Source organism: Brachyistius frenatus, unplaced genomic scaffold, assembly GCF_029030835.1.
Source record: "Brachyistius frenatus isolate BFR_SWC_R1_liver_20210118 unplaced genomic scaffold, ASM2903083v1 Contig_459, whole genome shotgun sequence".
NCBI classification, from domain to species: Eukaryota; Metazoa; Chordata; class Actinopteri; family Embiotocidae; genus Brachyistius; species Brachyistius frenatus.
In genome coordinates, this window is record NW_027211058.1 from 1 (window position 1) to 142918 (window position 142918).

General features: G+C 42.8%; 9 protein-coding genes and 1 long non-coding RNA gene across 15 annotated transcripts; 7 read left to right on the forward strand and 3 right to left on the reverse strand.

Moving 5' to 3' along the window:
* Positions 1-2909: 2909 nt before the first annotated feature.
* LOC138614152 (retinoic acid receptor alpha-B-like) lies at positions 2910-26740 on the reverse strand. The gene is given in 10 exon segments (XM_069687397.1): positions 2910-4665; positions 5613-5703; positions 7016-7083; positions 7193-7397; positions 8348-8524; positions 8643-8803; positions 9941-10082; positions 10609-10702; positions 10704-10761; positions 25695-26740. Coding segments are annotated over 10 exon segments (1476 nt in total). The 5' UTR covers positions 25894-26740; the 3' UTR covers positions 2910-4384.
* A 21195-nt stretch (positions 26741-47935) lies between these two features.
* On the forward strand, positions 47936-57586 carry LOC138614148 (NACHT, LRR and PYD domains-containing protein 3-like). Its single transcript, XM_069687389.1, has 11 exons — positions 47936-47998; positions 49497-49789; positions 50139-51891; positions 51973-52146; positions 53059-53232; positions 53364-53537; positions 54871-55044; positions 55129-55302; positions 55448-55621; positions 56776-56822; positions 56917-57586. The coding sequence occupies exons 2-11, from the start codon at positions 49516-49518 to the stop codon at positions 57456-57458; spliced, it is 3660 nt and encodes a 1219-aa protein (XP_069543490.1). The 5' UTR covers positions 47936-47998; positions 49497-49515; the 3' UTR covers positions 57459-57586.
* A 398-nt stretch (positions 57587-57984) lies between these two features.
* On the forward strand, positions 57985-58410 carry LOC138614154 (uncharacterized). The gene is made up of 3 exons (XR_011310231.1): positions 57985-58055; positions 58199-58234; positions 58323-58410. It is a non-coding gene; the product is annotated as an uncharacterized lncRNA (long non-coding RNA).
* A 781-nt stretch (positions 58411-59191) lies between these two features.
* On the forward strand, positions 59192-64622 carry LOC138614155 (scavenger receptor cysteine-rich domain superfamily protein-like). Its single transcript, XM_069687400.1, has 4 exons — positions 59192-59198; positions 59302-59532; positions 62436-62570; positions 62669-64622. Exons 1-4 carry the CDS (start codon positions 59192-59194, stop codon positions 63016-63018), a joined length of 723 nt encoding a protein of 240 aa, XP_069543501.1. The 3' UTR covers positions 63019-64622.
* Positions 64623-66427: 1805 nt separating this feature from the next.
* hspb9 (heat shock protein, alpha-crystallin-related, 9) lies at positions 66428-67517 on the forward strand. Its single transcript, XM_069687398.1, has 2 exons — positions 66428-66752; positions 66856-67517. Exons 1-2 carry the CDS (start codon positions 66529-66531, stop codon positions 67316-67318), a joined length of 687 nt encoding a protein of 228 aa, XP_069543499.1. The 5' UTR covers positions 66428-66528; the 3' UTR covers positions 67319-67517.
* A 16407-nt stretch (positions 67518-83924) lies between these two features.
* On the reverse strand, positions 83925-84732 carry LOC138614145 (inactive all-trans-retinol 13,14-reductase-like). The gene is made up of 2 exons (XM_069687385.1): positions 84539-84732; positions 83925-84437 (listed from the first exon to the last, which is right to left on the reverse strand). Exons 1-2 carry the CDS (start codon positions 84730-84732, stop codon positions 84266-84268), a joined length of 366 nt encoding a protein of 121 aa, XP_069543486.1. The 3' UTR covers positions 83925-84265.
* A 1191-nt stretch (positions 84733-85923) lies between these two features.
* Positions 85924-92296, forward strand: pyya (peptide YYa). The gene is made up of 4 exons (XM_069687388.1): positions 85924-86059; positions 88168-88355; positions 91623-91703; positions 91800-92296. Exons 2-4 carry the CDS (start codon positions 88168-88170, stop codon positions 91822-91824), a joined length of 294 nt encoding a protein of 97 aa, XP_069543489.1. The 5' UTR covers positions 85924-86059; the 3' UTR covers positions 91825-92296.
* Positions 92297-93966: 1670 nt separating this feature from the next.
* LOC138614151 (MAGUK p55 subfamily member 2-like) lies at positions 93967-106765 on the forward strand. 2 transcript variants are annotated; one of them, XM_069687395.1, is made up of 14 exons: positions 93967-94046; positions 96917-96965; positions 97359-97459; positions 99438-99593; positions 99744-99914; positions 100519-100626; positions 100949-101068; positions 101335-101466; positions 101655-101757; positions 102827-102895; positions 103024-103185; positions 103441-103643; positions 105932-106060; positions 106193-106765. In XM_069687395.1, the coding sequence occupies exons 2-14, from the start codon at positions 96935-96937 to the stop codon at positions 106367-106369; spliced, it is 1662 nt and encodes a 553-aa protein (XP_069543496.1). In that variant the 5' UTR covers positions 93967-94046; positions 96917-96934; the 3' UTR covers positions 106370-106765. The 2 variants fall into 2 exon arrangements, with proteins under 2 accessions (XP_069543496.1, XP_069543497.1); XM_069687396.1 differs by lacking the exon at positions 93967-94046 and adding an exon at positions 94108-94195.
* Positions 106766-115931: 9166 nt separating this feature from the next.
* On the forward strand, positions 115932-129223 carry LOC138614149 (all-trans-retinol 13,14-reductase-like). 5 transcript variants are annotated; one of them, XM_069687392.1, is made up of 13 exons: positions 115932-117138; positions 119461-120069; positions 121515-121697; positions 122021-122219; positions 122321-122423; positions 123340-123535; positions 123670-123867; positions 124111-124230; positions 124406-124544; positions 124672-124781; positions 125630-125796; positions 128167-128326; positions 128460-129223. In XM_069687392.1, exons 2-13 carry the CDS (start codon positions 119907-119909, stop codon positions 128606-128608), a joined length of 1887 nt encoding a protein of 628 aa, XP_069543493.1. In that variant the 5' UTR covers positions 115932-117138; positions 119461-119906; the 3' UTR covers positions 128609-129223. The 5 variants fall into 5 exon arrangements, with proteins under 5 accessions (XP_069543493.1, XP_069543491.1, XP_069543492.1 ...); XM_069687393.1 differs by lacking the exon at positions 115932-117138 and having other exon boundaries at positions 119400-119651; positions 119764-120069; XM_069687390.1 differs by lacking the exon at positions 119461-120069.
* Positions 129224-139928: 10705 nt separating this feature from the next.
* LOC138614146 (uncharacterized) lies at positions 139929-142754 on the reverse strand. The gene is made up of 4 exons (XM_069687387.1): positions 142708-142754; positions 142000-142064; positions 140432-140585; positions 139929-140349 (listed from the first exon to the last, which is right to left on the reverse strand). The coding sequence occupies exons 1-4, from the start codon at positions 142752-142754 to the stop codon at positions 139929-139931; spliced, it is 687 nt and encodes a 228-aa protein (XP_069543488.1).
* Between the last annotated feature and the right edge of the window lie 164 nt (positions 142755-142918).

Here is a 142918-nt window from a genome sequence, read left to right on the forward strand (position 1 = left end):
GGGGGTTCTGCACATGAACTTTATGTTTTAATCATTTCTATGGTTAGTTTCTTCTTTGCATGGTAGAGTTTTAACCTGCATTTGGATTCCAAAGATTACCAGAAGAGGGCACGGTTGTACCTTGATCCCTAAAACTATAGTTAAAGTATTAAAAACATAGCACCAAAAATGTCCAAAACATGTGTAGTAAATCTGCTTGAGGATAATCACAACGGTTACATCCTGCATCATGGCCTGGGAACATTTTAGCTAGTCAGCTGTTATTAAAGTGCATCCTATAGACCACTTTGAACTGAATAAGATCAAGTCTGGCACAGGACGCAGATGTGTTCACCCTTTTCAGTGCAGGTTCATATTCAACTCACTTTCCCACTTGGTTTTGATTGTAGAAAAGGTGTCCATTGTAGTTATGATCTGGTTGTAAACTTTAGAGATCAGTCCCTTCTGAGTTGGATGCGTGTCCAGTAGGCTTTCCCAAAGTGTTTTGCATGGGGTATATAGGGTACGACGGGAAGTGTTCCATTACAAAGTGGCGGACCTGAAAGTATCTGAAGAGATTTGAACGGTCCAGGTCATGTCTCTTATAAAGAGAGTTGAAGCTAGAGAGATGGTCATCATCATAAAGATCCCTGAAACACTTCAGTCCTCTTCTTTTCCACTGTGAGAAGGTTTTACACTACAGAAGGTGGTAATAGATGATTAATACTGATCGGACCCAGAGACGAAGCTGTTAGAAATTTAAAGTGAAGACGAAATTGCATCCAAATTCTAAGAGTAGCGAGGACAATCGGGTTAGAAGAGTAGCTGGACAGTTTTCTCGGGAGAGATGAGTATACTAATGCAGGAAGAGAAGATGAATAGCATAATTGAGCCTCCAAGATGCACCAATCAGTCTCAGGGGCATTAATCCAAAATTATATCTTTTGAATGTTAGTTGCCCAATAATAAAAAGTTAATTCAGGAAGAGCCAGGCCACCTATGTCCCTCGGGCATTGGAAAAAGACCTTGCTCACTCCTGGCAACTTACCTGCCCAGATAAAGTTTTAAATAATCATATCAATAGACCGGAAAAAAGACTTTGGCAAGAATATTGGTAAGCATCGGAACAAGTACAGAAATTTGGGGAATACATTTGTTTTTTGTGCAGAATAGAGTCTGCTTTTAATGCAGTGCTGCCCGAGGGCCTGAAGATCACCACCATCAAATATTATTTTTCAGAGATTTCTCCAGATTCTCTGAATCTTTTAATGATATTATGAACCGTAGACGATGAAATCCACTAATTCTTTATAATTTTACATTGAGGAACATTATTCTTAGATTGTTGCACTATTTTCCCACACAGTCTTTCACAGAGTGGTGAACCTCTCCCCATCTTCACTGCTGAGAGACTCTGCCTCTCTCAAATGATCTTTTTACATCCAATCATGTTACTGATCTGTTGCCGAGTAACACAATTAGATGTGAGATGTTCCACTAGGTGTTTTTTTTTTTTTTTTTTAGCAATTCACAACTTTTGTTGCCCCTGTCCCAACTTTTGCATTTTTTGCAATTCAAAATAAGCACATATTTTGTAATAAAACAATAAAAAAATTCTCAGTTTCAGCATTTGATATGTTGTCTTTGTCTATTTTCAATTCCTGTGAAGAAGCTGGTCCTGCAGGCTATTTTAGGCTAACAGTCGCAGCTTAGTTCTGCACTTTGTTGTATTTGGGGAATTCAGGACATTTCAAGGACATAGTTAAGAAGATTCTATTTCAAAATCAGTCAGCTCGAAGCAGTAAAACGTCTGATAAATCAGCCAGAATGTGTGGTTTTTAAACAAAACTAAGGTTTTACGAATTCCAAGTAGACACTGCTGTCATTGTCGGTTGACAGGCAACAGTGACAAAATGTGACTTTGTGAACAGCCAGTTGTGAGATTAAAAGTCTACAATGAGGACGACTCTTTGCTCCCGTTGGGCAGCTGCAAACAAGTGAGACTCGTACAACTTTAAATAATGCCATAGAACCACGTAGCCGAGCTAGTTTTGGTATCGTAAGCCAATCAATCTGACTGTTGAGCAGATGAATGTGAAAAACAGGATCTTTTTTGCAGCTTCCTTTAACTTCCTCTTTCTTTGTAATTTTATACTCAAACCCAGAAAATGTTACTGCGATGTGTTGGCCGCCTCGAGGTTTAGCGCTTCCCACCCACCGCAGGCTTTACGGTAAATACTGTATGTTAGATGTTTGCAGTGGACTGCTGAATACATATTTTCATTTTAATTGGCCTTCACACTGTCAGTATCAGGGCTTCAATTATAAGTCATACAGACGCACTGACCCTCTGATGTGGGGTCACGGGGGTCAGCAGCAGGCCGACGAATAGTATTTGAAAAGCCAACTGGAGCTCAGTGAGACACGGTGATTAGAACCAGTCAGTCACGAGCTTGAAATTATAACTTGTTAAATTAATCCAGCAGTTTAAATCTGTCAGTCTTTGATTTTGGACCAGAAAAATGAAGGCTTGTAGGTACTGAAGTATAGATTGCCTTTCAACAAACCGTTGCTTATGAAATGTGAATTGACAGTGAGAAAAATTATTTCCATACCAAATACAACAAACTGTATTATTGGTGTAATCAGCCTCAATAACTGAAAACACGGTGCAGAAGTTGTGCTTTCCAGTTTTACTTTTCATATCTCTTCTAAGTATATTAAAGTGTTGTCAGTGTGGTTTGTTTGAACAAATATGTGGAGTAATGAAAAGCAGTCAAATTAAACAGGAAGTTTGGCTTTTTCTTTTCTGAATCCTGTTTCTTCATTTTATTTCGGGTTTTTGTTCTTGGCGAAATTATGTATTTTCTTGGCGAAATTATGTATTTTCTTGGCGAAATTATGTATTTTCTTTGCTTTGTTCACTTAATTAAATTAGTATTTATTCATCTGTATTGTTTATAGTAATTATCATGCAAATTAGCAAATAGAGGATGAAACATTTGAGTGACGGGGGGTTCTGGTGCTGGAACGGAGAGTCGACACCCACAGTCCCAAGACCAACACACACACACACACACACACACACACACACACACACACACACACACACACACACACACACACACACACACATCCGATGAGAGTAATGGGGAGAAGCAGGAGACTGCTACAAGCACCAAGTTTCGTTTTCCTGTAAATCAGACGGCTCTACGCACGCAGTCGGTTTCATTTTCGTCCACTGCAGGAAAACGTGTAACTTTCACGCCGAGACAGACCAAGGCGTGGCGGATTCACGTTTTGCCGTAGTTGGACCTGCGTGTCTATTTCACGCTCTGGGGGTCTCAGTAGAACACAACATCCGAGATCAGCGACACACTCGTTTAGGAATGTGACGGGGACATTCTGAGTCCTCACAGCGTGGACATTATCCCGACAAACATAATGTGGATTAGAAAATAGGTGTTTATGTTTCCCTTCCTTCCTGACTGGGGGAACACCACAGCTTACCGAAGAGCACGTAAAAAACATCACGCTTCTTTATTGAACTCCCTGTTTTTATTGTTCCAGTGAGTTTTAGCTCATCACACACGGAGGTGGACACCACTGAGAACACATTTGTGAGGTGGTAGTGAGGCAGTGGCACAGACCGAAGAGGTGCAGACTATAGAAACCAAAGATCACCTGCACATCTAGACGGGAGGTGGGGCTGTCATATGACCTCCATGAACCCGACGCTCTGCTTTGGTTGAAAATGTCCACCGACGGGTGGACGTGTTATTATTTGTAAAAAAATGATTCCATAAGTTTGTTAAAGCGACTTTTGAGTTGCTGCATCTGAAAACAACACAAACACAAATCAGATGATGATGCAACAAAACGCTCAAGAAATACATCAAGTCTCCATGGCGACGATGCGGGTTCAAGAGAAGGAAGCTCGAGGAATCGTGTGTGTGTGTGTGTGTGTGTGTGTGTGTGTGTGTGTGTGTGTGTGTGTGTGTGTGTGTGTAAACAGCATGGACAGCTGCATTAGGGAGATATAGTATATACACATGTACATTTAGGAAAATAACTTCTCAGTCTGTTCAGTTTCAGCTTTAAGCCCCGCCTCTTCATATTTACACTAATTTACACGTACTGATTCTGCATCCTGTACACCAATGTGAATCCTCTTCATCACTCTGTCCACCTTCGTCATCGCTTATTTACAGTCTTCATATTATTCGCTTTTTATAGAAAGAAAACTAAAAGAGTGAACTTCAGTCTTTTGTTTTACATCTGATGTTTAGGACACGATGTCTGGAGACACATCCGTCCTCACAGTGTCGCTGCACGTGGACGAAACCCGGAGGAGCCGTCAGACTCCACAGATGAGAGTTCAGTCCAGAGACATGCTCCGTGCGGTTCATCTGTTGTTCGGTCCTGGGGGCGGGGCTTCAGGCAGAGGGGAGGAGCATGGGGCAGGGCTTGGGCTGCGAGAGGGGAGGGATGTGGGCGACGGACTCAGATGGCAGCTTCCCAGCTCTGTTTCTTCCTCCTCCCTGCCTCCTCCTCGTCCCTTCCCCCCTCCTTTCCCTCCCCCCGCCCCCTGCCCCTCCAGGCCCTCCGAGTTCTCCAGCATCTCCTGGATGAGAGGAGGCATCGAGCCGGGGATCTCCATCTTCAGCGTGATCACTCGCTCTGCTCCTGGGAGACGGCGGTGCAGAGAGAGACGGGTCAGGACAGTGGGACTCGGAAACAGTCTCACAGGCCAATCAGATCGGACTAAATCTATTATTATTATTATTAGGTATTATTCTTAATATTCAAATATTCCTCCCAGTGTGACTTGAAGATGGACATGATGTGTTTATTAGTGGAACTTACTCAACATCCTCAAAAAGTGTTTCTCCCTTTAGAAAAATAAATTATACCACAATTCTTTAATAATAATAATAATAATAATAATAATAATAATAACTCGTGGCAGACACCAACATAAAAAGATCATTTCTTAATGAAAACACTGAGCGATAATGTGTTGCTTCGAATTTTCCGTTTTCATTAGTTTTCTCAGTAAAACTCAGCACTTCCTGCTTAAGAATTGCACAATAAAAGACCGCAACTTGACTCAGGAAGCTAAATCTGGTGTTTCATTATGATTAACAGCAATAAAACAAGACAGCAAAGAAAAAGAAAAACAGCTGATGTCATTATTGTATTGACAGTTTATATGTACAAATTATTGTATGAAGAAATTGACATCACATGAACTTCATCAAGACTTCACAGAAGAACTAGTGTTGATTTTGCATTAACAGCCAGAAAAAATTATTTACAAAAAAAATTTAAACACATAAAAAAGTAGATTAATATAGGCCAAAGGGACATTTGTAATTTCTCAGCCTGATTAGAGCTCGTTATACTTCTTCTAAATATAAAAAGATAAAAACAAATTAAAAGGAGCATCAAACACTGAAGACATCTGCCCTTTGTTCATGTTTCTGTCCCCAACTGTGTCTCCAATATGAGCTTATGGCCACTATTTTAAGTGTGTGTGTGTGTGTGTGTGTGTGTGTGTGTGTGTGTGTGTGTGTGTGTGTGTGTGTGTGTGTGTGTGTGTGTGTGTGTGTGTGTGTGTGTGTGTCTCTCACCCTTCACACTGATGCTCCTGAGGTCAGTAATCTTCATCAGGATCTTGGGGAACATGCAGGGTTTCTCAGGCCTCCTCCTCCTCACGTAGATCTGCACACATGATGAGAGGAGAAGAGCATCAATCCCACCTAAACCGTCTTCATCTGTTTTATGATTATTGCACTTTTGTCCCGTAGATAAATACGTGTTTCTATTAATAATAACTGCGATTTAATGAGAGGGCTTGATGACTTCTTCTCTCACGGTCTGAATAAATACAGATAATAAGCAGCCTCCCTCCTCTGTGCTGCAGGCCTCCGGTGTTGCTGAGCTATTAAAACCCACTGGGAGACGTTGTCCTTCATCACCGTGAACACACCGTTTATTTGGACTCAGTCCAACACAGTCCAGCTGCTCCGAGTCCTCCGGTGCACCAAACGGCACTTCATTAAAGCCTCCGTTTCTAAAGCTGCAGGGCAGGAAGGTCGACACGTCTTCGGTTTCAGGGCTGAATGTTCTCCTCGTTAGTTCAAGCAAAAACTCTTTTATGATTTTCAATTAAATATTGGAATATATATTTTTTAGAGGACACCAGTAAATAGTATACAGTATAAATAGTATAAACTGTATTAAGAGAAATTGTTAACACCGTGTTACATCCCGGAAACACACAAACGTCATCGTGAGCTGTAAAATGTAGAAGTTCTCTTGAAACGTATGTTGACGCTGATTCCAGAGACTGCTGCTGTGTTCCAGATGTTCTACTTGTGTACTAACACTAACATCCGAACACTACAAGTACCAGGATGAAGCACTCAGAACGCTCCTAAAAAAGAAGTATGAAACTCTGGATACTTTTCACCCTAAACGGTCGCCATCTTGGCTCCTTAGAGGAAGGGGGCGGGACTACCGACGTAAAGGATTTTCAAATTAAAAGCATCTGAAGAAGCTGCAGCTGTTCCTAAACACAATTTTTTTTTTTCAGCTGCTGCTGCTGGACAGAAGAATCAGTGTGTTTGTTGAGTGTTAAACAGAGGACACAAAAACACGTTGATTTCTGGGTAAAATAATTAAAGCTGCAGATGTTCTGGAGGCTGATGTGTTCACATGATGAGGTCATTTCCTGTTAGTGTGATCTGAAACAACACGACTCCACTAACATGAAAGACTCCGATGTGTTAGTGGACTAATTGAAGCACTGATCGCTGCATGAACTGATGCTAACGTTTCAGTCGTTCACTGTCCATAACAAGAACCCCCCCCCCCCCTGCCGCCGCCCCAGATTACCCACAACGCCACTCTCCTCAGCCAGTAACATGCCGAGTCAGCCTCAGTTCAATTTGGTCTTTTTTTATGAACCGAGTTGACAAAAATAAAAGTGAGACTGCGTAGGTAATACTCCGGTAATAATCAGACGCCAAACCTTCAAGGCTTCGAGCATCGGCTCCTGAAGAACATCCACCTTCTCCGACTCCTCCAGATCCTGCCGGTCTGCACACAGACACACAACAAAAACACATATCAGGAATATATACGCGCTACAAACACAGCGGGACACTTTCTCCTTAAACTGCCGGTCCTCGGTCACCGAGTGCAGTACCTCCACAGAGCAGGCAGATGGCGCTCAGTAACCCCGTCTCAGCGTTGTCCATTTCCAGCGGCAGCAGCTGGTTGGCGAAGGAGAACACGAGGTCGGTGAGGGGTCCGAACCCGGCGTTGTGCATCTGGGTGCGGTTCAGGGTCAGGCCGTCGGAGAAGGTCATGGTGTCCTGGTCCGGAGTGTAGCGGGTGCAGATCCTCAGAATCTGGTCCGAGAGGAGGAAGTGGACAAAAGAAGCTTCAGAATAATTATTCAGTGCCTCCAGGATTTCACAGTTTTTTGCTGATTGTTTCCATCAATAATGTTTGACTTGGCGGCGGATTTTTTTTTCTAAAATGTGGACGTCCCCAGTTTTAAGGCAGTTTTTTGTGGAAAAATGCAGGAATTAGAAAAAAAAAAAGTCTGATTTCTTTTTATCATTACTTGATAAATGAATAAGTCTGTAATCACTTCCTGTGATAATAATCATGCTGCACATCACCGAAATATTTTAGTTCTAATATTTTTTATTTATTTATTAAACTTAGAGAACCGTGAGGCTCAAAGTTCCAACAAGGTCCTAAAAGCTGCGTATGTTTCCAGAACAGACCGTCTGTGACTGGAATATAGAAACAAGGACGACATCAGCTGTCAAAATAAGAGCTTTAGATGCTGTTTCATTCATGTTCATTCAACACATAGACCTGCTGGATGAAACAAACAAAGAGACGTCTCTGACAACTGGACGTGTGGACAAAACTCATTTAACATCCAGTAATATGGAATCACTTCCTCTGATCAGAAACATTTAATCACATCATTTTAATGTGAAGAACACAGTTCCCACAAACCCCGTCACTTCCTGTTTCTCCTCTTGTTCCTCTGGTGAACAGTTCTATTTGGTGATGAAAACAGAGGCTTCCTGGTTGGAATTATTTTTTTAGTAATAAAGTCATTTTTGTCTGAAAAGATTTACTTTATGTTTTAATAGTTTAAGCACAGATTCAGATGATGAAATTTTTTGAGGAATAATCGCATGAAAATTGCGTGAAACTCCCACAAATATTGCGGGAGTTTGCATTAATTATTGCGACCGTGATATGGTGATTTCCTGGAGCAAACGCTTATTTAAAAGGAGGTTTGTCTTTCATTTGAACGGAACTGGTTTGAACTCACCAGAATGTCGAGGCAGGCGGCTTTCAGCAGCGTGATCTGATCGGCGATGGTCAGCGTCGTGAAGCCGGGCAGCTGCTTGGCGAACTCCACCGTCTTGATGATGCATTTGGTGGACAGTTCGCTGAACTTGTCCCACAGGTTGACGTCCAGGGGGACGCGGTGCTCGGAGCTGTTGTTCTGCAGGTTGGAGGGAAAACACAGGAGAGCTCAAGAATCGGCCGGACTTTGTTTTCATTTGGGAGTTATTTCCATTTGGATTTTGCTGGTGTGTCAGGACGTATGTCGGTGTGCGTACCGTGGTGTATTTTCCCAGCTGACCCAGGGAGGGGAACGTGTCCTGATGGGCCCGGCGGACTCGTTCGATCATCTGCTCCGTGTCCGCTGACAGGACGTAGATCTCCGTGTCCGCCGGCCTCTTGTCCTCCTTCTTCTTCTTGGTTCGGTCGTTTCTCACCACTGCCGGTTGAAATCCAGATCAGACAGTTAACCTCAGAAGTTTCAAACATTTAACATCTGAAATCAGACGGAGGGAGGCTTCCCTTTCTGCAGGTGGTGGTGATACAGAACAGGACGACTTTAAGGCTTTTTAATGGACTTTTGTGTAAATGGAGAAGGTCAGAGACGTTGACGTCCACGGAGCCGGAGGAAACTACAACTTTCATTAACAAGTATTCCAAGAGACTGCACATCAGATTTAGTGTCAAACTCTGGAAACAGTCAACAGAGACCCTCGAAATGCTTCAGAAAGTCTACGGTGATGAAGCGACGAGGTGTTTCTGAGTGACGGTCCACGTTTCAAGAGGGGGCGGAGCTTCACTGTCCGAAGACTGAAGAAGGCGCATCAGGTTCAGGAGACTCCAGCTGGGTTTTCTTTGTGTCACCATGAATTCGTTCCCCAGAGTCAGACTGTCAACACTGAGTTCCAGATTCTCACCTTCAGGTGTTTCAACTGAGTTGTGTGAATCTACAATCTTGTCAGAGAAGCTACCAGCTGCAGTCACCAACAGGAAATTAAGAGGCCATGGCAAGTTAAACCCACTAAGTTAATAATCTAAGGAAGTGTTTGTATATTTTTGACACTGTATGTGTTATTATGATGCTGTGTTGATTTCTGAAAACTCCAAATTAATTCAAATTTGACCACCAAATTGTATTTTTTTTCCTGTGAAGGATGTCGTTGTGGCCCTCTTCATGTCCATGATGAGTGTGTGTAAACACAACCGTAGGTGAGAGATCAAAACAAGTGACACCACATGAGCTGTAATCCACTTCCTGTCCAATCACTGAGGACATTACATGTTCAGACGGGCAGTGATTTGGTGCTGCGGTCACCAGAGATGGAGGACCTAACGAGAAGATGCACTCGGGCGCCCTTTAAAGATTTGAGGCAGCAAATGGCAGCAAATGGCCGCCCAGGTGTTTCTGGGTCATGTGTTAACTGTGAGAGACCAGCAGAGGGAGACAAACATCAAGGTTCAAACCCCTCACTGGAGCTGAAGGCATCTCTGCTTTATTCCTACATGAATCCACCTTCACACATCAATGTTTTTAATCTCCTGAAGCTCTCCTCCTCCACAGGACAGAAGTACTCACACTCTTTGGACATTCCCACATCCAGACACTTCTGCAGTCGACAGGACTGACAGCGGTTCCTCGTCACCTTGTTTATGACGCAGACTTTGTCCCGGTGACACGTGTACACCATGTTCTTCTGGATGCTCCTCCGAAAGAAACCCTGACGGACAGAAACCAGAGTCAGTGGTTGAAAATACAGCAGCGGGAGGAACAGAAGTGTGCGCTGAACGATGTGGTTTCTGTTCGAGCTGCACTGAAAACGGGAGGTACGAGGAAAAGTAAACCCAAAACCACACAATGTACAACTGCTGTGAATGTTAAAGTGTAATCCTGAACAGTGCAGCCGGGTCAGTACGCGGTCCAACAGAACCGGAGTTTTAGGATTAGGATTACATGCAGCAAAGAGGTTTACAGATCCTCGGGGTGAATAAAGGTCGTGACCTCTTCCATGACACACTATGCAAATGTGGAGCAGCCTCACGCTCTCTGGTGTTATGTTCATTCAGGTGTTTGAGCTGCAGCCTAAATCTGTCCAGGTGTGTTCCAGTTATGCCCTGTGGTGTGTGTGTGTGTGTGTGTGTGTGTGTGTGTGTGTGTGTGTGTGTGTGTGTGTGTGTGTGTGTGTGTGTGTGTGTGTGTGTGTGTGTGTGTGTGTGCGCGTGTTGTGTTTGTTTAAAGCTGTCTACCTTGCAGCCTTCGCAGGCGCTGACTCCGTAGTGGTATCCTGAAGATTTGTCTTGGCACACGAAGCAGGGTTTGTAGATGCGAGGTGGAGGGGGGTGAGTGGGGGCTGGGGACGAGCAGGTCCTCCCCTGAACTCGTACTCTCCGTCTCGATGGCTGCGGGAGGAGAGAGGTGAAGTTTACGTGTAATTAAAGCTAACAACACCGAGATAACTGATGGACACATTTTATTCACTTTGGATTTGATGAGAGAAGTTGAATGGGAGTCTATGGAGCCAGAGGCTTTTTGGAGCCGACCTCTAGTGGTACTCGGTGGTATTGCCGCTTAATACACTTCTGCATCGGAACCATTTTACAGAGCCGGAAGCTACGAACACTTTTATATTCAGTCTGTGGTTTTTAATGACAGCATGTAGACAGTAAACACCTCAGAGGAGGACGCAGGTAATAAATCACATCTCTGTAACAGCTACTTTGTTCCACACCAACAGCTCTCAAGCTTTTCGCTCCACATATTGAGAACTAAGTTTCCTGCCAACAGTTAAATAAGACAACTGATACCACTGCTGCCGGCAGCGCGTTAGCTTAGCTTAGCATAGTGTGGTATAAACAATAGGGACAGCAGTCAGCCTGGGTCTGTTCAAAGTTAACTCCGCCCACCATGACGAAACCCCCCACGGACAAACATGCTGCAGCTCCTTTGGCGAACAGTGTGAAAGGTCACCAATTAGATTTAAAGGAGGTCACGATCGGATATCATCTCTCAGCTCTCTGATCTTTAATCTAAACCAAGCCTTAAGCACTTCCTCTTCCATCTGTCAATCCTGGAAGGTGTGTAATCAAAACCCTGTATGGCCATGCATCTGCCTGCTGCTACAGATGTGTGTGTGTGTGTGTGTGTGTGTGTGTGTGTGTGTGTGTGTGTGTGTGTGTGTGTGTGTGTGTGTGTGTGTGTGTGCGTGCGTGCGTGCGTGCGTGCGTGTGTGCGTCTGCATCTGTTCCTACCAGCCTCACATCTCCAGCTGAAGCCTGACATTCATCTGTGGATGTTAGGGCTGGGTATCGACACTGATTTCCCCGTTTCACAAGGTCCCGATTCGATTCGATATCGATTCTTTTCGGGATATTTCAGTTACAGAAGCAGTTATTCTTGGATATGGAACAGAATCACAGAAAAACTGATTCTGTAAATTGTACCAGGGACCCTCTAACATAGACAATTAATAAAAATATGAATGTTTATATTAAGAGTCTTCACAACAACAAGATACTCTTTCTCTCTGGTATAAGCCCCGCCCACTGAAGCCAAATATACTCGTACTCAGAATCTCATTGGCTATACAAAGCATCAATCATCGCTAACGTGATTTCTGATCTGCTGGATCTGACACCTCAGCTCGGTACAGACTCTGATTGGCTGTTGTAAGCTGAGGGCAGGATATGGAAGCTCCTATTGGCTCACTTAGATGTCAATCACACCGGCAGCGTAGAGACGCTATCTGACTTTACTGCTAACTGTGCAGAAAATTAAGAAGGCCTGTCGGGAAGTTTCAAACAATGCAGCAGCGGATCAAGTGTATTCTGGATGCAACGATGTTCTGGACTGAATACTTTACTGGTCTGGATTTATTGGACCTCTGCTGACTGAAGCAGACAGGACTTTGATGGATCGATGCTGGACTGTAAGTAACCTGACTGCACCACAGGCCTGTCAATCAAACAGACACGCACCCACAAAAACAGGTCTTCTTGAATCTTCTTTTCTAATGAATGAGGGATTATTTTCAGATGGACCTCCAGAAAACTAATAAGAAGGAGAGACTTTAGCTAACAACACCGAGATAACTGATGGACACATTTTATTCACTTTGGATTTGATGAGAGAAGTTGAATGGGAGTCTATGGAGCCGGAGGCTTTTTGGAGCCGACCTCTAGTGGCACTAGGTGGTATTGCAGCTTAAGATACTTCTGCATCGGAACCATTTTACAGACCTGGAAGCTATGAACACTTTTAAATACATAAGATGTATAAGATGTATGAGATGTATAAGATGTATAAGATGCATAAGATGGCGCCGTGCTAGCGGCAGCCTGTTACAGCAGCTCCCCGAGTGTGTTTTGTTTTAAGTATTTTTCTTTCTTTCTCCTCTCTTCGGAGTTTTTTTTTTTTTTTTTTCTTCACGTGTGTTAAGTGACGGTCAGACAATGGACCGTAACTTTTCCACTTTTCTGGTGGCTCTTCTACTTTTTTCCTTCTTTGTAACAGAGAGCTACGCACAGCGGATTGGGGGCATTGTTTACTCTCGTGATCAGCTGATCACGCTGAGTAGGCCTCTACTGCTGCTGCCCGGAGCGAGGCCTGAAATCCCGGATGAACTTCGGAGAAGACGTCGGGGTTGCAGAGCCGGAGCTAAACTGAAAGCGAAGAGGAGGAGATATAAACCATCGGTACCAGCGATTTTGATGGGGAACGTGAGGTCGTTGGCCAACAAGACGGACGAGCTCGGTGCGCTAGTAAAGACCCAGAGGGAATACTGGGAGTGCAGCATCATGTGTTTCACCGAGACATGGCTGCACTCACATTTCCCGGACCACAGCGCGGTCGTACCCGGCTTCAGGACTGTTCGGGTGGACAGAGACATTGTTCGGAGCGGTAAGAAGAAAGGTGGAGGGATTGCAGTCTATGTGAACGAGAGGTGGTGCAATCCCGACCACGTGTGTGTGAAGGAACGTTTCTGTAGCCCGGACATTGAACTTCTAGCCGTGGGGATGCGCCCTTATTATTTGCCGAGGAAGTTCACGTCCGCCATTGTTATCGCTGTGTACGTTCCTCCATCAGCTGACGCAGAGGCAGCAGTGGACACCATCCACTCCACTGTGTCTAAACTGCAGACTAAGCATCCCGGTGAATTTTTGGCAGTTACTGGAGACTTTAACCAGTCTGGATACAGTACTGCCAACTTTGCACCAGTATGTGAACTGCCCCACAAGGAACAATAAAACTCTGGACTTACTGTATGCTAATGCCATGGATGCATACAGTACTACTGCCCTTCCCCCCCTTGGTAGATCAGACCACAACCTGGTCCTGCTGACTCCCAGGTATGTCCCCCTGGTGCAGAGGCAGCCTGTAACCACCAGGACTGTGAGGAGGTGGACACAGGAGGCTAAAGACGCCCTGCAGGACTGCTTTGAGTCCACGGACTGGGATGTGCTGTGTGGACCACATGGGGAGGACATCAACAGCATGACGGACTGTATCACAGATTACATTAAGTTCTGTGAACACACCATCGTACCATCCCGGACTGGACACTGCTTCCCCAATAACAAGCCGTGGATCACCAGTGATCTGAAAGTGCTTCTTAATAAGAAGAAAGCAGCTTTCAGATCTGGGGACAGGGAGGAGCTCAGGAGAGTGCAGCGCCACCTGAAGGAGAAGCTCAGGGAGTGCAAGGACTCCTACTGGAGGAAGCTGGAGGCAAAACTCCAGGAGAACAACGTGAGGGAGGTGTGGACCGGTATGAAGGAGATTACTGGGTTCAAGGGGAGAGAGAGACAACCAGGGGGAAACTGGAGAGGTCCAATGAGCTAAACTGTTTCTTCAACAGGTTTAGTTCACCACCCTCATCTGTCTCCTCCACACCACACCTTACACCTCCCAAACATCTCTGCTGCCTCCCCCCTCTTCCCCTCCTGGTGAGCTGCATAGACACAGAGCCCTCAATCTCAAAGGGCTCTTCCACCTTGACCCCCCCCCTCCCCCCTCTCTGTGACTGGCCAGGTTAGGAGACAGCTGGACAGCACAAGGCTGAGTACAATAACTCACCTCTGGCAAAATCCATCACACAACAATAACACTGTTGTCTGTGTTTCTTGGTTGTTTGTATATAATATACATAGATATATACTGTATTGTATATACTGTGCATTTTATATTTAATATTTTTTTTACTGCTATTTTATTGCTTTTTATTATTTTATTATTATCTTATTGCTTCCTGTATGCTGCTGTAGCGAAAAAAAATTCCCCTTGGGGATTAATAAAGTAACTACCTACCTACCTACAGTCTGTGGTTGTTACCAGTGTCCTCTCATCAATTTACACTAGCCCCTCCCACTCCTGCTGCCCACACTCAAATCTCTCATTTAACTTTTGTTCAGAGGCACTGTGGTGAACTCTGAGGTCCTGACCCTTCACATCAAGAAACCAGGACCCCCCCCCCCCCACACACACACACACACAGGTCTCCCCTCCCCCTGTCATACCAGACATTCCTCCATGGAGCAGATTCTCCTCCATCCACTGCTCTGCTCTGTTTACATAGAGAGGGAGACAGAGAGAAATAAGGAGAGGAGACCTTCCTCCTCCTCCTCAGCCATCACACTGTCCCTCCATCTTCCCCTCTCCTGTTTGCTTTCCTCTCACTGACACAGTAGCCAGCTGTTCCCTACAGCTCTGCCTGACCTTTTAAACTTCTCTCAGTTCCTCTCCTCCTCCTCTTACTCTGTGCTCATCTGCTTCTTCATCTCTTCCTATTACTCTCTTCAGTATGCAAACAAAGTGCTCTGCTTTTTACAGAAGGTTTTAATATTTTCCTGAAGCATACAGCTCCTAAAGGAGAGAACTGGTGCTGATCACAGATTAAATATAAAAGTGTTCGTAGCTTCCAGGTCTGTAAAATGGTTCCGATGCAGAAGTGTCTTAAACTGCAATACTACCGAGTGCCACTAGAGGTCGACTCCAAAAAGCCTCCAGCTCCATAGACTCCCATTCAACTTCTCTCATCAAATCCAAAGTGAATAAAATGTGTCCATCAGTTATCTCGGTGTTGTTAGCTAAAGTCACTCCTTCTTATTAGTTTTCTGGAGGTCCATCTGAAAATAATCCCTCATTCATTAGAAAAGAAGATTCAAGAAGACCTGTTTTTGTGGGCGTGTCTGTTTGATTGACAGAGTGCAGTCAGGTTACAGCTATCGGTGGGCGGGACGTAGTATTGTCAGGTTTCCAATCAGATCAGTCAGATCCACCGCTGGCTCCTCCCCCAGCTCGTCCAAATATGGTCACTTCCTTCTCCAAACTGCTCCAAACAGAATCTGAACTGGAGGCTTCATAATGTTCACAAACCAACGGGTCACTGATGGTTGCTGGTTGGTGCTGACTCATCTATACCTCATCTTTATGTGTCTCAAAAGGCAAAGATATTAGTCTGTATATAACTTATATAATTCACTGGACAAAATATCTAAAACATTTTAAAGAGGTGTGCGTGGAGCTCGGAGAAAACCTCGGTCCAAACTCAGCAAATCCTGAAATAAATAAAGGACCACATCCGCTGCTGTAATCAATCACAGCCTGACTTATCCAATAAAACCAGCTCCACATCTACTGGATGCAGCGGGACAATACTGTACGACAACAGTGACTCTACAGCGGGCAGCAAACGGAGATTTTGGACATGAATCAGCATCATCACTGGCAGGTATACAGTTACAGTGATCTTGTTAACATACGTAATGTGTGCCACTCTAATAAAGCAGTAAATGTAAAGCACTATATAAGGCTGCAATTCAAATATCATTCTCATTGTTGAGTTGTTTTTTGGATTGATCTTTGGGTGTTTGACACGACAAAATATTCACTGTATTGTGAATCATGTCGCAGACTAGCAGCTGTAATCTGACAACAAAAAAAGGACAAAAATTAGTATTATTGTAATAGCTGCTGATTATTTTTTGTTGTTGTTAATCAACTCATTAAATAAATGAATGATTGTGGCCGTGATTTTAGTTTTTAGCTTTAGTTTTGTCCTCAGAATAAAAGTAAAGAGCAATAACAGGAGACGATCTTTTGAAATCCCTAGAATGAAGTGATGACCTGATCATACATGATATGTTATGTAATGATATCATACATGCAGTGTGACCAGAGGTCTGCTGGCTGTGATAACTCATGTTTTGCCACGGTTCAGTTTATCAGTCCTCCATCAGCGGCTGTAATCACTCCTCTAATCTGTGTCCACATGTTCAGGTTTTACAAGGTGAGAAGGAAGGTCAGCTTTATTGTAATTATGCAATCCAGCTCTGCACAGTATCATGTGTTTGTAGCACCCTCGTGCTCCTTCAAACCTGAACACTGTCAGACAATGTCTGTCTCATCAGATAAATGAAAATATGTCATAACGTCGCTCCTGTAAATCCAGTGCTGCCATAAAGCAGCGGCTGACCTGATGTGACCGTAGTTACAGCTTTAATTTCATCCCCTCGATAAACAACACGCAACTTTCAGCTTTTTCATTGTCCTGTGGTGACATCATCATCATCATCATCATCATCATCATCATCATCATCAGTTCAAGCTGCAACCATCTGTCAATTAATTTACAATAATTTAAAGAAATAAAGATTTGATGTTTTTAAGCCCTACCTGATAAAGGAATAAATCTGTCATCACTTCCTGTGATAATAATCATGCTGCACATCACAGACATATTTTAGTTCTCATCTTTTTTTAATTTATTTATTGAACTTAAGAGAACCATGAGGCTCAAAGTTCCTAAAAGCTCTTAAAAGCTGCGTATGTTTCCAGAATTAGATGCTGTTTAATTCATGATTATTCAACACATAGACCTGCTGGATGCACACAAACAACTTCAAGTGTGTATAAAACTATTTTAAAATACAGTAAAATGTAATCACTTCCTTTGATAATAAATATTTAATTCGCATTTTAATGTGAAGACCACATTTCACTTCCTGTTTCTCCTCTTGTTCCGTTTTTTTTGGTGATGAAAACAGGAGCAGACTTTCTGATTGGAAATGAGGAGTTATTTTTGGTAATAAAGTAATTAACTGGATTTTTCTAGACTCTGTTAAACCCGGTTTATTATCACTGCTAATGATTATCATCTGATGTAAATCCATCAGGTCTGACGCTACGTTCAGACTGACAGCCCAAATCTGATTTCTGTAAAAAAAAAAAACACACATGAAATGTGCGTCTGGATGCTCCGCCGGCTCAGATCCGATGTCTTGCGTCATTCGCAATGTGACACACGATGATGACGTCATTTTCAGAGAGACAGAATCGGTGCTACCGCTGGCAGAGCTATCAGGAAGGGTAGGTATTCACGCTGTAGAGGACACCGACAACAACAGTCCATGAACAGAAGCAGAAATAAACTGACACTTCTGAGGCATCGTACGTCGTTACCACAGCAACCCATTCAGATCGGTTGGTGAAGTCTGGATCAGGCTGGACACAACAAATCTGATCTGTTCACCTGCAAAGAAAAGTGCAGATAGTCTGTCTTGAAGATCTGATCGGAGAATAAAATCAGATTTGCCTGCAGTCTGAACTTTATATCACAATCTCAGTATTAACAGACAGTATAGAGAACGTCCTGATCTCACATGAAGTACAAATCCAACTCACCATTATGGATGAAATAAGATTTGAATGTCTGTCTCATCAGATAAATGAAAGTATTTCATAACGTCGCTGCTGTAAATCCAGTGCTACCATAGAGCAGCGACTGACCTGATGTGACCGCAGTTACAGCTTTAATTTCATCCCCTCGATAAAAGACACACAACTTTCAGCTGTGGTGACATCATCATCATCATCATCATTACAGTTCAAGCTGCAATTCACTGGTCAATTAATTTACAAGTTGAAGAATAAGAAAATGTTCCATTTTTCGGTTTGTCAAGTGTGAGAATCTACTGCTTTATGTTTTATTGCTTTTGCTGGTCTGATATCACAGAATACTGAACTTCTGGAGGTTTTGTTTCGTATCAGGTTGTATCACCTCAAACAAACCACAATTTAACTGAGCAAAAAAAATAATTCAATTTTTATGGGAAACAAAGAAACATAAATATGAGAGGCAACAAGCAGAGGAGGACATGGTTGGAGTGCAGCTCATATTTAGGACGTCTACTGACATCACATCCTGCTCATCACTAGAAATATCACTCCACCTTCTCAATGGGAAAATAGAATTACAATTGAATTTCAAATAAGATGTTATGTAATGTCGTTTTTACTTGTCATTATTAAATGTGACCCATTTGGTGAAATCAGGTCTCTTTTGGTCCTTTTTGGTCGCTCCGAGCACCCGTACCGTAACACCACGGATAGTTGCGCACATAAAATCCTAGCGGCGGCTAGCTGGACCGGTTTGGTTTTAACACAAACGGTGCTAAAATCTTAAAAACACATGAGTCCATGGATATCTTTGTTTATCAGATATCTTTGTTCATCAGATATCTAGGTGGTTGCTAAGGGTCGGACTACTTCCTGGAGTAGTCAACATTGCGTACGTTACATAAGAGTCTACTAATTGTTTCCCAGTTGTTAGTCACACCCCGTGTGTTGCCATGGAAACTGAGATCGCAGCAACAGAAAGGTTTTGTATTTTGAGAGTCCTGACTGCATCACTGTCGTGCCAATAAAGAAGTTAAAACGTAAAACTCCGGCTCAACAAACGCCATTAAAACTTTAAAAACGCAGCTTCATCCTGAGACGTTTTCAGTTCTTTGGACTTTCTTTAGAGGAACTTCCTCCACAACTAAAGAGGTTCAGAGGCCTTTTTCTGTTTGTATTCTCACCACCAACAGGAACTGTGAGATGACATCACTGCTGCCGTGGCGACGCTCCGCCTCTTATTTCTCTCATTGAGGAAGTGTTTCAGTTTTCTTGATCTGGTTTAAATTCATGAACATTTTTCACCAGTTTGAAGATCCAAAGTGTTTCATTCAATAAAAACAAATGGAGCGGTTTAAATTGATCATAATTACATTCAAGGTGTTATCAGCTGATTCACTTGAAGCCTCGTTATGATCCGCTGTCATCTGCGTTGTCAGTTTAATCATTACGGGTTAATAGAAACGCAACACTTCCTGTATTTTTCAAACTAAAAGCCCTTTCATAACAAGGCTTTTATTGTGAAACATTTGCAGGAACCTGTCGATCACACTTTACGTGAAACATCCAGAACAACCTGCGGTGCTTCCAACGGCATCCCACCGCTGCAGCAGCATGTCAGCGGAGCCACTTCTCATATGAATCTTTGTTGAATACAAGTCACGCTTTATTTCCTCCGATGTTTACAGACTAAATAAATCTTGCACATCTGTTGTCGGTCCATTTCTCAGTATCGTGTGTCTCCAGTTGAAACTTTCTTCTTTTGTTTTAAACTTCATTGGCAGCTGTAGTTTACTGTTCGCTTCCCGTTGTCGGTTGTCTGTGTTCCTGTGTGTGTCACCACAGTTCCCATGGTAATGGGGGGGAGTATCCAGACAGAGGGAGGAGCTAAAACAAAAGTCACATAAAACAGACTTAACCCCTCCCACCGTTCTAAAAACTGTAAAATAGTTACTGAGGTGTGAAAACGCCTTTTGAGGTGTTTGTTCTGCACATCCAACATCTCCGATTGTTGATCTTTTATGCCACAGTTGCGTAAACTGTTGGATTATCTATGATTTAATGACCCATGCCTGATCTGTTATTTGATCCTTTATCACTCCAATAAAACTCTTCTTTCTCGTCTTGAATGAGCATCAAACACGTGAAGATGTGACATGAGAGGAGAAATAAATGCAGACATGAGACATTATGATATAATAGAAATAATGAGTTCATAACCAGCTTTTACGCACACACACACACACACACACACACACACACACACACACACACACACACACACACACACACACACACACACACACACACACACACACACACACACACACACTCAGGTTGTCTTATATCCCTCATATTCCCAGACAAACTGTGAGTGTGTGTGTGTGTGTGTGTGTGTGTGTGTGTGTGTGTGTGTGTGTGTGTGTGTGTGTGTGTGTGTGTGTGTGTGTGTGTGTGTGTGTGTCCCACAGACAGAGAGAGGTCATTCAGTGCGGAGAAGTGATGACTGGGCAGCTGACACAGGAAAGAAAGAGGCAGATAGAAGGAGAAATAAAGAGAGGGAGAGATGTAGGTCACTTCCCAATTGTCAGTGAGTCATTGCCCTGGATCACACACACACACACACACACACACACACACACACACACACACACACACACACACACACACACACACACACACACACACACACACACACACACACACACACAGTGGACCACTATCCCCCACCAGCCTCTGCTTATACTTCGCTGCTGAATATGTGTACTGCCTGCGTCTGTGTACGGCCTTTGACCTTTGAACTTGTTTGACACTCTCCATTCCAGTCATGCAAAAAGACACACACACACACACACACACACACACACACACACACACACACACACACACACACACACACACACACACACACACACACACACACACACACACACACATCCACTGAGGGCCGTCCTTCCTGTCTTTACAGCCTGGATTTATGAGCAGTCCTCTGCTGCTCCTGAACGCCCCTCGTCTCCGTGTTCCAGAGTCCACTTGGTCCCCCTCCCTCTTTATGACTTTAAGTCTGTTGAGCAAACAGCCGCCGTGTCACAGTGACATCACCACATTATCACCCTCAGGTTACTGTCTGGCTGCGGGGCTGACCGTCTCTAACATGTGACGCTGGGGAGGGGCAGAAAAAAGGTTGTGTGTTTGTCCGAGGTGTAACACACACTTACAGACTGGTTGAAATCACAGACTGGATATAAAAGTGTTCGTAGCTTGCAGGTCTGTAAAATGGTTCCAATGCAGAAGTGCTTTAAGCTGCAATACCACCGAGTGCCACTAGAGGTCGGCTCCAAAAAGCCTCCAGCTCCATAGACTCCCATTCAACTTCTCTCATCAAATCCAAAGTGAATAAAATGTGTCCATCAGTTATCTCGGTGTTGTTAGCTAAAGTCACTCCTTCTTATTAGTTTTCTGGAGGTCCATCTGAAAATAATCCCTCATTCATTAGAAAAGAAGATTCAAGAAGACCTGTTTTTGGGGGCGTGTCTGTTTGATTGACAGGCCTGTGGTGCAGTCAGGTTACAGCTATCGGTGGGCGGGACGTAGTATCGTCAGGTTTCTAATCAAATCAGTCAGATCCACCGCTGGCTCCTCCCCCAGCTCATCCAAATATGGTCACTTCCTGCTCCAAACCGCTCCGAACTAGCAAAGATGGTGACGGACAGAATCTGAACTGGAGGCTTCATAATGTTCACAAACCAACGATGATCTCACTGTCTCTGACCTTCCTCCTTCAGTCCACCTTAAACATCAGTCCACCTTAAGTGAGCCTGCTCAGGGTTCCCTTCACCATTTGTCACGAACTTCCGAGCTCACGTTCCTTCACAGCAGGAGGTAAGTAGACACGGTAACCTCTCAGCTGCTGTGAACAAACCGTTTCTGTGCACCTCAGTTACAACGGTGTGAAAACCTGTCTGGTGCCTGCAGATACATCCAGACCTCTGAGCAGGACATTCATCAGGAGTGCACACAAAAAATACCACGCGTGTTTCTCCTCCGCTGCTTCAGCTCCATCCTCGAGGAAACCCTGATATGACTCCATCAAGTTCTCAGAGCCATAATAAACTATCGAGCACCAAACGAATGTCAGCCACTCATTCATTCATCACAAACTTCCTTTTTAAAATTATTTATTTAGGATGAACCAACATTTAAAAAGACAAAGTTTGACTTCCTTTAGGAAATAAAACATTTATATTCCTCCAAACAAAATATCATAACGTGTGTAACTCTGGCATCATTTTAGAGACTCTATTTTGAAACATCTCAATATTAGTCCAATTTTTTTTTAAAGGGAACTCAATTTTATGAGTAAATTTCTTTCTGACACTGAGGTAAAGTGACTGAGACAACTTTTTTGGCCAGTCACTTATTTTTTTCTTTATAAGTTTAAATAGAGCTTTAATTACAAACAACCATTTAATAACCATCCTCTCTGCAGGGCTCCAGCAGACGGTCGCTCACAGCTTCACTTTTCTTTAATGTGATTCAGATCCACTCTGAAGCCCAGGTTTTGTCCCGCCCCTTCTTCCCTGTGATTGGACAGCTATCACCGTGACCAGCCAAAGTTAAACATTTTCCAACCCTCGGAGACTGGAAAGAAACGCAGCAGCACAGATTGAATCACTTAGCACCTTCTCACGCTGCCGGCGCTCATTCAAAAATGTTTTTTTTTTAAATACGCTGTGTCTTCGGGAAAAAGCCTTTTGATGGACACAAACTTTAGGGAGTTGCAGCGGTGGCAGAGTGTCGGCTGAAATTGGCGAATGCTGATTGGTTAAAAATGAACCTCCAATCTGGTCTACGCCCAGTACGATTCCCGATGGAGCGTACCCAGACGTAGACATTCACTGCTTTAAAAAACACAAAATAAAATAAAATAGAAACCTTCCACGGGACTCTGATGTAAAGAAAATCAAAACGAGTACTTTATTCCACCGTCTCGGAAATATTTCCTCACAAGCGGGCCAACTTAAGTCATCTTGCTCAGTAAACACACTACGGTGGGAAAACCACGTGGCTCGGTCCTCCGTTGACTTGAAACTGAACAAACAAAGCTGAAACTCACGAAACTACGCACAAGAACCGGCTTTCTTAAAGTGACAGTAACACAACACATCATTGCTTTAGATCAGGGGTGTCAAACATACGGCCCGTGGGCCGGATCCGGCCCGCCAGGGGGTCCAGCTCGGCCCACCGGATGACTTTGCTAAGTGTGAAAATTACAGAAAGACATAAATTGCATTTCTATGAGAATATGGAGGTTTATGAGTACAAACATTTTGTAATTGTTTTTAATCGATCCAGTAATTGCTTCAAAAACAGCGTAAATGCGATGTCTGCTCCGGAGGCAGAAGCGCTCGTTGCCACAGGCAGCAGCGCTCGCTACTCGTTTTGTGACGCGTTTGACGTCAAACGCGTCACAAAACGAAGGAATCTGCAGAGGAGAGCCCAGGCGGATAAACAGTGGGTTGATGTTTGAGTTTTTGGTCTTTATGTTTCTAGTTTATTGTAGAAAGACCTTAAAATAGGGTTTATCATCCAAAAACCTTCACCGATGATTTAAACATAGAGAAATATTGTCGTTATTATGCTACGATTTTACTGGTCTGGACCACTTGAGATCAAAGTGGGCAGTATGTGGCCCCTTAACTAAAATAAGTTTGACACCCCTGCTTTAGATAAACTATTCACCAAAACACAAGCTGCATTTACCAATAAACAGGTAAACATGATTTGGCTCCTACAATAAACCTAAAATAGACACGCTGCTGCAGATAATAGATATAGATATAGTAGATATGCAAACCTGAGAACTAATGTAGGAGCACAGTGTGTGGGCTGAATACAAGGTGGATATAAAGAGTGTTGACATGACCTTCAACCTACATCGTACTGCCGTGTGCCGCCGGCCCGATTACACAACAGAGCGAAAACCCGATTTCATTAATAACTTTCTATTCACATGCAAACACGCAGCATTTCCTGGAGCAGTTTCACAATAAAAGCCTCTAACCGGCTTGTCGATGGAAAGGTTTTTGGTCGGACGGCACGGTCATCTCTATCAACACGGATGCCTGTCACTCAGCGAGTCAGTCAGTCACATCATTGGTCCGGCAACTGCTGCAACTTCATGTTTCCTGTATTTCAAATTAAAAGCTCTCATTTCAAATTAAAAGTCCTCAAGCGTTTCATATTCAGTTCCGTCCCTTTCCGAGTCTTATATGAAACAGCTGTCTTTGCACACACACACACACACACACACACACACACACACACACACACACACACACACACACACACACACACACACACACACACACACACACACACACAAAGACACACAAAAACACCAATACGTCTGTTAAAACTCAGTATCAATATTTTGAAAACTGGTTTCAGTGATTTTAAAAGATGTTTCAGGGCTTGTATGTTTAAAAAACCTTTTTAACATTTCATTGTTTTAAAAAGAGGTGTCAGTGTTTTCAGATGCATATCTAGTATCTAGTAAATACTGCGGTCTCCCGCTGGTTTGCACCTTATCTTTGTACACAAGAAGCACAAACACACATAAAGTATAAATATGTATGTAATAAATAGTCTGAATAAAGCTAGTTTTCTTTATTTAACACATGTTGTCATTAGGTAAAAAGTCAGCGTAGCGCCCTGCAGTAATGTTGTTCCGCTTGATTCCTAATAAGCAGTATGAAACACACTCCTAGTGCGATGTGCAGTTATATATCGATGCCCTATAAAATACCAAATAGTCTGTGACACACTGAAAACCCTTCTCATTTTACAAGTAACTGCAATTTAATTAATAATTAATTAACTGTTTGGTCTATAAAATGTCTGTTAATAGTACCAAAAAAAAAAAAAAATCCAACAGCCAGAGATCCAAAGACAGAAAATAAGAACACTTCAGAGGCTGATAACTACAAATATTCCTCTGATTAATTCATGAATCGTGACATAGTTACATAAATCAAGTCACCTGTGTAGTTTATGTTTAGGACGGATAAACCGGTGCTCATTAGAAGCACTAAGCTGCAGCTCAGGATGAACTAGATTTGGTGCAGGCGGAGTACGGGCAGCTCCGGTGACCTACTGAGACCGTTTAAGCCTCTCCACACAAACAGAATCAGAAGAGACAGCACGGGACTGCAGGTCTCCTCCAAACGCTGAGTGTCAGCAGCATTTAAGGTCCGATAGAAAGGTCCTTGGTCAGAGCATGAAAACGCACATCAGCAGAAGAGGAACAGCACTGCAGCCAAGAATGAAGCCAAGTGGCCCAAAACCCAAAGAGAAGGCCCTCTGTAACACTCCTGTATCAGAGGGTTATCTTATCAAAACCCTCTGGCATAGCAATGGTGATTAAAACAGGAATGAACAACTCAGACAGGCTGCAAGGAACCAACAATAGAAATGAGACTAGTTAAGTAAAGCTGAGTGACTCTACATGCTGCAATCTGTGTTCACTTCCATCTACAAAGTTATCAGGGCAGAAACAACCATTTTTAAATTAATTATATTCTGACTAATGCTGCTGTGCCCTGCAGGTATTTGTTGTAAACATAACAAATGACATAATTTTTTTCTCAGTGGGACTCACAGTGGCTGGATCCACTCCAGTGCCTTCCTGTCACCAGTGACCCTCCGAACGGACGCTGCAGGCCGCCAACGCCGGGCAGGAGCCCCTTCTCCGGGCCGAGCCCCGGGGGTCGGTGGTAGTAGTCCATGCTGAGGAAGGAGCCCGGGCTGGGGCTGCTGGGGCTGGGGCTCAGACCCACCACATCCACGCTTTCGTACATCCCCGAGAGGAAAAGGGTTTGATCTGTCTGTGTGCCCGGCAGAGGAACAAAACAAAACAAAACAAAAAATCAAAGCGTCCTGGACGGCGACGGGAGAAAAGAGGATGAGGAGGAGTTTACATCTTCATAATAGACCGACAGCAGGAGGAGGAGGAGGAGGAGGAGATGACCGGTGACCTCTCAGCTCCCCGGGGGCACGAGCACGAGCACAACTTTACCGTCCTTCGCGTCGTTTTCACGCGGACAGAGATTCGTTTTACGGTCCAAACGCTACAAGTGCTCCGACAGAAAAAAGAGGTCAACCGGGGAGGAGAAACGCGGTGAGATTACGTTACTACACCATCACAGATGTCGGGAGACCTCAACGTGCGGCTCCCGCGTGCGTCCGGAGGCAGGTCGCGGTTTGACAACTGAACTGTATTATAAGGTGCTAATCCGTGAAGCGACCACGGAGGACGGTCTGTTCCACAGCCCGCACAGCGTGTCCTTAAAGCACCTGCGTGCTTGTCGGTGAATGCCGCCTTTCGCCGAAAAAGTAGAGAGAGGTTCGGTCGGTCGGTCGGTCGGTCGGTCGGCCGGTAGGGTGCTCGAAGCGGCTCGCGCGGCGCCAACGGAGCAGCCCGGACACGTTAACGAGCCGCCGTCACAGATGACTTCCAAGTTGCCGCTGTTTTCTGTGAAAGCAGCGGAAGATGCGGAGGTGAACGCGGCGGCGGCGCCGAGGTGGGTCCGAAGAGATGTCCGAGGCTTGTTGTGCGCGCGCCGCTTGTTGCTGCTTGTTGACGTCCAGCAGCGGAACAGGCAGGAGTGTCCTGTGGTAACCTCCGGTCTGCACCCGACGGCCTCGCGCTCCTCTCTCTCTCTCTCTCTCTCTCTCTCTGGTGGATGAGGGACAACTGCTGCGCACGAGCTCCACCTACCTGTCCTACCCCACGTGCCTTCAGTAGAATCTGCTGTTAAAATGTGGCTAAAATGATTAATAATACTACTATTACTCCGAGTATACTTCCATGACCACAAACCATGATATTGTAATGGTATAAAAAAATATAGTTATTTTTTGTATCATCATTATGACAAATGTTACATACTTACGTGTATCACCTGTTTAAGGTCCTGTGTATGACGTACGGTGCTGAGTGCAGTCCTATACTTGTAGTGTTTCCACTTTAAGGTACTTTACACTTCCACTGCACCACATTTGAAAGACAAATATTATTCTTTTAAATCCAATACATTTATCTGAGTACTTATTATGACACCATTATTTTTTTTTCTTTATACAAACTGTATAATTATGGAATAAATAAGCAAACTCTCCCAGGAATAAAATAAATACACTGAAAGTTTTTAAACATAAACGAAAAACAAAAACAAACTCAAAAGCACAAATGACTATGGAAATATGAGAGTTTTTAAAAAGTGCTACATTTGATTACGTATTCATTCCCCAGTGAAGAAACATGTGAACGATAAATTCATAGCAGAAACCCAGAGAAGGCTATAATTATATTATGTCAATAATTAAACAGGTGAAGGACAGTAGCTCTTTGGTGTCCTTTCCCTCTCGGTCTCTCTCTCTCTCTGTGTGTGTGTGTGTGTGTGTGTGTGTGTGTGTGTGTGTGTGTGTGTGTGTGTGTGTGTGTGTGTGTGTGTGTGTGTGTGTGTGTGTGTGTGTGTGTGTGTGTGTGTGTGTGTGTGTGGTGTTCTTAAAGAGGTCAGACAAAAATCACATGGCAGCTTTTTGTTTACAACCCTTCACTTGCCTGACCTCTCTGTGTGGTGACAGAAAATCACAAAGAGCCCCGTGACCCACAGAATCTGTCATTTAAAGCAGTTGCACAGGCACATGTAGAGGCACATTATCACCCGTCCGTGCATTCATGCATACACACACACACACACACACACAGTCTCACACACACGCAGCCTGAACCGTGTCCCTATAAGTGAGAGCGTGTCCTTGCTGTGGGGCCTCTCTGTATTGATTAGCTGCTGGTTAAAATATGAGCGCAGACAGGGGAAACATATCACATTCATTGCCGCCTGTTAATCGATGCGAGGCATTTAATCTATGGGAACCACAGCGGCGGGGGCGAGGTGAGAAGGGGGAGAGTGGGTGGGCGGCGACAAAGAGCAGAGGGATGATGATGATGATGATGGAGATGAGAATGAGGGTTAGCGGGTTGAATGTGAATGCAGCAGCACTGCGCGCCGATGAATGGGAGTGGAGAGGGCAGATGAAAAGGCAGAAATATGCATTTTCTGGGAAAATCAAAAGGAGCCCAATGACAGTGTGACATGAAAAAGTAAAAAGATATATTTCCACTTGTGGCAGGTCCACAGCTCGTAAGTCTTAATGCAGAGACACTTCTAGTGATGTGGATATAAAGAGAAATATTTTCTGTTCCATTATTGTAGATTTCACCCACACACATCCACACAAAACAACAACACACAGTGACTAATTGATATTTGCTGATAAATCCAGTGAGATGCTTGCAATCTTTAAAATGTTGATTAAATATGTGTAACATAGAACAACAGGTGAAGCCTTCTAAATCGAAACACACTTTATTGAAGCATCAGTCAGTTTGTGCTTTTGTGAGGACCTGATGCAGTCTGAACCATTACCATGACCTTACCCCAGTTACTTCTACACACAGACACCATGACATACTGGTTTATAGCTACAATCCAGACAAACAGTTCAAGAATGACAAAGTTCAGCAGTCCTCAGACAATGTCCGAGAGATGGAGGAGATGGAAGGTGGAGGTGTGGAGGAGATGGAGGGTGGAGGTGTGGAGGAGATGGAGGGTGGAGGAGATGGAGGAGATGCAGGGTGGAGGAGATGGAGGGGGAAGAGATGAAGGAGACGCAGGGTGGAGGAGATGGAGGGGGGAAGAGATGGAGGCGACAGAGGGTGGTGAACCTTTTTTTTTTCAAAGGAAGTCAGTGAACTTCGTTTTTTTTACTGATTTTCGACGAACAGGAAGTGAATGTGTTTGTGTGTTTGTGTGTGTGTGTGTGTGTGTCTGACATACTTTATCCCACTGTGTCAACCAACCAAAAATAAACACACACACACAAGTGAGCCACACCGTTACATGTTTCTTTATGACCGTGACCACGTGTTTGAACACGTGTGTCAGTCTCAACTGATCTGCTGTTGACGTGGAAACGGAAACGTGTTCGACAAATGTGTTATGATGTGAGATGTAACAGGACCCAAACGCAGGCACACAGACTCTGGTATCAGTTCAAAACACAGTCTTTATTGAAACACAGGTGTTACCTACAGTCTATTTCCTCCCGAGTCGGGAGGGCAACTCAACCGACTCGCACCGGGGAGGTGAAGCTGGCAGGACAGCAGACAGTACCACTGGTAGGACAGCGGACAGGACAGCTGGTAGGACCACTGGTCGGACAGCGGACAGGACCGCTGGTGGGACAGCGGGTGGGACAGAGTCTATTTCCTCCCGAGTCGGGAGGGCAACTCAACCGACGATGTCGACATTGCAAATTTGGTGAACTTATAGACATAAAACTACAAATCTGGTATCCTCAGTGGGAATATTCACTTTAGAGGTGATCTCTGAGATCTGATGAACAAACTTCAAATCCATCAGATTCCTCCATAAAGATGAAAGAGAGTCGACTCCAAACCACACATTCTATTTAAAAGTGTTCGTAGCTTCCGGCTGTGAAACACGAGTCTGATGCAGAAAGCGCCTTGTAAACAAACACACATAGGAAATAAACATAATATTATAATTTGTGTCTTACAGTGTTTACTAGAATCAAGTCAAGTCTGTTTTAATCATACAGCCGAATGTGACCGATTTCTCTCCAGTGGTTTTTAACATTCGTCAAAAAGGCTAAAAACACCGAGCTGAAAATCCTCTGGCAACAAAAAGACAAATTAAAGAACCACACTGCACTAAAAACTACACGTATTAATTGTAAAATTAAAAATGTTTGATGTCTGATTTTGAATGGGTTTTTTTTAGGTTTTTTTTAGGTCAAATATATAACTTTTGGTCCAAATCAGCTGTGGTTTTATTGATGAATGAATTCCTCTTTTTGTACATGCTGTGAAGAGGAAGTAAAATGAACTAAAATAAAGGAGATGAGGAGAAACAGAGGAAGAGGAGGGTTGTTAGCAGATGAAATGAAGGATCCTGCTGATAGTAACTGTTTCTCCTCCATTATTCATCCCACAGCTGGGCTGTAAGTAGGTTAAACTTTCACAGATAGAAAGAGAAATGAGGAAAAGATGGAGCTTCAGAGTGGCTGAAACAAAGAAATAACAAGAGGAAGAGAGAGGAAGTGAAGGATGCTTGATGGACAAGATCACAGAGCGTGAACGGAGGAGAGAGAGCGACAAGAAGGGAAAAGATAAAACAAAGATGGATAAATGTGGTGAAGAGATTTAAAAAAAAAAAAAAAAATTGTGCACTGGGGGACAGAAAGGAACAAGGAAACACCCACATGCATGTAAAGAGACGTTTATGGTTGACATCACTCGCCATTTACAGCACAGACATGATCATGCAATGTTGGACGGAGGCAGAACTTGTGTACGAGCACAGCAGGCGTCCTCTGGTGAACTGCAGCTTCAACTGTCAGGTGATCATCCATGAAGTTGATAGCGTCCTCAAAGTTAACATATTGCTAACGGTATAATCCACAAGCTCTCGATATCGTCGTTGGTTTGTGAACGTTATGAAGCCTCCAGTTCAGATTCTGTCCGTCACCATCTTGCTAGTTCGGAGCGGTTTGGAGCAGGAATTGACCATATTTGGACGAGCTGGGGGAGGAGCCAGCGGTGGATCTGACTGATCTGATTGGAAACCTGACGATATTACGTCCCACCCACTGATAGCTGTAACCTGACTGCACCACAGGCCTGTCAATCAAACAGACACGCCCCCAAAAACAGGTCTTCTTGAATCTTCTTTTCTAATGAATGAGGGATTATTTTCAGATGGACCTCCAGAAAACTAAGAAGAAGGAGTGACTTTAGTTAACAACACCGAGATAACTGATGGACACATTTTATTCACTTTGGATTTGATGAGAGAAGTTGAATGTGAGTCTATGGAGCCGGAGGCTTTTTGGAGCCGACCTCTAGTGGCACTCGGTGGTATTGCAGCTTAAGACACTTCTGCATCGGAACCATTTTTCAGACCTGGAAGCTACGAACACTTTTATATCCAGTCTGTGGTTTCAACCAAAGCACCTGAGATGGTTGAACATCTGTCTGTATGTGTGTCGGTGTGTGTGTTCCTGTTGGTGTGTGTGTTGGTGTGTGTGTGTGTTCCTGTCGGTGTGTGTGTATTCCTCCTCAAGTGTTTAATCGTTGGTGTATCAGAACCACTTTGTGTTAATGTGCTGCTGCAGACTAGAGGCGGTCACACAGTTCACAGCATTGCGTGTCACATGTTGGTCACGGCCAGTATGTACTGTGCATGTGTTTGTGTATGTAGTGTGTGTGTGTGTGTGTGTGTGTGTGTGCGTACGTTATCTTGTGTGCTTGTGCGTACAAAGCTTCATTTAATATATAAATAGCAAAGCGTGTAAAGTGCACGTCAAGGCCAGCGGCGTGCTGCGGATTTATGTATATGTTTGTGCCTTCTTTATATATATATAGATACACGATGATGCTTCTGCGGTTTGTATGTGTGTGTGTGTGTGTGTGTGTGTGTGTGTGTGTGTGTGTGTGTGTGTGTGTGTGTGTGTGTGTGTGTGTGTGTGTGTGTGTGTGTGTGTGTGTGTGTGTGTGTGTGTGTGTGTGTGTGTGTGTGTGTTGTGCCCTGCCGGTGGTTATCCCTTTGTTGACATTATTAACGGGTCAGTGAGCGGTGAATCCGAGATGTAAAAAGTGCAACACGGAGCTTCTTCTCTGGTTTATGGTTGAATCGGAGCGAGGTGAGAAATGAAAGCTGGAAGTACGCATGTATAACATATTAGTGTTACATATAAAGAACACATTGAAATATAAGTTTGAGGATGCACAGCACAGATGGTGAAGAGCATCAGTATTTGTTCTGATTCAAACCCCATGTTACAGTATATGTAACACAATGGTGGTGACAATCTATGTAATATATGAATACAGAAAAATACATAACACAAAGTCAATAACTGGAAAAAGGACAAAAAAAGGATCCAAGTCAAATCGAATGAAACAAAACTACCGACAGATTATACCATAATTTGCGATCACAAAATAATATTATACTGTACATAAATCCCGTGGTCTTTTACCGTTCAGACATTTCTGAAATCACTTTTAAAAGCTGCATTTATAAACCAACTGTTTGGATTAACTGGGTGCAATGGAGCAAACCGTGGAATGTGTTACAATGAAACTATAAATTAATAAACTTAATCTTCAACATACTCATGGTAAACATACCGAGGTGGATAAAATGTCTTTTTTCATGTGCGACAGCAAGATTTTGGTTTTCCACAGAATAAAAACAAAGCTCTGAAAATAAATTAAATTCATATTTATTCCACAAACGTCTTCTGATATTGTCGAGACAAGATTACTGATGACTCACAGAAGTGGAGATAAATATCTGAACCAGAAAGATAGTTCAAGAAAAATAATTGTCAGTCTAATTAGTGTTGCAGGAATCTTCAATAATGTTCATTCAGCATAATTAAGAGGAGAAAAGTGATAATTGTGCAGTAAAAAAAAGAGGAAGAGAAGAGAAAGGATTCATCTATAATATATTTATTTTTACTTTTCGTATATTCTGCAGCTCCCCTTACAGAGTATTTACTGTTGCATGTAGTATGTGTACAACTGGGACATACTGCTTCGTTTTAAAAATGCACCTTGACCTTTGACCCTCTTGGTTGTATCCGTCGTTATCCGCAGCGCAATGTTTGAAGTAAAAAGAAAAAGGATGCGATTTGGAACGAGTATGCTTCCTTTTAATGATTCTTCTTCTTCTTCTTCTTCTTCTTCTTCTTCTTCTTCTTCTTCTTCCTCCTTTTGTGGGTGGCGCATCAGCGCCACCAACTCTCCTGGCGGCTCAGTCGATGTATCGTATCTTCCGTTGCAAAGGACTGTGGGTCAGAACATCAAGAGTATCACGCTGACCTGCAGAATAAGACTGGATGTAGTAGAACATCCTGGTACTTTTAGGGTCTGATTTACTAAAGGTTTCTGTGTGTAAAATCACCTGCAAACTCCAAACCACCCGCAAAAAAATGTCTTAGCAGATTTACCAACGAAGTGCAGTGAGGATTGCATCTTTCAAATGTGCAATTTTAATACATGTTGTCCATTTTGGGTGTTTGCCTGCATACATATGTAATATTGGGGGTTTCTACCTGAAGGTGCTAAATACTGGGAGGGAAACATGCAAATAGAACAATTTATCACCCACAATGATATTTACTAAACCTGAAAGTAGAAATAGGAGAAGTGATTGTTGTGTATTTTAGCACGACTGAAAGGGAAGTATTAATCAATATTCAATAATCAGTATTAATTAATTAATGAAAGTGCGCAAATCTGGCGAGACAGCTGCTCTTATTGTGGTGAGAAGGAGACACAGAGAAACCAAAGAATACATAGAACGTGATGGAAACATTTTTGAGATGTCAGAGGGAAAAATTATTCAGACATATTGTTTGTCATCGATGACATTTCTGAGTTGTTGAATGAACTGAATGATGATTGACGGCCAATAACAAGGAGGAGCCACGAAATACTAGCAATGTCAAAACTTCTTACGACTCAGCATTTTCCTGCCTCTGGGTCGTTCCAGCGTATCGCTGCTGGGATATCCCACCAGTCACATTATTCAGGTGAGCTGTCACAGGTGCTAATCTCATATAAAGCGTTTTATTCTTGTTATATTTATATTTCTTAATTTCAATTGGATCAGATTTCCTTTTCCTTTTCACGGTTGCTCTGTTTTCCATTGCTGGAATCACTTTAACACACAAACCCCTCATTTAAATACAACGATTTGCACCTGATTTCAAAGACGCAATTACACGCAATTAAGTACCCGTTATTTGAGATCTTAGTAAATCAGGCCCTGAGTGTACTACTACGTTTAACATACTATGTACTGGGAGACACTAAACCTGTTCCTGGCTGACAGATAGGCTCTCTGTTTCTTACGTGTTCTCCTGTGCTCAGGTTTGTGGAGACATCACAGATCGTCACTAAAAACACACAAATATCTGGTGCCGATGTCGATGGAGTGACGCAGCTTCCTCTCTGCTCTGTGCAGCAGCAGCAGTCGGATGCTGAGATAAGAACTGATAAAACAGAAGACAGCGTGACACAACAAATGCACAAATTCACTGCATGCACATGAACAATACAAACAGGTAGGAGCAGTCACAACAGAAGAAAGGAACCAAGTGCCTGCCTGCAGTGTATACGGTGTACTATTAGAAATAAACCCAGAAACAAGCCTCCCTTCTATTTATCTGCACTGTGTGTGTGTGTGTGTGTGTGTGTGTGTGTGTGTGTGTGTGTGTGTGTGTGTGTGTGTGTGTGTGTGTGTGTGTACCCTTTGCGTGAGTGCAGTGGAATAACAGATAAAGCTGAATGTAGTAATTAAACATGACGACTATATGAGTGTGCACGCACTCACACACAAAGTGAATTCTCTAGAGCTGCAGGACGAGTGTGTGTGTGTGTGTGTGTGTGTGTGTGTGTGTGTGTGTGTGTGTGTGTGTGTGTGTGTGTGTGTGTGTGTGTGTGTGTGTGTGTGTGTTTGAGGAGCTGTGAGGGCGACAGCACAGCTTTCAGTATAGAATAATATGTCATGCAGGATCCTGTAACGAGGACTACATCTACACATACACGCTTACTTATGTACCTTTTGAAATTAATAAACCACATTTAAAAGATATTTTAAAAAAAGAGACGTTTCTGCCGGCTTGAAGCAGCAGCACCGTTTAAGACCCGTGGATCAAGTCCAAGTCGAGTTTTCATGGAGAGTCCACCTCGAGGGATGATAAAAGCACTTAAAGTGATGGATCATGGTGTTGGTTAAATTTTAATAAAGTTTTTTTTCTCATCCCTGAAAGCACTTTCCCGTGATTCCCCGGCCCAACCCGTTCCGCAGGTTTCCAGGAGGCCGCTTCGTTTACTGACAGGACTGAAATGGAAGCAGCGCTTTTTCTATTTTCTGTTGCATAACATTTGTTAGAGATGCAGTTGAGAGTTTTTCCATCGAGTTCAACAACATCAGTCATTGTTACTTATTTTTTACAATTTACAGTGTTGATCGGTGAAAAGCTCAAATATGAGTATTTCAGGTTTCACCTTTACATAATTTGCAAATCACCACATTCAGTTTTTTTTATTTGCATTTTACACAATGTCCCAACTTTTGTGTTAACAGGATTTTACTAACAACGGAACAAAAACCTACAGTTTCACTTTCACCTCATCAAAACTGTAAATTAGAGAGTAAATAACCTATTAATGAAACCTTTTGCAAAATTCTCAGCTGCAACAAAATTTAATGCAACAGAAATGAAGCGCAAATAAAGCTGCATCCATTTGAGTGACAGCAGCAGCAGGAGTCGTCTTCACTGAGCACGACGCTCTGCAACCTATGAAAAACGGTTTCTAATAACATAAATCATGTCTGTGCTGCCTCTTCTTCATCTTCTGGGTTTAGGTGAGACCTGAAACAAGAAGTTGCATCACAAACTATTAACCTCGATGGGTCAGATTCCAAATTTCGTGAAACACAACTGGATAAAAAAAATTTGCATTATTTTCCACTTGACAATTTGCACTTGACAAAAAAAACTAAAGCTGATCAGAGTGGAAAATAGAAAAAAAACCTAATAGAAGTGCGGTTGGAGCAAAGAACACGGGGATAAAAAATAGAGACGGTGGGGTCTGAGAGGAAACAGACAAAGACGAGCTCTTAGCGAGCTGTCTCTGACCCCATTACTACAGCGGGAGTAATGTGGGTGAAAACATGCCTGAGTGTGTGTGTGTGTGTGTGTGTGTGTGTGAGTGTGTGTGTGAGTGTGAGTGTGCGTGTGGAAATATTTAGGTCTGTTGTGTAAGTTCAGTCGTCTCTGCACTGCGCAACTCGTTATACAATGTGTTCATAACTGCAGTCAGTCATCACATCAGCGGTTACGTGTTCGGAGCCGCAGCAGCAAAGATTCTCCTCTTTAATCCAGTGGAAAGGTTGAAATGCTAATTTTCTCTTTGCAGGAAATCGTCCTTTTTTTTGTATTTTAGCGCTTCATGGATGCCCTCTGACAATGAGCCCCCTGTGTGCGGACACAAACATGTGTGCCCCTTGGCTCCCATTCCTGCACATGAAAAGCGGGTCTGCCTGCAAACACTGCCAGCAGCTGCCACTGCGTGGCCTCTGAGTCTCAGCCGGCAGGGGAATGTAGGGGAATCCCGCCGTGTCACAGCTCCCCCATTGTTTCACTCCACCAGTGCTGCAGGCATCCACTTCCCCTCCACACCTCCCGTCATCTGTACCTCGTCACTCACTGCCTTTACTTCCTGGATCTCCTCCTTCCTACCTATAAGCCTCTGTTACTCCGGCACGTTCATCGTATTTATAGTTTGTTCAAAACCACTTGTAGAAGTTCATCACAGGCACCGTCAGAGGTGTAAATCAAGACTGTCCGGAGAGTGAAGGTGGAGGTGTTGGGATGTTGTTATACTCTCATCTTGGTTTTCTTTTTTTCTCTTTATTGTTATGATGCCCAGAGGAGGCCTGTGATGGGAAGGAAAGAAACATCAGATATCAATTAAAATGAACTATGGTAACAACATGTTTCCCAAAACTGAGCACGAGAACGTGCCCTCTATTGAAACTGTTATTCTCTGTGTAAGTGTCATTCAGTTCCAGTTTGTAACTTATGTATTGAAGCAACAACAGGGTGTGTTTTAACGTCATTATTGGAACGACAGTGATGCGTGCATCTTTAAAGCACCCTCCAGTGTAATACTGCGATTAAGAAGTTACCAACTATGCAGAAGTGTCTTAAGCTGCAATACCACCGAGTACCACCTCCGGCTCCATAGACTCCCATTCAACTTCTCTCATCAAATCCAAAGTGAATAAAATGTGTCCATCAGTTATCTCGGTGTTGTTAGCTAAAGTCACTCCTTCTTATTAGTTTTCTGGAGGTCCATCTGAAAATAATCCCTCATTCATTAGAAAAGAAGATTCAAGAAGACCTGTTTTTGGGGGCGTGTCTGTTTGATTGACAGGCCTGTGGTGCAGTCAGGTTGCAGCTATCGGTGGGCGGGACGTAGTATCGTCAGGTTTCCAATCAGATCAGTCAGATCCACCGCTGGCTCCTCCCCCAGCTCGTCCAAATATGGTCACTTCCTGCTCCAAACCGCTCCAAACTAGCAAAGATGGTGACGGACAGAATCTGAACTGGAGGCTTCATAACGTTCACAAACCAACGGGTGACATCACTATTGGTTGCTGGTTGGGGGGTTCATAGTGTCGTGTATGTCGGGTCGTTGATGATGCTTCTAGGAACACAAAGCTAGAAGCTCCACTTGTGCTTTCCCTGTTATGAGGAGTCACTCCTGTGAAAAGTGAAGATGACATCACAAATCTGCAGGCCGCCAACGTTCCTTGTTTTCTCGAGATGGTTTTCAGCGTTAGCGTCTTGCTAATAAGAAAGCTAACGTAGAGAGGTGATTATACGAAACGGTCTCCAACCACGAGGTAAACACAGTTAGCTTCTGTCCTAGTTTCTGTTTGTTCCCCTCCTCATATTTCTGTCTATACTGAGGAAGCGCAGACTGATTTTTCTCTCCCATGAGCCACCGCTGCCGATTGCACTTCCTCTTCTTCGGTGGGCTGACGCCTACAGCAGGATATCCTGTGTCAGCACGCGCGTGTGTGTGTGTGTGTGTGTGTGTGTGTGTGTGTGTGTGTGTGTGTGTGTGTGTGTGTGTGTGTGTGTGTGTGTGTGTGTGTGTGTGTGTGTGTGTGAGGTAATCTAAGCACACGCTTGGATTGTAGACGTCAATCATTCAGCAGCACCCCCCTTCACCGGGGGTTCCTCCTGTTCTCATCCACACAGCAGGACGCCACGTTGTTCCTCAAAAGCATCAGTGCGGCGCTCTCTGCAGAAACATTTAAACTCAGGGAACAGGGAAGACGTTGGTTCCCGCCGGTGACGGAGGCAGCTCGCTAAAAGCTCCTTGAGGTGATTATACGAAACGAAAGGCTCCCCGAGGAAAAATAAACTCCTCGGCTTGACGGTCGGTCGGCTGTCTGTCTCTCCTGCGCTGTGTCTTCGTCTGCCTGACTGCCTCCCGGCTTATCCGTCCATCCTCACGTCTGTGTCAGCCAGAGAGACGGAAGCAGAAGGAGGAGAAAAAAAGCAAAGAAGAAAAGAAGGTTTGATTAATTATTGAGGAATCTGACACATCTCCTTTTATTCTCCCTCTGACCTAAATAGCAAACCACCTGATCCTGGCTCCAAAACAAACCCATTGACATCCAGCTCGCTGTCTCTCCGCTGCCGTGAGCGCGGCTGCGTGCATGTGTTGCTTCGTCTCATCGAGTCAACGTGCACACGAGAACCAACGAGACAGAAGAGGAAAAAGAGGCCGAGATGAGAGCTGATCTTTCTGCTAATGAAACCAACCACCCCCACATCCCACATAATCTGCAGTGTGTGTGTGTGTGTGTGTGTCAGCACAAACTAATGTACATTCATGTGCGTCCATGTGAGGCATTAAGCGTCTGTCAGGGGGCCCCAAAGTATGCTGGGATAGAAAGGAACGTTGGGTCAAAGGGCAAACTGACCTCCCTCATTTCTCTCTGTCTCACTGCCTCCATCTTTCTCTCCTGTGTGCATCCATCTCTCGCATCTCTGTCTCACACCAATAACCTCTCCCTCCCCCTTCAATGAAAAGCAACTCAATTAGTGTCAACCGGTGAAGTTCGCTCATTTGAAGCGAAGACATTTTCTTCATGGTAGAATAAAAATGTGGCCACAGCAAAAAAGACAAAACTAATAAAAAATTTAAAAAAAGATGTGTTGCTCTATATGTCAGAAATTCCGTGTGAAGATGTTTGAAGTGACATTATTGTCTTCGAAGTCGCCTCAGTTTCTGGATTTTTGGAGATAATGCGGAGAGAAACAGAAAAAGTGAGACACAGATCGACCGGGAATCAAACTACACTGAAATGACACGACGTGCAACCGAACACCCTGAAAACAGTCATCTACAAACGTTCAAATTACTTTTAAATCAAAAATATTTCTCTTTTCATTCAGCTTTTATTTCAAACCTTTGAAGTGAGACAAACATTCGGTAAACATTTCATTTCATACACGTCGCTTCCTGTTAGATGAGGCCGAACAGTGCTGCAGGAAGAACAACATTTTGTGTTAACTTGGGACATTTTCTGATGTCAAGAAAGAAAACCTGCCAGTTTCTCAAATTTAGCAACAAAAGGAGTCATCTGCTCATGCTGGTCCCATACCAGGAAAATATAACAAACACTAGAGTTATATTATTTGTGTCCATGCTGCACCAACTTTTTTCTTGCCCACCTCTGCTCTCCTCTTCCTGTCGCTTTCTCTCTCTCCTTCCTCGTTTCTCTACCTCTCTTAATGAGTCTTTGTGAGGGACAGGAGCCTTTTAGCAGGGAGAGGAGGTAATGGCTTTGCTGATGACTGCTGTTAATGTCTTTGGGCTAATGGCCTTGGCCACCGCTGATGATAACCATGAACTAATAGCATGAATGACAGATAGCCCGCTGCTCTCAGACTCACGCTCTGTATAAAGAAGAGATAGATGGTCTCAGGGGAACAACGAGGAAGTTAGTCCCTCTGAATGTAGCAATAATACCCAGAGGAGCCATCTTTATTCTGATTGGATATAAAGATGGGGGTGATGTAACTGGGCAAAACAGTGTGTACAGCCACTCGGTTATAATCTGACCGTTTGTACAGCAGCCGACCAATCACAGTAAGTTTTCATGATTACCATGTTTACTTTGGACATAAAGATTCATTTTATGGAGAGAATCTGCAAAACTGAATGTAAATTAATATGTTTAAATAAGTAAAGTTATGAAAATCTTCAGGGTCAAGATTGTTGACATTGTTGAAGATAAAACAACTAACTTTCGCGCAAAAAAAAAAAGATAACGTGTAAAACAACAAAAATGTGATGCTTATGTTTGTTTGATACTAATTCAAAGAATGTTAGTTTCCTTATCAATCACCCAGAAATATGCTGCTTATTTTTCATTGCATTGAAGTCACACGGTTCATGTGCATCACAATTAATTTGCCAAGTTTGTTTCAGTTGAGCTCTGTCACATTTTGTTTTTATCTGTTCACCCACTCAGTTCAAACTGTTGTAAAACTGTGTTTAATCATCATTCAGGTACTTTTACATCTTTGAAATATTCATAAACACATGCCTTACTGTTAATATTACTGCTGAACATTGTCCAAAGCACCACATGTTGTTATGGTTCATTTCAGACCATAACAAGCTGTCAATATTCTCAGTTCATAGAAACAGCAGAGGAGATTACATTTGAAGTATGAAATCTTAGCTTTTAAAAGTTGGCAGCTGTAATTTCCATCTCTGGTTATATTTCTAATCATTTGTCTCTGATCTCATCACGAGCGATGATGTCACAAATCCTGATCCCAGCTACAGTATCGAACTCTGACTGTCATTGTAGGCAGGGAAGGTCAAACAAAGTGGGAGGGGAAGCAGCTGCAAAGAAGTTACAGATTGTAAAACGTGCTTCACACACATTCGACCTGACAGCCCAGAAGATCTCTACAATCTCTATCGGACCTCATGTGAGATATGATCACCGTCTCCTTTTCTGTTCCTCAGTTATGGAGCTGAATGATGGACAGAAACGTGTCCATGTGACAGTGAGGTTGACCTTCGACGTTTTTGATAAAAGATGCAACCCTGTGCTGTGGCAAAATGGGAAAAAGACACGCCATCCACTGCAGCAAAACATGAAACAGACACGCCAGTCCACTACAGCAAAACGTGAAATAGACACGCCGTCCACTACCGCAAAATGTGAAACTGACACGCCGGTCCACTACAACAAAACGTGAAATAGACACGCTGGTCCACTACAGCAAAACGTGAAATTGACACGCCGGTCCACTACAGCAAAACGTGAAATAGACACACCATCCACTACAGCAAAACGTGAAATTGACACGCCGGTCCACAACAGCAAAATGTGAAATAGACACACCATCCACTACCGCAGAATGTGAAACTGACACGCCGGTCCACTACAACAAAACGTGAAATAGACACGCTGGTCCACTACAGCAAAACGTGAAATTGACACGCCGGTCCCCTACAGCAAAACTTTTTGCAAAAACAAATGTTTGGTTTAGGAAACAAAAAACATCTGCAACAAAAGCATTCTCACCTCCAGGTTTCCAACCTCATCGATCCACATGTCAGTCTGTGACTAATGCTACCAAGGCCCCACTCCTGCCCTCTAATACTTCCAAAACGTGTCCTTTGTTGTTTCTGTTGCATGACCTTGGTCACATGAAATTTACATGCGTGGCTATTTTACGCTTTGCCGTGATACTGGGTTGCAGGATGTCTTCCCTTATCTTTTACTCCTATTAGAAATTTTTGTGAATTTGTTTGTCACGATTAGTGAATAAATTGTTGAGTTATGGACAGAAACATGTGGTCACAGTGACTGTTGGCCACCAAAATCGAATCGGTTCATCCATCAAGTAAACATTCGGGCCAATTTTAAAGAATTCCCTCAAGCTGTTCTTGATGGAGGGACAGATGGAAGTACTACATATTTCATAGTTTTTCAAACCTCCATGTTAGCTTAAAAAATGTGTAAAAGATGAACGTACAACCTAAATAAAGATCAGGACTGAGAGCTGGATGTCTGGAGCATTGTCAGAATGTGGATCCCTAAATATAAACATAACTGTTTTCCTATAGTGTGGCAGCTCGTAGGACATTCCTGTGAAGGATGCCCGGCCAGAATTACCTTCTATAAGGGAAGCTCCAGGATCATTAGAGCAAATTGTTTCCAAGTCGAGAGAACAAGGTAATCAGAATCTTTCTTTACTTACACGAAACGCTTTTACAATATCCCATCTGTCCACGAGCAGGTAGCTTAAAAGCAGCGGCTGATTTATGAGATATACATGTGATGCTGTGTGGAATGCGTGATGTGAGAAACCTCTCACAGGGGCGACTTTTTCATCTTAAGAAGGTCATCCGGCGTCACGATGAAGAAAAGTCGGAGGCCAGGCAGAGCAATGAAGAGCTAAGCGTCCCGCAGAGGCCAGGCCACTTGATAGAGACACACCATTACAGTGACATACAGTCATTAGCCAGCTCAGCTTTTTGCTGCCAGCCCAATATGTGCTGTAGCAGTTAGCATTCAGCTTGCGTTAATGGGGTAATTCCCATTCAGCTGGGATAGTAGCCTGATGAGCGATGTGTCCCATCTACAGTCAGCTAGTGTAGCAGCCATGCAATAATTTTCCCACTCACTCTCGCATTAAATGACACTCAGTCTTTGCCAAGAACATACCCCCACTCCTCCATTTTCCTCCCGGCCCTAAATCACACCTCACTGTCGCCATTACATACCTCAACCGCTCTCTAAATCACTTTCCCCTCTACGTTCCTTTTCTCCTCTACTTCACCGAGCCGCACTTCTCTCTCGTGCCTCATAAACGCTCCTCGAACTTTTTCCTCTTCGTGGCAGCTCGAAAACTGGCTCCTGTTAGAAAATAACAGCGGAGCACTTTTAAAACGTTGTTTTGTTGTCAGGATGTAAGAGGTCAGATTTGAAGGAACCTGAATGACAGCGTCATCAGAAAGATGCCAGCTTTGGTTTCAGATGCCGGGTGAGTGAACATGAAGTTCAGGGTTCCTTAAAAAAAGAGAACACAGTCAGAAAAAAAAACTTTATTTATGTAATATGAATATATATTCATCTAGCAAATAATGTATTCTGATTAAATTGATTAATATACATTACACAGTAATGTATGTATACAAAAGAACTACATAGCTTATAATGCACTAACCCAAAAATCATCCATAATGTCCCTGATTCTGTTATGTATTATAATATATTATGAAAAATGTTTGACAACACATTCAGTTTACACTGATGAGCTAGATATTATGACCACTGTGCCAATTACCAACCCAGTATCACGGCAAAGCGTGAAATAGACACACCCTTCCACTACAGCAGAACGTGACATAGTCACGCTTTGTCCTGTGTAGGCGTGAAAGTTACACGTTTTGTAAGCGCAAAACTTACACACACATAAATATCATGTGACCAACGTCCCCCAACAGAGGTTTGATACCCAGTTAAAAGGACATTTTTTGGAAGTAGGAGAGGAGGTGTCGTGGCGTTACTCACAGACTGCCATGCGGGACGATGAAGTCCAAATCTAAGAGGTGACAAGCTGCATTTTGTTTTTCCTAACCCCAACCATGTGCTTATTTTATAAACCCAAGCAAAAAGTTTCATTTTCCTGTAAGCTACATGGCTCCAAGCATGTAGTCGGTTCAATTTTTACCAACAACAGGCAAACGTATAATTTTCACACTGAGACAGGCCAAAGCATGGCTATCTCACATTTTACTGCAGTGGACGGGCGTGTCTATTTCACGCTTTGCTGTGATACCGGATTGCGGTTACTATGCTGGTCCAGCAGGGCGTAGCTCCGTAATCGCAGAGGCATGGACACTACCGGACCTCTGGTATCTGACACCAGCACGTTTAGAGCAGCAGCCTCCTTCATCAAACATTTAGTAGGATCCATTCAAGCATAAAGGGTCAGTGCAAAATGCCTTTTAAAGGTTGATGCATGTAAAATTAGCCACGTGGCTGAGTAGTTCTTCTTTTTCTGACAGAAATGGAGGTGATTGTGGAGGATGTGAAACACGTATTGATTGGTGGTCACAGCAGAGGGGTCGCAAACACGAGAAAATGCAGTGATGGTGACAGTCATGAGAAACATAAATACACAAGCTGAGAAGATATTAAATTCTAACGCTCTCTCCTGCAGTTTCTTTTTTAATGCTATTTGATGTTATCTTGGATTTCTACAAAGTATGATGATGATGATGATCAGTTTGTGACATTAACGCGGTGAAAAGGCCTCTCTCAGTATATTCAGGCTAAAATATCAGGTATAAACTGACTTTTCAACAGCTGCTCCACAACTGACCAGAGTCAGTCCAAGCTTTTGTATCACAAACGGTGTTTGGATCTCTAGGTTTTGTGCTTACTCAAAGGTCATAAATGAGGCCTTGGATCCTTTAGGTTGAAGGTTTGAGCCACCAGATCAGACTTGCTGTTCAGCATCCCGATACCCTGTCGCTGGTTCATGTTCCTCTCCGGCCTTGCTGTTTCAAAGGTTTGCAATTTGTCCAAAAACTCTCCGGTCTGTGCACCTGAACAACCAACACCACAGAAACCTGTTCAACGTCTAACATAGCCTAGATGTTGATCTCAGATAAACAGGATATTCAGTGTTATTGTCACAGCTCACAATCTGGCACATGCTCAGTGGGGTGTAAAGACTGAAGGAGTGTTTATGTGGAAGTGGATTCAGGTGTGTGGAGAGGCAGCGCAGGTCAGGTGATCAACAGGCAGGAAAACAGGGCAGGTTGGCGTGGCCTACTCTTATAATGTCTGTAAGTCTCTGAACAATTAGGTCTAATAATTGCTGAATGTCCCTTTAATTGTGAGTTTAACAAAAGCCACAGACACAGTTTTGTGTGGTCAGTCATGCAGCTGTAAGTCCCCAAAATGTTGTCACAGTTATACCCTTGAAGAAGAACATGTCCATTTCCTGATTGGTCAGTCCGTCCCTGACCATCTGACATTATGCCTGTCTATCTAACTGTCTCTGTCTGTCTCTCTGTCTGTTGGCCTAAACTCACCCTCATCATCCATCCACCTAATCCTCCCCTCAACCATTCATCTCCTCCTCCTCCTCCTCCGCCACTTAATGTTTGGGGTTTTCAGCTGCTGTGGACAGAAAACCCATTTAGTTACTATGTGTGTGTGTGTGTGTGTGTGTGTGTGTGTGTGTGTGTGTGTGTGTGTGTGTGTGTGTGTGTGTGTGTGTGTGTGTGTGTGTGTGTGTGTGTGTGTGTGTGTGTGTGTGTGTGTGCGTGCACATGCATGTGTAAAACGGTCCTTCTGCGTCCATTTTGGGAGGCGAAGTGCGTCAGAGCGTGAAGGCTAGCTGTCGGCCCGAATTACATTCAACTGTTGGGTACTCTCTGCATGTGTGTGTGTGTGTGTGTGTGTGTGTGTGTGTGTGTGTGTGTGTGTGTGTGTGTGTGTGTGTGTGTGTGTGTGTGTGTGTGTGTGTGTGTGTGTGTGTGTGTGTGTGTGTGTGTGTGTGTGTGTGTGTGTGTGTGTATGTGCGTGCGTGCGTGCGTGTGTGCGTGCGTGTGTGTGTGTGTCTAGGAACACAGCCCCAATGCTGTACAACAAAACGAAGGAATCTCTTTACTGTCACCACAGCGTCTTAATCACTCCCAAAACACAATCGTAGGATTAAATAAATGAATGTGTATCTTTGTGAGGACTCACACTGATGTTGTGCATTCCTAACCTGAATGCTAAAACCAAGTCTGAGCTCTCAAACAGCCTTTTTGAAGGTCTGTCCCGAAGTGAAGACGTCAAAATGTTCCCACTTCCGACCTCTGATTGGTCCTGAGACACTCAGGTGTGAAAAAAATAAATAAAAATGACAACATCAGTGGAAATTGTTGGCCTCAAAATAAAGGTGATATACTTTCATGCAGCCACAAGGAAAATTAAATTTTACAATCATTTATCCAACAAAATATCAACAGATGTAATGTTGTTCTTCTGTGGAAAAGGTAAGTTAATATTTCCTCCTTCAGCAGAAATAACTTAAACGTAATTATCCACCATGTCTGACATTGATTTTTTTTTTTTTAAATTTTAATATTACATTTTTCTCCACTCTTTCATTAAAAATGTCTTCTGTTACAAGACGTTTAAGGGGTTTTCAGTGGGATTCAAATTGGGGCTTTGACCTCCATTTCTTCAGTTGTCCTTGGTGGATTTGTTCGTGTGCTGAGGATCATCATTCTGTTAAAAAATCTACTTCTGGCTGACTTTCATCTCTCAGAGAAATGACCTTGCATTATCTTCAAGCACACTTTAATCTGATGCCAAATTTATAGTTAAATCAGTGACAGCAGGTTGCCCAGACAAACCATAATACTACCACCACCGTGCTTCACAGCTAATCGGAGGTCCTCCTCCTGAAAGTTTTTTTGTCCTTTAACTGTGGACAAAAAAAAACTTGGATTATTCCAAAAGATCTGCTCTTTTTTCTGCATGTTTACTGATAAACTGTAGTTGAATTGTTGTGTTGGACAGTGAAGCCTTTTTCCTGACACGCCTCGCCTGCAGGTCACATTAGTATGTTGTCTTTCTGACTGTAGAAGCTTTCACACCAGCAGCTGCAGAGTTATCTGCTTAACCTGACTGTGTTGCTAATATACTTCAACTATATTTTAAGTAGAACTCATTTTATCTGAACCCAAATCACCTGTTCTGACTATAAATTGGAAAAAAAATATGTCCGGCAAATTTTAGGACATTTTGTCCTTCCTGATAAAAAGGAGAATTTATATGAATTTTATTCAGAACAAAAGTAAATAAACTTAGAAATAAATATATAGGATGGGAAAATGGCTGTTTCTGATAAAGTCTGCACATTGCTGTTGCAGAATCGACACATTGTGAGTGTGAGTGTGTTCAGTGGAGGTTGAAGGCAGGTTGAAGCGGCGTTCAGAGGACTGAGACGACCGCAGGCTTCAGTCTGTGTGGTAGCGTTCTCACACCAGCCACTTCCTCTGCCTTCTCACGCTATGAGGCTCGCTGAGCTGTCACCGCCGCTCCGTGTGCACGTGAGTGTGAACCCTCTCTTCATTAAAGCTTTAAACGCTGCTTCTGTTCAATAATGGATTCAAGAGAAGGAAACAATCTGGAGAGAGGAAACAAACTGGATGATAAAACTTTTTTTTTTTTTCAAATCCAAGAAAAAATGAAGGACTTTCAAATGGGATCAAAATAACTCCACTCAACCAATGAAGCTGTGGTTCACGGAGCCAGTGCACCTAAGAAAAAAAAAAAATAAAAAAAAAATCTAAATTAAAAACCTGTGCTCTGATGACCTCCAGTGGCCGATACTGGGTACTGCACTGAACTGTGAACCTGTTAACAGAATCAGGCTTTTATTTTTTATCCAGCTTTGTATGTACTAATGTATGTGTTAACAACAGCAACAAAAAAATACACCCACCCATTAGCTAAATAAGCTTGGTGGTCTGAATTCAAAAGTCAGATTTCAGTGGAGTATTCCTTTAATAAGTGAGTGTTATTGGTGAGCAAAACGTGAAATAGCCAAACTTTGCACTGTCTAGATGTGAAAATGACACACTTTCCTGTAGTGGACTAAAATGAAACCTACTGTGTGTGTATGGCCATGTGATTTTACAGGAAAATGAAACTTATAGCTAAAACACGTGGTTGGAGTTATGAGTAAAAACATGATTTGGGTTTGGGAAAAATAAATTAAACAACTCAATAAAAGTACTGTCACGTCCTGAGTTCGACCCTCATCGTCCCACATGGCAGTTGGTGCCTATTGACAGCATGTAAAGCTTCCTGCCTCCTAATACTGACCAAAAATCTCTGACTTTGGTCATATGACATTCATATGAGTGAAATTTTCACTCTTTCAAAACTATACTGCCCAAAGCGTGGCTGTCGTTTGTCGGCGTGTCTATTTCACGCTTTGCCATGAGACTGGGTTGGTTTAGAATGTGTTGGTAGTCGTTTTTAAGTACTATGATTATTTATTATTAAAAAAGCCTTCTGAGGAAGAGGAGAAATGCTCCTGGGTGTTTCCTTTAGTCTGCGTTTGACTGACAGCAGAGAGCAGAGGCTCTTCTGCTTTTCACTGGGAAGCGGCTGTCAGTGTGGTCGGACAGGAAGAAGCAAGCACATCTGGATCCAGACACGTCTGCGGGTACGTTTCCATGCCTCCTACTAAATCTGATTTATTTAGCTTTGTCTAAACTGACATAATATCAATCAACCAGTTGAGGGCAGGACAGGACGCGTGTTCCTGTTAGATCAGGAGGCTTCCTTCTTGACGCTAATGTGGGCATCTGAAGCGCATTACGAGGAAGTGTTTCATAGCAGTTTAACTTCTGGTAGACTTTAAAGTCTCCGGTTGAAAACAAAGTAAAAGACAGTGATGACGATTCAAAAGGTTATTCAGAAGCAAAATGTTTGATCATTTGGTTCTATTTCATCAGCCATTATGTTAATGGATCAATTTGTTAATTTGAACAAAGACAGAAAGCAGAATATTCAAAAGATTATTTCACAACAGGAACATCGACTTCCTTTTGATTTTATTTGTAGTTTTGTATCAAAAGAGACAGTTTTGGAAATGTAGGTCCCTGTTTGGAAGTCAGACTAGTTGTCTTTTTAATGATTACACACACTCACACCCGCACACACACACACACACACACACACACACACACACACACACACACACACACACACACACACACACACACACACACACACACACACACACACACACACACACACACACACACACACACACACACACTGCTCTGTTTTAACATGTTCGGCATGCTCAGGTTATTACCAGGAAGTTGGCAACTAAAACAGTTGGAATGCTGTATAAAATGTAAATTAAAAACAGAATGAAATGATTTGCAAATGACATAAACCAATATTTTATTGTAGATAAGGACAACATATCAAATGTTGAAACTGAGAATTTTGTTGTTTTATTGTTTTGCTGCCTGAAGATCATCACCATCCAATATTGGTTTTCAGCCTTGTCCATTGTGTTCAGAGATTCCTCCAGATTCTCTGAATCTTTTAATGATATTATGAACCGTAGATAATGAAATCAACTAATTCTTTGTAGTTTCAATTATTCTCAAATTGTTCCCAATCATGTTACTGATCTGTTGCTAGGTAACATAATTAGTTGTCAGATGTTCCAACAGGTGTTTTTTTTCTTTTACAGTCTTTTGTTGACCCTGTCACAACTTTTTTGAGACGTAATGCTGGCATCAAATTAAAAATGAGCGTATATTTGACATAAAACAATGAAATGTCTCAGTTTCAACACGGGATGTGTAAATCATTGCATTCTGTATTTATTTACATTTTTCACAGCATCCCAGCTTTTTTGGAAACGGTGTTGTAAAATAATTATATCGTTTTAATTTGGTTTCGTTTTGAAGGACTGACTAAACAAAATGAAGCAGTACCTTTGACCTCCAGTCGTTCAAGCCGTCAGCTGGAGCTGCTCTGTTTATTCAACATGTACAATACACACCCTCCAGTTTGGGTCTATTTAGGCTGCTAAACTTTAAGATCTCTCCTTGGTGCCTGCCAACAACTCTGCTGTCTTGAATCAGTGTTTTTTAAAAAAAAGTAAATACTGATAATTCATGCATCCTGTTTGTACACAGGAAGCATCGATAAGTAACCATGGCAACCGCAATGGATCTGCTGGCAATACTGGAGGATTTGTCAGCTGAAGTGTTTAAAAAGTTCAAATGGCTCCTGCAGCAGGCCGAGGTCTTGAACGGCTTCCCGGCCATCCCGAGGAGCCAGCTGGAGACGGCAGACCGGATGGACACAGTGTCTGAGGTCAAAGAGACCTACGACAAGGATGCCGTGGAGGTGATGATAAAAGTTCTAAAACTGATCCAGAGAAACGACCTGGTGCAGCACTTATTGGACCTGAACTCATCATCTAAAGGTAACTCAGAACTGAATGGGGGTTACATTAGTAACTGCAGCAATCTCGATTAAAATACGACAGGAAGTGAGTGTAATGTTCAGAGACACCACGACGTCATTTAGAAGTCTGGAAAATCACGAAATACATGGAAGTATGTTTTCCAAAGTTATGTGTCTTACCTAGTAAGTAGTATTGTAAGTCGCTTTGGATAAAAGCGTCAGCTAAATGTAATGTAATGTAATGTAATGTAGTAGCAATGAGACGAACGGGGAACAATGAAGTGGAAATATGTTTGTCTCTATTTCTCGGGAAATGTTTGCACAATTGTTATTTTGTGGTTAACATCATTTTCTGTTTGCTCTTCCAGAGACGGTCGCCGCCTGCCAGCAGAAACTCAAATCCAACCTGCGGAACAAGTTTCACCATCTGTTTAAGAAAAACCCCAAATCTGGAACGCAGATGTTGATGAATGAGCTCTACACCGAACTGGATATAAAGAATGTATATGTTAACCAGATCGGCCCACAAGCTGCATCAGTATTAAACAGAAATGCTCTTTTAATACAAAGTTTCAGTACCAAAGACTTCTTCGCAGCCGTACTGGATCAACACAGGTCGCTGAGAACAACAGTGACAAAAGGAGCGTCTGGTTCCGGGAAAACCATCCTGACACAGAAGTTTGCTCTGGACTGGGCTGAAGACAAAGTCACCAACGATGTACAGTTCGTATTTCCGTTCGCTTTCCGAGAGCTGGATGTCCTGAAGGAGCGAGAGTACAGCTGGCCGCAGCTGTTTCATCTCTTCTTTCCTGAAATGAAAGAAGCAGGAAACTGCAGCTACGACAAACTCCAGGTTCTGTTCATCCTCGACGGTCTGGACGAGTCGCGGCTTCCTCTGGACTTCGACAACAATGAGATCCTGACCGATGTCGCTGAGGCCGCTTCAGTGGACGCTCTGCTAACAAACCTCATCACAGGGAAAGTGTTCCCGTCCGCTTGCATCTGGATCACCACGACAACCGAGGCAGCCAGTCGGATTCCTCCGGGGTACATCTACAGCGTGACGGAGGTGAGAGGGTTCACTGACCCGAAGAAGGACGAGTACTTCAGGAAGAGGTTCAGAAACAAGGAGCAGGCCAGCAACATCATCTCCACCATCAAGGCATCCCGGAGCCTCCACGTCATGTGTCACAGCCCGGTCGTCTGCAGGATCACCGCTGACGTTCTGGAGGAGGGGATGAAAACCAGAGAGAGAGCGCAGCTGCCTAGAACCCTGACTGATATCTACACTCACTTCCTGGTGGTTCAATGCAAAGTGGTGAATGAAGGAGCCAACAGACACCCGCTGTGGATCACAGACACCAGCAAGATGGTTCTGTCTCTGGGAAAAGTGGCCTTTGAGCAGCTGAGGAAGGGAAAGTTCATCTTCGACGAACCGGATCTGACGGAGAGCGGCATGAATGTCTCAGCGGCCTCGTTCTACTCAGACCTGATCTCAAACGTCTTCAAAGAGGAGCCTGGCCTGAACCGGGACAAACATTTCAGCTTTGTCCATTCCAGCTTTCAGGAATTTCTGGCTGCCGTTCACGTCTTCGTCTCGTTCATCAGTTGCGGCGTCAACCTGCTGTCCAAAGAAGAACTGAGCTCACAGCCGCCTGCGGTGAAGCGCCTCCTCCGGAGTGCGGTGGACGAGGCCTCACGGAGTCCGAACGGACACCTGGACTCGTTCCTCCGCTTCCTCCTCGGCCTCTCACAGCCGACCAATCAAACGCTTCTTCACGACTTGACGACACCATCAGGAAGTAGCTTCCAGAGCGGTCAGGAGACGGTGCAGTACGTCAAAGAGAAGATCAGGGAGAAACCGCCTCCGGAGCGATGCATCGCCCTGCTCCGCTGTCTGAACGAGCTGGACGACGGCTCTCTGGTGGAAGAGGTCCAACAGTGTCTGAGTTCCGGGAGTCTGTCCTCTAAAGAGCTGTCTCCTGCCGAGTGGTCCGCTCTGGTCTTCATCCTACTGTCCTCACAGAGGGAGCTGGAGGTGTTCGACCTGAAGAGGTTCTCCACTTCGGAGAAGGTTTTTCGTCAGCTGCTGCCGCTGGTTCAGGCCTCCAGTCGATCTCTGTGGGTACAGAACGTACGTACAGAATTAAAAAAAAGCTGTGAATGTCACATTTATGTTATTCTCTCTGATTAAAACCACAGGTTGAGTGGCTGCATATTGGTTCCCTCCAGCTCTGAAGCTCTGGCCTCAGTTTTCAGCTCCCCGTCGTCCAACCTGAGAGAGCTGGACCTGAGTTACAACAATGCGAGTTTTCTAGGAGTCTACGAGCTCACAGAAGGCTTGAAGAATTCACAGTGTAGACTGGAAACGCTGAGGTTGGCCTGCTTCAAACACGTCTTTACATCTCTTCTGTCATCGTGATTCACTTTTACAGTTTTGTTGTTATGACTGTGGACTGTGGCCTCAAGCAATGAGTCCCTCAAAGATTTCAGAGTTGTTTAGTGATTGTTTCCATCAAAAATGTTTGATTTTGCAGCAGATTTAAAAAAAAAAAAAAACTAAAACAAAACTAAAACAAAATGCGATGGAAGTTTTTGCATACATTACATTTCATTTTTCATTTAGTTGACGCTTTTATCCAAAGCGACTTACAATAAGTGCATTTCAACCATGAGGGTACAAACCCAGAACAACAGGAATCAAGAAAATACAATTTCTTCAAGATAGCCAAACTACAAGGTGCTATCAGTAAGTGCCATTTTAAATCCCAAATATTGCAGAGTTTGCTATAATTTGCGTTAATTATTGTGATTTTGATATCTTGGAGCGACTGATTAGTGACTTAAGCTATGATGAAGGAGATTAATTTTCTCTGACATTTAAATGCGGTTTCAGGGCAAATTAATTCAAATTCAGAATTAAACATTCAGTTTCAAATAATCTGATGAAATTTTTATATTATCCATAATTTTGGACACAGAAAGCTTGATTCTAGACACTTAGGATACTGAACAACAAATATTGGAGCCTATATTATATTGTATTATATTACATTGTATATTATAAATATTCTGGGTCCTCAATCACTTTCTCCTGCGACCTACATCTCTCAGTACACTTATGGTCAACCTGTTATGTTTACATTATTATTTATGGAAATATAATAATAATTGCACAGGACATAATAAAACTCAGTAATTCAAAAAATTACTGTGCAAATACACAAATCAACATTGTGTCTTGTGTTGAATTGAAATATCTGTCCATCATTGTTTATTCCTCTTCAGGCTGACTTGCTGTAATCTAGAATCTATGAGTTGTGGATATCTGTCCTCCGTTGTCAGCTGCCAGTCGTCCAGTCTCAGAGACCTGGACCTCAGCAACAACATACTGCAGGACTCGTGGATACAATACTTCTCTGTGGGACTGGAGAGTCCACAATGTAGACTGGAAACTCTCAGGTCAGCAGTCCTGATCACTCATCAAACCACAGATAGTAATGATGATAATTCTGACTCCTAGATTCTGTATTGTGTCTCAGAAATCCAGCATTTTTAAATGTCCATATTGGTCTTCATCTCTTCTTTTACAGGTTGATTGGCTGTAAGCTGACATGGAAAGCCTGTGATGCTGTGGCCTTTTTCCTCAGCGCCCGGTCCTCCTGTCTGAGAACACTGGACCTGAGTGTGAACAACCTGCAGGATTCAGGAGTGCTGGTGTTCAGTGCTGGACTGAAGAGTTCACACAGTAAACTGGAGTCACTCAGGTCAGCCAGGAAAACCAAATCTCAATCAATATAATATAATCAATATAATCAGACTCATAAAGCTCGGGTTTTTATTTTCGTCAGTCTTGGTGCAGCAGAAATGCGGGTCTAAGCTCTGTGCGCTGGGATCACATATATGTGTGGCCAACATTTTTGTGTCACAGTCAACTTTAATAATAGCCAATTAAATGAGCTCCTTTAAAATCCCCGAAGAGTATTGTCAGTTTTGTAATGGATGAAGCATGAGAAGACCGTTACCACCAGCCTAACTTTACTGGAGGAAACTGACATACTTGTCTGGGAGGTTCAGACTCGTCATCACTGAATTTACGATACAACCCTGTATTCAAAATAGTTGTGACGCTGTGTAAATAAAACAATATGTCACAATTTGCAAATTATGTAAATCTATATTCAATTAAAAATAAAACAAAGACAAAATATCAAATGTGGAAACTGGAAAAGTTTATGAGTTAATGGCAGCAACACGTCTCAAAAAGGTTGGGACAGGGTCAACAATAGACGTGTAGAGTTAAGGTTAACCCCAAACCCTAACAGCTGGTGGAACATCTCACGAATAATTAGGGTAATTGTTAACAAGTATATGGGGAGATGTTCACCACTCTGTGAAAGACTGTGTGGGAAAATATTTCAACAATCTAAGAATAATGTTCCTCAACGTAAAATTATGAAGAATTAGTGGATTTCATCATCTTCATAATATTATTCAAAGATTCAGAGAATCTGGAGGAATCTCTGAACACAATGGACAAGGCTGAAAACCAATATTTGATGGTGGTGATCTTCAGGCCCTCAGACAGCACTTCATTAAAAACAGACACAATTCTGGAGTGGAAATCACTGCATGGGCTCAGGAACACTTCTGAAAACCATCGTCTGTGAACACAGTTCATCGCTGCATCCACAAATGCAGGTTAAAACTCTACCATGCAAAGAAGAAACTAACCATAGAAATGATTAAAACATAAAGTTCATGTGCAGAACCCCCCAGAGCTAAGACGCTGGAGGTGATAGAGCCAAGTCAGCAGGCAGCTTATGGAAACTTCGGTTGAGGCTTCATGGTCAACCAGAGGGATGAAGTGGTGATGCAGAGGAGGAGGATGGTTGTGTGTAAGGTCCATAAAGCAGAGTGACAGAATTACAATAATATCTGAAAAAACAGGGACGAAAGACTGATTGGCTAAAACATGCAGGCAGAAAGAGCCTTAGGTAAATTTAGTGAGGATGAGATGATTTGATTTTGGTAGTGAAAGTGAAGAAGTGATGGTTTAAATTTCCTGTTTAATCACATTTTATTATCACTCTTCTTCAGGTTGAGCTTTTGCAACCTGTCAGAAAAAAGCTGTGACGTTCTGGCCTCAGTTCTCACTTCCCAGACCTCCAGTCTGAGAGAGCTGCACCTGAGCAGCAACAACCTGCAGGATCCCGGAATGAAGCTGCTCTCTGCTGGACTGGAGGGTCCACACTGTCACCTGGAAGCTCTCAGGTCAGCACCGTTGGCCTCTTTTTATTTAACAATCTAAAATGATTGAGTGATTTAGTGCAGACATGAGCTCTAACTGTTGTCCAGGTTGAGTGACTGTAAGCTGTCGGAGAGAAGCTGCGAAGCTCTGGCCTCTGCTCTCCGCTCCAACACGTCCCGACTGAAAGTGCTCGACCTGAGCAGCAACGACTTGCATGATGGCGGAGTGAAGCTGCTCTCTGCTGGACTCGAGAGTCCTCATTGTGTCCTGGAAACTCTCAGGTTAGGAAAGATGCCAACATTATTACATGAAGATTCACTGGTGTGTAGCCACCGATCGATTGCTTTTTTTCTTCTTCTTTTAAAGGCGGAGCACAGCAGTTATTAGCGCTTCAACATGCAGTTGACTTTGCGTCATTGCTTCCAGGTTGTCAGGCTGCCAGGTGACAGAGGAAGGCTGCTCTTCTCTGCTCTCGGCTCTGAGCTCCAACCCATCCCATCTGAGAGAGCTGGACCTGAGCTACAACCATCCAGGAGAGTCTGCAGTGAAACTGCTGTCCGCTGCAGTGGAGGATCCACGGTGGAGACTCGACACTCTGGAGTACAGTCACAAAAACACAAAACACACATTATATATCAGAAAACATCACATCAGAAACAAAACCTTTACAACAAAAACAATCAAAAACTGGACATTTTAGAGAAAATAATCACAATAAAAGTAGAATTAGCACCTCGCAAGATGAAGAGAAACATACTAAGAGATCTGTTTAGTCGTGTGGTTCTGTTTTGATAAGAAGTGTTTTCTCCTCCCGTACCAACCTTTCCTGTTTGCTGCACCACAGACTGTATATACAAGACATATGTATGTATGTATGTATGTATGTATGTATGTATGTATGTATGTATGTACAACAAGGTTTGTAGGGTGCTTGCAGTAGTGGGCCGCAAAAGGACGAGCCATGAACCAACAACAGGGTGTTTGGAGGGATGTGTTGTTGGAACCACAGACTGGATATAAAAGTGTCTGCAGCTTCCGGGTCTGAAAAATGGTTCCGATGCAGAAATGTCTTAAACTGCAATACCACCGAGTGCCACTAGAGGTCAGCTCCAAAAAGCCTCCGGCTCCATAGACTCCCATTCAACTTCTCTCAACAAATACAAAGTCAATAAAATGTGTTCAGCAGCCAAAGTCACTCCTTATTAGTTTTCTGGAGGTCCATCTGAAAATAATCCCTCATTCATTAGAAAATGAGACCTGTTTTGGGGGGCGTGTCTGTTTGATTGACAGGCCTGTGGTGCAGTCAGGTTACAGCTATCGGTGGGCGGGACGTAGTATCATCAGGTTTCCAGTCAGATCAGTCAGATCCATCACTGGCTCCTCCCCCAGCTCGTCCAAATATGGTCACTTCCTGCTCCAAACCGCTCCGAACTAGCAAAGATGGTGACGGACAGAATCTGAACTGGAGGCTTCATAACGTTCACAAACCAACAATGACCTCACTGCTGGTTGATAGTTGGTATACACATTAACCCACACGCCCTGTGCATCCAATTACCACCACCAGAGGCCTGTTTTCACAAAAGTAGAATAAAGACATCCAGGATAACGGAGTAAAGCCAGGCTTCACGTATCCCAGTCAGTTCTTCCTTCTCAAAGTGTGGTTGTGTTTTCAGTTTGGTTGCTGCCTGTTGTTTCATTCAGTGTTGTTATTTTGCCTGTAAAATATTCTCTCCGACTGTTTGTTCCTTTAGAGTCGACCACGGTGGAGAGCAGAGGCTGAAGCCCGGCCTGTGGAAGTGTGAGTACATTCATTATGGTCCCGAGAGTACAGCAGCTTGTTGTGAGGACGACATCAGTTGAAGGTTCTGGTCACGTCTCTGTCTCTCCATCAGATGTCTGTGAACTCACGCTGGATCCCGACACAGCTCACAGAATGCTGATTCTGTCAGAGAACCACAGAGAGGTGAGACGAGTGTTGGAGGAAGAGCCTTACCCATATCATCCTGCCAGGTTTGACATCTTCCATCAGCTGCTCTGTACTGATGGACTGGACGGTCGCTGCTACTGGGAAGTCGAGGCTAAGGGACAATATACCGTAGCAGTGACTTACGGAGGAATCCACAGAAGAGGAAGTGGAAAGGACTGCACACTGGGAAGGAATGACAAGTCCTGGTGCCTGAACTTCTGGAATGGAGTTTACCAGTTTTTTCACAATAACACAGAGATGTTCAGAGTTGATTCTGAGGGTGACACCTGCAGAGTGGCCGTGTACCTGGACTGGCCGGCTGGCACTCTGTCTTTCTACAGAGTCTCCTCGGACACACCGATCCACCTGCACACCTTCTACTCCAGATTCACCGAACCTCTCTACCCGGGCTTCGGCTTCCATCTATCGGATCGTTCGGGGTCTTTGCGCTTCCTGAAGGAAATGTAAAAAAATGCAAATATATTTTGCCTTGTTTACATTTTTTTTTTTAGCTTTCTGCATTTGTCCATGAGTTTGTTTTCATATTTTTGCTGTCTTAGATTTTGTTTCACAATGCAGAATATAGTTAAAATAAAGAAAAACCCTTGAAAAAATAGGTGTCTCCCTTTTTGACTGGTACAGTATATGACTACATCTTTTCATAACAGAGTGACAACAGTTTCAGACTCGGCCATTACCATCACACACCTGTCCCGATTATGTGAGCCAGCGGGGAAAAAAACCTCTTTTAGTTGTTGTCAATTTGATGTTTTAGTGGTTGACAGAGCTATTAATCTACAACTACTTTAAACTAAAGAGTTATTCACTAGCTCGGCCGAGCTAAATATGTCTTATGTGAGAGCTGCAGCTTCTGCTTTTCACTCTGCTTTCTGAGAAAAAACGAAACTGGAAAATCATAGAGGAAGTGATGGTGTAGGAACAGTGTGAAGTATTTCTGACCATCACGGTTTATTCTTTTAGTTTTGTGTGAGAAGTGACACAGAGCAGTCTTCTTCTCAGCCATGGAGGCCGGACAGCAGAGAAACCTTCCCTTCTTGATCCTGGGTACGACATCTTTTCTATAATCTAGTTCTTCATACAACTGTTTCTTAATGTTCTATACAGATGGCGCATGTGTTGTAGGTAGTGCAAATGTTTATCATGACATATTAACTTTAACAAGTCTTTTATTCTTTTATCTCTTCTAGTTTCTCTCCTCTTGACCTCATCTCCACCTGCTGCAGGTCAGTCTGTCCTCCTGTCAGACGTTAAATCATTTTCATTTGAAGCACTTTATTCAAATATAGTTTGTCATGTCTTGTGCCTTTAAAGGTCAAATCAGACTAGTTGGATCTGGGTCGACTCGCTGCTCTGGAAGAGTTGAAATCTACCACAATGATTCCTGGGGAACAGTCTGTGATGATTACTGGGACCTGAAGGATGCTCAGGTGGTCTGCAGACAGCTGGACTGTGGGACGGCACTGAATGCATCTTCATCCACCAGCTTTGGTGAAGGAACTGGAAACATCTGGCTTGATGACGTGACCTGTTCAGGACGTGAAAGGTCTCTGACTGAGTGTCAGCACAGAGGATTGGGGAGACATAACTGTAGACACAGTGAGGACGCTGGTGTCGTCTGTTCAGGTGAGCAAACGTTCACGCAAATAGTCTGAAAATAATTCAGCTTTTCTGTATTTTTTGTAGCTGCTGTGCAGAGCGGACAACCACGCTGTGCAGCATTCGGCCAAAATTTAAGGTAGAATAAATGTAAAAAAAGTAAATTACACTGTATTGTGAGTTAAGCAAGTCCTTGATCTGCAGTGGAAAGAGCTGTACAGACCTGTGTTTTCTGGCTATTTAGTCAAAAGTTTGAGTTGTTCAAAGTCTGTAACTTTCATCTCAATCACACCTTTTCCAAAAGTCATCTTCACATTGAAGTGCATTTTAAAATAGTTTGTTTATCTTAAAAAGTAGCATCATTTTCTCAGTTCATAAGGGGAAATGTAATCCTTCAGTTTACCCAAAACACTTTCAAAGTCACTAAATTGGGAGATACGTGGTTTTCACTGGACAGGGAGGGTATAAAAAACTGTCTTCTTAAAACTAACTGAAGCAAAGCCAATACAAATACCTCAAATTAGTACTTAAGTGCAGTACTGGAGTAAATGTACTTAGTTACATTCCACCACTGCTGTCCAGTAATGTTTTGTCTGTGTTCTGTGACCAGCGAGTCAGATCAGACTAGTTGGATCTGGGTCGACTCGCTGCTCTGGAAGAGTTGAAATCTACCACAATGATTCCTGGGGAACAGTCTGTTATGACGACTGGGACCTGAAGGATGCTCAGGTGGTCTGCAGACAGCTGGACTGTGGGACGGCACTGGATGCATCTTCATCCACCAGCTTTGGTGAAGGAACTGGAAACATCTGGCTTGATGACGTGACCTGTTCAGGACGTGAAAGGTCTCTGACTGAGTGTCAGCACACAGGATTGGGGAGACATAACTGTAGACACAGTGAGGACGCTGGTGTCGTCTGTTCAGGTGAGCAAACGTTTACGCAAAATAGTCTGAAAATAATTCAGCTTTTCTGTATTTTTTGTAGCTGCTGTGCAGAGCGGACAACCACGCTGTGCAGCATTCGTCCAAAATTTAAGGCAGAATAAGAAATGTAAAAAAAGTAAATTACACTGTATTGTGAGTTAAGCAAGTCCTTGATCTGCAGTGGAAAGAGCTGTACAGACCTGTGTTTTCTGGCTATTTAGTCAAAAGTTTGAGTTATTCAAAGTCTGTAACTTTCATCTCGATCACACCTTTTCCAAAAGTCGTCTTCACATTGAAGTGCGTTTTAAAATAGTTTGTTTATCTTAAAAAGTAGCATCATTTTCTCAGTTCATAAGTTGAAATGTAATCCTTCAGTTTACCCAAAACACTTTCAAAGTCACTAAATTGGGAGATACGTGGTTTTCACTGGACAGGGAGGGTATAAAAAACTGTCTTCTTAAAACTAACTGAAGCAAAGCCAATACAAATACCTCAAATTAGTACTTAAGTGCAGTACTGGAGTAAATGTACTTAGTTACATTCCACCACTGCTGTCCAGTAATGATTTGTCTGTGTGACGCTGGTGTCATCTGTTCAGGTGAGAAAAGACGTAAATTCTACAGATGCAGCTGCAGGTGTTTGAAAGTATGGACAAACACAAATGTGCCTGAGCTATGAGTGCAGAAATGTGATGATATGTTTTGACTTTATTGAACACACCCATCGAACATTGTCAGTGCTGGTGGAAAAGTACATGAACCCTCGGATTTAATAACCGGTTGAACCTCCTTTACCAGCAACAACCTTGAAGAAGCATTTAGATCCTGCCTCACAGACCTGCTTCAACTCAGCAAAATCCCTCCAATGACTGAGGTGATGTTTTTGTCTGCTGCTCAGTGATTAGCATGCGGTAGACTCGTGAACAGAGTTTTTTTAATTTATAAATGCAGCTGATTCCAAAGGGTTCACCTACTTTGTGTTTCCCCGCTAGACTGACTGACAGTCGGTTGGGGACGGTGCTCAGTCATGACAGACTCACAAAATATATATCTTTCACACAAAAACTACTCTAACAAGATAATCATGAAGTCTGCAAAGTGTTTAGCTGATGGGTAAAACGGAGCAGTTCCCTAAACTGGACAAAACAGGAAACCAGCAGTGGTAAAACTTCTACCATCAGTTATTATCTGTGGGCAGCTGCTTTTTAAAGATGTGGAAACTGCCTGATGGCTGCAACTAAGAAGCCAGAGAGCAGAACAGAAGACAAATGAAAAAGAAAATATCCTCTTCACATATTCATTAACTTACAACGCCGTTTCCCAAAAAGTTGAGACGCTGTGTAAAATACCAATAAAAACAGAAAGCAATGATTTGCAAATCACATAAATCCATATTTAAATGAAAATAAACCAAATAAAATATATCAAAGTTTGAAATGGAGAAATCGTATTGTTTTGTAAAAAATATAGGTTAATGTAAAAATTTTAGCAGCACATCTCAAAAAAGTTGATACAGGCTCAGCAAAAGACTGGAAAATTTGTGTAATTCTAAAAAAACAACAACCTGGTTGAACATCTCACAACTAATTAGGTTACCATAGCAACAGATCAGTAACATGATTGGATATAAAAAAAAAAATAATTTCAGAGAGGCAGAGTCCAGCAGTGAAGATGGGGAGAGGTTCACCACTCTCTGAAAGACTGTGTGGGAAAATAGTGCAACAATCTAAGAATAATGTTCCTTCATGTGAAACTACAAAGAATTAGTGGATTTCATCATCTACGGTTCATAAAATCATTAAAAGATTCAGAGAATCTGGAGAAATCTCTGAACACAAAGGACAAGTAAGAAAACCAATATTGGATGGTGGTGATATTTGGGCCCTTAGCCCACAAACTTGAATTAATTTTGGAAATTATGGACGCGGCATCCTCCAAGTTAAAGAGGAGAGGGACCATCCAGCTTGTTATCAGCTCAGTTCTAAAGCCAGCATCTGTGATGGTACAGTGATGCATTAGTGCACATGGCATGGGTAGCTTGAACATCTGGAACGAAGCATTAATGCTGAATGATATATTCAGGTTTTGGAGCAACATATGCTGCCATCCAGACAACGTCTCTTTCAGGGAAGGTCTTGTTTATTTCAGCAAAACAATGTCAAACCACATTCTGCACGTATTCCAACAGCATGTCTCCATAGTAGAAGAGTCCTCTGATAAACTGGCCTCCCGCAGTCCAGACCTGTCAATCATTGAAAACATCTGGAGTATCATGAATGAAAAATATGACAAAGGAGACCCTGAACTGCTGAGCAGCTGAAATCCTATATCAGGAGAGAAAGGGACAACATTTCACTTTCAAAACTCCGGAAACTGGTCTCCTCAGTTCCAGAAGTTGTTCTTGTGTTCCAGATGTTCTACTTGTGTACTAACACTAACATCAGTACACTACAAGTACCAGGATGATGAATTCAAAATGCTCTGGACAGTGTGAAACTCTGGACACTTTCCACCCTAAACGGTCGCCATCTTGGCTCCTGCAGAAGAAGGGGGCGGGGCTACCGACTTAAAGGATTTTCAAATTAAAAGCGTGTGAGGAAGCTGCCGCTGTTCCTGAACACAAAGTGTTTCTTTTTCACTGCTGCTGCTGCTGGACAGAAGAATCCGTGTTTATATTATTATTTATTATTAATTATTATTATTGAGTGTGTTAAACAGAGGACACAAAAACATGACGATTTCTGGGTAAAATAATTAAAACTGCAGATGTTTTGGAGGGTGATGTGTTCACATGATGAGGTCATTTCCTGTCAGTGTGTTAGTCTGAATGAGAAGCCGTTCGTTGTACTTGGATGAAATCAAACGTGTTTTGCCGGATTAACTGATGACATGTTGTCTCTGTAGCATCGTCGCTGCTGCTGATCTCCTCAGTATCTGTTGGACTGGTGCTGCTCGCCCTGCTGGTCCTGCTGGTGGTGTGTCTGGTCCACAGGAGGACACGTCGTGTGAAGCAGACTGTGGCTCTTGTCCAAAATCAAAGTCTGTGCACACCAAGACATATTTTACTCATTTTAAACGCACACATTCATCAGTGTTTTCCTTCGAGGTCACGTCTTGTTCTGTTGCTTGTTTTTCAGCGGCCCTCAGAGTCCTGAACGCTTATGACAGCGATGAGGACGACTACGTGAATGTTGATGAGGTGGGGAAACTCGAAGAGGATACCGGGAGAGAGGAAGAAGAGGAGAGCAATGATTATGAGGAGCCAGCGTGTGAGGACAATCATGAGGATGAGGATGAAGGCTTCAATGCAAATTACGTAGAGGCCAAGCAGATCTGTGTGTGTGTGGAGGACTCCACAGAAGAAGACGATGAAGAAGAAGAAATAACCAGTGAAGAAGAAAATGACTACGAGAATGTATCACTGCCATCAAATGAACAGACTGCCGAGTCATGTGGAGAATATGAGGATATTTATCAGAACCTTTAGGTTTGGATCACAGGCTGAATATAAAAGTGTTCGTAGATTCAGGTCTGATAAATGAGGCCGATGCAGAAGTCTTTTAAGCTGCAATACCAACGAGTGCCACTAGAGGTTTTTGCTGTGCACCGACACACTCCAACAAACACATCGACACACACTGACAGATGTTCAGATCTGAGGTGCTTTGGTTGAACCACAGACTGAATATAAAATAATGTCAACAAAGGGATAACCACCGGCAGGGCACAACACACACACACACACACACACACACACTACATACACAAACACATGCACAGTACATACTGGCCGTGACCAACATGTGACACGCAATGCCGTGAACTGTGTGACCGCCTCTAGTCTGCAGCAGCACATTAACACAAAGTGGTTCTGATACACCAATGATTAAACACTTGAGGAGGAATACACACACACCAACACACACACCGACAGGAACACACACACACACCAACAGGAACACACACACCGACACACATACAGACAGATGTTCAACCATCTCAGGTGCTTTGGTTGAAACCACAGACTGGATATAAAAGTGTTCGTAGCTTCCAGGTCTGTAAAATGGTTCTGATCCAGAAGTGTCTTCAGCTGCAATACCAGCGAGTGCCACTAGAGGTCGGCTCCAAAAAACCTCCAGCTCCATAGACTCCCATTCAACTTCTCTCATCAAATCCAAAGTGAATAAAATGTGTCCATCAGTTATCTCGGTGTTGTTAGCTAAAGTCACTCCTTCTTATTAGTTTTCTGGAGGTCCATCTGAAAATAATCCCTCATTCATTAGAAAATAAACTTTAAAAAGACCTGTTTTTTGGGGGGGCGTGTCTGTTTGATTGACAGGCCAGTGGTGCAGTCAGGTTCCAGCTATCGGTGGGCGGGACGTAGTATCGTCAGGTTTCCAATCAGATTGAGTCAAACATGGAGTGAACTACATGTAAACCAAGAATTATCTGGTTTGTGTTTGCTTGCTGGTCAGATCATTCAGATCCACCGCTGGCTCCTCCCCCAGCTCGTCCAAATATGGTCACTTCCTGCTCCAAACTAGCAAAGATGGTGATGGACAGAATCTGAACTGGAGGCTTCATTACGTTCACAAACCAACGATGACCTCTGATGGCTGCTGATTGGTATTTACACATTGTGAATTTACACTGAAGTATTTTCACTTTTTTAATTTTTTTATTCAAATTTCCTAAAGATGCTTTTTTCAGGATCTTTTGGCACAAACAAATATAACCGTGGCCAGTATTAATGTGACAAGTCACATTCAGCCATAAACAATAACTGGACTGAGCTGGATGATGTAATAATATCCTGGTAATTTAGAGATGAGGAAGGAATGGCCATCTTGAATCTCCCTCTCTATTTCTGTCCCTGGCATCCCCCAGTTCACTGACACACTTCTTTATTTTTGCACTGATGGCTCAGACTTGACATCTGAATCTGCCCAGCTTCAGCTCAGATCAGCAGCTAAAACAATCCGACTCTTCAACGCAGATATTTAACAGGAACGCTGACGACAAAATGTTTCATGGGTAAAATGTTTGAAAGACCCTCATCAATAAATGAGCATCACGTGAGATGAACTGGTGTCACTTTGTCTCGTGTGATATTTCCCACCTCTGCTTTCAACAACTATTTAACCAATCACATTCCAGTTGGTCGACCGTTTGAGCCAATGACGTGAGGGCAGAGTGAAAGCGTGACGCCCTGAAGTCCACAAATAGACGTGACACAGTCTCCTTGTAATGTTCACACACACGTGCAGACAGGCTGTGTGTGTGTGTGTGTGTGTGTGTGTGTGTGTGTGTGTGTGTGTGTGTGTGTGTGTGTGTGTGTGTGTGTGTGTGTGTTCACGTTGAGCTCATCCTTGGAAGAGGCAGCGGCGGAGACGCGTAACCCGACGCCAGGCCGGCTTTGTGTGGTCGAACAGCTGCTGGAGTCACTTCCTGAGTGTCACTTCATACCTGATCAAGGAAAAATGCACATGAAGTGTATGAGAAGGTATTTCCCAGAGTCACAACACGCGATCACGTACTGGATTTGAACATATCTTAGTTATGGTCCATCAGTTTTTAAAGTGTGTTCACCTCTCAGAGAAAAGGTGCTGCGATCATCAGGCCCTCAAAGGCTATTTCAACCATTTTAAAAAAATGTGTTTTTGTGCTTTCAGATGCAAAGATTGATTTTGCTGTCTAGAGTCAATATAAAAGTGTGGCCAGCAGCTGGTTAGCTTAGCTTAGCTTAGCCTAAAGACTGGCATCAGGGGGAAACAGCCAGCCTGGTTCTTTTAGAGACTGAACTTTATCTTCCTGCCAGCGACTCTAAAGGACAATGATCAACACGTTCTACGTTGTGTGTTTAAACCATAAAAACAGAAGAACTGAGGTGAAAAACATGACCGACCAGCAGGTTTATCTTTATAAATCTGTAGAAATGAAGGACCAAGACAGAGCTGTTGGATGTTTGGGACAAATCAGCACCGCTCACGTGGTCCAGTAGTTAAATATACATGAATGATACGAGGTGTTGAATCTGCTGCACCTTTCAGTCTGAATAAACATTTACAGGGGTTGTGTTAATAAATTCAATAAGTCATAACCTGACATGAAAAGATTCAGTTTCAGTCACTTGGCAGATCCGCAGACTGTACACGAAAGTGGATGTAGAAAAATTAGGCCGATGCAGAAGTGTCTTAAGCTGCAATACCACCAAGTGCCACTAGAGGTCGGCTCCAAAAAGCCTCCAGCTCCATAGACTCCCATTCAACTTCTCTCATCAAATCCAAAGTGAATAAAATGTGTCCATCAGTTATCTCGGTGTTGTTAGCTAAAGTCACTCCTTCTTATTAGTTTTCTGGAGGTCCATCTGAAAATAATCCCTCATTCATTAGAAAAGAAGATTCAAGAAGACCTGTTTTTGGGGGCGTGTCTGTTTGATTGACAGGCCTGTGGTGCAGTCAGGTTACAGCTATCTATCGGTGGGAGGGACGTAGTAGCGTCAGGTTTCCAATCAGATCAGTCAGATCCACCGCTGGCTCCTCTGAACTGGAGCCTTCATAATGTTCACAAGCCAACGGGTGACGTTTTTAATTTGTTGAGTCTGAAAACATTTGCTGAATAAAGTTTTTCTTTGAGTTGTGACATCATCTCAGAGATCTGCAGACTGCAGCACACTTTAAAGATCCATATCTGCATCACATCTGAGGAATGACAAATCAGAAACAAGATATTTTCACATGCACACAAACACAAAGAGGATGTGACCATGAGGCGTCTTTAGCTTTTTGATGAGTTGCATTCCTGTCTGAGACACGCTCACCAACGGCAGTGAGCTCATGGGGTTTAAATAGTGTGGTGGGAGGGCCACAGCAGAGCAGCTGGCATTTAAAACGGACTGCTGGGTAGGATCACACACTTCACTTAGAGACGACTGAGGAAGCCTCCATTTCTCACTGCTCACTGGAGCCCGAAGATCTGAAGTCAGAGATCTGCCGATATGATGTCCCAGCACGCCGCTCTGAGCAGCCTGTTTGCCGATGACCCGTTCTTCAGCCAGGACCGGCTGCTGTGGCCACTGCATCACAAGGCCCTCTCCTCTCTGCAGCAGGACTTCTTCAACCGCAGGGCCAAGCTGGCAGACAGCCTCCTGAGGGAGCTCCACGATGGGACCCAGCTGGTCAAACTCAGCCAGCTGCCGCTCGTTTCCTCCTCGTTGGCACGGTAAGTGATCTGAGTGTTCAGACCTCCGGTCGATCGGCTCGGGTCCAAACAGGTGGACGGGTCAGAACACCTGCCCGAGCTCATGAACTGGTTCTGTTTTCAGGCTGAGTGACGGTGAGGAGCAGCGGAGGGAGGGTCTCAGCCCGGAGCTGCAGAAGAACACACAGCAGACTTCGGAAAACAACGGCGACCTACTGGTGACCCTCGACGCTCGCGGCTACGCCCCCAGTGACATCACCGTCAAACTGGAAGGGCGGAGCCTGGCCGTGGTGGCCATGAAACAAGGGGGAGCCGAAGAGAGCCAATCCTGCTCCTCCTCCTCTTCTTGCGCCTCCTTCTGCTCCTTGGCGTCATCTCAGGCAGGATTTGTGCAGAAGATCGACCTGCCCGCTCACCTGGATCTGTCCAGCCTCTCATGCTCCCTAATGGATGACGGACAGCTGCGTATCCATGCCCCCGTGGCCAAGCAGCCAATCAGCGAGGAGCATCAGGTTCCCATTCGCTTCAGGTCGTCACTGGAGTTTCCAATCAAAACAGACAAAAGAGAGGAGGAACACACGGACTGACGCACACAAGACACACACTCCCTCACACGAAAACACACGTTGAGCGAAGATATGTTTGTATGCACACACTTCCACTAAAGACTCGATCATGACTCAAGTTTACAATTATTAAATAAAGAGAAGATGTATTTTCTAATTACTGGTGTAAAATGTTTAAAATAAAATAAAGTTCTGAATGGAAAATGATTTTATAAATAAATAGACATGTTCAGGATTTTTGTGACCACATGATGGAGCCAGCAGCCAGTTTACCTGGAGGATGGAGCCAGAGGAGCAAGAGGAAGGGAGACAACAACGTCACCTCCATCTCCCCTCAAGTAACTTAATTAGTACAGTTAAAAGGTTCCAGTGACATGGGGGTTCCTGGGGGGAAGTTATTTGATGGCACGCTGGAGCAGCAGCGGTTTAATGTTTGATGAGTTCTGCTCTGACGGAGTTGTGAAAGAGGAGATGAAGACGTGAGGGGAGAAGGTGAGAAGATGAAGGAGAATAAACACATATTATTATTTAACTTTTAAAGGATTAATTCAACTAAAGTCATAAGTAAACAAATTATTTAAACAGTACATGTATGCTTATTTTCTTCTGATGGTTTTAAAGCCAAATTCAGGGAGGCGTTCAAGAGCCCTGCGACCACTCTGCAGACCTCCAGAAGTAAAAAAACAAAACAAAGTCCAGCAAACTTCAGGGCAGTTCAGGATGTGATCTTTTGTTATCTTTACCAACAGCATCATGGTTGAACTTTTTATTATTATTATTGAACGACTTCACAGAAGCGTCGCTGTAGAAATGAAGAACTAACTCCTCTCGCTGAGCTCATACTTTCTTATCTCTGCTGAAATCTGCTGAATCACCTCACACATGCTGGAGGAAATTACACAGAAAATCACACGCAGTGTTAACCTTGGTGGTAATGATGAAACTGATTATTTTACTTCCACTTTATATCAGCATTTAATGTTAATGAGGTTCCTGACACTGTCATACGTGTAGAGATCTGGATCCGGTGTGAAATGAAGGAAAATAACATTCAGACCTCGCTGTGCGTTTTCTCTGCACACTTTAAAACCTTTTGTTCTTTCTCACTGTGTCTCCTCAAATCTTCTGTAATTGTCCTCCCGGAGTGAAACGTCTTCACCGGTTCGGCGGGGGGTCTGTTATGCGTAGGTGTGCGTGATTGTGACTGTGCATGTATTCATGTTGTTCAGGGTCCACGGTATGCATGTGAGTAGGTTCCTAGCTTTTCCAAAAGCTGTAAAGGACCGAATGTGCTTTGGACTGTAAAATGATGTCCAGAATTAGTCCTGCCTGGAATGATACATGGATATATACAGTACATGTGTGTGTGTGTGTGTGTGTGTGTGTGTGTGTGTGTGTGTGTGTGTGTGTGTGTGTGTGTGTGTGTGTGTGTGTGTGTGTGTGTGTGTGTGTGTGTGGCAAAAATGCACACACCTAAACACACACCCGTTTGTGGAAATGACTGCACTGTTTCCCTGCCGACCGTCATGATGATGGATCCTTCAGTCCAATAAGGTGTCAAACTTGGTTTCTCCTGCAGACAGACGTCCTCTGAGCATAAAACAAACACTCTCATCTCAATAATCTCATTTGTGTGTTTGTGCTTCCATCCTTTGGTTGTGAAAGTCCCTCGTTGATGCAGGGTTGTGTGTGTAAGAACAAAGAGGCTGTATGATGGTAGTTTTACCAGTAGAAAGTGGTATACATTAGCAGGTACACTCATTTCGTTCTTCAGGTTCTTTTTTATTTTATCCTTAATATGATGCAGCAACATCGAAGCCTTTTTAACTCAATAAACAGCTCGTTTCAACCTGATCTGATGGATGTTAGTTAGTTTCATTCGCAAAAATGTTACCCCAGTATAAAACAAGGAAATCAGACAACAACAAATACAAACATATTAAACTAAGAAGCTACGAATCTTTTTAATCACTTATATTTTTCATTTAGGGACTACTTTATTTGTAAGAGTTGTTTAGCAGGTTGATTTCATACGTTTTGTCTCCTCAGTCAGTTGTGATGATCATTGCCAAACGTATCTCTTCATCATGTCCCCTCAGTGTGACTTTACATATCTACTATCAGGAAACTAGATAGTCAATTTTTCGCAAACTCATTTAGGGAATAAATTTGAATTTTTGGGCTTCAGTGGAGATTTAAAGACAAACGGGATTGGAGTCTGTTGTGGATGATCACAGTTGTAATGTAAGTGGGAAGAATTGACCAGCATGCAGGCAGGGATTAAAAAAAATTTTTTTTTTAAAAAATAATTATTATTTAGAAGAAATAATATGGTGCAATTCATCTGTAATCACCACACCTGGTCAATCAGCACTGATTGGTACTCAGCTGCACAAACAAAAAACAAACACAAACACCAACAAAGCACACAGGAGGATTCACTCTTCCACACATGGTGGTTCTGATCCTAACATTAGACCCAGGTGGATCTGATCCTAACATTAGACCCAGGTGGTTCTGATCCTAACATTAGACCCAAGTGGATCTGATCCCAATGTTAGACCCAGGTGGATCTGATCCTAACATTAGACCCAGGTGGATCTGATCCCAATGTTAGACCCAGGTGGATCTGATCCCAACTTTAGACCGAGGTGGATCTGATCCCAATGTTAGACCCAGATGGATCTGATCCCAACATTAGACCCAGGTGGATCTGATCCCAACATTAGACCCAGGTGGATCTGATCCCAACATTAGACCCAGATGGATCTGATCCAACAACGTTAGACCCAGGTGTACTCCATCTGTAATCAACCAGTGCTGATTGGTCCTCGGCTGCAAGAATTTATTTGACAAGAATATGAGTTAAATTTACCTTGTAAAGATGAACAATTCTTCAGACGCAGAAGTTACGAACACTTTTATATCAAGTCTGTGGCTGAAACACTGAAGAGAGCAACTTTCTTTTGTTCACTTTTACTTGAATTTATAATTATTATTTTTTTTAAGTGAAATAAACACGATTATTATTGAAAACCTCTTATGTTCACGTTAAAAGAGACTTTTAAACATAAGGTACAATTTACAGAATTATGTAAATCTTCTGCTGCCATAAAATAGTCCAAATAAAATTGTATGGAATGAGAATATAGTGTTTAAAGACACACAGAGCGGGATGACACGTATTATAACACGTATTGTGTGTCTTCGGGCTGATGATTTTAATACCAGAATGCTGCCTCCAGCTGGACTCTGCTTGACTGATGCTCTGATAAAACATGGGTGTGAGCAATGGTGGAGATTCGTCCTGCAGCCTCAGCTCCGTGATTGTTTCCTCTTCCTTTCCAGACGAGCAGACCATCCCTCCAACTCCTCCATCAGCGTGTGTGCTGCCCTGCCGCACGCTGCCAAATCTGACTGATGGCTTCAATAAAAATTAGATCCGTGTTGAACCAGGAGGCTCCACGGCGTGCTCACTGTGAAACACATTATTACGGACCGATTCTGTTCCCTGGTCCATCGCTCAGACACTCGACTAATATAAATCTCAGATTTTCTGTCTCATGAATGATACCTCCAAGGTGCTGGTCTGGGTGGACGCTGCTTTATTCACTGTACTGTGTAGGAGGAGCAAAACTCTGCCACGGTTAGCTTTTTGATTCCCGCTGGGCATCCCATTCTAAAAGTGGAGGGCCTTTTGTCTGCTGTTGAGTCATTTTGGATCAAGATGTCCAACAAGTGGCATTAGAGTATGACGTGATTATTACACTGATTCAGCAGAGGTGACAAATGCAGCATTATGTTCTGTCGGTTTGACAGACTGTTTATAAAAGTGTTCGTAGCTTCCAGGTCTGAAAAATGGTTCCGATGCAGAAGTGTATTAAGCTGCAATACCACCGAGTGCCACTAGAGGTCGGCTCCAAAAAGCCTCCGGCTCCACAGACTCCCATTCAACTTCTCTCATCAAATACAAAGTGAATAAAATGTGTCCAGCAGCCAAAGTCACTCCTTCTTATTAGTTTTCTGGAGGTCCATCTGAAAATAATCCCTCATTCATTAGAAAAGAAGATTCAAAAGTACCTGTTTTTTTGGGGGCGTGTCTGTTTGATTGACAGGCCTGTGGGCAGTCAGGTTACAGCTATTGGTGGGCGGGACGTAGTATCGTCAGGTTTCCAATCAGATCAGTCAGATCCACCGCCGGCTCCTCCCCCAGCTCGTCCAAATATGGTCACTTCCTGCTCCAAACCGCTTTGAACTAATAAGATGGTGACGGACAGAATCTGAACTGGAGGCTTCATAACGTTCACAAACCAACGATGACATCACCGATGGTTGCTGATTGGTTTGAACAAGTGTGATTGCTGCATTTTACAATGCGAGGATTATTTTCGTACAGTGAGAACAAAAGGCATGTTTTAGGTAGGTAGGTAGGTAGGTAGGTAGGTAGGTATATACTTTATTAATCCCCGAGGGGAAATTTTTTCGCCACAGCAGCATACATACAGGAGCAATAATAGAAACAATGGAATAAAATAATAATAGAATAGAATAATATAATAGAAAAGCAATAAAATAAAAAATATAAATATAAAATATAAAATGCACAGTACATACAGTATATATACAGTACATTAAATATCTATATATATTATATACAACAAACCAATAAACACAGTCAACATATATATACATACAGTACAGTATATATCTATATATATAATATACATATAATATACAAGCAACCAAGAAACACAGTCAACAGTGTTTTTGTACTGTGATGGATTTTGCCAGAGGTGAGTTATTGTAAAGTCTTATGGCAGTGAGCAGGAATGATCTCCTGTATCTGTCAATATATTTAATATTGTACATACCTCACCAATAATAGAAATAAATATCCCATAACAGTGGAAAGTCAGAGAATATATAAAACTGACACCATCGCTAATGATCATAACTCTCCCATCACTGGAGTTTAATTAAGAGTAAAGCAGCTGCTGTGCCTCGTTTGAGACGAACAATAAAACTTCAAGCTGCAAAATGTGTAAACAATGCTGACTCCATCTTCTCAGCAATGACTCACCATAGTTTTGTCTTGTTTTTTCTTTTTCCCTCATTTAAGTAACCGAGGACCGAAGACAGGACAGAGAAAGTATTTATTTTTTGAGAGCTGGTTCTGTTTTTTTTAATGGGACTTACTGACAATATATATAAATATATATATATATTAAGAAGAAAAAAAGGTCTTTGCATTAAAAAATGAACACAACTTTATAAAAGCTTTCGGAGAAAAGAAAAAGAAAATGTCCTGTCCGATGTGTTATCAAAACTTTCTCCTCAAACTCCCACAGGAGTATTCATGTTAAAAAAAAAAAAAAGAGCTAAATGTTTTTTTGGTTTTTTTTGTATGGTTCTTTTCATTAAGAGCACGTTTCCAGTCGTTGAACTGCTGATATTAAAAGAAGCTCAGAGGGATTTTTAATCAACTGGACGAGATAATGACGTTCGCAGGTGGATAGAATTCATTTTGTGCATCGTAGTGAAAAGGAAAACAGAAAGCGTAATAAGAAGGCTATGAAAACTGAGCTCATCCATCTCAGGTATGATATCCTCTGAAGTTATATTTAATAAAGGCGTAATTTTTAACACATTATTCAGGTTTAGACTTTGTGCACACACCTGTCAGAAGCAGAGACACATCAGACTGATGTGTTGTTCTCCTGGTTATCAGTGAGGTCTGCTGTCATATCATCGTGACAGAGCAGAGATACAGATAGAGGAATCACAGGCTAAATAAACACCGGCAGGCTCCTGAACACCAGGACAGGAGATGGGCTTTAAAAGCATTCATGTGCGTGCGCGTGTGCACGTATACCAAACAATCTGTATTAATAGCACCTGTTAACTTTCCTCAGTATCGGCTTTACACAGCCAAAAATATACAGAAGAAAAAAAGAAAAGGAACAAGACTGTATGTTTTAGAGTGTGTGTGTGTGTGTGTGTGTGTGTGTGTGTGTGTGTGTGTGTGTGTGTGTGTGTGTGTGTGTGTGTGTGTGTGTGTGTGTGTGTGTGTGTGTGTGTGTGTGTGTGTGTGTGTGGTTGTGTTTGTGTGGGTGTGCGGTGATGCTGAGTGATGTGCAGTGACAGGAACAGCGCTGTGTGTTTTATCAGCGCTGGTTAAATGTTTCCTGCCACTCTTCCTCCCCGCTTTCAGTGAATCTAACCTTTATGAGGCAGCCGCAGGTACCATCAGACGCACACACACACACACACACACACACACACACACACACACACACACACACACACACACACACACACACACACACACACACACACACACACACACACACTGACGCGCTCCATCTCAGCTGTATATGTGTTTATTACTAATTCAGTAGATGTGCTAATGTTAACAGCTCCGGTACAACCACGACACGGTTCTGCAGGAGACCCTGTGCAGGTGCAGCTTACAGAAATATTACGACATATCAGAAGGAAACATTTGATCCTCAAAGTGCACGTGTCAGAGAGAGATCGTACTAACATGACCCACATGATGTACCGGGAAAAATCCTTGGCTGGCCAACAACAACATTTGAGCAAAAGTTAGAGTTTGAGTTCCAACTTCAGCCGGGCCTGGGTTTATATTTAAACTAGTCCTGGGTTAAGTTAACCTGGTTCTGGGTTAAGTTAAACTGGTTCTGGGTTCCAACTGAAGTTGAGTTCTCTTTCAGTCATGTGACTCCACAAACTAAACGGTGGCAGCAGCAATTGAGCAGATTTTGAGCAGATTTGAGCAGATATTGACAAACTTGGACAACTGTCTGCATGCTCACAAAATATGTTTGTGTTTTATTTAGTTTTTTTTTTCATAATTTCTGATAAAATATGATTATTTCCTCTGTTTTTATCATTTTTGACAAATAGTTTGAGGAATACCAGGGAGCTGAGTGTACACAGGTCGCAATAGTTCTGGGATCTGTGGTGTGCATTCAAAATACAAGTGACACAAAGATTTAATTCATTCATATATTCAACTTGGATGTAAAGTGAATTCATCTCGCCTTGTAATCTGGATATTTCATGTACATTCAAGCTCATGTAAATTGATCCACAGTGGGATAATATTTACTCATCAGAGAAGAACTGGAAGGCTTTGAGAGGAACATGTGAGTCTGTGTATGTGCTCATGTGTCAGCGACTTGCGGCTGACCTGCAGCAGGTGCTGCCACAACAGACAGGCAGACAGCCCAGATAACGAGATCGCTGTCACCTTGAATCTGCATCCAACATCCACGTTGGACGACAATGTGCCTCATCGTCTGCTGTGAGATTACTCACCTACACTTACACCTTCACATCCCACTGGAGTTCAGAAACAGACGATAAACTGATTGGCTGTTGAAGCAGAGACAGTTTATGGTGAAGTTTGACACGGAAATATGCACCACAGTTGAGAGATTTCCTGACTTTTAACTTGTACCGTCATTTTAGAGCATTAGTTTTATACAGTAATCGGTCTGCTAGCATTTGGTGTTACACACACATGTCCCAGTAAATGTTGCTGACATGCGAACGCAGCTAACTGACCATTTCTAAGTTCACGAGCTGTCCTCCATGTTTGCGTACACAGAACGCAAAATGAATTTATCTGATCACCACACACCTAATCTGACTTGTCTGCTTTTATTATTGAAAATATAAAAAAAATCTTCTTCGTCAGTCAGCAATGTTGACTCCTATTTTTACAGCTGTCTCCAGAGAAGTCCCTCGAAAGATTTCCTCCAAACTTTCCGTGTCTTACTTGGATTATCCAAAACTGACATCATTTGGATTATCAAATATAGTCGTATTCATTGAAATCAAAATGGCTAGTTTAACCTTCACATAAGCAAATACGCAGAATCATCATAAATTATAATACAACAGCCCAACAATAAACTCTCCCTTCAAACAAATTATATTATTCAGTTGTTATTTAATCTGATTAAGAAAGGTGAGAATTGATTTTATTTTATTTTATTTTATTTTATGAAACTGTACTTATAAGTGCGCTGCACTTCACAGGGTTATATTGAGTTGTTCCTAATATTCTGTCAATCCAATTAATTTCAATTTAAATTCACTTTATTTAAATGGACAGAATTTGTATATAATGCTGGTAATGTTGATCATTTCCATAATAGAGTAGCTTTGTTAACTCTATTTAAGTCTTTAGATTCTCACATGATGCAGCTTTTAAGTACAATACTATGTTACATTCATTTTTATTTACTTTATCTGTGGTTAGAGCACATTATGTAAGGAACCTGCAAAGGGGGCGGGGCTTCTGAATGTTGGCGAATCCTTTGCCATGACACAAAACCTGCCAAGGGGGCGGGGCTTCAGAATGTTGGAGAATCCTTTGTGATGTCACAAAGGATTGGCCAACATTCTGAAGCCCCGCCCCCTAGCCACAGACAGCCCAGCTAAAGGTTCCATGCACAGATTCTACTGACTCACTTCTGCCTCATACAGCACAAGGAAAGGATCTCACAGCTACTTTTACATTTCAGAAGATATCATTTCATCTGAAAGGGCTTTATCACGACAAACCATTCTGTCCACAGCTAAATTACAATACTGTCAACATGAACAGACTACACCTCGCGAAACCCTTCTCTCCACCAACCAACAGTGAGTCTTGCTTCCCATCAAACTTCAACAATATTCAGTGTGACCGCCCCACAGCGGGACAGGCCCCCAAAATCACCCCCCATTTCCTTTCAGATAACGAATACCGTTGTGCACCAGATAGTTACCAGTTACCACGACATTCCACCAAACAAACTCATCTCACCAAATGCATTCAGGAGTTCAGGAGCCTGCACTATAAACAGTTGAATGTATTCCCATTCAGCACCAACACACCCGACTTAAGACAAAGCCCACTCCCACCAATTTCCACTAGCAAGATTCCCCACCCTCCCCCCTGTTTCACCAACACTGAGTCTTGCTTCCCATCGAACGCTAAAAATATTCAGCTTGACCTCCCCAAAGCAGAACAGGCTTCCGAAGAGACTCCTTATTTCATTTCAGATAATGCACCATTTTGTGACCAGTTACCACGGCATTCCACCAAACAAACTCATCTCACCAAATGCATTCAGGAGTTCAGCAGCCAGAATCTTAAAGAGTCGAATGTTTTCCCGTTCAATAGCAACACACTCCATTTAGGAAAAAGCCCACTTCCACCAATTTCAACTCACAAAATTCCCTCCCCTTCTCCCTGTTTCACCAACACTGACTCCCACTTCCTGTCCAATGCTAAAAATATTCAGTGTGACCTCCCCAAAGTGGAACAGGCTCCTGAAAACACTCCTTATTTAATTTCGGACAATGAATACCGTTCTAAACCATTTTGTGACCAGTTACCACGATATTCTGCTCGACAGTTTAATCTCCACAAATACAGCGAGGAGGCCAATACCCTGCCTTTCAAAAAGATGGAACTATACCCATCCAATACTAACACACCCGAACTGAAAAAGCCACTACTTCCACACATTTCCACCAACAAAACAAAGACTATTCAGTATGAACGCCCTCAACCTCCACAGGCCCCCAAAAATGATCCCCATTACCAGTTTGATAACGAATACCGTTCTGCATCATATGGTGACCAATTACCAAGATATTCCACTCAACCTACTCATCTCACCAAACGCAACCAGAAGAAAAACAGTCTGTATCTCAAAAATATGGGCGTATACCCATTTAACATGAACACACTGCACCTGAATAAACCACGAGGTCTACCAATTTATACCAACACAAAACCGTCCTTTCCTCCCAAATCAAAGACGATTCAGTTTCAACGCCCGAAACCTCCACAGACCCCCAAAAATGTTCCCCGTTACCAATTAGATAACGATTACCGTTGTGCACCATATGGTGACCAACTACCAAGATATTCTACTCAACAGACTCATCTCACCAAACGCAGCCAAAAGAAAAACAGTCTGCATCTCAAAAAGATGGGCGTATACCCATTTAACATTAACACACTGCACCTGAATAAGCCACCAGGTCTACCAATTTATACCAACACAAAACTGTCCTTTCCTCCCAAATCAAAGACTATTCAGTTTCAACGCCCTCAACCTCCACAGGCCCCCACAAATGTTCCCCGTTACCAATTAGATAACGATTACCGTTCTGCATCATATGGTGATCAACTACCAAGATATTCTACTCAACAGACTTATCTCACCAAACACAGCCAGGAGAAAAACAGTCTGCCTTTCAAGATGGGCATATACCCATTTAACGTAAACAAAAAAAACAACTTCCTCCCATTTCCACCAACACAAAATCCCACCGATGAGGCCTGTGAGCAACCCCCCAAAATAATCATCGCCACTATGTGAGTCAGGAGTTGTGATGGGTGTCAACTCCGCAGATCAAACCGCCATAACAGGAGATTCAGAACCACAGAGTCCACTTAGATGTTACCGAACACGAAAGTTTGACCCCACGATCTAATTAAACCGTGACACTTTACAATTTAAATCTTATTCTCACACACACACACACACACACACACACACACACACACACACACACACACACACACACACACACACACACACACACACACACACACACACACACACACACACACACACACACACACACACACACACACACACACGCGCGTCACAAACGAACCCAATCAGTGTTCAGAATTAGTCTGGATGCTCTCATTTCTGCCCAAAAAACAAACACAACAGAAGAAAATAGTATTTAAAGCAAAATTTAAACTAAAATAATTACACTTTTACTAACCTAATTAGAAAGTGGGCGGTGCAGTGGTCAGCACTGTCACCTCACAGTGAGAAGGTTCTGGGATTGATCCCAGGCCTCCGTGTGCCTGCGTGGGTTCTCTCTGGGTACTCCAGCTTCCTCCCACCGTCCAAAGACATGCATGTCAGGTTAATTGGTGATTCTACAAACTGGTGACCTGTCCAGGGTCCCTGACCTGGAATAGGCTCCAGCCCCCCCCCTCCCTCCCGCCCCCCGACCCTGTTCATTATTCTTAGATAATAGATAAACCAACAAATAAAATAAATCTTAAATAAAAAAAAAAGTACCATGAAATTGTTTGTATGTTTTTTTGTGGTTTTTTTTTCAGGTTTCTTTTAAAATGAGCAGTGTTGAACAACCAAGGACTTCACGCTTCATCAAGGTGAAAACAAGAACAATTTATTTGTCTCTTTTTAAAAAGTCATTTATTCTCTGGTTCAAAATCACTGTACTTCAATAAACAATAAATCAGGGTTATAATGTGAGCAAGCAATGAAAAGGTTCAACCATAAGCAGATGTCGATGATAATTTAAGTTGTGAGTACAAACTGCATGATTAAAATTACAATAAATTAGCTTAACAACCAACAAATAATGAACTTCCACGACCTCTGACATTTCTGTAAACATCAGCAAACACAACTCGTGGACTTGAACTTGAATACGACCCCATTTGAACGCAGCTAGTGAACGCTATGATGTCGCGGAGTAAGTACGGAGTGCAAGTGTTTGTGATCAGGGCAAACCGGTTCATGACATTTAGAAAAAGTCTCTAAATTATTTCACATCAGCTTACTGCAGTTCAGAGATCTGACTATAAAGTACATAATATCTAAAACTGTTCTCGTCCCTCTGCCGGACATTTCTCCTGAAAGGATGAGCTGGCTAGTTACTGAACCACTTTTACTCCAGTACATTTATTTATTTATTCATTCATTCTAAGTAACTTTCTAGCTGACAGCACCTCACTGAAAAAGAGAGAAAACATGTTTGCTCCAAGATTTTATAATCCTAAAAATGTATTTGTTTTTACTGGAACCAAAAGCTTTATTGAAGTGAAAGACTAATATTTTTTGCCATTGACTGAATTTAGCACCATGTCTGTTTGTTAAGAAGCCATGACATGTTGTGAGTATATATATCAGAATATCATCATCAGAATATGCAATATCATCATTGCATAGTTTGATGTTTTTCCTTTCGTTCCTTCCAGTCGTGCAGCGGAGGACGTAAGGCGTCAGTCACAGACGGGTCATCTGGGATCAGGGATGTCTCCATCTATTCACTGTCCTGCACACTAACACTGCATCTTCGCCTCGTTTGATAGACAGCAGAGAGGAGAAATATGAGTAGAGAGAGGAGCAATGACATTCAACATCCACACTTGAACTGTCTGCAATTACAAATAATTGGTTATTTAGTTGCTGAACATCCTTTAAAATTGTATTTAAAAACTGCAGTTCTATGAGTACGTTTGTATTTTTCTGCTTCTTTCAGTGGGGGCGGGAGGTCCCACTTCCTCTACGTGTCCGGAGTTCATCCACGTGGGCCAAAGTCAAGATGGTGAAGGCCGAAGCTTCAAAACAGATGGCCGGCACATATCGTCACCTTCCTAAAATAATGGCACAAGTCATTTTTTCAGGTTTTTCAGGAAACACAAAAAACTTAACCAAATGCTGATTATGATATTTATTAATAATTTCAGTCAAAAAGGTTATGACAATAGATGACTATTGACATACTAATAACAATGTCTGTCAATTATGTAACATAAGAGGAATAAATGACTTAGGCACATTTTTGAACATGCCTTTGTGACTTAAGCAATTTTAAACCTTCAACTCTGTCAACAATAAAGCATAACTAACAAACTAACTCAACATAATGCTGAGGAGGCATGTGCATCTCCTCACTTCTCCCTCTGGCTTTTCTTTGCTGGGTTCTTGACTGATGCCTATTGATGTGGCAAATTGTCAAAGAAATGATGACACTCGACAGGCATGACGTGTTTCATTGACTGGAGGTCCTGGAACTTTCTCTCCTTGATTGTCAGAGCACATGGAAACATTATCCATGCTATCGGCTCATTTGGCACCCGTACCCTCTGTGGCAGTGCTTCCCACGCAGAGTCCTTCGAGAAGGACAGCTTGAAATGGACCTAGTCCATTGTCCAAACAGACTTCTTAATTTTCGCTGAGTCCTTGTCCCAGGATTTCTCTTGCCTCGCTTCATCTTTCTTGGTGACATGTGCATCATATTCGGCCTTACTGATATTCCCATGCTTGAATGAAACACAAACATCACACTGATTTTTTCCCGGAATGAATACGGAATAGTTCTCTTCATGGAACACATCTGTGAAATATCGTAGTCCAACGGCCCTCACTCCAGCAGTTGCAGCTGCCTGTTGATATTCCCGATGTAGTTGGGAGATGGTTGTGCCTGGGTGAAGGAATGTCTTGTCTTTGTAGGTCTTCTGAAATATCCACTGCCGCTGCTCTTCTGCAATGACTTGGCAGTCTCGAGTTGAGACTCGCTGACATAACATTGAGTTGCAGGGAGGACCCATAGCCTTTGCATTGATTTCTTTGCCACCTTTGCTCTTGTATGACATTCTTTGAGACGTTTCTCCTTGGATTAAATTTGCTTCCATGTTCCCGGACTAAGGCATTTATTTATTTTCCTTTGGACATATTGTTTAAATCAACATCCTCGTCCTCATCCTGCTGTTCTGGAGTTGTTGCCACCATGGTTAGGCTGTCTTCATTTTCAGGGGCAGAGGACACGTCACAGGATGGGGTATAGTCTGGATCGCTGATGACATCATCATCATCAGATATGTCCTCTTCATGGTGTAGATGTGTCTGCTTGGCATCTTCAACAACATCAACGAGAGTGTTTAAGCTATTGTCTGCTCCATCTGAAACAGTCTTGGCCTGGTACATGCTGCTTCATCTCTTCAACAAAGGTCTCATTGTCATTTTCAGTGGATGAGGCCTGGTCGGTGTCAGAATTGTCAAGTGCATCTCCTACCAAAATTGAAAAACATTTCAACCCTTTGAAGTGTACGGTCACAAATGTGTGATCAATCTCAAGTGAGATTTCCGTTGACTAAAATGCTGACTAAAAAGACTGAATAAAAAGACTAAATAACTAAGCAATATTTATAGCCTAGCCTATTTTATAGTAAACCTCATCACTTACCAATAAGGGGACATGCCCTGAATCATGGAAATAACTCCAGTGGCTCGGTAGATTTTCGTTCTTCTTGATGCAGCCGCCCTCTTGAAAAGCTTGTAAAATTGCCCAAGTCACATTGTCTTTTGACTTAGTCAAAATAAAACGGCCTAAGTCATACTCTTGACATAGGCCATTATACTACAGGGGTAGAATCGCATGATCTGTTCAACTGAGGATGTAGGCGATTTTACCAGAGGTGGCCAGCATCATGAGGAGATGATTTCGGCAACAAAATCATTTTTGTTGAAAAATGACTTAGGCCATTATTTTAGGAAGGTGATGAATATAAAAGTTGCGTTCCCAACCATTAAAAAAAAAAGATATATATATTCAAGAGTTAGCAGCCAAAATAAGAACAAACACAGGTGGAGGACACGGCTTTTATTGTATTATTTATTCAAATCTAATGTCTGTTTTTATGAGGCAGGATTTAAGATTTTTCAATATAAAAAAATTGCATTATAAACAGATCATCGACCAAGAGGTTTTGTAAAGATGAGTTAACGTGGGCTCCTCATTAAGAGCAACCCCTTAAAGTAGTCATCCATTATTAATATAAAAATATATTGATTATAGCTGTTTTGATTAAGATTGATTGGCAGACAGCTAACCCTAACCCTGGGTTACATATTAGCTTCTGGTAAAGGTCAATTTATCTTGATTAGGAAGTTCATAATGCTCAACATGATGCTCACTACACAATACTCCCTTTTGTGTTTTGGTAATATCTTTCTGTTTGTCTGTGCGTTTTCACGTCCGTGTAATTTTCTGTTCAGTTCCTTTGTCGTTGCTGCTGCTCCATCATTTTTAATCAGTCTCATTTCATAGATAAGATCTGAGTGAAAAGGTTGAATGATAGCATGGACGTGGACAGACACATACACACGCACACACCTACACACACACACACACACACACACACACACACACACACACACACACACACACACACACACACACACACACACACACACACACACACACACACACACACACACACACACACACACAGATACATAAACGTACACACACACATTATCAGGAATGACCCTTTTAGCAGTGCATTATTACAGGTAGTATCTGTGGAAGGAACTATGGTGTGCTGGCTTTTCCAAACACACCTGCATTCCCTACCAAGTACACAAACACACACACACACACACACACACACACACACACACACACACACACACACACACACACACACACACACACACACACACACACACACACACACACATTAGGCGGCTGGCTCCTGTGTTTGCTCAGCGAACAGATGAAGGTTAAGGAATAAGACGTGTTTGTACTGCTCTGGGAGATGGAGAGATTGAACTGGATTAATGAATAGGTGATTGTTTGGAAAAGAGAAAGTGTAGTATATCTATATCTTTCCGTTTAATCAATCGGTACATTTGCATTGAGATTTATACTGTAAAAATTATTAATGAATCAACTAGAGCACCATTTAGTTAACTATATTGCTTTGCCGTCAGAGAACAGAACATTTACTCAAAGATGAATTTCTCACCTTTGAGGCAGGCACTTGTTTTATATTGACATTTTAATTGTACTTTAAACCTTGTTAAAGGTAATCCATCTCTCAAGGAAATTTGGTGTAAGGGTGTATACGGACCAACGATGTCCTCCTTGTTTACTTATTTTCTTTTAAAGATAAGTCATACTGCAGCAGTATAATTACATTTCCATGGTTATATTTCACCCTATGAATTGAAAGTTATGGCTGATTCCATATTTCTTTACAGTATTTCATTGACTTTGTGTTACATGTGTCAGTTCCACCGAGTAATAAAAGCAATAGAGATATTACGCATGTAATGATACACAAGTGATGGCTTTTGATCATTAATATCCATCATAATTGTCATATATTATTATTAATAATATATTTAGCTGATATGTGATATCTCACCTCTATTAAAATGCATCCTGATATAAAACTGTGGAAACTGTACCAGCCTTAATAGCAGCTTTCTATTCATATTTAATCTGTGTAACATTATACACATTGGCATCAAAACAGAGATAACTTTAAATATTTGAAAAAGAATGCAACTGCAGTTAGAAAGGGGGCTGATTGTCTTCGTTAGCAGTACCAACTCAGAAAATCCTGCTTCAAAAACAAGAGTTTACCTTCATGATAGCAGCTCTGGGAGGTTGTTTTTAAACAGAGGTCATCAAAAACTAACTTGAACACAAAACATTTAAAGCATGAATAAAATTGCACACTTCAGTCACTGTGATCCTTGTATTAATTTGAGAAACTTAGAACGCCTGTATAATAGACTTTTGGTCCTTTGTGTGCCGAGGTCAAAGGTCAACCATCAGTGATGTCACCACATTGGTTTGTCAATGTTATGAAGCCTCCAGTTCAGATTCTGTCCGTCACCATCTTTGCTAGTTGGGAGTGGTTTGGAGCAGGAAGTGACCATGTTTGGACGAGCTGGGGGAGGAGCCAGCGGTGGATCTGACTGATCTGATTGGAAACCTGACGATACTACGTCCCGCCCACCGATAGCTGTAACACAGGCCTGTCAATCAAACAGACACGCCCCCAAAAACAGGTCTTCTTGAATCTTCTTTTCTAATGAATGAGGGATTATTTTCAGATGGACCTCCAGAAAACTAATAAGAAGGAGTGACTTTAGCTAACAACACCGAGATAACTGATGGACACATTTTATTCACTTTGGATTTGATGAGAGAAGTTGAATGGGAGTCTATGGAGCCGGAGGCTTTTTGGAGCCGACCCCTAGTGGCACTCGCTGGTACTGCAGCTCTGTCTGCCCTTCATATGTTCTTAGTGTTAACATTTCTACTTTCTCCATTTAACAACTACAACTCTTTTATTATTCTCTTTCTGCCTCACCATCTCGTCTCCTCTTCCTCATCAGTCATTACTTCATGCTGATGGTTCCCCTCCTCCCTCTCTACCTTCATCAGTCTCATGAACTCATCGATGGCTTCCCCCTCTCCCGGGAACTGCTTCTTCAGGCTGGCTGCCATCTCAGTCTTCCCCGCGTGGATGCGGTATTCCCTGAGAACAAGTGCACGTGAGATGTCAGAGGAGGCAAACGAGGAAGAAAGACGGAAGCGTGCCGATCCTCGGCCGCCCTGTAACCAGGAGAGGATCTGTACCTGCGCTGGTCGGGAGGGCCGAGGACCAGCGTGTCGAAGTGCTGCTCCAGCCTGGTGAACTGCAGCTGTCCCTCCGTGATCTGGTCCAGAGCCACCTTCAGCATGCTGTTCTCATGCAGCTGGCCCAGGTAGTGGATACCTGGTGGAGGCAGTCGGAGGTCACAGCTGTTTTCAGTCAAGAGATTTATCCTCATACGGTCTTCATTCAGTGACGATCAGAAGAAGTGGCACTCGGTGGTATTGCAGCTTAAGACACTTAAGACTGCACAGGTACAGTCAGTATTTATAAGTATATCAGTATATTTAGGTGAGAGTGTCGGGGTCTGAAATGACATTAGAGTGGAACAAACACCAGACCAAATAAAAAGACAAAACCATAACCATTAAAGCACTGTGAATAGCAGTGAACAAGATGAGATCAATTTTGAAGTTCTTACGAGGTGACACGGTTGCACCGGATGTGGCGTAGCATGAAATCGCTGTAGGAGGAAGATCATAGCTGCGTCTTCCTCCTGCAGCCAAACGATAGTGTCATTAACATCACAGAGGAAACTCACGGAGGAGACGGAGGAGAAGATGCTGTGGAAACAATGTGACGAGCGAACGCACGCTGAGACGTGTTTGTGCGTCACAGCGTTGGACGACTGAGATACTCCGCATCACGCTTCCTTATTGACGTTGACACAACTACTGTCTGTCTGTCTGTCAGTAGCACTATTGACACGTATCTCCGCTTGGTGGACAGAACCAGACCAACCAGGCTTAAACTGGTGACTCATGTTACTTTAACAAAGAATAGAAATGTTAGAGAAACTCAAGTGTAAACATCAAGGGACACATAGTGAGATGAAGTATGACTATGGTCATATATGCATTCCAGTCTACAGGTGCTGCAGCGTTACATAAAAAAACCACCATCTCTGTAAACCCACAGAAAAAATATTTAGACATTTTGTGATTTGGACTTGTCATACTTAATTGATTATACTGCTCATTCTGCTTTCTTATGGCAAATCGTGCTGTTCGGACAGTCACAGACCTTATGATGCAGGATGTTTATGATAAGTAAGAAGATGACATTTACAGTAAACATGCAGCTTTTTGAGTGTCAGGGCTCCAAATGTCATCTGTTAGCTATTAAAAAGAAGGGGCTGACTGCGCGTTAGTAATGTCTCCATCATCACCATTTGACGCATTCGGCCTCTTCACCCACCCTTCTTCTTCACACACACACACACACACACACACACACACACACACACACACACACACACACACACACACACACGTACGCGCGCACACGCACGGTGTAAAGCCCTCCCTCCTCCGCGGCTGCTCCACTATTTAAACCTCCTCTGTTGGAGTTTGGAACCAGGTGCAGCGACCTGCAGAGTTAAAACGCACAGAAGAAGCAGAAGAAGAAGCGAAAACTCCACAGCGGCAAAACCGAGATCTCCTGCTGCTGTAAAACTCCACCTGTGGCTCCAACCTCCTACCTGCAACCTCTGAAGTCTGCTCACAGTAAGTCTGCGCACGGCTGACTCTTATTAATCTAAAAATGAACTCCTACTTTTACTGATATTAAATTATTTTTTTTAGCCCAAGCCTTTATTTCAGTAAAACTCACTCTGATAATACAAGATCATTTTTGACTTTTTTCCTGCAAAACCTTCTGAATTAAAGCCTCCTGCTCGCATATCTTTCTTCTTACGAAGTTGGACGTTTTGTTTTTTCGCACGAAGAGAAATTCTCGCCGTTCAATAATTTTACCTTCGCGCTCATAAAGCTGACATTCCTGCAGTCAGACTGGTGATCTGCAGACGCTCTACGTGTTTCCTCTTCTCTGCTTCAGTTAAAAGCTCAATATTCTGTCGTCATGTCTGCGTATTGGAAGTGAAATGTCTTTAATGAGGTGATTCTGGAGGCGCGTTCATCTCCTCGGACAGCGCGCGGACACTTTTCACCAAAATCTGCATGACAAATATTTCATCTTCTCACATTCAGTCTGTCTTTGATAGCTGAACTGTTTTCCTGCAGTAGCTGCACGTTTTTTTTCCACAGTAACTTTCAGAATTTGTATTCTAAACATCACAGAAAAGACGCGCAAAGGTCACTGATTGATCTGTAATATCTTATAAAAGGATCATTTTCTCACTTTGCAGCAAAACTATGCAGCAAATCTTTTTCTCACTATAACGCAACTTGGAGAAATTACTTTGAGCTTTAAAAATTATTCACTTTATACACTTCACACATAAAAAGGTGAAATAAAGTCAACTTTAATAAAGTAAAAAAAAAAATAAAGTGCTTATTATTTTTTATATAGAACGGAGAAATGTTCTGCAGGTCCAGGGCTTATTGATCCTTGCTGCAGCCTGCAGGTGCAAAATAACTGACATAATTGTTTCATTTGAAATAGGCTAAAGCTTCCTTTAATGTTGATAAGATCGTAGCTGCTAATATTAGCCATGCACCGTAAAAAATGTATTTAGATATCCAAAAGAAAAGATAACCAGAAGATAATGTTCTCAAATGATCTGATAATGTGGAGCACTGAGCCATAAAACACATTCATGTCTGTTTCAACAGGTATTCAGAGACCAACCAGTAGAACTGAAATGATTTATTAGTCAAATGATGATCTATTAATTATTTAAGTAAATATGTTAATATATATATTTTGTAATGCTCTGGCAGCAGCCAGCTAAATGTGAATATTTGTTAGTTTAGTGGTTTTTTTAAAACTAAGAATTTACATAATTAACTTTACATTTTGGGGGATTTAACCTTAAAAATTATTCTTCAGGAAAAAAAGAAGTATCCTGACATTCAAACAAAACAAAATATTTCTTGCTGGCTGTACTCCTGTAATAATTATCACCTCTTCTGAGGCTTAGCGTTTAAAACAAAGTAATTTTGACGTTTACAACAAATGACCTCAATAATAAACAAATGAAACTAGACACGCCCACGACATGAAGGGTGAAGGTTTTATTAATATTCAACTTAAGAGGTGAAACTTTACAACAAATGAAGCGTCAGTTTAACCGTGTAGAGCTGACAGGATAAACCTGAGGCTGGGAAGTCGCTCACTGTCGGCATGTTATCAGAAAATACAAATACTTATTAAAGGAAGTCATGCTTTTTTTTAATCGAGTGTTCGTCATGATTTGCTTTTGTTTACAAAGTGAGGGAGTTTATTCGGGATTCGTCCTCGATGATGTGTGACATCAATCAGTTTTGCTCCACTGGAGTCGATCCGTTTCTCTGCATCCTCCTCAAGAACACAACAACACTCAGCTGACAGGAAGTCGATCCGCAGCTCCTTTACATGATACACACCGATTCTTCAGCTGCTTCACACCACCAGTTCTACACTTCAGGCATTTCTCAGAAAACCAGATGACTCTTGTTTTACCAGCTGTGTGGGAGAGGTTTGACATCCAAAGTTTTGTCATCAGACAGGAAGATGTATTATTTAAAACACCTTTTCATGATTTTTACCAATAAAACAATAGAAAATGAGACTCGGTAGCAACAAAGACGTATTTTCCAAGAACTCTTCTTCCTGATGATTGTGTTGGACTTTAATTAAGCCCATCTTGCACCCTCCTCCTCTCCTGCTCTAGATGGCTGTAATCCTGAAGCCGTGGAGGGTTCTGCTGGCCGTCGTGCTGTGTGTTCTGGTGTGTCTGGGAGCACTGGCAGACGCCTATCCGCCCAAACCCGAGAACCCCGGTGATGACGCCCCACCCGAAGAGCTGGCCAAGTACTACACCGCCCTGAGACACTACATCAACTTGATCACCAGGCAGAGGTACGGACGCACACACACATCAGGAAAACGGTCCTCATGAGGCTCAAACCAGATTCAGTTGAGACACTGTACACAAATTATTTGAGCGGTTTGGAGGGAAGAATCTAATATTTGACTTTCCAAAAAAGTCTAGCTTGAATGTTTGAAATATCTTCTTCACTTATCAAAAATACAAAATGAAACAAAACACAGTTTTCTGTTCCAGATCTCAATAATAATAATAATTACAACAACCACCGCCTATGGACGTAATACAAATAACATCAGAGAAAGTCAAAGTCGGCATAACAGCATGGTGAACATTCCTGCTATCTATTAAAATCTTTCAAGTAAAGAAAGGAAGAACACATAAGTCTTTTCTACCATCATTTTCAGAGAGTTCCTACAAGACTGTTATGGTTATTGAGGGTTGAAGAAGGTTTGACTGGTGCATCATCCAGACTATGACCCCAAACTAATTTTAGGTGTCAAGCTAAAAGGGTTTGCGTCGAACTTGAGCCTTTTTTCTCTCCTCCTGTTGCTCAAGATTAGATTTAGTTTGTATTAAAGTCAGTGCAGCAGCATCGTGCCAGCCCAGAGCTCGGTCAGCGTGCGATGCTCCTTCCTCCCCAACCCTCCACTGAGCACCAGCTCCATAGATTAGATTACAGTCCCGTCTCGGAAACCTCCAGGCCTCCACATCAACCGGACCAGAGCCATAAAACAGGCCCAGATGGACCCAAGAAAGAATCCCAAATTCATTTAGCGAGGCCTGCTGCTCACATTCAAATGGTGTATTTTCTATGTGAAGCAGATCATGAGCTCTCTGTCCTTTTTCATGAAAGTCAAATAGGTGTTTGATATTTAAATAATGGGCTTAAAGAAGGATCCTAATGTTGTAAAAAGTCCATTTGTTTGAAGGAATACGTGTTTAAGATTCACTGGAGAGGTGCAGATGAAGACATATTGTACGTGATGAAAAGATCTACAAGGTTTGGCTGGAGGATGTGATGAGTGTCAGCTGTAGGGATCCATATGATGGAATCTGGTCAGTCTGGTGAATCATATATATGGTAGCTCATAGCACGATGGCTTTTATTGTGAAATAAATGCAGGAAGTGCTGAGTTTGTATTAACACAGTTTAACAGGCCAAATGGTAGTTGATCAAAGAGACTTCAATTCATCATCGTGAATAAATCAATGAATCAAAACGTCTTTAATGTCCAAGTGAAAACTTTTTTTTTTTATCGGCTCTCTTGCTGAACTTGTGCTTTACAGATGATCGGATTTTAGAGCACTCAAAATATATAAATGAAGTTTAACTGAATTAAGAGACATTTTGAACATTTTATTTCCTCACTTGGAGAGTAAAAGAGTGTCGGAGCGTCATTTCGGTGCGGCTTTACACGCACGAGAAGCACCTGTGGTGCACGTGTCACAGTTTGGGAGTCACTGATCGAGTAGGTAGAGGAAGAAAGATCATAGACACAGAAATATAAGAAATACAGAGAGACAGAGGAAGATGAAGATGAAGACAGTCAGTTAGAGAAAAACGTGTGTGTGCAGACAGGCCATTATCAGAGCAAGAACATTTTACATCCTGATGTGTCGCCAGCTGTGTGGCGGCTGAGACAGACCATCTGTGCTTCCTGATTGTCTTCCTGCAGGGCAACACACACACACTCACAGAGCAAGTAATGGAGCATAAGATTGGGTGCTGGGGTCACAGAGGGAGGGGGAACAGGTGGTTGATGGGAAAACACAGGAACTGTCTGTGGGGGTTACATCGATTGTGTCAAACACGTAAACACACACACACACACACATTAGCGAGTAAATTCTCTCTTAAACGGATCCGTGATTTTACATTTGTAGGCTGTCTTCAGTCACTGGTTTCCTTCCCAGGAGAATAATGAGACCCATTCAGACTTGGAAATGACACCTTCATACACATTAAAACACAGCCGGAATACTCACAAACCTGAATCTGACTATGATATAAAAACATCAGCAGCAGCGGAAGGAAAACAGGTGAAGCGGTGTATTGGAAAGGCAGAAGTAGAGAGGACATAGATGATGGACAGACACGCTCCAAAAGCAAACATCTCAAAGAGTTATGTCTGTTTAGAGGGATGAAAGAAAGATGTTATGGGAAAAGTCATTTTCAGCCTGAAAAAGAGTGTCGTTGTATGTCAACCACAGACTGGATATAAAAGTGTTCGTAGCTTCCAGGTCTGAAAAATGGTTCCGATGCAGAAGTGTCTTAAACTGCAATACCAGTGAGTGCCACTAGAGGGCGGCTCCAAAAAGCCTCCGGCTCCATAGACTCCCATTCAACTTCTCTCATCAAATCCAAAGTGAATAAAATGTGTCCATCAGTTATCTCGGTGTTGTTAGCTAAAGTCACTCCTTCTTCTTAGTTTTCTGGAGGTCCATCTGAAAATAATCCCTCATTCATTAGAAAAGAAGATTCAAGAAGACCTGTTTTTGGGGGCGTGTCTGTTTGATTGACAGGTCTGTGGTGCAGTCAGGTTGCAGCTATCGGTGGGCGGGACGTATTATCGTCAGGTTTCCAATCAAATCATTCAGATCCACCGCTGGCTCCTCCCCCAGCTCATCCAAATATGGTCACTTCCTGCTCCAAACCGCTCCGAACTAGCAAAAACGGTGACGGACAGAATCTGAACTGGAGGCTTCATAACGTTCACAAACCAACGGTTGACCTCATTGATGGTTGATACTTCATGTCGGCCAAAGTTTAACAGGAACACAACTTAATTTAGACATACGTTTCAGTTTCTTGCTCATGTGCAGCAGCACTGAGCCTGTGAAGTGTAAAAAAGTTGAATAATATTTTCTGTGGAGGGGAGGTGTCAGATAAAATATGTCTGATGATGTCACAGGATGTCACCAACATTTGGAAACTACAAATTAGAACCTGTTGCAAACTGGAAGTAGGAAGTTTGAGTGACATATCTGGTGCTTTATGGGTAATGTGGGATCCAGCATTAGTAGGAATTAAAAGTTGGGATATTAACATCTCTGCTGCACTGATTTCGACTTAATTTAACTGCATTTCCTGTGACTGTTTCACAATAAAAGCCACCCCGTGTTTTGCCAAATAAAAGATTTAATTGTGAAATAGTCAGACTGAGGTTACAATCTGTAATCCCGGATTGCATGCAGAGAGTTTCCTGTGTATCTGGGCGATCTGACAGAAAACACATTAAACAGCTCATCATCCATTAAAGTGATGATTGATCTGATGAACATTCCCTCCCTCTCAGGTATGGGAAGCGCTCGGCTCAGGAGGACGTGGTTGCAGAGCTGCTGTTTGGCAGCGACAGCAACAGAGACCAGAGATCAAGGTAAAGTCTCACACACATAGACGGAGGAGGTCATGTGACCTGTGACCAATATGTTAAGGATTAATAAGCAGTTCTTCCCCGTGTGTGTTTCAACAGATATGATGACTCCTACATGTGGTGAGCCCGTCTCCCTCGTCACTGGGCATTCCCTCCGGCTGCTACCCAGAATGCACCTGGAGGGGCCGACATGTGCCTCTCACCTCTGACCCCCTACCCCAACCCAATGATCATCAGTGAGTGGAACACCAGTTCCCTCTGTCTCTCCTGTCGCTGTCTCACATCTCCGTCCTCACGTCAGAACTGTACATAATTTATTATTGAAATAAAATCTATATATGAGATCAGAGCTCCTAATCAGGTGGAACTGTGTCTCTCTGTGTGTGTGTGTGTGTGTGTGTGTGTGTGTGTGTGTGTGTGTGTGTGTGTGTGTGTGTGTGTGTGTGTGTGTGTGTGTGTGTGTGTGTGTGTGTGTGTGTGTGCATGTGTGTGTGAGCATCGAGGTCTTACTGTCCGTCACTGTTCAGAGGAGGAAAGTCTTGTTTCTCTGTTTCTGTCAGAAATAACTTCCGAACACGCAAATAAAAACGTTTTCTGTGGGATTAAAATCTGTCGATGACTCAGAATGGATTTTTTTTTTTTTAATTTTTATTCATTCAATGATGGTCATCCTTTTTACACACTGTGGTTTAATGTCAGCTGATCTTCAACAGTAGGTTTGAGACAATAATGTAGAATATAATTAAAAAATAACATTTTAAAAACACACTATTGTATAGCCATGCTGATAGTTCTCAGACCCTGTTTGAGGTTCTGGGAAAAAGTGTTCTTCACTGCAGTCTGCTGTGATCCATACAGGTGATTTGTTTCGGTGGTTGACCTTTAAAGTTAATTAAGTTCAAAAGTTTAGTTTAAATTATATTGAAGAACTTTAATTGAAGTTTGACAGTTTACATTGCCTCGTTTAAGTTCATTTTTGGGGATTTTTCAGCTCTATTTCCCAATTTAAACATTAAAAAAATGGTAAACAAAGAGTAATATAATATAATGAGTTCCATTACTTTGATGAAATAATTAAAATAGCTCCTTTACTTTCATTTAAACATGGTGAGTTGTCAGCTAATCTAACCTATTGTATTTAAAAAAAATATATATATATATATATATATATATATATATATATATATACACATATATGATTAGGACACACTGCAGTTGATACCAACCATTTTCTAGACATTAGCTGATCTAAAATCAGGATGATTTCATATTTGAAGCTGCTGCACATTACAATTACAACTGTTTTGAATTACTGCAAAGAACAGGAATCTCCCCTAATGTTTAGTTTTTAAGTGTGCATTGCAATTCAATTCACTCAGCTATCTGCTCAGTGTACACAAAGGATACTGGAAGCAACAGGGTATAATACCATGGTAACTACATCGTTAAAAAAACAGCAGTATCTTGTTAATAAAACTATTTTCGTACTATATGTCATTTATTATAGGATTGTGCAAATACTGGGGGGGAAAAAACTGAATAATCTCACAGAAAATACCAATATTAGAGATTTTCTGTGTTACTATTTCCCTGGGATGTTTTTACATACATTAACCTCATATTTTCTTCCTTCATTACATTAATAGAGAAAATGAACCTCAGTATTATCACCAATTGTCCCAGTGCTGCCCGGACATTACCCTGCTGTTTCTATTATGCTGAAATACAAAGTAATAATTCTTCAGCCCATCAATCACCACTTCAGGTGTAACACTGTAATCCGTCCACTGTATGCTGCTGTTACTCTGCTTCCACACATGGTGGTCTTCCATCACAGCATCCTACCAGCTGGTGAGCAGCACGGACAGTCTCTGTATGTTCCACTTGTTTTTTTTCTTCACGTGAAGCATAAAAAAGGAGGAAAACACAGGGCTTCAGAAAATATGACAAACAAAACAACGCACTGGCCCTTTAACACTCCTGCGATGCTCGGTGCCGCATCAGGAGGTGTTAATGTACCATAAATATTGTGAGTTTAACCGGAAGTAAATCAAATTTGCAGCCAAAACTAAGTTTAAATGTTAAACTGTTACCTGCATACGGTACCTACTTGCATGCGCCATAGTTCAAATAAAAAAAAAAATACTATTTTTTTAGTTTCATTAAAACAACATGTACTTGTACAGTATTTGATATGCCAAAATGGTTTTATTTTGAAATATTGGCGGAAGTTCTGTATATTTTCGTGGTTGAAGAATCGTCAGAGGACCACAAGCAGCCAGACGACAACAAGAAGCGCACGAGACATCTCAGACAGCGGGAAGCCTTTCTCATTTGTGTCAGACGGTAAGTGTCGGCTCTCTCGTTACCGGAGACGTGACGGTATATTTAACGGGACGTTCCTCTTACGGTCAGCGTTGAGTCTCTCGTGCTCCTTCTTGTCTGAGGCTCGTTTATTGCTGGAGAGCAGCTGCACCGGAGCTGTGTTGACAAAGGTGCGTGTGCGCGTGGTAATTTCGCCGTATCTAAATAAGCGCGCGCTTGTATTTGCATACATTTATGCCAGCCGGATTTTGTTGTTGTGTTAGCATTGTCTTCGTGTGTGTGTGTGTGTGTGTGTGTGTGTGTGTGTGTGTGTGTGTGTGTGTGTGTGTGTGTGTGTGTGTGTGTGTGTGTGTGTGTGTCGTGCTTTGTTACATATGACCCCCGAGACTAATTAAAAGACCCCTCTGCGCCGCGCGTGAATGTGGGGGTGGGGGGTACATAAATAATAAGAGTAGTGGAGGGTTGGATGTCAGGAGGAGAGAAAGGGGAGAGGGGCGATTATTAATGGAGGGAAAGTATAAAGAGCGAGAGGAGAGGGAGAAGATGGGCCAGCAAGGGGAGGGAGGAGGGGCAGTATGAGGAAGAAAAGAAGTGTGAAAGCAGAGAAGACTGAGGAAGAGGAGGTAGGAAGGTGTGAGGAGAGACTCGAGGTGAGGAGGAAGTGTTTGTCTGTGAACGTTATGAATCCTCCAGTTCAGATTCTGTCCGTCACCATCTTGCTAGTTTGGAGCAGGAAGTGACCATATTTGGACGAGCTGGGGGAGGAGCCAGCGGTGGATCTGACTGATCTGATTGGAAACCTGAAGATACTACGTCCTGCCCACCGATAGCTGTAACCTGACTGGCCTGTCAATCAAACAGACACGCCCCCAAAAACAGGTCTTCTTGAATCTTCTTTTCTAATGAATGAGGGATTATTTTCAGATGGACCTCCAGAAAACTAATAAGAAGGAGTGACTTTAGCTAACAACACCGAGATAACTGATGGACACATTTTATTCACTTTGGATTTGATGAGAGAAGTTGAATGGGAGTCTATGGAGCCGGAGGCTTTTTGGAGCCGACCTCTAGTGGCACTCGCTGGTATTGCAGTTTAATACACTTCTGGATCAGAACCATTTTACAGACCTGAAGCTACGAACTCTTTTATATTCAATCTGTGGATGTTACCAGTGGAACAGCAACTCTTCTTGAGAACCAGGAAACATAACTACAAATTGAATAGTTTGAGATCTGAAGGCACTTTGGAGGGTGATGAATTAAAAATCCTTTAATCAGTCATTACTATTCGATCACAGTAAAAAACACATTCCTACGTGTTTCTGCCATTAAGGCCTTCATCAGGGGATTTACAATAGATTGTAACTATTGTACATATTACAAATATCATGTGTCCGTAGTAGAAGAGTCCTCTGATAAACTGGCCTCCTGCAGTCCAGACCTGTCAATCATTGAAAACATATGGAGCATCATGAATGAAAAATACGACAAAGGAGACTCTGAACTGTTGAGCAGCTGAAATCCTATGTCAGGCAAGAACGGGACCACATTTCACTTTAAAAACTCCAGAAACGGGTCTCCTCAGTTCCCCAACGTTTACAGAGTGTTGTTAAAAGAAGAGGCGATGCATCACAGTGGTGAACACGATCCTGGAACAACTTTTATGAGATGTGTTTCTCAGCAAACAATAACATGTCAGTTTCAACATTTGATAGGTTGTATTTCCAATTAAATATTTACATTTTACACAGCGTCCCAACTTTTGTGGAAACGGGGTTGTATGAATCGTGCCGATGTTTCAGATGTCGTGATCTGCATCCAGTCATCGTCTCTCTTCTCTCTCACACGTGTTTCAGTCTCTTCATCTTTTCTCTTCGTGTCATCATCTCTCTCTCCTGTTGCTGCCGGGGGTGTTGTGTAACGCCTGCTCTGCCATTAACGGCAGTGTGTGTGTGTGTGTGTGTGTGTGTGTGTGTGTGTGAAGGCAAAACTGAAAGAGGACAGGTTTCCATGGCAGCCATGAGCGGTAACCGCAGCTTGTCATAGCAACCACCTAACATAGATAGATAGATAGATGGATAGATAGATACACAGACAGACAGACCTCTTTGTTCTCATCTCTTTCTCCCTAATTTGCTGTAGTATTGTCTGCGTTGTCATGGCGATGTATAGATTGGTTACGCCCACATGCCCCTCCTCATCCCATCTCCCGCTCGCACTCCTCTCGTGACTTTTCCATCTGTACTCGGCCTCTCTTCATCTTTCGCTACGGACGTTCGATTCCAGAACCATCGCCGAGGCTCCACCCCCTCACTCGCTGACATCACTGCCTGCTGTGTGTGTGTGTGTGTGTGTGTGTGTGTGTGTGTGTGTGTGTGTGTGTGTGTGTGTGTGTGTGTGTGTGTGTGTGTGTGTGTGTGTGTGTGTGTGTGTTTGTTTGTTGTGCTCCAATCCAGTGCCTATAATGATATATATGTACTGCCAGCAGTCAGGTAGCTTATCTTAGCACAAAGCCATGAAATAAGGGCAGTTGCATCACGCTTCACTTTCCCCTTTTGTAATAAATAACATCTTCACACTTTGATGTCTGTAAGGTTTAAACAAATAATAATAATAAACTTTATTTATTAAAGCACCTTTCGAAACCAAGGTTACAAGTTAAAACAAAAATAAAACCATAAATGAATGAGGTCGAACAGGGTGCAGATTGAATCTGTTAGTTTTGGATTGTTATCTTTATATAAACAGCGTAAATGATCTGATGTAAACATTCGGGAGTTTAGACTGAACACAGTTACTGGAGCTTTTATGTCATCTTTTTCAGCTGTGAGAAACTCACATGGTGTGTGTCGTCCTCCTGCTCCTCTGTGTGTCCTCTCTCGGTCTCTCAGATTTCCTGAAGCTCCACCATGCCTGTGGCCTCCACCAGGACAGAGCCGGGTGAGACCCGACATGTTTTCCACAACTGTCCCCGAATATCCGGTTTACAAACGGGATCCTCAAACCACCAGAGTAGAAAAATGTCAGGTGGAAACGGGGTCAATGAATTAATGAAGCGCCGATCTTAACTTGTGATATCAGAATAATGTGGAAGACGTGTCATCACATCCAAACTTGAACCATAAAATGAGAGCTTTGATCCCAGCAATGATTCACCTGAAACAAACAGCATCATTAAAACCTGAAAGATCAGCATTTTATTATTGAAAGCAGCCCTATAACTACTGTGTGTGTGTGTGTGTGTGTGTGTGTGTGTGTGTGTGTGTGTGTGTGTGTGTGTGTGTGTGTGTGTGTGTGTGTGTGTGTGTGTGTGTGTGTGTGTGTGTGTTACAGTGCCCCAGGTGTTGGACGCAATGAGTGACAGCACCATCAGCTCCACCACGGCCAACGACCTGGACCTCATCTACCTCAAAGGAATCATGGAGAGTCCTCTGGTGTGTACACACACATATACACACATATATACACACATACACACATATACACACATATTCACACGTGTACAGACATATACAGTGGTGTGAAAAAGTGTTTGCCTCCTTCCTGATTTCCAATTTTTTTTGCATGTCTGTCACACTTAAATGTTTCAGATCATCAAACAAATTTAAATATTAGTCAAAGATAACACAAGTAAACACAAAATGCAGTTTTCAAATGAAGGTTTTTATTATTAAGGGAGAAAAAAAATCCAAACCCACATGGCCCTGTGTGAAAAAGTGTTTCCCTCCTGTTAAAACATAACTTAACTGTGGTTTATCACACCTGAGTTCAATTTCTCTAGCCACACCCAGGCCTGATTACTGACACACCTGTTCTCAATTAAGAAATCACTTCAATAGGACCTGCCTGACAAAGTGAAGTAGACCAAAAGATCCTCAAAAGATAGACATCATGCCGAGATCCAAAGAAATTCAGGAACAAATGAGAAAGAAAGTAATTGAGATCTATCAGTCTGGAAAAGGTTCTAAAGCCATTTCTAAAGCTTTGGGACTCCAGAGAACCACAGTGAGAACCATTATCCACAAATGGAGAAAACATGGAACAGTGGTGAACCTTCCCAGAAGTGGCCGGCCGACCAAAATTACCCCAAGAGCGCAGCAACGACTCATCCGAGAGGTCACAAAAGACCCCACAACAACATCCAAAGAACTGCAGGCCTCACTTACCTCAGTTAAGGTCAGTGTTCATGACTCCACCATAAGAAAGAGACTCGGCAGAAATGGCTGCATGGCAGAGTTCCAAGACCAAAACCACCGCTGAGCAAAAAGGACATTAAGGCTCGTCTCATTTTTGCCAGAAAACATCTTGATGATCCCCAAGACTTTTGGGAAAATACTCTGTGGACTGACGAGACAAAAGTTGAACTTTTGGGAAGGTGTGTGTCCCGTTACATCTGGCGTAAAAGTAACACCGCATTTCAGAAGAAGAACCTCATACCAACAGTAAAACATGGTGGTGGTGGTGTGATGGTCTGGGGCTGTTTTGCTGCTTCAGGACCTGGAAGACTTGCTGTGATAAATGGAACCATGAATTCTACCGTCTACCAAAACATCCTGAAGGAGAACGTCCGGCCATCTGTTCGTGACCTCAAGCTGAAGCCAACTTGGGTTCTGCAGCAGGACGATGATCCAAAACACACCAGCAAGTCCACCTCTGAATGGATGAAGAGAAACCAAATGAAGACTTTGGAGTGGCCTCGTCAAAGTCCTGACCTGAATCCTGTTGAGATGCTGTGGCATGACCTTAAAAAGGCGGTTGGTGCTAGAAAACCCTCCAATGTGGCTGAATTACAACAACTCTGTAAAGATGAGTCGGCCAACATTTCTCCACAGCTGGAAAAGACTCATTGCAAGTTATCGCAAACACTTGATTTCAGTTGTTGCTGCTGAGGGTGGCCCAACCAGTTATTAGGTTTAGGGGGCAAACACTTTTTCACACAGGACCATGTGGGTTTGGATTTTTTTTCTCCCTTAATAATAAAAACCTTCATTTAAAAACTGTATTTTGTGTTTACTTGTTATCTTTGACTAATATTTAAATTTGTTTGATGATCTGAAACATTTAAGTGACAAACATGCAAAAAAATAAGAAATCAGGAAGGAGGCAAACACTTTTTCAGACACACACATACAGTATATACACTCAAACATTTACACACACATATATATACATACACACAGAGACACATATACACACGTAGATAAATGAAACTACACTTGCTTGTTGCTGATGATGTGACTGTCCTGTACGTAACTGTGTGTGTCTACCTATACATGTATATCTATCTATCTATCTATCTGTGTGTGTGTGTGTGTGTGTGTGTGTGTGTGTGTGTGTGTGTGTGTGTGTGTGTGTGTGTGTGTGTGTGTATATGTGTGTGTGTGTGTGTGTGTGTGTGTGTGTGTGTATCAGGAGCAGGATGAGGGTCTGAAGGAGCCTCGTCTGTCTCCGGTGAGAGACAACAACATGGAGCTGCTGCAGGAGATCCTCAGAGACCTGGACCCGTTCACACAGCGCTCCGACACGGCAGCCGAGCTCTCCCGCATCCTCACACAGCCACACTTCCAGGTCGGGAACACACACACACACACACACACACACACACACACACACACACACACACACACACACACACACACACACACACACAGATCTGATTATGTTCCCATCATACACAGCTGGTTGAAATAATCATACAATTCATGTTTTGTGTCTCAGTCTCTGTTGGAGACTCACGACTCCGTGGCGTCCCAGGCGTGTGACACCCCCCCTCTCAGCCCATGTGACTTCGTGGATCACGAAACAGAAGAGAACCACACACACAACCTGCACCTGCCCCCTGATGCAATCCGCATGGTGGGGATACGCAAAGTGGCGGGAGAGCACCTGGTGGGTCCCGCTAAACCGTTAAAACTCCCGTTAAAATGAAATGAGTTTTATCGACACGTGCAGTTGTCAGAGACGTCTCTTTGTTGGTTTCATCCAGCAGGTCTATGTGTTGAATGAACATGAATTAAACAGCATCTAAAGCTCTTATTTTGACAGCTGATGTAGTCCTTGTTTCTATATTCCAGTCACAGACGGTCTGTTCTGGAAACATACGCAGCGTTTAGGACCTTGTAGGAGCTTGTAGGAACTTTGAGCCTCATGGTTCTCTAAGTTTTAATAAATAAATATAAAAAAGATTAGAACTAAAATATTTATGTGATGTGCAGCATGATTACTATCACAGGAATTGATTACAGATTTATGACTTTATCAGGTAGAGCTAAAAAAAAATTTAAAAAAAATTTAAAAAATTCACAACCTGTAACTTTTCTAATTCCCATAATTTAAGTAAAAAACATCGCAATTTGTGAGAAAATCTGCAGCGAAATGAAAAATGTTTGATCGCAACAATCAAAAAAGATCTCTGCGAAGTCCTGGAGGGACTGAAGGAGATGCTGGTCTTATCCTACAAGATGCAGATGACAGACTATTAATTGCGTTTCAGGGGGTGACGTTCAAGGTGGAGGCCGGAGAGCTGGTGATCGCCCGCATCCTCCACGGTGGGATGATCGACCAGCAGGGACTGCTGCACGTCGGAGACATCATCAAAGAGGTGAGCTAACCTTTAAGTATGACTTACTGATGTGTCAGGATCAGCAACAACTGGAACTTGAAGTTGAATAGAAGTTGTTTCTTTTTTAAACGTGGGCACCGGAAATAGTTGAGCACAAAACACTCGTTAAAACAACAAACTACATCTCCTTCATGAGTTTCATTTGTACACGTATGACGGCAGCTGTCTTTACTGCACTCGTCTACACAGCCAGGCTCGCTGTTTGTCCATCTTTCCAGCTTTTATGCTCTTCTAACTGCCTTAAGAAGTCATATCAAAATAAAAGTTGTTCTTTATTCTCCCGATGTTGCCGTGTCGGCAGGTGAATGGACGAGAGGTGGGCCGAGATCCCCGAGTGTTGCAGGAGGAGCTGCAGGCAACCAGTGGAAGTGTTGTTCTCAAGATACTGCCCAGCTACCACGAGGCCATCCCACCCAGACAGGTGACACAAACAAACAAACAAACCCTCACAAACAAATCTCAGACAAAAAAAACCTCACAAACAAACAAACCTCACAAACAAACCTCAGACAAATAAACATCACAAACAAACAAACCTCACAGACAAACAAACCTCACAAACAAACCGCAGACCTCCTGTCTTTGGTTTTAGTTTTTTTCTGTCAGAAATAAACCAAAGTTCTTCTCAGTAACAAGAATAAAATATCAGAGCTCATAGTGAGATGTGTCTGTATGTATTTTCCTCAGGTGTTCTTCAAGTGTCACTACGACTATGACCCGGCCAATGACAACCTGATTCCCTGTAAGGAGGCGGGGCTACGGTTTGAGACGGGGGACATCCTGCAGATCGTCAACCAGGACGACGTCAACTGGTGGCAGGTGACAGAAACATCACGTGTACATGCTAAATACATATGAGCCTTCATAGTGTTGGTGTTCGTTACGAGTCTGTGCAGTAACTGTGTGCGTGTGTGTGTGTGTGTGTGTGTGTGTGTGTGTGTGTGTGTGTGTGTGTGTGTGTGTGTGTGTGTGTGTGTGTGTGCGTGTGTGTGTGTGCGTGTGTGCAGGCCCGTCATGTAGAGGGTGGGAGTGCCGGTCTGATCCCGAGTCAGACGTTGGAGGAGAAGAGGAAAGCTTTTGTTAAGAGAGATGTGGAGCTGGCACCTGCAGGTGAGAGGAGAGAAACAATGATTACTGCCACCTGGTGGTCAAATCACAGGCCAGAAAATAAATACCATGTTAGGGACGTAACATATCATCGTTCACGATAATACCGGTACTATTTTTCAGAAGAAAGAGACAATGATATCGTGTTAAAGGCAATTTTCCGACTTGTTGACGTAACGACGTGATTCCGATAAGTCATTGTTTGACATAGACATAGAGGTTGAAGCACAGACTGTATATAAAGATGGACGACACATTTTTCTCCGATTATACTAAAGTAAAGCTTAAAAATCAGCGTGCTGCCATCTATGAACCAGCCCACACAGAGGTGATAGAGGGGGAGGAGCCACAGTATTGTAGCCCCGCCCATACACTCCACAGCTACTTCACTTAGAGATGTTTTTTTTTTTTAGTTTAGCCCATGTCCCATCCACAAACAGTGAGGGGGGAAGGGAGGGAAGGAGGGGGTGGGGGATTATGAGCTGTACTGCAACCAGCCACCAGGGGGCAGCTGTCAGGACATCAATGTTATAATAAACACAAAGCTCAGACATGAGAGTCACATCTCTTTATCATAACAAACACTTTTTGGCACATATAACTGTGATTTGTCTTTTGTTTCTTTTATAAATGCTATAAACACGCACGTAAGTGTCTGTAAAATTTACATAAGCAAACCATAATTTAGTTCTAGTTGTTAGAAACGTGTCGGCTCTGTGATTAACACTCAGTTACTAAAAGTTCAGCGAGGAGCAGGTTTGAGATGAGAATGGAAAGGAAGGCATGTCACTCATTCATTCATTCATTCAACCTTTATTTATACTTGAGAAATCACAATAAATACCAGGCCAGGAAAAATAAAAACAATATCAGTGATCACAGCAATAAGACGAGCTGACAGAGATGAGGTTGTACTGCAGTTTGAATTCATAGATAACCATTTAACTGTCAGATTAACCTCAAAGATGAATAGAAAGTAAGCTTTAAACTATAAGGAAGGTAGTTTGAATAAATAAAACAGTTATATAAAACAATTACAAAACTGACGTCACTAACTCCTTTAACGTGACAGGAAATCTTTGTACCGGTGTTGGAGGGAAGAAGAAGAAGAAGATGATGTATGTGACCACCAAAAATGCAGGTAAACACTCGGTTTGTGATTTTATTTGTTTGCTTCCTCAGTTTAACAATGATTTCTCAGTCGTCACCTCTCTTCTCTCCCCGCCTGACTTCCTGTCCTCTCTCTCTCTCTCTCTCTCTCTCTCTCAGAGTTCGACAGACATGAGATCCTGCTCTACGAGGAGGTGGCCAAGGTCCCGCCTTTCAAGAGGAAAACTCTGATTTTGATTGGTGCTCAGGGTGTGGGGAGGCGGAGACTGAAGAACAAGCTCCTGCTGGGGGATACTCAGCTGTTTGGCACCACTATACCATGTAGGAAAAGACACACTAACAAACTATTGTGTGTTTCTGCTTGGTTGTGTTTTTTTTTTACAGTGTAACGTTTTCCTGACTTCCTTCCAAATAGATCAAATTTAGATTTGTCATTAAAATGCAGCCAAGCATTGTGAAGACAGACAAAATAGAGCAGAGTACATCTTGAACATTTAAACTATGTCTGAATGGATCCGCCACATAAAACATGGCGCGTGGTGTTAAATGACTGACCGTGTTCCTGTGTCTGTCCAGACACCTCCAGGAAGGCCAAGAAGGGCGAGCGCGAGAGTCGGATGTACGCCTTCACGAGCCGCAGCAAGATGGAGACGGACATCAAGAACGGACGTTACCTGGAGCACGGAGAGTACGACGGCAGCCTGTACGGCTTAAAGATAGACTCCATACACGAGGTGGTGGAGGCGGGACGTGTCTGCATCCTGGACGCCAACCCGCAGGTCAGTTTTTGTTTTTTTACGCTTCCACTATGCAGGGCAACAAGTTGGACATTTCTGTAATTGTAGAAAAAACGGATGTAAAGCAGCGCTGACGGACTTCCTGCCGAGTTCAGCAGTCAGTTTTTACACTAACTGCTGTCGGGTGATGAGCTGTTCTCAAGAAAGCTCCTGAGAAGAGTCGCAGATTTGTTCTCACCTGCGTTCTTATCCCGATGAATCACTCGTTCCTCGTAGGTTGAAAGCCTAAGTTGTTACTCATTAGCATAAACGCCCCGCCAACGCCCATAAAAGGGCATGAGACTACAGCGAGGGAGAAAAGAGAAATTCAGAGAAACTTAGATGACGTCGACAGACGGTGGAGCAGCAGACTCCAAGAGGAAGAACAACTTCTGCGGGAAGTGAACAGGAAAGGAGCCGTCATATTTAAAACAGTAGCGTAAGTACTGGATGTCAAAATAATTTAAAAAGTAAAACGTGCACGGGACGTGATTGCTCATTCAGTGATCAGGAGAACGGCGCAAAACCAATGATGTGACCACGAACCTGCTGCACACTGTAAACACAAATGCTCAAAATAATGAAATAGATTTTGTCGTAAAAATACAAAAATAAAGAATCGGCTAACTTTAATATTTTGCTGTGACGCTTTCCTCCTTTTGAGTTCAGTAAACTAATAATAATTAAATTGAACAATTTTTTGGATTAAGTTACCAACACTTAAAAGTATAGTTTCACTGTACTTATTGTTTCCACAGTAGAAACTGGTGTATGTGAGCACAGTCAGGCTGTATTACATTATTTCCATTAATATACTTAGCTATGGCAGCCTGTCCAGGTAAATTGACGGTCGCCGGGTACATTCAATGACCCACTTCAGCCTTCTTAATTTATTTTTAATCTTTTAATCGAGAGGACGACGCTCTCGACGCAAGATCTGTTTCAGAGCATCTGAGGGAGCGGAGGTGAAGCGACGTTTCCGAATGCAGCATGCGTGTTTGAGTGGGCGTGGCTGCAGCTCATCAGGTGTGTGGAGGCTCCGCCTGCAGCTCATCAGGTGTGTTGAGGCTCCGCCTGCAGCTCATCAGGTGTGTGGAGGCTCCAGCTGCTCCTCCTGTGACTCACACAGCTGATCCTCATTCCACTAATCAACACTCAGTATATCAGTACATCTACTGCTGGTCCAGAACTCAACCTTCTTCAGATCGTTCCTTCTTCCATCGTAACCCAGTCGCTGTGTTCAGTCTTCAGTCATTCATGTTTCACCAGCAGATGTGTACTGACCAGCTCCAGTCCTGCGTTCCTTGAGCTTCAGCCGGCCCACTGACCTACTGACCTCCATCCGGTTCAGCTACAATCACCAGCAACCTCCTCTCCTCCTCATCGAGCCACTACCAATAATCTTTCCCTTCAGTTTTTGATAAATCTCTTGACTTTTCTCCGTTGTCAGCATGCTGCATTTGGATCCACTCGTCTGCATTAAAAAATAAATGTTATTTATTTTTCTGGGTTTTTCATTGTTAGCTAGTGCAGCCTGTTAAATCAGAGAGAACAAGGAAATACTGAACCAAAGATGTCAACTCGAGCGTTTAAGTTAGTTGTACTTAATGTAACTGAGGCAACGAGTTGCTGCAAAGTTTTTATGTTTTGGGTCACGATTTTGATTATTAATATTTAAAAGTGTTTAACTTGCGTCTAATTTTTTTTTTAAAGTCTAAAAAGACTGATAAATGTTGAGTTAACGTAAAAGAAAGTGTTTGTGTACGTATGTTTTTAAGTTCTGAAATCCCATAGAAGAGGTGAATGAAAACTTCAAGTCCAAGTGACTGAAAATATTTAAGAAAAACTTTAATTTAAGTGTAATCAGAGCGTTCATGCAGGATGTAATTCAAATATTATTAAAGTTTTATTTAAGTTGATCACGTGACTACTGGCCAGCAGGTAAAGTTAACTGTTTTGTACCCTGATATCTAAAACGTGTCAGAATGCATCATGGGAACATTAGTCTGTTTTAATGAGGAACATTTTAAGCATAATAAATCCCAGTGGGGAGCTGATGTGGTCCTCCAGCGCTGCTTTATGTACCAGTTCGGTCCGGCTGCACGACATGATTTACATGCTTGAACTTCATCCTCACTGACGAGCTCGTCAAGTCAGTTGGGCGTCATGTGCCTCTCTCAGGGGCGTCTGTGGGCGAGTACAAAGTAAGTCATTCACTGTCATCCGTCCGGGATGTCCTGCAGCCGAGCGCCGGAAAATAAAGATAATTCTGACGCGTGTGTTTGTCTCAGTCTCTGAAAGTGCTGCGGACCTCCGAGTTCCTGCCCTACGTGGTCTTCCTGCAGTCTCCCGACTTTGAGGTGCTCAAGGCGATGAATCACTCGGCCGTGGAGGCGGACGTGGTCACGAAGACGCTGACGGTACAAAGCTCCCTCCTGTCCGATCGCACACGCGTGTGGAGAGAATTAACATTTCCAGCTGAACTATTCCCAGAAAGATTAAACGACTCCCAAATACATCCGTGATGGAGTTTCTGTGATTGTGTGTCTCAGGATGAAGAGCTGCAGAGGACGTGTGACGAGAGCTGTAAGATCCAGGCCGCCTACGGCCACTACTTCGACCTGAGCGTTGTCAACGACAACCTGGACGAGACCTACCGCACCGTCAAGGCTGCGCTGGAGACGGTTTCCAAGAACCCGCAGTGGGTCCCAGTCACCTGGGTGTTCTAAAAAGGTGGAGAACACAGACACACCGTTTAAATAATGGACCGTCTCATCTAGATTTTACAGTGCCTTGCAAAAGTATTGACCCCCCTTGGCGTATTTCTTTTTTTGTTGCCTTACAACCTGGAATTAAAATTGATTTTTTTTTTTTTTTTGGGGGGGGGGGGTTGTATCATTTGATTTACACAACATGCCTACCACTTTGAAGATGCAAAATATGTTTTATTGTGAAACAAGAAATAAGACCAAAAAAAAAACAGAAAACTTGAGCGTGCATAACTATTCACCCCCCCAAAGTCAATACTTTGTAGAGCCCCCTTTTGCAGCAATTACAGCTGCAAGTCTCTTGGGGTATGTATCTATAAGCTTGGCACATCTAGCCATTGGGATTTTTGCCGATTCTTCAAGGCAAAACTGTTCCAGCTCCTTCAAGTTGGATGGGTTCCGCTGGTGTACACCAATCTTTAAGTCATACCACAGATTCTCAATTGGATTGAGGTCTGGGCTTTGACTTTGACTTTCCAAGACATTTAAATGTTTCCCCTTAAACCACTCGAGTGTTGCTTTAGCAGTATGCTTAGGGTCATTGTCCTGCTGGAAGGTGAACCTCCGTCCCAGTCTCAAATCTCTGGAAGACTGAAACAGGTTTCCCTCAAGAATTTCCCTGTATTTAGCGCCATCCATCATTCCTTCAATTCTGACCAGTTTCCCAGTCCCTGCCGATGAAAAACATCCCCACAGCATGATGCTGCCACCACCATGCTTCACTGTGGGGATGGTGTTCTCGGGGTGTGATATGAGAGGTGTTGGGTTTGCGCCAGACATAGTGTTTTCCTTGATGGCCAAAAAGCTCAATTTTAGTCTCATCTGACCAGAGTACCTTCTTCCATATGTTTGGGGAGTCTCCCACATGCCTTTTGGCGAACACCAAACGTGTTTGCTTATTTTTTTCTTTAAGCAATGGCTTTTTTCTGGCCACTCTTCCGTAAAGCCCAGCTCTGTGGAGTGTACAGCTTAAAGTGGTCCTATGGACAGAAACTCCAATCTCCGCTGTGGAGCTTTGCAGCTCCTTCAGGGTTATCTTTGGTCTCTTTGTTGCCTCTCTGATTAATGCCCTCCTTGCCTGGTCCGTGAGTTTTAGTGGGCGGCCCTCTCTTGCCAGGTTTGTTGTGGTGCCATATTCTTTCCATTTTTTAATAATGGCTTTAATGGTGCTCCGTGGGATGTTCAGAGTAGATTGCACACAGGTGGACTTTATTTAACTAATTATGTGACTTCTGAAGGTAATTGGTTGCACCAGATCTTATTTAGAGGCTTAATAGCAAAGGGGGTGAATACATATGCACGCACCACTTTTCCGTTATTTATTTTTTAGAATTTTTTTTGAAACAAGTTATTTTTTTCATTTCACTTCACCAATTTGGACTATTTTGTGTATGTCCATTACATGAAATCCAAATAAAGATCCATTTTAATTCCAAGTTGTAAGGCAACAAAATAGGAAAAACCCCAGGGGGGGTCAATACTTTTGCAAGGCACTGTAAAGACACGTTGAATCTGAACCCTTCGCATCATAAAACGTTTCTCTGGAGGAAGTAATAAGTTTACGAGAGATCTTCTTAAATATGTAGAAAAGATGTCCGTTATTTAAATAAGATCAACGTTTTCAGGGCTGGTAGGCAGACTGGACCTGCACGCATCAAGGTGTGTGTGTGTGTGTGTGTGAGTGTGTGTGTGTGTGTGTGTGTGTACTGTTACATGGTCGTTACATTATGGCAACTCGACACACTTTTAAGGATAAAAACCAGTGAAGATAATTTGATTTTACAGTCCAGACTTTAAGGTCTGGGTTGATATCCAAGAAACGACTGTGTGCGTGTACGTGTGCGTGTGTGTCCTCGTTAATACCAGGACTTCAGAGCAAAGACTTTTGTATGTTTTTAAATTATTTGTGCCATTACTGATGATCATCAGCAGACCGTCATTGTTTACATTTCACGAGTGAGATCGATGCTGTGTTCCTGATGACATACACATACATGACATACAATATACATGACATACAACATACATGGCATACAACATACATGACATCCTTCACTCAGTTCAGTAACACATAGTACTCTTCCATGTTAGGACTCTTACTGCGTAGTTCAGAAAGTAGTGTTGTTTCGGATCACACTGACAGGAAATGACCTCATCATGTGAACACATCAGCCTCCAGAACATCTGCAGCTTTAATTATTTTACCCAGAAATCAACATGTTTTTGTGTCCTCTGTTTAACACTCAATAAACACTGATTCTTCTGTCCAGCAGTGGAAAAGAAAAACGTTGTGTTCAGGAACAGCTGCAGCTTCCTCACATGCTTTTAATTTGAAAATCCTTTAAGTCAGTGGCCCCGCCCCCTTCCTCTACGGAGCCAAGATGGCGACTGTTTAGGGTGGAAAGTGTCCAGAGTTTCACACTTCTTCTTTTTGGAGTGTTCTGAATTCATCATCCTGGTACTTGTAGTGTTCTGATGTTAGTGTTAGTACACAAGTAGAACATCTGGAACACAAGTACAACATCTGGAGCACAAGTACAACATCTGGAACACAGCAGCAGACTTTGTCATTGTTTACATTTCACTCCCCTGAATCGTGGGATGTCGTGGCGTTTCCCTGGCGACACGCTGACATCTATAAACTGCTCCTTTGTTTGTTTGGCAGTGAAGAAGCACAAATGAGTTCATTTCAAATGATACAGTGGATTCGATCATCGACACAGATGTGATAACAGAAAACGTACGTAGCTGCTGTTGAAGAGTTCCTCATCAGCCAAACCTGTTGAACCTGAAGCAGCTGTGAGGTTTGGAGACGTTCTGTAGCTACGAGTGAATAATCAGCCAGATAGACGCGTGATGATGAAACACATGTTCACGCCGCGGAGATCGCTGTTTTCTTCCATCGTTCTCCATTTGCACCTTTCATTTGGTTGTATTTATGATTTGACATATTATGTACACAGTTTGTAGATAACATGTAGATACACGATGAAACATAGATCCTGATACAGTCGATCTAGTATTTACGCTCCGTGATGTCGTTAGTGAAGACGTGACCACGGCGGCGTGCGAGTGAACAACACAGCAGCTGAGGAAGTCGTCCTTTTTTTTTTTCTTTTTTTTTCTTTTTTGCCTTTCAGACATTGTGTTTGTCACTCCTGGGCCACCGTACATGTTAAACCATCCACCGTGCCAACTGCAAAGAGCTCGAGCAGATTGTTTGTACTTACAGTGGGTACGGAAAGTATTCAGACCCCTTTAAATTTTTCACTCTTTGTTTCATTGCAGCCATTTGCTAAAATCAAAAAAGTTCATTTTATTTCTCATTAATGTACACTCAGCACCCCATCTTGACAGAAAAAAACAGAAATGTAGAAATTTGTGCAAATTTATTAAAAAAGAAAAACTGAAATATCACATGGTCATAAGTATTCAGACCCTTTGCTCAGTATTGAGTAGAAGCACCCTTTTGAGCGAGTACAGCCATGAGTCTTCTTGGGAATGATGCAACAAGCTTTTCACACCTGGATTTGGGGATCCTCTGCCATTCTTCCTTGCAGATCCTCTCCAGTTCCGTCAGGTTGGATGGTGAACGTTGGTGGACAGACATTTTCAGATCTCTCCAGAGATGCTCAATTGGGTTTAGGTCAGGGCTCTGGCTGGGCCAGTCAAGAATGGTCACAGAGTTGTTCCGAAGCCACTCCTTTGTTATTTTAGCTGTGTGCTTCGGGTCATTGTCTTGTTGGAAGGTGAACCTTCAGCCCAGTCTGAGGTCCAGAGCACTCTGGAAGAGGTTTTCTTCCAGGATATCTCTGTACTTGGCCGCATTCATCTTTCCTTCAATTGCAACCGGTCGTCCTGTCCCTGCAGCTGAAAAACACCCCCATAGCATGATGCTGCCACCACCACGTTTCACTGTTGGGATTGTATTGGGCAGGTGATGAGCAGTGCCTGGTTTTTCCACACATACCGCTTAGAATTAACACCAAAAAGTTCAATCTTGGTCTCATCAGACCAGAGAATCTTATTTCTCATAGTCTGGGAGTCCTTCATGTGTTTTTTGGCAAACTCTATGCGGGCTTTCATATGTCTTGCAGTGAGGAGAGGCTTCTGTCGGGCCACTCTGCCATAAAGCCCCGACTGGTGGAGGGCTGCAGTGATAGTTGACTTTGTGGAACTTTCTCCCATCTCCCTACTGCATCTCTGGAGCTCAGCCACAGTGATCTTTGGGTTCTTCTTTACCTCTCTCACCAAGGCTCTTCTCCCACGATTGCTCAGTTTGGCTGGACGGCCAGGTCTAGGAAGAGTTCTGGTCGTCCCAAACTTCTTCCATTTAAGGATTATGGAGGCCACTGTGCTCTTAGGATCCTTGAGTGCTGCAGAAATTATTTTGTAACCTTGGCCAGATCTGTGCCTTGCCACAATTCTGTCTCTGAGCTCCTTGGACAGTTCCTTCGACCTCATGATTCTCATTTGCTCTGACATGCACTGTGAGCTGTAAGGTCTTGTATAGACAGGTGTGTGCCTTTCCTAATCAAGTCCAATCAGTTTAATTAAACACAGCTGGACTCCAATGAAGGAGTAGAACCATCTCAAGGAGGATCAGAAGAAATGGACAGCATGTGAGTTAAATATGAGTGTCACAGCAAAGGGTCTGAATACTTATGACCATGTGATATTTCAGTTTTTCTTTTTTAATAAATTTGCACAAATTTCTACATTTCTGTTTTTTTCTGTCAAGATGGGGTGCTGAGTGTACATTCATGAGAAATAAAATGAACTTTTTTGATTTTAGCAAATGGCTGCAATGAAACAAAGAGTGAAAAATTTAAAGGGGTCTGAATACTTTCATAATACTGTAGATCCTTTTTCGTGGCAGCTACTGAAAACTTTCGATGCACAATGAAACTGGAATGTAAAGCAGCTGTTTTTGTTCCCCGGAGAGATTTTTAGTCCCTCAGTCTTTGTAAAATGACATTTCTATATTTGTGCTCTAGTTTGAAATAGATATTTGTCGGCAGCTATACTCTGATCTCTGATCTCTTGGTACGGACCATCATTTCTCGAGGACATTTTAAAACCTCACTGTGTCCTTTTTCTATCAACTCTCATCGATGCAATAAGACCATTAATGTCACGTATCTTTATTATTTAAACATACATTTTAGAACTCGCAGTAACTCTTGAGAAGTTATTTGGCTTTTTGTTCTGTTTCTAAAAATCACTGACTGCTATCTGCTTGAATGAATGAAGCATATTGAAGTAAAGGTTTACTGTACATAATGTACACAGTATATGTGCTGAATATGTACTACTGAAACATTCCCGTGATGTTACACAAGTATTTTCAGTTGGGTTACAGAATGACATCACGATGACAATTCTCTCCAGAGACTTTGGAAACTCCCGTTGGAAACTCCCCTCAAAATAGCCGACACAGCAGCGTAATGCTCCTTTAAAGTGACGGCTCGTCTCCTCGGACGAACCTCCGTACATGTTTGCAGCTCACGTACGCTGATGACGCGTACTCGCTCCGGCAGCCGTTTCCTCTGAAGTTGCTCGAGCTCAAGTCTTGTCATGTTGTGTGTTGTCGGCCGGCCATTAATGACGCTTCAGTTTTTACGGAATAAATTATTCATTTGATTGAAATCTATTGTTCTGTTTCTTTTCTACAGGTGGTTACACTTTTAATAAGGTGCTTGCTTTATAATAACACCCTGTTGTTCAGCCCGGTTTCCAAAACAGAAATGTAAATCACGTAAACACAAAATATAATTGTAAATAGACCAAAGACAACATATCAAATGTCGAAACTGATCAATTTTATTGTTATATTGAAAATATCTGCTCATATTGAATCTGATGGCAGCAACACGTCTCTAAAGTTGTGACACGATCATGTTAACCACTGTGTTGAATCACCTCTTCTTTTAACAACACTCTGTAAACCTTTGGGGAACTGAGGAGACCAGTTGCTGGAGTTTTGAAAGTCAAATGTGGTCCCATTCTTGGCTGATTGAGGATTTCAGCTGCTCAACAGTTTGGGTTCTGTTGAGAAAATATTAGCTGCTAAAACGCTGAACTAAACGTTGCACCTGCTCATCAGCATGCTAAATACTTAAGATTCATAATATCAAATGTATAATCTAAACTGCAAACTGCCCTCAACGGAGAGTCTTACTTTCCCTGGAGTGTTTAAAGCTTTAATATTTCATTTGTTTTATTCTTCTTGTGACTGTTTTTATTCACTTATTATTTATTGTGTAGTTTTGTTTGCTGGTTGTGATCTGGTGACTGTTTCTTGGTTCCAGAACTCTTTTTGAAAATAGATCTTTATCTCAGCGACACTTTCTGATTAAACAAAATTTAAATGAAAAAATGAAATGTTTGCATTTAGCCTGAAGTCCTGCTGTGCATCAGTATCACAGCTTTTTGGTATGTTAATGTATAACTTACATTAATGATACGGTTTGTATACAAAATAATACACAGCGCACTTACACACTCCATTTTATATTGTAACAGATATAGAATTTGTTCATTTCTATCTTCGATTATTTTATGTTATGTGATTCATATTTAAAATTTAAAAAAAAATTATTTATTTATTTACTGGACACTATTCTTTGAGCACAGATTTAATATCACCACCCTTACCACAACAGCCTTTGATTTTGATTTTTTTTTTTTTTTTTTTAATTTTTAAAGATTTTTTATACCTGATCTAAGAAAATAATAATAGTAGTAATAATAATAATAATAACTTTCCCATAAAGCAAAGTGGCCCCAGGGAGTACCAATCAGATCATCTTGGCAGTTGTTAGGTTCAGAACTATAACATAGCGCTGATAGGATGAGAATCAAACCCACAGTCAGACAAAAACAAGGCTTGGACCCAAATCTGAGTTTTACTTGCAGCAAGGGAAGACCGTGCAGGGTCTTAGAGTTGTAAGCTCTTCACCTGGCATCAGCCAACTCCAACACAGACTTCCCTCTTTGCTCCTTTTATTGTATACATGAGGTTATAAAACAGCATGTGGTCTCTTTGTCTCCTATATGGGTATGTTTGCTTTTAACATCCATTTGCTTTTAACCTATGTGTGCTAAACTAGATAAGTCAGTTCCTCCTCCCCCGAGGGGCCATATACTGCAAGAGAGGAACTCCTGGAATGTGCATGCAGTATGAGACATTTCATCTAAAGTTTTATGCATAGACTAACGGAAACTTTACACACATAACTAACTTAATTTACACACTGACAATGAGTTACTATTTTTCCTAACATTCCCTCCTGTTTGTCATTTTGTAAATTCCTTAGATCATTGTGACATCAACATAACATCACTTGTTTTCACATTTTCAATGTATGCATCATTTTAGACCTCGGAATCATTTCACTCATTTTCAGGGGGGTCCTGTTCATATTGCTGTAGGAGCATATAATTAAAGAATGTGTTTGCCACCATCTTCTGCAACATCATCTGTAGGCAAGGAATAACACAACTTATGAGTACACAGAATATTATCAACACCGCGAGTACAGGCATGAATATCTTCAGTAACATATGCCACCATGGGCCTGTAGTCAACCAGGAGTACATATCCCAGCTGCCTATGCCAGGATGGTCTTTGGTCATAACAGATTGCATTTGTTTCAGGACATTCATGGCAGTGGATATATTGGTGTTAACCTCGTCAGGGATGTAAGTATAACATGTAGTTCCTATTTTCACACAGACACCTCCCTCAGATGCAGTCAGGAGGTCCAATACCATCCTGTTCTGGAGCACCATGAGGCCGAGTGCCTCGATCTCACTGTTTTGGCGTGTAGGGTCACTTGTTTGGAAGAGTGTGGCATGTGAGAACACACAAAACAGTCACTTTTGTTATACGACCTGACGAGGACCTTTACGTAGCTGTACCACATGTTAGTATCCCATGAGTTTTTTGGGTTTTCGTCCGTCCATGTCCATTCTTCTGGTTGCTGGTTTGTCCATCTTGTTCTTCTTATAGTTCCATCACCGTTGTGGCGGAGCAGGAGGAGACATAGTCCTGCAAGAGTGGTTACGACAAGAAAAGAAACCCACCTGCATGCCATTGTTGACAGAATACTATGGACGCGGATCAGTTGTTTTCTTCACTGGGTTGAGACCAGGGAGCCTAGAGCTACACCCACCCTTTGTAACCAGACTTCCACCGTTACCCGCTGTTGGCAGCAGACAAGGGGGTCACTCTCTTGCAGTGGCTCAAATGTATCCAGGTGCCTCTCTCTGCGATCTTTATGGCCGTTGGTGTGGTCAGGAGGACTTGGTATGGTCCAGTCCAGCGGGGGTTGGACCAACACTTCCTTTTGATGACCTTGATCAGCACCCAATCACCGGCTTTGACTGGATTTTCCTGTGGGGACACAACGTGGTCTGGCAGATTATTTGCACTCATTATTTCTTTTCCTTTCATCATTTTACACATCCAATCAGTTAATGTGTTTTCTTCTTGTTCTTTTTCTTCATCGTCATAAAATAATGGTAATTTGAACGGTCTACCATTTACTATTTCAAATGGAGTTAGTCCATTTTCAGTTGGGGTTATTCTCATGTACATTTTTACCAGATCTATACATTCTGGCCAGGTCCTTCCTGTTTGCTCCATAGTTTTTCGTAGCCTTAATTTCACCGTACCGTTTGCTCTTTCCACTAACCCTGCACTTTGTGGATGGTACGAGCAGTGATTTTTTAATGTTATTCCTAAGTGTTGCGCTAGGTATGTTATCACATCATTTACAAAGTGTGAGTCATTATCACTGTATATTATTCTGGGGATGCCATGCTGTGGGATGATGTTTTTGCATATAGCTTTAGCTACTGTTATAGCATCTGCCTTTCTGCTTGGGATAATCTCCACCCATTTGGAGAATGGGCATATCAGAACCAAACAATATTGGAAGTTATTTTTTTTATTTAATTCAATAAAATCCATGTGTATTATTTCAAACGGGTGTTCAGCTCTCGGGAATACACCGCGTTTTGGTCTGACGTTTCCTTGGGAGTTATGTTTACAGCAGATTAAGCATGATCTACAAAAAAATTTTTGAGTATGAATTGAATCCTATTGTATAGAAATGTTGATGTATCCCTTCAACCATCCCTCCTGTTGAGACATGGCAAGGCCCATGACTCAAAATGGCCGCTGTTTTGTACAGGTTTCGTGGTAGTACAGGTTTGTTGTTTAGGTGATATATGCCGTTTTGTATTTGTGCTCCATTTTTTAACCATAGCTGTTTTTCTGATGTTGGTGAATTTGCTTGCATATCTATTAAAATTTCATTAGATATTTGTTCGATTTCCTCGTTTGGTTTCTGATGGACTATGGTGTATATGCCATATTGTCCTGTTGCTGCTTCTTTGGCTGTTTTATCAGCAAATGCATTGCCTTTGCTTACTCTGTCCGTTTTCTTTGTATGCGATGCACATTTGCATACTGTGATTTTCTTTGGTAACAGGACTGCTTTAAGGAGTTCTTTTAATAAGTCTGCGTGCTCGACAGGTTTTCCTGTGGATGTGGTCATTCCTCTCCGTGACCATTGGGCTGCGAATAAATGTAGCGTGGAGAATGCATATTGACTATCAGTATATATAGTGACGCTCTGATCTTGTGCTATTTTGCATGCTTCTGTAACTTCTATAACTTCAGCCGTCTGGGCTGAGAGGTTCGAGGCTAATTTTTTCGCCTGTACAATTTCTTTGTCTGTGACCACAGCGAATCCTGTTTGTGTTTTTCCATCTGTGTACATTGTTTTTAACGTGATTCTCTGAGGTCCTAGTTTCTGAACCTTTTCATTGCAGAGTAAATCTGGTCCTGGGCTATGTTTAAACCTCAGGGTCACATGCATCTGGTCCGCATGTTGTTCTTGATACTGGCCTGTTTGTTTTTTCCTTGCAAACTTTAGGAGTTGTTCTCCAGTGTGAGTGGGGTCTGGTTGAGGCATGTCGAGGGACCAGTAGTAACAAGGTTCGCTATGATTCTGCACCACTAGTGTGTCGACAGCCTCCCCTTTTCCCACTGCGACCATTCCTTTAGAGGTAGGAACTATAGATATTTTCATAGCTAAGAGTCAGTCTCTCCCTAACAGGTTGACTGGACACTCAGGACAGATTACCACTGAACTTCGGGTTTCCTCTCCTGATTGTGAATCTCGTATCCATAGCGGTTTGGACGTGCGATGACAGTTAAGCTGTCCATTTGCGGATTTCACAAAAATACGTCCATTTGATGGTGTTAAACCAGGCATGTGTTGTTTTAAAACTGTTTTGTCTGCACCTGAATCACATAAAAATGTGATGGGTTTTCCGTTTACTTCCAATTCTCTTGTGGGTTTTTCATGATCTCCCGAGAAATGTAATAATACTTCTGTAAGATCTAGTATGGGTGTCTCGTCCACACTACCTTGATCCTTTCCTCCCTTTTCCTTCTCTAGTCATCTATTGTGAAATGGGTTATGTGAGGGTGGCTGTTTGTATTCTTCGTCATGTTGGTCAGAGTTGTCTTCTGCTCTGCAGTCTCGTGCATAGTGTCCTTTTTTGCCACACCTCCAACAGCTGTCATCCCTGCTTCCGGGGTAGCGCAGTGGAGCCCATCCTCCTCTGCCTCTGCCTCTCCCCCTTCCTCCACGCCCCCTGCCTCTGGGCGGGCCGAGGAAAAAGACTTGTGATGGTTCCTCATAGTCTAATAGGTATGTGGCTGCTGTTTCTGCCGTCTTTTTCTTTTTTATAATACTTTGGGCGTGTTGAGCCCAGTTCATACACGGGACGAGTCCGTCTGTCGGGTGGTTGACATTGTGTTTTTTGATAAAGTCAGCTATGCTCTGGTGGAGGCCTGACATCAGAGCCTGTTTTAGTTGTTGTTGATATGGGCCATCTGCGTTATTGTCGTCGTGTAGTCCGCTGTTCTGTCTGAACACTCCCTCCAGTCTTGTCCTGTATTCATGTACGTCCTCTCCTTCTTTTTGTCTACATTGTGCTATTTTAGCGTAGTCTGGTCTCCGTCGGAATACTTCGGTCATGCTGTCATACACGGGTTGTATCTGGGCATTTAGTTCTGCTGTACCGTAGCCTAGGACGTTACCATCCGCTGCTTTCCCTGTGTACACTCTTCTTACTCTATTCCAATTATATGTGAGACATCTTTTAAACGTTTGTTCTACTTCTATGCCATTTAGGCGGTAGGAGTCTCTTAACTGTTTATGTCTCTCTATCCAACTCTCCACATCAGTGACATAGTCTCCTAAGCTTTTACATGCCTCAGCGCATTCACTCTCCGTCCATGGTCTGTATACGTCAATAGTTTGTTCTTGGTCACCGTTTATGCCGAAACGAGGGTTAGCCACCGCCAATAGGGGGTATGTTTCAGTGTTATATTTTGGTGGGGGGTCGGGTCCTGTGCCACAGCCTTCACATTCGTTGCTTTTTTGTGTTATGCCGTATTTTTCTTTATAGGCTGTCAACACTGGATACGTGCCAGTTGCCCTAGCTGTCTGACTTCTAGTTTTCATGGGACTAGTTAGTCTAGCTGCAGTCGGGCCTATTTCGTTTATCACTCTTTGTTCCTCTTCTTTTTCCTGTTGTCTCTGGCGCTCCTCTCCTGCGTCTAATCTTTCCAACTCTCTAACTGCTCTCTCTGCTTCTTCCCTCCGCTGTCGATATATATCAGACGGGGGTCCTGTCTCTTCATCCTGATTTATGACTGCCGTAGCTTGCAGCGTAGTACGCTTATCTCTCCCTGCTTTTTTCCTTTTTTTTACTTGCTCTAACCATTTTCTAGCTACACTTAACTGTTCTTCCTTTCGCCGCTTGTTTTTCCCTGTCTTTCCCGACACACTCAGTATCAATCCTTCTACTACTTTCTTACATTGCCCTTCCATTAATCTTCCGTCAAAATCAAACTTTTTCTTCCAGTTATCTAGGAATCTGGTGCTGCCTGGATATGCCCGTTCCATAAACTTGGCATCTCCCTCTAAGGCAGGCTTACTGTTTTCACTCCCCATTATGTCAATATTCTTTGTGTCCTTTACAGACTACGTGTCTTTTTCAGGACCTATTTTCCTTAATCCACTACTATGTGTACTTTAACAGACCACAGGATTACGTTTACACCGTTAGGTTTCCTCCTGTGCTGTTGTTTCCACTAGTGGCATTCACACACACACACACACACACACACACACACACACACACACACACACACACACACACACACACACACACACACACACACACACACACACTCGCTCGAGCTCTCTGTTAACCTCCCTCACGGCGGAGTTACCTAATTTCGCATTCACGGTTATAGAGCCGTACTCTTTCCTTACTTTTAGCGTTGTTTCTGTCTCCCTGGGTGATTCAGGATCCCGTCAATCGTCGTCCACCGAGGGGAGTTCAGACGTTATAGCACCGGCCTGGCCACGAATTCACGCCCCAGGTCTTTTTGCAGGCATCCTAGATGTCCTGGCTGTTGACAGACTCCGGTGTGTCCTCTCCCTCCTCACTGGGCGGCGATATCTTGGGATCCGGCTCGAAGGACCAAGTTGTATGTTAGGTTCAGAACTATAACATCGCGCTGATAGGATGAGAATCAAACCCACAGTCAGACAAAACAAGGCTTGGACCCAAATCTGAGTTTTACTTGCAGCAAGGGAAGACCGTGCAGGTCTTAGAGTTGTAAGCTCTTCACCTGGCATCAGCCAACTCCAACACAGACTTCCCTCTTTGCTCCTTTTATTGTATACATGGGGTTATAAAACAGCATGTGGTCTCTTTGCCTCCTATATGGGTATGTTTGCTTTTAACATCCATTTGCTTTTAACCTATGTGTGCTAAACTAGATAAGTCAGTTCCTCCTCCCCCGAGGGGCCATATACTGCAAGAGAGGAACTCCTGGAATGTGCATGCAGTATGAGACATTTCATCTAAAGTTTTATGCATAGACTAACGGAAACTTTACACACATAACTAACTTAATTTACACACTGACAATGAGTTACTATTTTTCCTAACAGCAGTGAAAGCATCTTTGTTGGCGATCATTGGGCAGAACCATGATGAATCCAGCTGTACAGTCACATTCCTGTCCAAGTTGTCCGTCCTGAGGCGCTTCAGGGACGAGGAACAAAGACGCTCTGTGGACGAGGACGGAGTCCGACCGACTCCTCAACAACTGGCTGTCTTCTCTACCGATCTCATGTTCTCGGTGTGGACAATCCGTTTATCTCAAGTCAAGAGTTTCCAAAATGTCATGCGTTACACATCCTTAACCTTGATAAGCCTTCATCCTCCTCCTCCTCCTTCACTCCACCCCTCAGTCCTCCTGCTGCAGCTCAGAGAAAACCTCGCCGGACAGCCGTCCTCCGTCTTTCACTCTCCGTGCTGTCCGTCCTTCACCATCCTCCTCTACCTCCCCGTTTCCTCCCTCCCGGCGGTGTGAAGGTCGCTCCGGGTCTCTGCGATGTGGTGGTGGCTGCTGGGCGCGCTGAGCAGCGTGCTGCTGCTGGTCATTCTCTTCTTCGTCGCCACCGGGCAGCGCTACAAGGTGTTCAGTGAGAAGAGCCTGAGGCCTCCGGCAGCTCTGGTCACCGACAACAAGCAGAGGGACGAGCGGCTGAAGAAAGGTAAAAGAAAATGCAGAAGTATGCAGCTTTGTGGTCCCCAGAGGATAAACTCCACCGACCGTAGTGGTCCTTCCACGTCACCTTGAATGTCAACGTTTTCACTTATTCAGGGTAAAAGCTCGACTTCTAACTGAATGATTGGCTTTTAAAGTTTGTGCTGACATGAATTAATTTTTGTCACTTTTCTTTAAGTGCCATGAGCAGAGTGAAATGTTGTGTGGATTAAAATAAATCTGAGGTCCCCAGAGGATGAACTCTAGCGAGCCTGGTGGTCCTTCGACTTCACCTTCAGTGTCTCTAGTGGACCAAAGTTTTCACCTGTTCAGTGAAACAGCTCGAAATCCAACAGATGAAAGAGCACTAAAAGAACTCCTAGATTCCTTATTTTTTTGTTTTGTTTTTGGTTCAGCAGGAAATGTCTTGGCAATTATTGGATGGATTGGGTTTTTTTTGCTCTTGGTGTTCGAGGCTGAACAGGATGAATTGCAATAACTGTTTAAAACCTTCATTTGATGAAGGCGAGGGATGGAAAAGCAATAACTGTGTCCCAATTCAGGGGACGCATCCTTCAGGGGACGCATCCTTCGGAGGACGCATCCTTCGGGGGACGTATCCTTTGGAAGACACATCCTTCACCGTGAAGGCCGAACCAAAATAATCTAGTCTACTTTTTTGCGTCAGCACTTGTTCCTGCCGTTACCGTAGCGCTGCTCTTGTCGCCTAGCAACCTTGGAAGCGTCAGAACTGGTCACAGAAAACTCTGACATCCAGAAAAGTTTTCATTCATGTTTATCATTTGATGGAGGAGATGGAGGAGATGGGGAGGTGTCACCGCCGGCGTGTCATTGAGGACCACGGCTCACAATAATGCAAACATGAGCTACTTAACAACAGCTGGTGTTTGTCTGATGTCAGTATGATTTTATATTTAAAATAACAAGCGGTGGAATTTAATAAAGTGCATTAACTCACTGTACATGGTAGTCACTGGAAAGCACTGGTAATAATAATAATAATAATAATAATAATAATAATAATAATAATAATAATAATAATAATAATAACAACCACTGCAGATGAAACTACCAACAGTATATGAAGTCACAACTTTACCACAAATTGAATTAAAGCAAACAAACACGTGGTAACGATGTTCCCGTCAAACTCAGCTGGAGCTTCTTTAGTGCTAATTAGAAAATGTTTTACAGCTTCAAATGTGGATTTAGTTTCCAAGTAACAAAACATTTAATGTAAATTTGAAGTTGATTACAAACAGTCCAGGACGAAGGAAACCAAGATACTTGAACTGTACCCGAGCTCCCCCTCTACTTTTCTGGATATTCACTACAGTGGAACAGCTCGTGCACAGTTGGACCTTCTGTTGTGTTTAATCTTCAACACGTTAACGAACCCTCCGTCCGACCGAGCTGCCGTGTCTCCTGCAGGCTTTCGTGCGGACCGCGTGCCCCCCGCTCTGGACGCCGTGGTGATCGGCAGCGGGATGGGAGGCCTGACGGCGGCTGCTCTCCTGTCCAAAGCCGGGAAGAAGGTGCTCGTGCTGGAGCAACATGACCAGGCCGGAGGCTGCACACACACCTTCCAGAACAAGGGCTTTGAGTTTGATGTGGGTGAGTCAGCACAAAAAAAAAAAAAACTTGACGGAAGTTCTCTGCAGCGATGAAACTTTAAACTGCAACCCTGGAAGGATTTTTCTAACGTGTTGGTGAATTATTTCACCCAGACTGTGGGTTCTCTAACATTTACAGAGGTTCACGTTCTAAAAACAGAAGGACATACGTAAACATGCAGACCTTCATTCTGCATGAAGAAAACGACTGCAACGCACGTCACGTTTCTTTCTCTGTCCAGCTGTGAATTCCTAAATAACGTGATCATCTAAATAAGAGGGCAGATTTAATTTCACTTTTCTTCTGATCGTCACTGAATGAAGACCGTATGAGGATAAATCTCTTGACTGAAAACAGCTGTGACCTCCGACTGCCTCCACCAGGTATCCACTACCTGGGCCAGCTGCATGAGAACAGCATGCTGAAGGTGGCTCTGGACCAGATCACGGAGGGACAGCTGCAGTTCACCAGGCTGGAGCAGCACTTCGACACGCTGGTCCTCGGCCCTCCCGACCAGCGCAGGTACAGATCCTCTCCTGGTTACAGGGCGGCCGAGGATCGGCACGCTTCCGTCTTTCTTCCTCGTTTGCCTCCTCTGACATCTCACGTGCACTTGTTCTCAGGGAATACCGCATCCACGCGGGGAAGACTGAGATGGCAGCCAGCCTGAAGAAGCAGTTCCCGGGAGAGGGGGAAGCCATCGATGAGTTCATGAGACTGATGAAGGTAGAGAGGGAGGAGGGGAACCATCAGCATGAAGTAATGACTGATGAGGAAGAGGAGACGAGATGGTGAGGCAGAAAGAGAATAATAAAAGAGTTGTAGTTGTTAAATGGAGAAAGTAGAAATGTTAACACTAAGAACATATGAAGGGCAGACAGAGCTGCAATACCAGCGAGTGCCACTAGAGGTCGGCTCCAAAAAGCCTCCGGCTCCATAGACTCCCATTCAACTTCTCTCATCAAATCCAAAGTGAATAAAATGTGTCCATCAGTTATCTCGGTGTTGTTAGCTAAAGTCACTCCTTCTTATTAGTTTTCTGGAGGTCCATCTGAAAATAATCCCTCATTCATTAGAAAAGAAGATTCAAGAAGACCTGTTTTTGGGGGCGTGTCTGTTTGATTGACAGGCCTGTGGTGCAGTCAGGTTACAGCTATCGGTGGGCGGGACGTAGTATCCTCAGGTTTCCAATCAGATCAGTCAGATCCACCGCTGGCTCCTCCCCCAGCTCATCCAAATATGGTCACTTCCTGCTCCAAACCGCTCCGAACTAGCAAAGATGGTGACGGACAGAATCTGAACTGGAGGCTTCATAACGTTCACAAACCAACGATGACATCACTGATGGATCATGACCTCACTGATGGTTGGAGAGAGACACATAACACATGACTGATTTATGGCTGATTTAAGCCCCCACAAGAGTTCATCATTTTTTTTTATTTATTGGTTCCCAGGAACCTGCTAGTGAAGAAGTGTAACATTCAGGGAACTGCTGCTTTCTTTACACTGAAAACTATGAAGGTGTTTGTGACAATAACTCCATTTATAAAATCATCTTTCCTGCCAAACACTTGAACTGGTTGATAAGAAGAACACGAATGACTCGGACTAATAACTGTGGTTGTGTGTCCTCCTGCAGCTCGCCTCACGCAGGACGCCTCTCATTGCCATGCTGAAGATCGTCCCTTATTGGCTGGTTCACTTCCTGGTTCGGACCGGCCTGCTGGATCGCATATCGTCCGTGTTTCGCCTGGCAACGAGCAGCCACTCGGAGGTCATGTCCCGCCTCACTCAGAACAAAGACCTGCAGACGTTATCGGCCTACTTATTCTACGGTGCGGGACACGCTCACACACACACACACACACACACACACACACACACACACACACACACACACACACACACACACACACACACACACACACACACCGGACGTCCCTGTCACTATCCCCTCCTCCTCCTGCAGGTGTCCCTCCCAAAGACTCCAGCTTCCTCATCAACGCTCTCCTGCTGCACCACTACAAGCGTGGTGCGTACTACCCTCGGGGGGGCGCCAGTGAGTTCGCCTTCCACATGATCCCCGTCATTCAGCATGCGGGTGGAGACGTGCTGGTCAGAGCTCCCGTCCAACGAGTCCTCGTCAACCGGCAGGGGGACGCCTGTGGTGAGTAAAGACTGCGGTGGGTGTCAACAGTGGCCACGAAGAGTTCATTTCCATCTGCAGCTTTCTGGCAGAAGTCTCAATGTCATCAGGTGAATGCTGGGAAATGTGCACCTGGAAAACTTCAGGTGTCTCTGGAACTGCTAATATTGTGTGTGTGTGTGTGTGTGTGTGTGTGTGTGTGTGTGTGTGTGTGTGTGTGTGTGTGTGTGTGTGTGTGTGTGTGTGTGTGTGTGTGTGTGTTAGGTGTGACGGTGCTCAAAGGACATGAGGAGATGGAGGTCCACGCCCCCGTCGTCATTTCCAACGCCGGAATCTTCAACACCTTCCAGAAGTTTCTACCTCGGCAAATTCAGCACAAACAGGGTCAGAGAACGCGGCCCGACATCAGCACATATCTCCTCGTATCTCCTAGTCTTCATCACGGCTTCGTGTGTGTGTGTGTGTGTGTGTGTGTGTGTGTGTGTGTGTGTGTGTGTGTGTGTGTGTGTGTGTGTGTGTGTGTGTGTGTGTGTGTGTGTGTGTGTGTGTGTGTGTGCAGAGGTCCAGTCTCTGCTGGGCATGGTGCGTCATGGCATGGGTTCCTTCTTGGTCTTCGTCGGTCTGGATGGAACCAAAGAGGAGCTCGGCATCGTTTCCACTAACTTCTGGATGTATAAAGACAACGACTTGGACCCGCTGTAGGTGTTCTCCCTCCTCCTTCTCCCTCCTCCTTTGAATCGATCCGTGTTCATTTCCTCGTATTGAACGAACATGTTGTGTGTTTTTGCGTCTCCACTGTTTGTCTATGACGAACTGTGGATGAAGGATGGAGAAATACGCCTCTCTGAGCAGAGAAGAGGTTCTGGGAAACATTCCCATGATGTTCATCACGTTCCCGTCGGCTAAAGACCCCACGGCCAGCACACGACACCCAGGTAACGCTCACCCGCATGGAGGCAGGTGCCCCCGCCGGCCGCTGGATCACTCAGCCTCACGTATTAAACCTGTCTTCCGGGTGATCACCAACAGAGACCTCCACAATCTTTAGTGGAATGGTACATTTCTTTAACGTGACTTTCTTCTGCCTTTCTTTGGTCACCTTATAAACATCTGCGAAGGTTCATCTCACCAGCGACGCATCAGGTTTTCTATTGAAGCTTTGGCTACTTCACTTCAAATTTTTGGGGAAACAATGGCTCTTCAGTTGGACCCAGAATCTGAAACTCTGGAGTAATGAAGGTTTCTGATGGGTTTTACTGGAAAGAGAGGATTAAAGGAGGAGTTTCAGAGGTGTAATAAAAGTTGTGCTGGAGTTTCCGGAGTGTAAACGAACCAAGTCCTAAACAGCCGTCGTCATCGTCGTTACTCTGAACTCAGATTCAGTTGCAGCTTCAGCTCCTGAACAGGTTTCGTTCTAACCGATAGTACAAGTTACTGCTGTTGGTAAAAAGTTAAGAATGTCAACATTTGTAGTTAACAATACAGAAAAAACACACTTCAATCCGTTCATTACGCATAATAACGATTTTAAACTTGGTTTTACAATTTTTGAATGACAGACCTACTCTGCAGGTCCTACTGCCAGTTTATGTTGAATCCGGGTCAACAAAAATTATTCGACCATTAACATATTAGAAAGTTTCATTTGAATGTATAAACTAATCAGTTTTAGCGACTGGAGTGAGAAAACCCGCCAGCAGGTACGACATTCAAAAAGATTAACGGTTAAACGAATGGAATGTTTTGTGACACCCTCTCTAATCCCCTTCCCATCTCTTCTCAGGTAAATCTTGCATGACGTTGCTCACCATGGCTCGCTACGAGTGGTTCGAGGAATGGGAGGGGACAAAGCTTGGCAAGAGGGGACAGGACTACCTGGATCTGAAAAACAGCATGGCCCAAGAGCTGCTGGACTGGGCTCTGACCAGGTTCCCTCAACTGCGAGACAAGGTGTGTGTCTGTGATTTCACGCAGTTGTTACGTTGCAGAACTTCTGTGATCTATCCCTGAATAATGATAGTAGGTATCACAGTCTGTATGTAAACGTGTTCGTAGCTTCCAGGTCTGAAAAATGAGGCTGATGCAGAAGTGCCTTAAGCTGCAATACCACCGAGTACCACTAGAGGTCAGCTCCAAATGGTGTCATTTGCTAGTCCCACCTACTTCTTATTAGTTTTCTGGTTGTCCATCTAAAAATAATGGAAACACTAATTAAATATTAAGCTTAAAAAAAGCTGTATTTTGGGGGGCGTGTTTGATTGACAGGTGTGTGGTGCAGTCAGGTTTCGGCTGTAGGTGGGCGGGGTGTAGTATCATTGGGTTCCCAGTCAGATTGAGTCAGATCTACCGCTGGCTCCTCCCCACCTCGTCCAAATATGGTAACTTCTGGCTTCAAAACAAGACTGGATAGAAAAGTGTTCATAGCTTCCAGGTCTGAAAAATGGTTCCCATGCAGAAGTGTCTTAAGCTGCAATACCAGCGAGTGCCACTAGAGGTCGGCTCCAAAAAGCCTCCGGCTCCATAGACTCCCATTCAACTTCTCTCATCAAATCCAAAGTGAATAAAATGTGTCCATCAGTTATCTCGGTGTTGTTAGCTAAAGTCACTCCTTCTTCTTAGTTTTCTGGAGGTCCATCTGAAAATAATCCCTCATTCATTAGAAAAGAAGATTCAAGAAGACCTGGTTTTGGGGGCGTGTCTGTTTGATTGACAGAGTGCAGTCAGGTTACAGCTATCGGTGGGCGGGACGTAGTATCGTCAGGTTTAAGGTAAGGGTAAGGTAGTTACTTTATTAATCCCCGAGGGGAAATTTTTTCACTACAGCAGCATACAGGAAGCAATAAGATAATAATAGAACAATAGAAAGCAATAAAATAGCAGTAAAATATCAGTAAAAATATAAAATATAAAATGCACAGTTTATACAGTACAGTATATATCTATATATATTATATACAAACAACCAAGAAACACAGACAACAGTGTTATTGTTGTGTGATGGATTTTGCCAGAGGTGAGTTATTGTACAGTCTTATTGCGGTCGGCAGGAATGATCTCCTGTATCTGGAATGATCTCCTTTATCTAGAATGATCTCCTGTATCTGGAATGATCTCCTGTATCAGGAATGATCTCCTGTATCAGGAATGATCTCCTGTATCAGGAATGATCTCCTGTATCAGGAATGATCTCCTGTATCTGGAATGATCTCCTGTATCAGGAATGATCTCCTGTATCAGGAATGATCTCCTGTATCAGGAATAATCTCCTGTATCAGGAATGATCTCCTGTATCTAGAATGATCTCCTGTATCAGGAATGATCTCCTGTATCAGGAATGATCTCCTGTATCTGGAATGATCTCCTGTATCTGTCCTTGTGACAGCAGCTGGAGGAGTCTTTTGGAGAACGTCCTCCTCTGTCCCTGCAGCAGGTGGTTGAGAGGGTGGTCAGGATTATCCAATATGGATAATAGTTTGTTCAGCATCCTCCTCTCCACCACCTTTTCCAGGCTGTCCAGTTTGTAGCCGATGATGGAGCCGGCCTTCTTAACCAGTTTGTTAAGTCTGTTGGTGTCTCCGGCTCCAATGCTGCTCCCCCAGCAGACCACAAGAAGTACAGTTCACTGGCCACAACAGACTGGTAGAACATCTCCAACATCTCGCTGCACACATTGAAGGATCGAAGTTTCCTCAGAAAAAAGAGTCGACTCATCACCTTCTTGTAGACAGCATTGATGTTGGTCTTCCATTTCAGTCTGTTGTCTATGGACACACCCAGGTACTTGTACTCCTCAACCATGTCCACCTCCTCTCCCAGAACTCTCAGCGGTTGTGGAGCCGTCGTCTTCCTCCTGAAGTCGACCACCATCTCTCTGGTCTTGGCCACGTTCAGGAGCAGGTGATTTCTTCCCGCCCACTCCACAAAGTCCTCCACTACTGCCCTGTACTCCTCCTCCCGTCAATCCTTTATACATCCTACCACTGCAGAGTCATCAGAGAACTTCTGCAGATGGCAGGACTTCTTTCTTTCTTTCTTTCTTTCCGATCAGATTGAGTCAAACATGGAGTGAACTACATGTAAACCAAGAATTATCCGGTTTGTGTTTTTTTGCTTGTGCTTTACAATAAATAAAACCTGTTCTGGTGTCAACATTCAATTTCCTCCAGAAGTCTGTGCGATATAAACTCTGTGTGGATGTCATGGGGCTGGCCAGGATACATCGAAGATTGTTTGATTTTTCTAAAAATAAAATATATGTATGTGTGTGTGTGTGTGTGTGTGTGTGTGTGTGTGTGTGTGTGTGTGTGTGTGTGTGTTCAGGTGGTAATGGTGGACGCCGCCACCCCTCTGACTAACGTCCATTATCTGGGTGCTCCGAGAGGTGAGATGTACGGTGCCGAACACAACCTGGAGCGCTTCAACCCAGAAACAGTTGCTAATACGCGACCACAGACGCCGATCAACGGGCTCTACTTAACAGGTGAGGTGACCAGCATCGCTTCAGACGCTAACAGCATTTTGCTTCCTTCTGATCTGCGACCTCAGCGACCCGGTTTCTGAATCACGTGACTGTGAGGACGTACCGGCTGTAACACGCGTGTCCGTGTCCGCAGGTCAGGACGTGTTCTGTAACGGGATGGCCGGAGCTCTGCACGGCGGACTGCTCTGCGCCTCCGCTGTCCTCAATCAGATCCTCTACATCGACCTTCTGGCCCTGAAGACCCGCCTCAAATACAAACGGACCAATCACAAGCAGACCTAGTAGTGGAAGATCAGTCTGAATGATTTCTCTATTTTTTATGTCGCTTCTGTAATTATAATTTTTTTTTTTTGCATTTTCTTGGAAACGCTGCCGAGTCGGGAATGATGTTTGCAGTAGCCTCGAGGCCGCAGGGAGCTCGTAACGCCTTCTACTCTCATCGCAGTCCGACCCTGAAGAAAGACACGTTCTGGTTCGTTTCTCTTGGACGGTGAAGATTAAAAGTACTCGAAGCGTGTCGGCAGAGCGCTGGCTGGAAATAAATAAAATCTCAAAACAGAGGATTTAGGAATTTTTTAAACCTGCTGCCAACTGACTTAATGATAATCCGGTAATTGACCTCAATTAAACCACCTGCATTACCACAACTTCAAGTTTTTAAACTACAAAACTCTTCTTTTTCTTGTTGACACGAGAGTCCAAGTTTTTTTTTTTTTTTTTATATCCTGAGAATGAATGAAAGAATAAACAGAGAGGAGACGGAAACACGGAGAAAGTAAAAGCAGGTGATTTAAAGAAAAAGGTGAAAGGAGGAAAACTGAAGAACTTAGAAACTGAAGATGAATGGAAACCGCAACAGGAAGAAAACATCAGCTGATGGAACCGACTGTGTGAATACAAATAAAGGTCAAGAAAAAGAAGAACTGTGTCTTCATTTCTAACAATGTGTTACCGTGATGTCAGGTCAACAATCACACTCCTGTCTTGAAATTTCAAATTCATTGTTAATATAAGTTATTGGGTCATAAATGATTTCACAAATCAATCTGATCTAAAGCTCCACTTAACCTTCAGGGCTTTAAATGTCATTTGCAGCCAGTAAAATAAAATTTCACACAAAAAAAAGACGTTGCATTTTATGTTAGTATTTCTCTGATCTATGCAACATCCATCCATTGTCTGCTTATCAGGGGTCAGAGGTCGTGGTGGCAGCAGATTGAGCAAATTAGTCCAGATGTTCCTCTCCCCAGCAACCAGATGTGATGTATAATCACTGTAGGATGTCCTGTTATCATTTTACTATATAATAAGGAAGACAAGAAAGCCTGACACAACAAAAAACATTTTCAAATACAAAAATGAATATTTTACGCACATGATATATAAGGCTTTAAGTTCACAATACTTCCAATTACGTAACATTTTTCGTTTCTGTTTCAGACCAAGGATTGTGATTGAATGATAGTTTTGGTGGACACAGCGTTTACAAAGCAGCTTGTCGTGACTTGGGCTTCTTCCAAGTATTTGCGTATGTAAAAATGTATCGGCTTATTTGGATGATTTGCAAAACCCAAATAATCAAATTACAAAAAAAAAAAAAAAAAAAAACGTCTTCATGTTTCCAGTTTGCCTTCTTCCAGCCTTAAAAGAGTAACATGTTTGCATATGTTTTTGCACCAGAGAATATAGAATTTTTCAACTAATGTACATTGAAGAGGAACACAAACAACATATTTATATCAGAGTTATTTATCAGCCCCAAACTTAGTGCCTTGGAATCTGCATCAGAGGTTATTAAATACATTCTGGTATTACCAGCTTCTAAAACTACGAGTACCCATTGCATCAGGAGACGTTTAAATCAATGAGAAAAACATAACGGGTATACAAATTGTAAATGGCATTATAACTTCTTTACATTTAGACAATAAAAACACGAGACAATATAGAATAATAACAATAATCAAAAAGGGTTATCTTGGTAAAAACAAATGAAAGTTCAACACATGATGAATGAAACAGCAGAATTAGAAAGCAAGAGCCTGAGGCTCAAGGGTCAAACATATCTTGTATTATACTTCTTGACATCATTTTCACAACACAAATCATCTCTTCTGTAACATGAATTCATCTTGACTCCTCTCTGTGTGTGTGCAGTTGGTCGTTCTGTAAGCTGCTCAGCAACATGACCGATGGTTCAAAATGATCTACATGCATTTACTTTAAAAACAAAACAATTGAAAGATGAACTTCCACAGTGTGTTTGCTGCTTGCTGGTTTCGCCTGACTACCTACAGTCCTGCTTTTTTTATTCAAATTAAACTCTTGCCATGCAAATGTTGGTGCAGCTTTACTAAATGGTTTCTCTACAGGAACCCTTGTTATAACTTTACATAATCATCAGATAATATGATGTTAGAATTATATAAACTGAGATCTTGCTGCTCAATCCATCTCCATCTTTCAGCTGTGACACCGGACAGTCCTTCATTGTGTCTCGTCCCCACGGCAACCCACTGTAATTTTCATGTTCAAAATCTGGGTGTTATTTTTGACTCATCTTTTAAATTAGATCTCCAGATTAAATCTGTTGTCAAAGTCTGTTTTCTTTCAGCTGATCCACTTCACCGATGTTCAAAAGCCGTTTAAAAACCTTTTTATTTTCACTGGCCGATCCGCTTTGATCTGTACTTTTTACTTTTGTGATTTGTGTTCGCTCATCTTGATTTTGATCTTACTTATTTTTATTAATCCAGTCTTTTCCAATGCATGACTGTTTGTCTTTGAGCAGCACTTTGAGCAACCTTTGTTGTGTTTTAAATGTGCTGTACAAATTCATTTTGATTGATTGATTGATAATTCATCATCATTTTAATTTTAGGATTTATGCAGACAACAGTAGAAAGCAAGTTGCATTCCTATTTTTGATTGTTCAGCATGTATTTTGGTATTTTATGCATTCTTAAGAGGAAAGGGACAAAAATCAAAACAAAGCTGTGGACAAACTGAGAACTTTGTAGTTCATAAAGAGTAAATAGTTCTTGAATCACTACAATCTACAAAGTAATCAGAGACGTTATTTGAATAGGAGTTAAACCAACTCTTTGTAGCCATATGTAAATAATATGTTGGGGACTATTTTTGCATTAAATGCAAACTGTTTTTATTTACATAGAAACATGACGATAAACAGCTTTTGGAATTTCGTGCAGTACGTTGACCACTGAGTTGACCTGCGGGACATCACGGAGGTAAGACGTCCTCTCTGGAAGAAGGTTTTTGTTAATATTGCTCACATGATGCAGTTTGTTCATGTTGACAAAGTGAGGTTCTTCAAGCAAAGTAGAAAAGAGCATGAAGGGGAACTTGTGTCGTTTATGACGTCATGAATATTCTGAGGATTTCAATGCAATATCATGAAGGTTTATTTGGCAGCTGTACAGCATACAGTACATTTCTACAAGTGTCATTTTCTAATGGGGAAAGTAGAAAGATAGACATATTTTTCCCTATTGAGAATTTACTGAAAATATTCTGTGTGTTTCAGGATGTGGCGCTCTGGTGAACCCTCGAACACCGGAGGAAATGAGAACTGTGTCGCACTCCATTCTGGTACTTGGTTCGACTGGAGTTGCAATAATGCTGCAGTGTTTGTCTGCTCAGACGGTGAGAGAAACAGATTATAATATCTGATGTTATAGTATATAATATCATTGATCCTTTGATCTGCATTAACCTGCATCGACTTGGCCAGCATCAGGAACCAAGCTGAGAATGATCACATTCAAAGTATGTCCTAGAACCGAGTGACGTGGATCGGCCTCTACAGAGACCCGTGGAAGTGGTCTGACGGGACGCCCATTTCATTTGGAATCAGGCACCTGCTCCTTCAGTTTCGGCTCGTTGAAAAACCTCCTGATGGGCGTGTGTTTTGCCGTTCCCATGTGAACTTTGTTCTTTGCTAGCGATTTTAAGCTACAATAACATCAGCGAGCTCTGGCTACATACTTTCTGAACAAAGCAAATCGCTGCTCTGCGGCAGATTTTAGATGGCAATGCCAGTCAAAGCAAACAGCCAATTGCAGCACATGACACACGATTTAAACTGCAAAGACTTTTTATGGGTTAAAATAAAATATAGGCAGACTCTTACTTCCAATCAGCACCAATGAAATGAAAATGAGTATGAAATAGACCAAGATAAAGAGATAAGGAACCTCATATTAGGTCATTTTAATAATGGCAGATTTAGCCACGCCCCTAATCTTGGCGGGTCCAGGTGGAAAGCAAAGGCAGGGGGAAACAATACAGGGGCAGACAATACATTATACATTTGTATTAACTGTTGGTTATCCAATTCAAACACTTCCTTTCTGGATTTTACTGTCGTTACTTATTTGTTGTAAATAATACAACCCTGTAGGGAGCAGGTAACCTTCTCAGTTCCAATGTCATATTTACAGGGACTAAGAGACAAACCAACGGAGCGGAGACAGACTTCGATCCACTCAGGGCGCCGCATGGACTTTAAATAAAACATGAAACCAGCTTTGTTGCCGAGCGGTTCTGTTTCTCCGGTCGTTTCCATCTCGGCAGTGCCTGAGTCAGCCGGACTTCCGGCTGATCCAAAAAATGGGCAAAGAGATGCTGAGGTGGTCCACGTTGTAGACGATACTTATTCTATTTGGACTTTTGCGGGGGAACTGAAGCCGTTACATCTCTCTCTCCAGAGCCACCAGACTCCTTTGACAAAATCAGTCATTTTACCCAACACTTCCTGGTTTATCGCTGCCTCCATTGGTCAGTTTGTTTGCCTGATTGTGTGTCTTTGGTTTTAGTTTAGATCCGAACTGAGAAGCTAAAACACCACCAAAGTCACACAGTAACACAAACACGACTACTCGTCTGTACGCAGTCACGTTTAGGAAACCGAACCAGGATTTCACGGTGCCGTGGCTCCATCACCGAGCTCGGCTGGGAACACTCCTTCGTTGGTTGGTTGGTTTGTTGGTTTGTTGGTTTGTGTTTCTCAGATGAGTCGGAGACTGGAGGACTTCGGCCTGAGTAAAGACGTGAGGCTGAGCTGGAGGAAGCAGCCCGATGGAAAGATCTTCCACTCTGACGAAAAAGAGGAGAGGAAAACGAAGGAAGAGATTACTTGCAGCCTTCCATGAATTTATTTGACCAATTAATTACTAGTGTTGTGTTTTTTGCAACTTTGTTTGTTTATCCTGAAGAATATTCATTCACGTTATGTAATGTTTTTGTGCTGTAGTCAGCAGTTTGTACCTTTTAGATGAGTAACCTGCATGCACAACATTTTCCATTTTTTCAACTTTTTAAATATTATGTCAGTGAACTTTGCAAAGCGGCAGAAAGTGTACAGAAAAGATTCCAGGCTGCAGTTGAATTTGGAGGCAGGTCTGCCATGTTCAGAGTCATGCAGGTATCTCAGCATGTGGCTTTTTACACAATGTGTGCAGAGATACGGCCGACGTGCTGGAGCCAGATGAAGACGTGTCAGAGGACATTTACCATCATCAATCTCCACGAGCGCTTCAGGGTTGGTTTGCATTGAAGGTTCCACGATCTCCTGAAAAAAAAACGCCAGCCTGCGGTGAAGTGCAAAGGAACACCTGCTCACTGAAGTTTCATTTAGTGTCTTGTACAGAAATAACACATCTCGGACCGTGGAGCTGCAGAATCATCAAGACTGCAAGACCAGAACTGAATGTTATTCAGGCCTTTATAAAAACCTGATTGATACTTTTAAACTTTAATACTCTTTCTGTGTAGTGTTTAATTCTATGTCCTGCTATGAATGCAGTTGCTTATGTGTGTTTGTGTTTGTGTATGTGCGTGCATATGTGTGCATTATATATCTTTGAGTTCTAGGTGCAGCTCCCTGATGAGCTACTGAGGGTATGAATGTGTGGGTGTATCCTATATTACATTACATTACATTACATTTAGCTGACGCTTTTATCCAAAGCGACTTACAATAAGTGCATTTCAACCATGAGGGTACAAAACCCAGAACAACAACAATTAAGAAAGTACAATTTTCTTCAAGATAGCCAAACTTCAAAGTGCTATAAGTAAGTGCCATTTTAGGTGCTACTAAAGTGCTACCTATTCAAGGTAAATATAAGTGCTGCCTTGCTCCGCCCATGCTCTCTCTCACCTTCCTGGCACCAGATGTGGTCTTCAGTTTGATTGTCATGTTAATTATTATTATTTTGTGTTAGGTAATAAAAGGTCACCTTTTTTTTTTCACATCGAACTCGGTGTTGTGTCCCTCCTTATGTTGCGACTTTCGAGCCAGTCATAACAATAGTTGTAGGAAGGCTGTTTAATGTTCAATATTTGTTCAGTTCTGTCCAATCATCATCCACCAGTGACGTCACTACGTTGGTATGTGAACGTTATGAAGCCTCCAGTTCAGTTTCTGTCCGTCACCATCTTGTTAGTTCGGAGCGGTTTGGAGCAGGAAGTGACCATATTTGGACGAGCTGGGGGAGGAGCCAGCGGTGGATCTGACCGATCTGATTGGAAACCTGACGATACTACGTCCCGCCCACCGATAGCTGTAACCTGACTGCACCACAGGCCTGTCAATCAAACAGACACGCCCCCAAAAACAGGTCTTCTTGAATCTTCTTTTCTAATGAATGAGGGATTATTTTCAGATGGACCTCCAGAAAACTAAGAAGAAGGAGTGACTTTAGCTAACAACACCGAGATAACTGATGGACACATTTGATTCACTTTTTGTTTACTGTTTGTTTTTTTCTTTAGTTTCATTTGGAGCTCCTCCAATTGCAACATTCATAACTAGAAATGATATGCACAGCTAAAGTATTACAGAAAATGAACCAGGGAGGCGGGATGTTACTGTAATGCAACGTTAACACTTCCTTAAACAGGTCACATGACATGAGTGGCTGCTCAGTGACTCACTGAACATTCAAACCCTGTTTGTTTCTAAATAGTGAGTTAACGGCTTCCAATCCGAACGGACCAGTGCTGTCATGAGCAGCAAGAAGGTTCTGGGTTCCAAACTGATTTCTGTGAGGAATTTGCATGTTTCAAAAGTCCAAAGATATTCATGTTGGGTTCTTCAGTGATGTGACACCCTGACTGAACGCTCCCTCGAAGAGTGTTTGTGATGTTAGCGGTTTAGGTTGTGGTCAAGCTGAATGATGGGAGTAGCATAGCTAATACATTGTGCAGATAGTCTGTTTGTGTGTGTGTGTGTGTGTGTGTGTGTGTGTGTGTGTGTGTGTGTGTGTGTGTGTGTGTGTGTGTGTGTGTGTATTTATTAATTGCTCTTATTTTTTTCTAAAATAATTATTTTCACTGCTTTTCACTCAGCAAGACTTCCAAATTAAAAAAAGTGAAAAGTGGTTTGAAAAAGATGGTGAAATTTCAAAATCAGATCATGTCAAAATAAAGCCTTTTTTTTCACATGTTTATTTCAACAAAGGTTTATAAAAGTTGTCGATTCGCTCAGAACATCACTGAGCTTCCACAACCAAATCGTTATGTTGTGACCAGAGCTGTAGTTTTTATTCATTCCTCTTGTGACACACAAAAGGTGACCTGCATGATTTACAGTTTTATCACTACTTAATATTAACCAGTCTTTAGCTTTTAAATGTATATTGCCTTTACAAAAAGCTGTATTTTCTTTTTTTTTCTTCTCCTGAAACAAAATAAACACATTGTCATGACACTTTTCTGTTTCCTATCAACATTTTTCTTTTACACTCGTTCTGTAGCTTCACTATTGTTTTCCAAAACTGATACGCAACTACAAAAGGGAATACAAAATAAAGGGAATGTCCAAATTAATTAACTGTTGCTATCTTAATGACATAACACACTGCAGGTAACACAACAGGTGGAGTCACATTCCTGTAGAAACTTCCGTGTTTCCGCGATCCGCGATGGAGCCAACTTCTGGCTCAGGAGGAGAGGAGATTAATCTCCTCGCTGAACATTGGGCTCCAGCCCCATACGGACTTGTATATTGTGTTTTCTCTGCCTCCTGTGTGTCAGTGTTTGGTGAGATTAAAGGACTTCCTGGTTCGAAAAGAAACCTCTTCCTACTGTGTCTGGGTCCGTTACAACACCATATCGCAACAAACACTGCAGGCCTCACAACAGGTGGAGTCACATTCCTGTAGGAACTTCCGTGTGTCTGTATATTTCCAGTAAAATGAACGAATATTGTTGGCAGAGATTTCTGGAGCATCAGCGTTCTTTCATCCATCACCTGTATAAAAGGACGACCTGCATGCCTGACAGTCAGAGCTCTCAGCCGTCCCTGATCAGAAGAGCCAGGTGAGTCCACACACTGAGGACATGACTTCTATCTAACAACTTCTCATCACAAATAATGTTTCAAATAAATGTCTCAACACCTGTTGGATGGAACAGAATTATAAAATGAAAACAAATTGTGAAGCAAACTTTTAATGTGAACTATTTATCCTGCCGTCATGGTGAACTGACGCTGACGGTACAATAGGTGAGTCTGCTCCGTGCTGTGGCGTCTCAGCAGGTGGTCACCATGAATCCTTTGGACATTTTGGATGTGGCCAACGGGGGGTTGGGCACGGGACTTTCACTTGCTTCATTGATTGCTAAAACAATACCGACACACCGGCAGTGCACCGTCCAGCTGACCAATGAGAGTTCCAGATACACTCTGTCTAACGCCAGGTAACGGTTTCTCCGTACGTTGTCCTCTTATCTTAAACTATGTTCTCCCACCGCTCAGATTGTCTCCACTTCCTGTCTTCAGGGTTTACATGGACAGTGGACGCTGCACCGTTCCGTTGCCGCCTGCCATTCGGCCGTCCTCAACCGGAGAGGCGCTTTTCACGAAGACCCCGAACACTGCTCGAGGATCCGTCGGCGTCTTCACGTACGATCTCTTCAACAACGACGCCAAAGTGTCCTCGGAGAAGCTCGCCGTCCTGTACCTGGTGCCGTTTGACCTCAACCTGAAGTCCATTGTCTACGCGGTGGGCGTCTTCGGCGTAGGCACAGAGTGCAATCGGCAACTTCTTCGCGAGATGTCCAATAACACGAGCGCGGCATTCGTCCGAGGGAAAGCGAAGGCTGGCGGTCTCACACACAGCAACGAAACGGTCACCATCTTGGCAATGATGTCGGACTGCCCCACATCCGTCATCAAGCTGCAAGTCAGCGATTCCTGATAAACAATTTTCAAACTTACTTTTAAAAAAGTAAATGCATCTTTTCACAAATGATGTTTGTGGTTTTGTATTCTAATCGATAATATGACTTTAATATGTTGCATCAAATCAATATTGATCTGTCAGCTGATTCATGTTCTTCACTGTGAACTATAATAAACACATTTATGTTTGCATCAGTATCTATCAGTTATTGCTGAGCTGTCAAGAATAGTCACTGTATTCATTTTCATTTAGCGCCATCAGGCCAAAGGTGAAGATTTGTCCAATACTTAAAATCCCTGAGAACTTTACAATTCAATTCAATTTTATTTATATAGCGCCAAATCACAACACAGGTTATTTCACAGCACTTAACACATTAAAGTCCTTACAGCAAGACGTTACAATATTGCACCCGACCCACCACCTCCGCATCAATACAGATTGTGGCATCACGAGAGGCCAGGTAGTGGATGGGTGCTACATCCCCGTTGTAGATCGGCAGCCACACCACAAAATGGCCACCGATCTACAAACTGCAGCTCCCAGAATGCCTCACCACTCACCCAGGTGTGAGTGTTTAAGCCACCTGATTGAGGAAGGACTTAAAGGCTGCAGGAAGCAGACAACAGGAGCACATGGCTGGAAGGAGGACCGAAAGCACAAGTAGACTGGAGGACTGCCTAAAGGAGAGGACAGAACCAGACTGAAGAGGAACTAAACGAATCGAGGACACTCTAAATTGACTCTTATTTCTAACATTATTCATTTTAACAACCCCTTAACTCCACTTGGATGCTTTTGGTTGTTTTGCACTTTTGTTTGGATAAAAAGAGTTACCTGAGTTGTGGGGTTATAGAAGAATAAAACTTCACCTTTTTCTGGGAACCTTTTGCTTTTTGCCTGTTTGTTCATTCCCTTGCACCACCCCACCCTGGCCGCACTTGTGACTTCTCATGACGTTACAAGACACAACGCTGATCTAAAGTTAGGCAGTTGAATCTTCTGCAAGAATGTTAATAACCACAAAGTTGTTGTTATGTCAGCAGCAACCACTCCAGAAAAAAAAAAAACACAGGCAAAAAATCCCAGTAATGTCTGGCGTCAGGTGGCACCTTCACAAAATGTCGCCACCCGTCTTCATTTAGAAACCTGCGGGAGTCCAAAGGGATTCGGGAGTTTTAGATTATAATCCATCTGTGGAGACCACATCAACTTTTGTAGAGGAGTTTAAAGGAAGTTGTAAAGATGTGTGCATATTAATACATACTATTTTGACTTTTTTTTTTGTTCCATTATATATTTTGATTTTCATCAGATGGCCTGTCGCTGCTTATTTTTGTCACTTTTGGGACTCCATAATGACTCCAAAACAACATGGACATGGAAATATTTCAAGTTTGTAAGTCACTTTTTATGTAAACTGACAAAATTGTGCAGTAATTACAGCAAATAATGTTGCTAATACCAACATACTAATTTTATTTTCATGCTAACAAGCTGGTGATTATCATATATAATACTTATGTTTAGTTAAGTATTTAAGCAGGTTTAATATTTACTGTAACACAATCATGAATTGTGTATTTGGAGGAATCTCGTCTGACGTTACGGTGAGCGTATTGCATCACTTCCTGTCTACAAACATTGTGACTAGTGTTATTCTCTCTGCTATTTCAGCTTCTTTTCCTGAATTCTACGTATCTTAACTCTCTCTACACTTCTTCTAATCTCAAGTTAAAACTCACGCTTGCTCTTCTTGAGCAATTCTACTGTTAAATATTTGACCAACGTTCACTTAACTTGGCGTTTTGGTACTCCTAGCTTGGCAGTTAGCGATGTCTTCCCTCTCTCCCTCCACCTCTTCTTGTTTTTCCTGCTCAGTGTGACATGTTTAGTTACGACCCTGCCTCCCTTAATGATAATGCTACCTGTCAGATGTCAGGTATATATAACACAGATATATATATATATATATATATATCTTATTAATATATTAATATAATAACTATTATCAATATAATAATATTGACGTGGACAACGACAGCCTCAGTTCTACTTTCAGCTCATTATTAGATTCTGTAGGCTTTTCTCAGAATGTAAATAAACCCCGTCACCGTGGTAACCACACCCTCCATCTGGTTCTGTCATATGGAAACTGAAAATTTAATTGTATTTCCTCAAAACCCTGTTTTGTCGGACCACTTCTTATTAACATCTGAAGTTACAATAATGGTCTACACAGCATGTGAGAATAAATCCCACTACAGTAGATGTCTGTCAGATGATGCCGTGTCCAAGTTTAAAGAAGCAGTTACATGCTTATCCTCTTCGATGCCGTGTGTTAAAGCAGTGGAAGACATCTACGTTGATCTTAGTCCCACACAAGTGGATCATCTGGAATCGCTGACTTGCAGCTTGATGACGGATGTGGGGCAGTCCGACATCATTGCCAAGATGGTGACCGTTTCGTTGCTGTGTGTGAGACCGCCGGCCTTCGCTTTCCCTCGGACGAACGCCGCGCTCGTGTTATTGGACATCTCGCGAAGAAGTTGCCGATTGCACTCTGTGCCTACGCCGAAGACGCCCACCGCGTAGACAATGGACTTCAGGTTGAGGTCAAACGGCACCAGGTACAGGACGGCGAGCTTCTCCGAGGACACTTTGGCGTCGTTGTTGAAGAGATCGTACGTGAAGACGCCGACGGATCCTCGAGCAGTGTTCGGGGTCTTCGTGAAAAGCGCCTCTCCGGTTGAGGACGGCCGAATGGCAGGCGGCAACGGAACGGTGCAGCGTCCACTGTCCATGTAAACCCTGAAGACAGGAAGTGGAGACAATCTGAGCGGTGGGAGAACATAGTTTAAGATAAGAGGACAACGTACGGAGAAACCGTTACCTGGGGTTAGACAGAGTGTATCTGGAACTCTCATTGGTCAGCTGGACGGTGCACTGCCGGTGTGTCGGTATTGTTTTAGCAATCGATGAAGCAAGTGAAAGTCCCGTGCCCAACCCCCCGTTGGCCACGGGACTTTCACTTGCTTCATCGATTGCTAAAACAAACCAACAAACCAACAAACCAACCAACCAACGAAGGAGTGTTCCCAGCCGAGCTCGGTGATGGAGCCACGGCACCGTGAAATCCTGGTTCGGTTTCCTAAACGTGACTGCGTACAGACGAGTAGTCGTGTTTGTGTTACTGTGTGACTTTGGTGGTGTTTTAGCTTCTCAGTTCGGATCTAAACTAAAACCAAAGACACACAATCAGGCAAACAAACTGACCAATGGAGGCAGCGATAAACCAGGAAGTGTTGGGTAAAATGACTGATTTTGTCAAAGGAGTCTGGTGGCTCTGGAGAGAGAGATGTAACGGCTTCAGTTCCCCCGCAAAAGTCCAAATAGAATAAGTATCTACAACGTGGACCACCTCAGCATCTCTTTGCCCATTTTTTGGATCAGCCGGAAGTCCGGCTGACTCAGGCACTGCCGAGATGGAAACGACCGGAGAAACAGAACCGCTCGGCAACAAAGCTGGTTTCATGTTTTATTTAAAGTCCATGCGGCGCCCTGAGTGGATCGAAGTCTGTCTCCGCTCCGTTGGTTTGTCTCTTAGTCCCTGTAAATATGACATTGGAACTGAGAAGGTTACCTGCTCCCTACAGGGTTGTATTATTTACAACAAATAAGTAACGACAGTAAAATCCAGAAAGGAAGTGTTTGAATTGGATAACCAACAGTTAATACAAATGTATAATGTATTGTCTGCCCCTGTATTGTTTCCCCCTGCCTTTGCTTTCCACCTGGACCCGCCAAGATTAGGGGCGTGGCTAAATCTGCCATTATTAAAATGACCTAATATGAGGTTCCTTATCTCTTTATCTTGGTCTATTTCATACTCATTTTCATTTCATTGGTGCTGATTGGAAGTAAGAGTCTGCCTATATTTTATTTTAACCCATAAAAAGTCTTTGCAGTTTAAATCGTGTGTCGTGTGCTGCAATTGGCTGTTTGCTTTGACTGGCATTGCCATCTAAAATCTGCCGCAGAGCAGCGATTTGCTTTGTTCAGAAAGTATGTAGCCAGAGCTCGCTGATGTTATTGTAGCTTAAAATCGCTAGCAAAGAACAAAGTTCACATGGGAACGGCAAAACACACGCCCATCAGGAGGTTTTTCAACGAGCCGAAACTGAAGGAGCAGGTGCCTGATTCCAAATGAAATGGGCGTCCCGTCGGACCACTTCCACGGGTCTCTGTAGAGGCCGATCCACGTCACTCGGTTCTAGGACATACTTTGAATGTGATCATTCTCAGCTTGGTTCCTGATGCTGGCCAAGTCGATGCAGGTTAATGCAGATCAAAGGATCAATGATATTATATACTATAACATCAGATATTATAATCTGTTTCTCTCACCGCCTGAGCAGACAAACACTGCAGCATTATTGCAACTCCAGTCGAACCAAGTACCAGAATGGAGTGCGACACAGTTCTCATTTCCTCCGGTGTTCGAGGGTTCACCAGAGCGCCACATCCTGAAACACACAGAATATTTTCAGTAAATTCTCAATAGGGAAAAATATGTCTATCTTTCTACTATCCCCATTAGAAAATGACACTTGTAGAAATGTACTGTATGCTGTACAGCTGCCAAATAAACCTTCATGATATTGCATTGAAATCCTCAGAATATTCATGACGTCATAAACGACACAAGTTCCCCTTCATGCTCTTTTCTACTTTGCTTGAAGAACCTCACTTTGTCAACATGAACAAACTGCATCATGTGAGCAATATTAACAAAAACCTTCTTCCAGAGAGGACGTCTTACCTCCGTGATGTCCCGCAGGTCAACTCAGTGGTCAACGTACTGCACGAAATTCCAAAAGCTGTTTATCGTCATGTTTCTATGTAAATAAAAACAGTTTGCATTTAATGCAAAAATAGTCCCCAACATATTATTTACATATGGCTACAAAGAGTTGGTTTAACTCCTATTCAAATAACGTCAGTTCACCATGACGGCAGGATAAATAGTTCACATTAAAAGTTTGCTTCACAATTTGTTTTCATTTTATAATTCTGTTCCATCCAACAGGTGTTGAGACATTTATTTGAAACATTATTTGTGATGAGAAGTTGTTAGATAGAAGTCATGTCCTCAGTGTGTGGACTCACCTGGCTCTTCTGATCAGGGACGGCTGAGAGCTCTGACTGTCAGGCATGCAGGTCGTCCTTTTATACAGGTGATGGATGAAAGAACGCTGATGCTCCAGAAATCTCTGCCAACAATATTCGTTCATTTTACTGGAAATATACAGACACACGGAAGTTCCTACAGGAATGTGACTCCACCTGTTGTGAGGCCTGCAGTGTTTGTTGCGATATG

Bases quoted from the DNA above. Each gene is read 5' to 3' on its own strand.
- LOC138614148 (XM_069687389.1), top strand. From the start codon at position 49,516: ATGGCAACCGCAATGGATCTGCTGGCAATACTGGAGGATTTGTCAGCT. The intron at 55,303-55,447 runs GTTAGGAAAGAT...CATTGCTTCCAG, and splicing joins TGTGTCCTGGAAACTCTCAG to GTTGTCAGGCTGCCAGGTGA. The intron at 56,823-56,916 runs GTGAGTACATTC...TCTCTCCATCAG, and splicing joins GAAGCCCGGCCTGTGGAAGT to ATGTCTGTGAACTCACGCTG.
- LOC138614155 (XM_069687400.1), top strand. The intron at 59,533-62,435 runs GTGAGCAAACGT...TTGTCTCTGTAG, and splicing joins CGCTGGTGTCGTCTGTTCAG to CATCGTCGCTGCTGCTGATC. The intron at 62,571-62,668 runs GTCTGTGCACAC...CTTGTTTTTCAG, and splicing joins GGCTCTTGTCCAAAATCAAA to CGGCCCTCAGAGTCCTGAAC.
- hspb9 (XM_069687398.1), top strand. From the start codon at position 66,529: ATGATGTCCCAGCACGCCGCTCTGAGCAGCCTGTTTGCCGATGACCCG. The intron at 66,753-66,855 runs GTAAGTGATCTG...TTCTGTTTTCAG, and splicing joins GTTTCCTCCTCGTTGGCACG to GCTGAGTGACGGTGAGGAGC.
- LOC138614145 (XM_069687385.1), bottom strand. From the start codon at position 84,732: ATGAGGATAAATCTCTTGACTGAAAACAGCTGTGACCTCCGACTGCCT. The intron at 84,438-84,538 runs GTACAGATCCTC...ACTTGTTCTCAG, and splicing joins GGCCCTCCCGACCAGCGCAG to GGAATACCGCATCCACGCGG.
- pyya (XM_069687388.1), top strand. From the start codon at position 88,168: ATGGCTGTAATCCTGAAGCCGTGGAGGGTTCTGCTGGCCGTCGTGCTG. The intron at 88,356-91,622 runs GTACGGACGCAC...CCTCCCTCTCAG, and splicing joins AACTTGATCACCAGGCAGAG to GTATGGGAAGCGCTCGGCTC. The intron at 91,704-91,799 runs GTAAAGTCTCAC...GTGTTTCAACAG, and splicing joins AACAGAGACCAGAGATCAAG to ATATGATGACTCCTACATGT.
- LOC138614151 (XM_069687395.1), top strand. From the start codon at position 96,935: ATGCCTGTGGCCTCCACCAGGACAGAGCCGG. The intron at 100,627-100,948 runs GTGAGCTAACCT...CCGTGTCGGCAG, and splicing joins TCGGAGACATCATCAAAGAG to GTGAATGGACGAGAGGTGGG. The intron at 103,186-103,440 runs GTAGGAAAAGAC...GTGTCTGTCCAG, and splicing joins GTTTGGCACCACTATACCAT to ACACCTCCAGGAAGGCCAAG.
- LOC138614149 (XM_069687390.1), top strand. From the start codon at position 116,898: ATGGGTTATGTGAGGGTGGCTGTTTGTATTCTTCGTCATGTTGGTCAG. The intron at 124,545-124,671 runs GTAGGTGTTCTC...CTGTGGATGAAG, and splicing joins GACAACGACTTGGACCCGCT to GATGGAGAAATACGCCTCTC. The intron at 125,797-128,166 runs GTGTGTGTCTGT...GTGTGTGTTCAG, and splicing joins TCCCTCAACTGCGAGACAAG to GTGGTAATGGTGGACGCCGC.
- LOC138614146 (XM_069687387.1), bottom strand. From the start codon at position 142,754: ATGCCTGACAGTCAGAGCTCTCAGCCGTCCCTGATCAGAAGAGCCAG. The intron at 142,065-142,707 runs GTGAGTCCACAC...TGTGTGTTTCAG, and splicing joins TCCCTGATCAGAAGAGCCAG to GATGTGGCGCTCTGGTGAAC. The intron at 140,350-140,431 runs GTAACGGTTTCT...TCCTGTCTTCAG, and splicing joins TACACTCTGTCTAACCCCAG to GGTTTACATGGACAGTGGAC.